The following is a 129,920-nucleotide window of genomic DNA, read 5'->3' on the forward strand; positions in this document are numbered from 1 at the left end:
CTTAACATGGAGTCTTCACGTGAAGTCCACCACATAGTTTTTTTTTACTCTAGCAGGACTCTAAGACGTCATGCTTATCTCCATTTTATTCTACTCTAGCAAGACTTTAAGGCGCCATGCTTATCTCTATTGTTTTTGTTCTATAAATACCTCATTGTATTCCCCTTTACAAGCATGCAAAATAAGGAGAATAAAATTGTTATTCTCCATCTATCTCGTTTCACATTTTTCTTTATAGTATCAGAGCTTAGGTCATAGTTCCTCGATCCGGCATCATACTCAACCCCTGCTGCAAGATCGGATCAGCCATCTATCGACTGCGCATCTAACGCCCAGGTTTACTATTTTTCTCCCTGTGTTTTTGGTTCATAGATGGATAGCAGAGTTGAAAGTACGCTGAGTATGAACCCTGAAGAGATGAAAAGTCCTTTTTTCCTCCATCATCCAGACAATCCCGGCATGGCACTGGCATCACAACCATTGATCAATGATAATTATACCAGATGGTGCAGCGTAATGAACATGGCACTATCTGCGAAAAATAAATTTGGATTCATAGATGGATCCATAAAGAAACCGACATCTCCCACAAAGTCCTTTGCTGCCCGGGAACAATGCAATAACATGGCTTCTCAATTCATTGCATTCAGATTTATCATTGAGCATCATCTACGTCGAGACTGTGGCCGAAATATAGGCTGAACTTCATGAGCAAATCTCCCAGTCAAACACTCCATGCATATATCAGATCTAGCAAGAGATCATTAATCTCAAACAAATGCAAACCCCTATGATAGCTTATTATACAAAGATGAAAGGTCTATGGGATGAGGTGTCCACATATATGATTGTTTGGCCATGTACATGCGAGACGACAAAGGTCATCCATGAATAACAAGATCAGGAGAGGCTAATGCAGTTTTTAATAAGGCTAAATGAAAGCTACAGTGCCATAAGAAGACAGTTGCTCTTAATGACACCATTGCCAAGCATCTCCAAGGCTTTTGCACTACTCGTGCAAGAAGAAAGGCAACGTGACCTTAGAATCACGTCCATCCAGGAACCAGTTGCGGCAAGTGTAAAAGGTTTCAATGCTCAAACCAATGTAGATCCTAACAGAAATTGGCAGAATCGTGTCCGCCCAAAGTGCAGCCACTACAGAAAACTCGGCCATGTAAAGGCCAAATGCTTTCATCTTCACAGCTTTCCAAATCGATTTGGTGTTCCCGCCAATGCCCAACAATCAAATCAGGCCAACGCAAGTTCTGCAACTTCTAAAGACAACAAGCCTATGCCCGTCCAAAGTCCTTAACCTTTCACTCTAGAACAACTCGACTAGATATTAGCCACAATAAATCTAGGTAATACCAAACCAGCACCTGCCACCAACCTAACAGATAATCTCAATGTCTCCCTTACTTGTTCCTTAGCGCCTCAAAACTGGATCATAGACACCGGTGCTATAGACTATATTACTAATTATTTGTCAAATTTAATGATTCCTACACCAATCATTTTCCCCCTTATTGGATTGCCAAACGGGTCTTCTGCGCAAGCAACTTACACTGGCAGTGTCCAATTAGGACCAAACCTCAACCTTTTAAATGTTATTTTTGTTCCAGATTTTAAGTTTAATCTCATTTATGTGAATAAACTAATCCAAGATCTAAATTTCGATGTCTTTTTTTATCATAACCATTGTGTTTTACAAGACCACCTCTCAAAGCAGAATATTGGAGTGGGTAAGTTGCATGGAGGACTCTATGTTTTTGAGGTCAGTAGTAGTTTTTCATTAAATAGTTCTTCTTTTGATTCTAGCATTCGGCATTTAAGACTATGACACCTTTCAAATATCATATTACAAACCCTTATTGATAATAATAGACTGCATAGTCGTGTCTCTCTCGATCATTATGACATTTGTCATATGGCCAAGCAAACTCGTTTGCCCTTTCCCAGTGGATTTGTTTCTTCGTCAAAACTGTTTCAACTTATCCATTGCGATATATGGGGAGGATATCAAACCACCTCATCATCTGAAGCACAATATTTCTTGACTATAGTAGACGACTATTCTAGAACCACATGGGTTCACCTTTTGCGGCACAAATCCGAAGCCATTATTCAGATCAAGATTTTTTTCTCGATTGTTAAAAACCAATATAATAGCAAAATTATAAGCTTAAGATCTGATAATGGAAGTGAGTTCTTTTCAAACGATATGCAAACTTTTTTAAAAAATAAGGGCGTTGAGCATCAATATAGTTGTGTTTCAACTCCTCAATAAAATGGTGTTGTCGAACGTAAACATAGAGATTTTTTAAACGTTAAGAGTCTTGAGATTTTAAGCTTCTTTACCCATTAAGTTTTGGGGAGAATGCGTTCTAACAATTGCCTATATTATCAATCGCATTCCTTCCAAACCATTAATGGGCAGAACTCCTTACGAGTTATTTCATAAGAAGAACCCGACTTATGAATACTTTCGCATCTTTGGATGTTTGTGTTATGCTCATAACATACATCACTCTCATAAATTTGATAACAGTGCTCGCAAGGGAGTGTTTGTAGGATATTCATATGGTCAAGTAGGATATCGAGTTTATGATCTTGAAACAAACAATATATTTAGAAGTTAGGATGTCAAATTTTATGAAAATATTTTTCCTTTTCAAGATCACAACACTTTGGATGAAGAGGCGGGGCACATCTTACCCATTCCTATTTTTGAGCCCCAATCTTATGAAACTCAAGATTCTCCCGCCATCCCAGTTAGTGACGCTCCTAATTTTACTTTCTGTGATCCAAATCCCGAAACTGTTGAACATATTCCTGTTCATCTCTGTCGATCTGAAAGAAGTCGACAACCGCCACTACATCTCAAGGACTATAGTTGTTACACAATGGCCTCCATACTCCAATCACCTGGCACAAGAGAGGCGGTCCCCACCACCAATCATGAGCTCTCCAAATACCTAAGGTATGACTGTTTTTCAATGGACCACCATGCATTCTTAAGTGCTATCTCTCAAACCATAGAACCCAAAATATTTTCCCATGCCATAAAGTCTCAAGACTAGCGTGAGGCCATGGCTACATAAATTAAAGCATTGGAAGAGAATTACACTTGGTCGATTATGGACTTTTCTGTGAGAAAACACTCGGTTGGTTGCAAGTGGGTTTACAAACTCAAATATCGTTCTGATGGTTCTATTGAACGATACAAAGCCCGACTCGTGGCCAAAGGTTACACACAGATTAAAGGATTGGATTATAATGAAACCTTTGCTCCCGTTGTCAAGTTAGTCACTGTGCGATGTTTGATAGCCCTTGCAGCCGTCAAAATTTGGCATCTATTCCAAGTTGATGTTAATAATGCTTTCCTTCACAGGGATCTCATGGAAGAAGTATATATGACATTGCCACCCAATTTTTTGGTTCAGGGGGAGCATAAAGTTTGTAGACTCACTGTATGGCCTTAAGCAATCATCTAGAAACTGGTTCGCCAAGCTCTCACATTATCTGCTTCAGGAAGGCTTTACACAATCTAAGGCTGATTACTCCCTTTTTCAAAGATCACTAATGGGACATATATTTGTTCTAGTTTATGTAGATGATATCATCATCGCAGGATCGAGCAACTTAAGTCTAACATTAATCAATAATTTTGATTGAAAGACCTTGGTCGCCTGAAGTACTTTCTTGGCATTGAAGTTGCATGGTCCAAAACTGGTATTTTCTTATCCCAGCGCAAATGTGCTCTTGATATTTTGCAGGACATGGGCCTCCTCGGAGCTAAGCCCAGCCAGTTTCCCATGGAGCCCCACGTCAAACTCAATAATGACAATGGCGTTATACTCGAAGATTCAGGGATGTATAGACGTTTAGTAGGCCGACTGTTATACCTTACCATAACTCGCCCTGACATTGTCTTTGCAGTCAATATTCTAAGTCAATTTAGTAATCAGCCGCGACAACCCCATATGGATGCAGCCCTCCGGATCCTTCGATATCTCAAAAGCTATCCAAGACAAGGTATTCTAATGTCCTCTACCAGTCAGCTACAAGTAGTTGGTTATTGTGACTCTGACTTGGCCTCTTGCCCCATCACTCACCGCTTCACATCAGTCTATTGCATCATGATCGAAGACAGTTTCGTTTCTTAAAAAACCAAGAAGCAATCCATTGTCTCTTGGTCCTCGGCTAAAGCCGAATACCGTTCAATGGCCCTCGCTTGCTGCGAACTCACATGGCTCAAGTACTTGCTATTGGATTTTGGAGTTACGCACTCTTAGCCCATGATACTACACTATGATAATCAAGTTGTCATCTACATTGCCGCAAATCCCGTTTATCACGAGCACACTAAACATATCGAGATAGACTGTCATCTCGTGCGTGAAAATATTCAAAGTGGTCTCATTACAACACATTTCATTCCCTCACATTGTCAGCTTGCGAACCTTTTCACCAAAGCACCATGAACACTTTTCCCATCTCAAGTCCAAGTTGGGCGTTCTCAATCTCCATGCCCCAACTTGAGAGGGAGTAAAAGATGTGAATCTGTTAAGACTCCTTTGATTTTGTCTTAACATGGAGTCTTCATATGAAGTCCACCACACAAAGTTTTTTTTACTCTAACATGACTCTAAGACGTCATGCTTATCTCCATTGTATTCTACTCTAGCAGGACTCTAAGACGTCATGCTTATCTCCATTGTTTGTGTTCTATAAATACCTCATTGTATTTCCCTTTACAAGCATGCAAAATAAAAAGAATAAAATCGTTATTCTCTGTCTACCTCGTTTCACATTTTTCTTCATCGTCCTTGTCCGGGATAGATTTATTCCCCGAGGATACCGTGAAGAGATAAGGGTGGCACCGATCTCTCTAAAATCCACACCAAGGGCAATATGCCTTTTCCAAATTGTTGAGGGTGGCGCAGGCCTTGCACCACCACCCTTGTTGCACCGGTCGCATGGTGTCAGATAATTACATCAGCCTAAGTACCGCCGCATCGTCTCGCTTGGGCTCAAAGCTCGCTTTTTGGCCAAAGTGTATGTAGTCATGGCCCTTCTTCTTCAGTAAGGGTTGCACATCATGCCAGGATAACGAACGAGCCTGCACCCACCGTACAAACGTAGGCATCCCATAATCTCTGAAATAATCATAGTCCATCTGATCTAGATCTTCCCTGAGATCCTCTATGAGCATTATGTTAATGTCTCTTGATTGACGCCAGTGTAGGCCGCCAATCCTCTTCTCAATGTCTTCCTGTTACTCGCCATTGAACAACCAAAATTTCAACTGCCCGCCACCCACACCTTTCCACCATATCTTCCTTGCTACTGTGCCATCGATTTGAATTGACCCTTTTGCAGTAACTTCCTCTTCAAGTGCCCCAACTTTGTCATTCCTTACTGCTTCGGTGTAGCTTGAAGGAACCTTGGCTCCCCTTGCTGGTCCCTCCTGTTTCTCGTTGAAGAGATGCACCACAATTTTTCCATTCTCCATTGAAACTTGCCGGAGATAATATACGTTTTTTGTCAAGCGTTGATGCGGGCTTCCGGCATGCTCCAAGCCTAGCACAGAGCTCCGGGAGGCTTATCGACGAAATTTGTATCCTGCAAGAAATTGCTTCCCCAAGGGGTGAGACATGCTTTTCATATGAAACACATTGTTTAGTATGAAGCACGTTGGGAAATTGCTTCCCAAAGCAGTGAATCTAAAAACTAAAAAATGTTTAAAATTTAAGTAATTTGAGAAAAATTAAGAATTGATATTTTTTAATATATAAATGTTTTAATCAATGTCATATTACATGGAATTTTAAAAGTTTATCATAAAAATATCAAACCCTAAAATCAAATTATCAAACCCCATCAAATAAAAAAACCTTTAAATACAAGAAAATATCATAAATAAACCCAAAAATCCTAAACTATATGAAAAATAAACCATAAAATTAAATAAAAAATCCTTAATTCAAACCCTAATCAAAGAAAATAAAAAAATAACCCTAATCAAATACAAGAAAAACCTTAATCAAATTGACTATAAAAGTCTTAATTAAAAAAATTGATTCAAAGCCCTAATCAAAGAAAAATCAAAGAAAAAAACTCTAATTAGATCAAAGAAAACTCTAATAAAATTAACTAAAAAATCCTAATTAAAATTTTTGATTCAAAGCCCAAATCAAAGAAATTCAAATAAATTTTTTTAATCAAATTAAATATAAAAATATTTAATTTAAGAAATTTGATTCAAAACCCTAATAAAAAAAACTCTAATCAAATCAAAGAAAACTCTAATCAAAATAACTATAAAAATCCCTAATTTAAAAAATTTGATTGAAAGCCCTAATAAAAGAAATTCAAATAAAAAACCCTAATCAAATTAACTACACAAAGCCCTAATTTAAAAGATTTGATTCAAAACCCTAATTAAATAAAATCAAAGAAAAAAACCTAATGAAATAAAAGAAAATCCCTAATAAATTTAACTAAAAAATTAAAGAAAAACCCTAATCAAATAAAAAATCCTAATCAAATTAACTCTAAAAAGCCCTAATTTAAGAAATTTGATTTAAAGCCCTAATCAAATAAAATAAAAGAAAAAAACTGATGAAATCAAAGAAAATACCTAATCTAATTAGCTAGAAAATCAAATAAAAAACCTTAATCAAAGCCCTACGAAAAAAATCTCTTATTCAAAACCCTAATCAAAGCCCTAAAACCCTAATCAGAGACTACGACAACAACAACAACAACAACAACAAGAGAGAAGGCAGAGGGAGAGAGAGGGACCAAGGTGTCATCGCCAGCGATGAGACCCTAGTCTTGCCGCATGGCCACTGCACTGGAGAGAGAGAGACCACGGTGCCTCGCTGGTGGCCTCGCCACCCGACTGCTGCAAGAGAGAGAGATCGTCAGGAAACCCCTTCTCCCCCGACTTTCTTTTAATGAGTGTCCCCCGTCCCTGATCTTTTTGTAACGAGGGGTGAAACGGTGATTTACCGTTCTTCAGACACGGCAGACGTGCATTGCACGCATCAGCCATGTCCTAGTTTGATGGCAAAAGCATCCCGGGACGACGCGCCATCAAACAAGCCCTTAGGAACTTGAAGAGACTCTTGTTTAGATAATCGGGAAGCCAACAATAGGACACGTTGTTGGGGCTTGTGAAGGCTCATACGCCATTGTCTTTAATACATTAGGATTACAAGAGCCTTAAAGCTGAGTCAGGCCATTTGGCGTATTGCCCTAAATACTCGATTCGGTAATCGGTATCATATTTGGATTAGCGTCCCGCCCGCAATTACGTGACAGGGACACGCCATTTTGATAGAGTGCTCCCGATTAACACGAGCAGACATGCTGACATGTGGATACAGACTCTGATATGTATGGCTATTATTGTAATATTTTTAATGACTTTAAGTATTATTTCAATAAAAAACCCATTTACAATATTACAGTATAAAAATATTAGAGTTTTATTGTTTAAAAAATAAAAATATTGTGTGAACTAGTGTTCTGATTTTTCAAAAAAAATTGAACTTGCGCATTGAATTCCATTCCCAACCTCTGGCCTATAGCTTATTACAATCCAGAGCCAAAGGATACTTCGTTCTTAAGGTCTGAACCCGCAACAGTGAATGCACCAACCCCAATTGCAATGTTGAGAATCATACTATCAGTTTGTTTGTCAAAAAAATAAAACAGCTACATCATGCAAGAGAGTCGCCATTGTAGACCTTGTTGGAAGAGATAAAGGACAGAAAGAAGGTACACATTCAGAAAGCAAGGTTCTAATATCCTTGCACATTTATGCAAAACCTGTCATCACAAAAATTCTTACTATTTATCTTTTTAATTGCTATATTCAAGAGGAAGTAAAAGAGACTGCATTTTTGTGAAAACGTGAGAGTGAAAGAAACCTCTATAAGAGGGTGGTGGTGGAGGAGGTTCCTATTTAAATCTCTAGCTTTGTGTCTTTTTTTCTTTTTTAATAGTTGGGAGATATTACAGTAGGGTGAAGAAGAGAACAAGTGGGAGGCAAGAGCATAAAAGAAACTTAATTAGCTCTGAAGTGAGAGAGATACAACAATGGAGATCTCTACCTCACTGGAAGATAAAATAGTCGACTCTACCTCTACCTCAATACAAAATTAGTTGACACACCAACATTATGAAAAGAATGATATATATACCACCGAGGTGGTATCCCATGTGGTAAGTGGGGTCCTGTGCCAAGCTGAAGGCCCAGGTTCGAATCCCTCTGCCACATGGGGCTTAAGAGATATCTAGTAGGGGTCTGCCTACCCCAGCTTGCTTATCAAAAAAAAATGATATATATATATAGCAAGAAGAGTAGCACACAAAAAACATATATTACGTCAAACTTAATAAGAGATACCACAATGTTCACCAAGTTCAATGGTGTACCCTTACCCACCAAGGAATACACCCAGCATTGGCCACGCAGCAAAGGGCGTACAACTATGGGTTTCAAATTCGTGACATTCTGTCAACTTGGTGAGCAGAACCCTCTGGGCTGAGAATTCAAAATCTTCATGCATTACAAAGGAAATGTGTGATCTTCCAGTTCTTCCTTCGTCATCTCTACACCATCCATACATTGCTCAAAATATTACCGTATTACATTATATAGCATGAAAACACATAATTAACAAGTGCTAACTGAATGCCTCCGAATATCCAATTTACACACGAAAAGAATACCGGGATAGAGTTTCAATTTTAATAGATTAGGAAAGGCGAAGAGAACAATCTTTACTATGAAACTATTTCTTCACATATTTGAAAACAACAGAAATATCATATATAATGAACACTCTTTATGTTTGCATTAACCTGAACAAGTCATAAACCCTGTTAATAAAATATTACCATAAACACAAAACAACCTCTCTCTCTCTCTCTCTCTCTCTCTCTCTCTCTCTCTCTCTCTCTCTCTCCTTATGTGTGTGATGCTGATGTGCACCACGTGTGTGTGAATCCTAACACTAAGTTAATTACAGGATCGGCTTCGATCTAATCAAAGATGAAGAATAAGAAATAAGGTCATACAAATAAAAGACAAAGCACGTCCGATTATTTTGAGAGATGTAGGATACATGATCCATAGCCTTTGCCACATTGTACATCATGTGAAGCCTCTAGTTCACAAGCTATGGACTCCAGATAAGACCATCCCTCGGGCGAGGTATGCTTAATATAAAAAACTTTTATCCACAGAATTTTGCATAGAACAGTCCCTTCTCCAAATTGTTTGGCATCTTTGATAATATGGTGTACCATCATAACCTACGAAATGATAATTTACCATGTGAAGCATGCCAACATGGCCAAACACACACAAACGAGAGAGAGAGCATAATCTATGGAAAAAATTGATTGCCTGTCTCAGGCTGAGTTAAAATAATTTGGTGCCCACATGTGAAGCTACTCCTTTCAAAAGCCGGTTCAACTTCTTTGCTTTCCTGATTGCTCCTTTAGTAATGCATGAATAGCAAAACTAGTGGTTTTAGAGCCAGTTTATCAATCCTCCACTGCAAATATAGAGCCACTTTTGGAGAAAGTTTAAATAGGAAACGCCAAGAATTTCAACAAAGAACTCTTGATTGGCTGACTTGATCCTGACATGACCAGGAACCAGGTACACATGTTCAGCTAAGAAAAATTAATAAGCACATGAGATCAAGAAACCCTTGATGTTTGTTCATGGGCAAAGAGTCCATGATATACAGATATTGATACAAACACTAGCAATTTAGGAAAAAGGATACCATACCTTGAATTTTGGAAATGTAAACTAGTTATATATGCTGTCTAGAACTTTCATGAGAGACACCAACAAGAGAAAGAATTGCTTCAGCTATATGCCTGGAGGCATCAGGCTGTGCTGATCTCAAGGCCTTCTCAGACATCTCTGCCATAAGGCTTTTATTTCCTATGAATAGACATAGATAGATGAGAAGATAAGTTTGCATTACGTTACATTTAGAACTTTCTACAAACATTGGACCACCCATGACACATGAACAAGTGGTTGTCAAACTGTTAACAAATTGAGACCAAAACAAGATTGCATAGAATTGGCCCTTTGAATAGGTGAGTTTGAAAAGAAATACAAAAACAAAAATTCAATGCCCAAAATTAAAGACTAATGGGCCTAGAAATTCTAAGATGTCATTATAATCTGGTCAAAATTGAGCTGGATCAAGAAACTGCAAATTTATAATTTCTGAAGAATGTGCTTATTCACTAAAGAAATTTAAAAATATTCAGTAAAAAAAATGTTTGCTAATCATTCACTTAAACAAGTGTTGTACAGGGAATATAGGTAAATTGTTGTATTCTTTACCATGATGACAAACTAATGCTAGAACCCTCATGGAAAATCAACTGACAGCAACCCAAATTATCTACGAAAGAAAACATCCACATACCTAGAACCTCCTCAATGGCATCTCTAAGCGTAGTTGAGTCAAGAATGTCTTCATCCAAAACCTTTGAACCAGCTATTTCTGCCATAATAGATGCATTTCTTGTTTGGTGATCTTCTGCAACATCTGTTGCTGGTATCTGTAGGACAAAAGTTCGGACATTATAAAATGGGCCCTCATATAATATGCAAAAAAAATTAGCACAACATTTAAAATGTTCAGCAATGGAAAATATTAATATTTTTTTAAGTTCATTAACTCCAGCTCCACACAATACATGGTGAAATGTGAAGCACACAGCAGGATTATTGTGAATACATGTTAACCATGGTAGTGCAGTTTCAGGTCTAATTTAAAAGAAAGACCTGTACAATATTAAAATATATAAGATACTTGATTTAGAAAAAGTAAATTCTTCAAGAATAACCATGCAAAGGAAAAGCCCCTCAGAACCATGCGTTGATCAGATTGCAAAAACATAGATTTGCAACAAGATAGCCTCAATGGCTGCATTGAGCAGGAATCTGCAGTTTGATCTGGATAAATGTTATCTTCATGGCCAAATCTTGAGAAAAGGACTATGAATATTTTGAAATATTTGAGTTAATAAAGATTCATACAATTTAAGAACACATTATTTATATATAGTGTATTTATGTATATTGTTTTATTTGATTTGGTTTCCTAATACAGTGTCCATTTCAACGATTTATAAGGTATCTCACTATGTATTCCAAGCTTCCAAACCATGTTTGGCTGGATGTGATAGCTAGACTGTCAAAGTGGCACCATCATTCATGGAGTGGTCTTGAGTTTGAACCCCACCTTGAAAAAATATCCAGGCGACACTATGAGTATGATATACCCATGAATTATCAAAACCCTTCTGAAACACTTGAGAAGAACAATGCACAATGGCATACCTTCTTCTAACATTCTTGAACAGGATCACAGAAATTCAAACCATAGTGATCACTCTATCCATTAAAATAGATATGTAACAGCAACCCCAGACTAATTGCTTGAAGATGATATGATAATATCAAAGCATAACACAGAAAAAATCATTTTGATTACTCTAAAAGGTGACACTTGCATTGCTTGTAGAATATGAAAAGCATGAAGATAGTTTGTGAAGCTTTTAATAGTTGACGTGATATTACTTGGAAATAAGAGCTCTGCTTAATTTATCATGCTAGTTATTAACTGCTAAGGGCAAAAGATTATCAAAAAACATATACTAAGACCTACCAGAATAGAAGGTTTCCCAGTTGTCAAGATCTCTGTGCATGTCATTGCACCAGCCCTAGAAACAACAATGTCTGCAGCTGCATATGCCAAATCCATTCTGTCCAAAAAACTGCAGCATCAAGAGCATCAGCTTGGCTTAAGGCAGAAAAGTTATATAATCAAAACCTAGAAATACATAGTAGTGACCAGCTTTGAACTTCAAATTCTACAGCAACAGTTATAATGAACTGTATCACTGAGAAAGAAAAACTATTTCAGGAAAAATGAATCCATGATATTTACAGCCAGGCATTCGTGAAAATAACAAAATTGAATGCCTATGATAGTCAAAGAAATCCAAACAATAGATTGACAATCATCCTCATGAAATTCTCCTTCAGTTATATATGGACCAAAATGATTAAGTGAATAAGTTTTTTTCCCAATATTAAGTGATTAAGTTTCAACTAGTTACCTGAAGCTACTTTTCTATTACTGGAAAAATAATTAGCCGGTACACATATCTGTTATGTGTTAATTCTCAGAAAGCAGCTCATCTGCACAGTAAAACTTTATATGTATGATGAAATGTCAAGCCAATGATTTTTATTCATCTATTGCATCTTTGGTAACTGCCATTAATTGGAAAATGATCTCTAGACCCAGATGTAGGTTTTAGAATGTCATGATAGCTACATCAGCAGTACAGAACAAAAGCTGCATCGGCAGTACAGAACGATCCTTGGTTGAGATTCAAGATGAGCATATAATATGCATTCCCTAAACACAATTCTCTTTTTTGCAGGTAGTGAGGGTCGGGTCACACTTTAAGAGATGATAGATGTTTTGGCCGACAGAACTACACTATATTTAGTAAATTGGAATCTTCTCTTTCCCAATCAAGTCTTGATCAAATTTATCAGATAAACATCAACTTACCGTCATTCCCTTGATTTACAGTCACATATTGATCTTTATAATCACAATCTAAAGGTTCTGAAACTGAAATACCTAAAAATCGTCTTCAATGCAATATGTAAAACTCAATGGTGTTTCTCAATCAGAAGTATTAAAGATAAGGATGACGTTGAGCTGGAAAATGTTCAACGCAAAGATCACGGCAAGCTAAAGATCTCAGATCCTACAATCAAGGATCGCGCTAACAGGAAATCGGATGAGAATGAACACTCTCTTAACAAGAAATGCATTCTGCAACTTCCTAAGAAAGATAATCTTTACCAACAGCGATGTAATCTCTATTTAAAAGAAAGTAATAAGAATAGGAAACCACAGAGTGGTGAGTGAGGTTTCCCAATATTCGTGGACGTAGATTCCTTCACGAATCGAACCACGTTATATTGGGAATTCTTATCTGTTTGTGTGTGACTCGTGAGAGGTGATTTTTTTTGCATTTTATAACTCTGCTTTGGTATTAAAGCAGCATCGACCTGCAGTCATGAACACCTCATCGAGCAACAGCATCACCAACGGAAGTGGCGCCTCAAATGGGGTCGTTGGTGTGGTGACATCTCCTTCGTTATCGAGCATGCTGACTGCACCAAAAAAACTGCAGTTGTTCCTCAATGTGAAGCCGTCAGAGGACAACTTCCTACTCTAGGAATCACAGTTCAATCCATTGCTGAAAAGCTTTGATCTTCTTGGCTATGTCGATGGCACCATTCCCTGTCCAGATAAGTTCATGCCTGATTCAAATCAGTCCTCTTCGTCATTAAATCCTGCTTATGTGCAGTGGCAGAGACAAGATCAACTCCTCCTGAGTTGGATCTTGTCGTCACTCACAGATACAGTCCATTGCCAATTAGTTGGGTTGTCTACCTCCTTTGAGGTTTGGAGAGCATTAAAGGCAAGTTATTCTGATAGATCTAGAGCTCGAATCCAGCAGCTTCGAGCCCAACTTCAATAGTTATCAAAAGGATCAGATTCGATCTCTACATATTTCTATAAGGCAAGAGTGATTGCTCATAATCTTGCTCTTGCTTCCAAACCTATAGAAGAAGAGGATCTAACTTCTTACATTCTGACTGGGTTGCCAAATATCGAGTATGGACCCTTGAAGGCGTCCATCAACACTCAAAAGGAAGCATTCACTCTAGACGAGTTATACGGAGTCCTCCTTTCTCATGAAGCCCAGATTGAAGTAGTTGAGACTAGCGAGACCATAAGTCCGTCTGCAAACTTTGCAAATAAGCAATCAAATTGAGGAAAAAAAATTCAAAATCAAAGCCAGTCCGGCCAAAACAAAAATAAGAATTTTTATAAAAACAAAAGGCAGAACGGTGGACGTGGAGGTCGATCCAATTACGGACGTCAATATCAAAGTACAGATCATCAAAATCTTGTGCGTCAGGCATGTGAAAAAATCGGTCATGGGGCTCTTCAATGCAGATCATTCAAGTTTCAAAAAGAAAGCACCCCAGAAGCTTACCATGTGGCTCCAGTGCCAACCAGCTATGGTGACAGTTTGTGGTTCCCAGACTCTGGGGCATCACATCATATTACTGCAGACTTAAATAACCTCTCGCTGCATGAGGATTATCAAGGGAGCGATAGTCTCAAGATCGGCAATGGCGCAGGTTTGGCAATCAATCACATAGGTTCCTCTATATTACATTCGTCTGGTTCTAATTTTTCATTGAAAAATATTTTGCATATTCCGGAAATCACTCGGTGAACAAGTTCTCTAGTGATAATAACGTGTTTTTCGAATTTCACCCTGACAAGTGTTTTGTGAAGGATCACAAGACGGGTACACAACTACTTCAGGGGGGGGGGGGGGGAGAAGTAGAGATGGTTTGTACCAGATCCAACTTGAGAAAGCACAAGCATATGTGGGCAAAAAGGCGACGTTGGAAAAATGGCAAGAAAGATTGGGTCACCCTTCCTTTCGCATTTTGAACAAAATTTTGAATTGTTTTGGGCTTTCGTTTTATCACAATAAAATAAATAGTATGGTGTGTGCAGCACAGAGTCACTGGAAGCTTCTTAGGTTGGTGGGAAGCACGCTACTCGGAAACTCGCTTCTGAAACTTCATGAGAATCTTGATTCCCCCACGCTTCTTCTATGCTTACCACACACATGGTCTATGTTTCCTATATGTTATTTTCACGTTTCTTTTCATGTATTTTCTCTCACGCTTCCACTCACTTTTCATGTACTTTCGCTAAATTGGTAACCATTATTGTTAGATTTTAACAAAAATTTAACTTTTGCTGAAAAATCATAAAATATAAGAATGATCAATTTTATTTTAGTTTTTATTTGTTTCTTATTCGTTTGCTATTCACTTACCATATTGCTTTATTTTTTATTCATATTTCCCTTTCAAATTGATACTTCGCTTCCCGCTTTCTATAAATTTTAAAATGCCGCGCTTCTTGCTTCAGCTTCATAGTTTGGCAACCTTGGTGCTGCATGTCAAAAGGGTAAAAGTCACAGTTTATTGTTTGATGATGCTAATATGAACTTGACAGGACCATTGGATTTAATTTTTTCAGATGTATGGGGCCCAACCCCGGTTGTGTCCTCTCGAGGACATCGTTACTATGTTCACTTCATTTATGCATATTCTAGATTTACCTAGCTTTATGTTATTTCCACTAAATCTGAAGTGATGAATGTGTTCCAAATGTTTAAGAAATATGTGAAAAATTTGTTTGATAGGAAAATCAAAAACTTGCAAAGTGATTGGGGAGTGGAGTATAGAAATATTTTTAAATTTCTTCAAACTCAAGGTATAGGGCATCAAATTTCCCGCTTTCTATAAATTTTAAAATGCCGCGCTTCTTGCTTCAGCTTCATAGTTTGGCAACCTTGGTGCTGCATGTCAAAAGGGTAAAAGTCACAGTTTATTGTTTGATGATGCTAATATGAACTTGACAGGACCATTGGATTTAATTTTTTCAGATGTATGGGGCCCAACCCCGGTTGTGTCCTCTCGAGGACATCGTTACTATGTTCACTTCATTTATGCATATTCTAGATTTACCTAGCTTTATGTTATTTCCACTAAATCTGAAGTGATGAATGTGTTCCAAATGTTTAAGAAATATGTGAAAATTTTGTTTGATAGGAAAATCAAAAACTTGCAAAGTGATTGGGGAGTGGAGTATAGAAATATTTTTAAATTTCTTCAAACTCAAGGTATAGGGCATCAAATTTCTTGTCCACATACCCATGAGCAAAATGGAATGGCAGAATGCGAACATGTTGTGGAAATCAGACTTGCCCTCATGGCCCACTTTGGGGTCCCACAAAAATTTTGGGATCAGGTATTCTTAACAGCCACATACCTCTTCAATAGAATGTTGTTCTCTGTCATTAAAAACAAGTCTCCTTATCAAATACTTTTTTAAAAGGACCTAAACTACAGGTTTCTATGATTTTTTGGGTGTGCTTGCTTCTCTTGTCTTAGACCATTCAACAATCACAAAATGGATTTTCGAAGCACCGAATGTGTGTTTTTGGGATATAGTCCAAATCACAAGGGTTATATTTGCCTTTGTATTGACAATGAGAAGACCATTGTCTCTCAAAATGTTGTGTTTGATGAACATAGGTTTCCATACCTCAATCAACATTTTTTTTTGACAAGTCCAAAACCTTCCCTTCCTAAACTTGTACCCTTATTATTTCCAAACTCTCTAACCCAGGTTTCTTACTCCAATGAACAGGACCCCACTACTTCCAGTGTCTCTCCACCTACTGAGCCCGCATGTTCTTTTCCTCCATCTAGTGGCAACCTGCCCCCCTCTTCCCACTCAGCTCCTGTTAATAGAACCCTCAATATTGGTTCATCCATCCAGCCTGACCCAATTAACGTCCATCCCGAGCCTACTCGAGCTCACCATAAGGTAACAAGGTCCCAAATAGGTTCCCTTAAACTTCATGTTTTTCTTGCCTCTCGTCACCCACTTCCGCTAGCTTTACTTGATGAAGTCTCCCAAGATCGTGAACCTACTTCTTTTCGCCAAGCCAACTTTGATCAGCGATGGCAACACGCCATGCACCTTGAGTGCAATGCCCTACTTGAGAACAAGACTTGGGATCTTGTACATCCTCCCAATTTCAATATAGTAGGTTGCAAATGAATATTTAAAATCAAGCGTCGGGCTGATGGGGAGATTTAACACTACAAAGCCCAGCTTGTTGCTAAGGGCTTCACACAAGAAGAGGGGATTGACTACTTCAAAACGTTCAATTATGTTGTTAAAGTTCCAACCATTCGCTCAGTGTTATCCATTGTCGTGACCTTGGAATGGTCAATTCGATAGTTGGATGTTCATAATGTGTTTCTTCATGGTCTTCTTCAAGTGGAAATCTACATGTCTCAACCTCAAGGATTTGTAAGTTCTCAACATCCTCATCATGTCTGTCGTTTTCGAAAGGCCTTATATGGGCTCAAAAAGGCACCTAGAGCATGGTTTCATCGCCTAAGTTCATTTTTGGATCTCGAACTGATCCATCTTTGTTTATTCAGAAATCTGAACCTCGGCTTACCAATGTATTAATATATGTTGACAACATTATTATTACTGGCAGCTCCAATATTCATGTCGCCCATCTTATTTCAGCCTTGGGAAGAGAATTTGCTCTCAAAGATCTTGGCTCGCTTCACTTCTTCCTTGGCATCGAAGTAGTTCCTAATCAATCATGAATTCTCTTAAGTTAAAGAAAGTATATTGTAGACCTTCTTCAGAAAATTGGAATGGATGGAGCCAAACCGGTGAGTTCTCCTCTTTCCTCTTCAGCTCGGCTTTCAATTTCTGATGGTGATCCGTTTCCTGACCTATCCAAGTATAGTCAACTTGTGAGATCCCTTCACAATAAGCCACGTTGAGGAGACCGGAATTAGCATTTTCAGGGAACAAAGTTTGTCAGTTCATGCATTCACCTATGATGACTCATTGGGAGGCTGCTAAAAGGATTCTTCGTTATCTTAAAGTTAGTTTGGATCTAAGCCTTCGTATCCTAAAATCAAAGAACTTACATATTTCCACCTTCTCGGACTCGGATTGGGCAGGTTGTATTCACGATAGAAAATCAACTGGTGGATACACGGTTTTCGTTGGATCCAATCTCGTCTGTTGGAGTGCTCGTAAACAGCATATTGTCTCTCGATCAAGCATGGAGGCATAATATCGGGCCCTTGCAAATGCTGCTACAGAGATCTCTTGTCTGAACTTGGAGTACAATCCTCTCAGCCACCTGTTCTATGGTGCGACAATATCGGCGCAATATACATGACAGCAAATCCTGTTGTTCAGGACTGAAGCAAGCATATAGAGATTGATTTTCATTTTGTTGGATATAGGGTTCGCAAAAATCTGCTGCAAGTACGTTATATGAGTACTCAAGATCAGATCCCTGATACTATGAACAAAGCCATGGGCATGGCCAGATTCCTTTCTCTTCGGGGCAAGCTCAAGCTTAGTGCTCTCCCCTTGAGCTTGAGGGGGCATATTAAGGATAAGGATCACGTTGAGCTGGAGAATGTTCAACTCAAAGATAACGGCGAGATAAAGATCTCAGATCCTATGTAACAATAAGGAAGGTATTCTGCAACTTCCTAAGAAAGATTATCCTTACCAACAGCGATGTAATCTCTATTTAAAGGAAAGTAATAAGAACAGGAAACCGCAGAGTGGTGAGTGAGGTTTCCCAATATCCGTGGACGTCGACTCCTTCTGGAAACGAACCAAGTTATATCGTGCATTCTTATCAGTTTGTGTGTGACTCGTGAGAGGTGAATTTTTTTGCATTTTATAACTCTGTTTAGAAGTAACATTAGTTCATGATCAACAAGACAGATTATTTAAATATCTAATTAAGCAGCTAAAGAGAAATAAGATGCTAGAAACAGAGGAAAAGACTCACGAAAACAACGAAATGCGAGGATGACTCTTAACCAGACTCTCCATTTCATCGAAGCCATCGAACCCCGTCTGCCAAATGACGTACCGATTCTTATGCTCCATCAGCATCTCAGAACACATGTTCAGAGCGGCGATGTTGATGGTATTGGCGCCCGCTGACCCCCCGAGAAACAGAACCACCTGCGCCGTCGCAGCCGACTTCCCTGCCCTCGGGAAGAAATGCGACCTCGCGACCGCCTTTGAGACAAAAAGTCGCAGAGATGGCCTCACCGGATTTCCCGTCACCATACACTTTTCTGCCGGAAAGAACCGGCCGCACGACGGGAATGCCAGGAAGATCCTGCGGGCAAACGCCGAGAGGATCCAGTTAGCGACCCCTGGCTGCGAGTTCTGCTCCTGGATCACCATCTCTATCCCCCGCAGAGCGGCCACGAAGCACGCCGGGAAGGAGACGTACCCGCCGGTGCCGACGACGATCTGAGGCCGGAACTCGTCCACAATCCGCCAACTCTCCGACATGGACTTGAGAATCCGGAAAGGGAGAGAGAGATTCTCCGGGGAGAAGACCGGACGCTTTAGGGCGGACGCCGAGACGGCGACGATCTCGAACCCGGCCGACCGAACGGCCGTCCATTCCATGCCGGACTTGGTGCCGACGAAGCGGAAGCTGGCGTCAGGACGCATCGTCTTGATCTCGTCGGCGATCGCGATCGCCGGATAGATGTGCCCTCCGGTTCCGCCCCCGGAGAACATGATCCTGAGCTCCCCGGACACTTCATCCCTAGGAAACTCCTCCGGTAAGCTCACTTCATTGCTGAATAAAAAAGAAGCGATATTGATCATCAGAGAGAGAGATAGAGAGAGCGTTCGAAGTAAGACTAGGGTGAAAAGTGAAAACTTTGGAAGTGAGAAAGAGTACCTGCCTCGTGCTGCCGCTGCATCTTCTCCTCCACCTCCCTCTGGTTATTCGGAGAGAGATCTGGAAGAGGGATGAAGGAAGAGGTATCGGATAGACTGTATTTCTCCGAGAGACGATCGGAGGAGGAGGAGAAGGAGAACGGAGATGAAGAAGAAGAAGCGACGACGCCATTCCCTCAGCAGCACACAACACAAAGAAGGGACCGCCAGAACGCAATAAAGAAGACCACGGCTGTGTGCGCTGTGGGGATCAGTCGGAGTACGGGGAGCGGGCCCCACCTAATGCAAAAGAATCACCGGTGGGGCGATGGCAACCGTCTGTCAAAGTCAACGGTCCTGAAACATGCAAGTTTAGGTCGGGTAGGTGGATCTTTGGCTCCGAACTCGAACTCTGTCACGGTCCACACCTATGACCGTAATCAGGGGTGTCATCGGGGATCCAGGTGAAACCAGACTTGGATCAGATTTTCGGGTATGATATCAGGTCCGGCCCCAGTTCTAATCTAGTGTTGGAGCCCGGCACTAGGGACGAACACGGTCCGGTCACGGATGCAACACTAGATCTGAAGTGGGTTTGGAACTTTATCGGGATCTGAAATGGATCTTACAGGAATTTTTTAGATCCAGATATGATATGATATGTGGCCCTACCAGTTTATCGATTCCAATCCAGTCACAAGAAAATTTGTTTCAAATCCAAACCATATTTGGATACATACATTCTGAAGTTGTCAATTTCAGTTGGATCCTGGTCAGAATTTCGATCCATTAGCTATTAGGACGGCTTTCCTACCTGAAGAAACAAAAAGGATCCTATGCTTTGACATCTGATGTCGGAGTATCTATGTTGATCCCAGCCGTCCGATTGATGTTTTTGGACTGCTAGGATTAGTCCAAGTCTAAGCGAGAATGTGGACTAATAGTAGCAGTTGGTTGGACGGCTATGTTTGAATGTAAGTGGATCCTCCATCATATGTCAGATGATGGGATCCGTTCTCATGAGAAGAGCGTTCTATGGTGAAACCTACTGACATGAGTTTGGCTGGGTTGCAGGTTCGCTTCAATCCTACTTGGTCAAGTTACAAAAGGTCCGTGCCTATGGGTGCAAACAGGACAGGTACAGGATGAATCTCAATGGATTTGAATCTGACTTTTAGGCAGCTGATTCGATTGTCAATCCAGATTCAAATTTAGATCCAGCAATGCCAACTTGATTCTGGATCCAGACTGTATATCCACCAGAAAAGTTGGAAACAAGGTTTTTTTAAATAAGTACAATCAAATCAATCTGATCTAGATCCAAACACAGTTCTCACAGGAAATGTTGATCCGAATCTGAACAACATCTAACCAGGTAGGTCCATATCCAATCAAAATATTTCATTCGAACCATCTTCGAGATGCATATCTGACAAAGAGTTATCAGGTTTGGATCACAGATCTGAATAAACCAAATCCATTCACTCCCAAGTTGCTTTGCTAATTGCACATATGGTTTACATGTAAATGGATTCTGCTTTATTTAGGATTCGATTGTAAAATTCTATAAACTCTATACCATATCCCGATGCTATAGAAATTACCAAATCTGACTAAGTGAACTTGAATTTGGAAACTTTTGTAAGGTCGTGTGGCCATAAGGTGACTCTTGGGGGCTTTCCAATAGTCACAATATTTAAATGCAAGAGACGTGTCTCTTGAAGAATGGAGGGATTTCTCTTAGGGGTTATATCCCAAGACTTGAACTCTTCACAATCTATAAAATACAGTGAAAAACTTATATGATTAAAAGTGTATAGAAATACAAGAAGTCATACAAGCATTCGCGGTTACACTGAGAAAGCATTTTGGTTAGTGAATGAGTTAGAGTTTGGACTCCTTGACGATTTCGAGCTTAACTGCCAAGTCTTCATCTTGCTGAAAAATCGGACCCGTGCAGAGTGAATCCCTGCAGTGATATCAGAGTGGGTTCAACAGATTCGTGTCGCTGAACATGTGCATGTCAGTCGATATCTTATGGATCACCAGGAAAAAAATTAAACAATTCAAACAAGAAAAAAAAAGAACCAATTAAGGTTAAGACTTTTCCGTTTTTGCATTATCAAATAGTGATCATAAATCATTATTTGGGAAAACCCGGTTTATCAAGGTAAAGTTTTTCAAATAAAATATATATACCTTAGTTTTTCTAGTGAACGACGATCATTAAGACTCGTCACTAGAAATCGGTAGAGCCGTGTCCGATGACACAAGCCTACTGTGTTTGATTTCTGTGACATAATAAAAAGAAAAAAGAAAAAAGAAAAAAGAAAAAATGAAAACAAAGGCACAAAACAATGTCAGATCTGTAGTCGTTGACAGGAGGTGTCGCCGGACCGACCGTCTATAGCAACAGACAGAGGCCGGATTTTCTTCAAGCCCAAAAACCCCTCACCAGTAAAGGCTGCACACTTTGAGGACGTGCGGTGATTGTCGGTCACCCTATCTAGTGTGGCATGTTGTCGCTGGGGTTGGTCATCGGGTGCTATAGAGTGTGACATCATATCATCGCACCGACCATCGTGTTCCATCTGCAGCGACAGACAAAAATGAAAAAAGGGGGGAAGGAAAGGGTACCTTGCTTGGACGTCGTCGGACAAGCCAGAATATTGATCACCGAAAAAAATCGACTTCGCTCCAGTTGCCATTTCCCCTCTTTTCTCAGAACAAAACAAAAAAAAAGAGAAGGGGGAAAGGGTTTTGCTTACCCAAGCGTCGTCAGACATGCCGAAGGAGGTTGCCGAAATGACCCCTATTAGAAAACCAGTGCCGCTCTGGCGGGCAGTGGTGTACTCCCCTCTTTTCTCATAACAAAAGTTTTTTTTTAACAAAAAGGAACCCTAATCGGGTTCCCCTTTATTTAACATATAAATCTTAAAAAAAAACAGATTAAACGTAAAATTTCTTACAAATTCAAAAAAAGAGTTAATTTTTCTTGAAAAAACAGAAAATAATATCCAACTTTTCTGAAATTATAGAAAAGTGGTTCCTTTTTTTCTGTTAAACTCAAAAAAAATTACGATTATAGAAAGGCACTGATGTTTTTTGAAATTACAGAAAGAGGGTTGAATCTTTTTGTTTAACTCAAAAAAATTCTTTTTGAGGTTTATGTTTTCGTTTTTGCTTAAAAAGGATTTTTCCTTTATGAAAATTACAGAAAGAGGTTTATCTTTTTTGGTAAACTCAAAAAGTTGCAGAAACAGGTTTCTATGATTTTTGTTTATACAGAACCTCTGACATTACTTTATGAAATTACAGAAAAATGGTTCTGAGTTTTTGAAAATCACCTGCTATTTATTTTTGTAAAATAGTTCTTAAATTTAGCAACTGTTGTGAATTTCTTGCATACTTAAAGATTGTATTGCATGCTAAACTAGTTTAGAAGTATCAAAACTAGTTACATTTACAAATATTAGTTGAAAAAGCTTTATTAATTTTAATATTTGTTTATAGTTATGAATATGACAAATCGAATTATTATGGTTGAGTTATCTAAAATCGAAAACTCAATGGGATGAATTTTAGAATGTGGAGAAGAAAAATGAAATATCTATTGACACATGACAAGAGTCTATATGTACTAAACAAAGTAGAATATTCACTAACTGATAAGTTTAGTGAAGAATAGAAGAAAACTCATAACAAGTTTATTGAAGATGATTAACTTGCTCGAGCAATTCTTCTAACTTTTATGCAAGATGATTTCATCCGAGTGTTTGAAGATTTTGAAACTGTGAAGAGAATGATGGAAGAAGTCAGAAAGAAGTACGATATGACTTCAGAGACTCACATTCAATTTCTTCTGAAACAGTACAATTCTTGCAGGATGAAAGAGTCAGACAACATGGTCGATTATGTGAATTAAATGTTGGTAATGGGTAAGGACTTAGTCATAGCAGAAAATGATAGTTTCGAGCGCATGCAAATCTCTATCATACTAAACAACCTTCCTCTAACTTGAAAAATAGTGTCGATAGCCATGAGATTAAACCAGAAAAGCCTTACTCTAACTGAGCTCCCTCTGCAATTAACTCTTTAGCAAGAGAACATGTCAAAAGATAAGAATGAAGAAGTTATAAATATGCAAGAATCCTTCCCGATAACCTCTCACAAGTTCAAGCCTAAAGGCACATTCTTAAAAAAAATTAAGAAGAATAAATTCAATAAGAAGTGTCCAGTGCAAACCAAAAACTCTAAAACTCCAATCAAGGGAGCATGTTTTTCTTTTAGGAAAGTTGAACATTTCAAAAATAATTGTCCAAATAGAACCAAGAAAGAAAATCCAGTAAATCAAATAAATAGAGAAACAGAATCCAAGAAAGCAAGTAAATGGAGAAAGAGAATTAGTATGCATTGTCTGAATCATTGATCACAGACAACGATCTCCTAGGGAAGTAGATTGATTTAGGAGGGATGTGACATGTGTCTAAGACAAAGAAAGGACTTGTGAAAATAAAAGAGTTGAAGCTTGAAGATCATAAGGTGTATATAAAAAATAATACCTATATTGATGTGGTCAGGATAGGGACCTAAAGGCTTTAATTAGAAGGGACCAGTCTTCTACTAACAAATATACTTTATGTACCTCTTATGAAAAAAATATTTTAGCAGTGAGAGATTTTGCTAAAAAGGGCTTTAAAATCCGCTTCCGGGGTGACTAAGGTGAAAGTGCAGTAGGATTGAGGCAACGAGCATTAGAGGGGTGGGGGGGGGGTGAATAGTGCTTTTATAAATCGTCTGCGGAATTTTGATGGATTTTGCAATTCGCAAAGCAAACACACAAAGAACACAATAATTTGTCATGGTTCGGTCTTTCCCGACCTACATCCAGTCCCCAAGCAAAACCCGCTTGAGATTTCCACTATCAACCTTGTGTAACTACAAGATCATACATACCAAATCCGGTCCTACTTCAAGTAACACACCTATTGAAAGCAAACAACTTTTTTAGACTAAGGAGTCCTTCCTTTTACAGAAAATTGAAACAAGTAACAACTTACAATACAACCTATGAACCCTTCTTTTGAATGCAAATGAGATGCAATTGGCTTTTGAGGTTGTTGAAAATACTCTACTCACGAATTCACTATCTCTCAAAGGAATTTGAGTGAAAAACTGAAGTGAAAAATATCACGTGACTAAGAAAATGAATATGAGTGAAAAACAAAGAGTAATTGATTCAAATTGATTGAATTGCAGTGCTTTTGAGTGTAAAATACACTCATATTTATAGTTGAAAGTTTTCATATGTTGAGGGTATGAAAGGGTGTCAAAACAGTCCATTTTGAATGATCAAAACATTTGAAAAATGAAAAGACACGCCTTTTCAAAGTTTCAAGAAAAACGACAAAATTAGTCGACTGAAATAGTAGTTAGTCGACTAATAATTAGCTATTAGTAGACTGACAGTTATCGTCGGTCGACTGATCTGTTAATCGAGCCGTTTGAAAAATTAAAGTTTTGAAACTTAGCCGACTGAAAAAAAGTTAGTCGACTGATAATATCATCAATAGACTGAAAAACCTTTCAGTCGACTGCTGTTAATTTTTTTGAAAAAAAACACAAGTTTTGTCCGGTCGACTGATAAAAGCATTAGTCGACTGCTGTTAATTTTCCAGAAAACACATATTTTGTCCAGTCGACTGATAAAGTCATTAGTCGACTGCTGCTAAAATTTCCAGAAAATAGACATTCTGTCCGGTCGGCTAATTTGATAAAAATGACATTTTAGAAAATATGGCGCGAAAGAATTAGTCGATTGGTGAGTCTATTGGTCGACTAATAAACACGAAAATTTAAAAAAAGAGTTTTCTAAAAAGATTTTCATGAAGTTTTCTTTTAGAAAAGTTTTTCTAAATACTTTTTAGGTGAAATGCAACCTAAATATGCACTCTAAGTAAGGCTCTTACAATAATCTAAGACTTTTAATGAATTTAACATTTGCACACTAGTCTTCAAAGATTCTTCATCGAATTCTTCAATGATTGTCATATTTCTTCATCGCCTTAGCTGAAATGCAGTTGATTCACTTGTTCATTATCAAAACCTTGTACTTGAAGTATCATGTATGGCTTCATTGTCGTAACAATCTCTTCCTTTTTGATGATGACAAACTTAATCAAAGATGAAGCATTTAGATGCATAGATGGAGATTTTACTCCCCTTATCAATATGCTGCAAAACATTAAAAGTTAGTACATTCAAATCACATATATCACATATTGATTGGTTTGCATTTCCATCATTACTTCATGCATTTTTAAAACTTTTTCATAAATGCAATTTTCAACGCTTTCACATAATGTAATTTCCATGTCATAATGCAATATGCAATTTTTATCTTTTTCTCTTAATTTCTCATGCAAGTTTTATCTTTATGCAATTTTTATCTTTTTCACCTACAATTTCCATCATGTGTCTACCAAGATACACCAAGTTCTATCTTTTTCTTCCCCTTTGTCATAATAAAAAAAGAGTAAGGGCAGAAATAGCATAAGCAAAATGCAAATTCAAGTTCAAAATATTACAACCCATAAAGTTTCAAAGTTCAGTAAGGACATTAATCAAAGATTAGAAGAGTGAGTTGAGCAACTCCTTGAGTGCAGTAATATCTTTCTGAATTGAGGAAAGTTGTTGAGTCACATCTTTACGAAAAGTGTGTTGATGCAGCTCCAAAGCTTTCAGTCCCTGCAAAACTTCATCATTGTCTTGACTAGTAGAAAATTTCTTTCGTTTTGCTTGAGATGAAGGTGTCACAGAAGATGGTGAGGGTTCAGAGATTGATGGTTCAGATGGTTCAGTTTGATCAAAGTTTAAAGGAGGCAGATATTTGATTTTCATTTGTTTAAAAATAGTTTGATCAAAGTACTCATTTTGTTCAATATATTTTTCATTGGTTAAGGAAACTTTGAAATGTCTGAAAATACGAGTAAGAAGACATCCATACGGAAGAAAAGGTTTTTGTTTCCACAAATTAGTAAAATACACGTTGGCTCAATTTACAGAAATATTTCCAAATAAGACATAAAGAGTCGTAGATAGATCTGTGGAATAGTAATCAAAAGAACCAGTTTTAGGTAGAACATTGTGGGCAAGGATTAGTCCAGCAATGCATGCACGAGTTTAAAGATTGATATTTTTGAAAGGAGGGCAATGAGGTACACCGGGAAGAAGAATTTGTTCAAAAATTCTTTCATCATTAAGTTCAATAGTATTGAAAAGAGTTTCTAAAGGTGGAATTTCTAGGATTTGTCCAAGCATTTTAGAATCAAACTCAATTTCAACATCGCGAACAAGAGAGGAAAGAATTCCAGTTTCATGATCAATTTGTAAATTTGTGTAAAACAAGTAGATCAGAAAAGGATAATGAAGGGGGTCTGCACCGACATCAAAAAGATGTGAAATACCTAGAAATAATTCTCTGATTTTGTAACAAGAAAATAGGTGAAAGAGGACATTTCGGCCAGGTAAAATAGGAAGTGCAGAAATCGATCCAAAAGTATCATATAAAAGAGAATTTCAGAGTAATCTAAGAGAAAATCCATATTTTGCTAGAGGTGTAGGAGGAGGAGAACCTTTTGCGGATGCAGTCTTCTGACGAGGCATGGTTAAAACAGATTCACTCAAAAAAATTTCAGTTGCAGAAAATGATTGATCAACACAGTCGTTGAGAAGAACAGTTGAAGATGGTGTTGATGTCGGCTTCCAAAAGATGTCCGGCGGAAGAAAGATATCTGTCGTCGTGCAACACTTTGTGCAAAGTGAACGATGTGCCTTCAAATTCGTTAGTAGTGGCCAAAATAATCAACAGTAACAACCACTGAAGAGGGATGTTGATTCTTCATAGATTTTAGGCAAGAGGGAAGAGACGAGGAGGAGTCCGCGGTGGATGACGGCAAGTGAGAGGAGGCTGCCACAAGGATTCCAGCGAGAACTGAAGATACACCGGTCACAGCAAGAGGATTCCGACAACTCCCTGTCACGGCCAGAAGATTCCGGCGAGGAGAGGTTCGAACGACACTCTGAGGGTTTTTTCGAAAGAGAGAGAGGAGAGAGAGAGAGGGTTTCGTTTTTCAAAAAGTTTCGTTTAAGAAAAACAAAAAGGTGCGTAAAAAAAATGAAACAGTGCGTTAAAAACCAAGGGGTATCGGGTCCTTTAAAAATTTTTAAAAATATCAGTCGACTAGAATTTTATCGGTCGACTAATAAGGTGCGATTCCTTCTAAAAAAATTTTAAAGCATCAGTCGACTAGAAATTTATCGGTCGACTAATATGGTGCGATTTTGAGATTTTGTTCAAAAATCAGCATTTTATAAATCCAAAAATGAGCAAATGCCTAGTTCTCTCCTAATTCTTATAAAATCTTCATTTTAAGTGGTTTAGTGAAGATATCGACATGTTGTTCATTAGTGGAAATAAAATTTAAAGAAATGTCTCATTTTAACACATGATCTCTTAATAAATGATGTCTAACTTCAATATGCTTAGTTCTTGAGTGCTGAATAGGATTTTTCGAAAGATTTATAGCACTAGTGTTATCATAATAAATAGTTGTTGTGGAGTAATTCAAACCAAAATCTTTTAAGGTCTGTTTCATCCATAGTACTTGTGAACACGCTAAACTAGCCGCTATATATTCTGCTTCAATTGTTGAGAGTGACACTAAATTTTGTTTTTACTAAGCCAAGAGACTAAGGAATTTCCTAAGAAATGACAAGTTCCGCTAGTACTCTTGCGATCAGATTTACTTCCTGCAAAATCTGCATCACTATATGAAACTAAATCAAAGGAAGATGATTTTGGGTAAAACAAACCAAAATCTGAAGTATCTTTCAAATAATAAAGAATTTGTTTTACTGCAGTTAAATGAGATTCCTTTGGATTAGCTTGAAATCTTACACACATACAAACACTAAACATTATATCAAGTCGACTAGCAGTTAAGTATAATAGAGATCCGATCATACCTCTGTAGAGCTTAGTATTTACATTTTTACCATTTTTATCTTTATCAAGAGAAGTAGTTGTACTCATAGGATTTCTTCTTGATTTCGATGAGTCCATCCTAAATCTTTTGAGAAGTTCTTTTGTATACTTAGCATGATTGATGAAGATTCCTTCTTCAGTTTGCTTTATTTGAAGTCCAAGGAAGTAGTTTAATTCGCCCATCAAGCTCATTCAAACTCTTTCTGCATAGCTTTAGCAAATTCTTTACAAAGAGAATCATTAGTAGAACCAAATATTATGTCATCAACATAAATTTTCACAATAAGAATAACTAAATTAAGATTTTTAATAAATAAAGTGGAGTCTACCCGACCAATGGAAAAACCAGATTGTTTTAGAAATTTTCATAGTCTTTCATACCACGCTCTTGGTGCTTGTTTAAGTACGTACAAAGCTCTTTTTAATTTATAGACTTTTTTTGGATATTTTTCGTTTTCAAAGCATGGAGGTTGCTCTACATAAACTTCTTCATTGATGTGTCCATTTAAGAATGCACTCTTAACATCAATTTGATATAACTTAAAGTTCATGTAACTAGCAAAAGCAAGCATCATTCAAATTGACTCTAGTCGAGCCACTGGTGCATAGGTTTCATCAAAATCTATGCTTTCTTCTTGATTATAGCCTTGTGCTACTAGCCTTGCTTTGTTTAGAAAGACTTTGCCATTTTCGTCCAGCTTATTTCAGAAGACCTATCTTGTTCCAATTACTGGATGATTCTTTGGTCTATCAACTAGATCCCATACATCATTCCTAGTAAATTGGTTAAGTTCTTTAGACATGGCCAAAAGCCAAAATTCATCATCACAAGTCTCATTGATATTCTTTGGTTCTATTTTAGATATGAAAGCAATATTTGCAATATATTTTTCTAATTGCCTTCTTGTTTGGACACCACTCTTTATATCTCCAATAACTTGTTCATGTGGATGATTGGGAACTTCTTTCCAAACCGGTTGAAGAGGAACATTTTCTTGAGAAGTATTCTCTATCAAAGGTTCTTCTTGAAGTATTACGTCTTCTCCTTCGCTTAGAGGTATAACCTGCTCATAATTCTCATCAAATGCAATATGTAAAGATTCTTCAATGCAAGATGTTCTTTTATTAAAAACACGATAAGCTTTACTTCTAGAAGAATATCCAAGAAATATTGATTCATCTGATTTTGAATCAAACTTATCAAGATTATCTTTAGTATTTAACAAGAAACATTTACTACCAAAAATTTTGAAATATGAGATCTTTGGTATACGATCATAATACAATTCAAAACATGTTTTATGTAAGATTGGTCAAATAAGAACACAGTTTAAAACATAACATGCTGTATTTATTGCTTCAACCCAAAAGTATTTTGGTAAATTTTTATCTTAAAGCATGGTTCTAGCACATTCTTGCAAAGTTCTATTCTTTCTTTCAACAACTCCATTTTGTTGAGCCGCTCTAGGAAAAGCAAAGTTGTGAGATATACCATGTAAATCACAATACTTTAAAAAAGATTCATTTTCAAATTCACCACCATGATCACTACAAATTTTAATAATAGATGTAGATTTTTCATTTGTAATTCTTCTACTAAGTTTGGAAAATTCAGAAAAAGCATCATTTTTGCTTTTTAGAAAAATCACCCACGTAAATTGCGAATAATCATCTACTATAACAAAAGCATACTTGCTACCATTCAAACTTTGAATTCTAGATGGTCCAAATAGATCTAAATGTAAAAGTTCAAGAGGACGTTTTGTTGAAACTATATCTTTTGCTTTAAAAGAACTCTTGATTTGTTTACCCCTTTGGCAAGAATCACATAAGTGATCTTTCTTATATGGTATTCTAGGTAGGCCTCTTACAAGATCATTTTTGGATAACTTGGAAATAATTTTAAAGTTAACATGTCCAAGTCTCTTGTGCCATAACCATTGAATTACAGTTGAAACAATAAGACATTTTTCATTAAAAGTGGGCAACTCATCTAGATAAAGTTCATACACATTGTTTCTTCTTTTACCTTTAAAATTGATTTTTTTAGATTGAAAATCAGAAATTAAGCATAAATCATGTTCAAAAGAAACATGAAAACCTTTATTACATAATTGACTAATAGATAATAAATTATGCATTAAACCATCTACTAAAAGAACATTTTCTATCAAGGAAAATTTTGGATTACCAATATTACCAATACATATTACTTTTTCCTTGTTATTGTCACCAAAGGTGACGGTTCCTCCATCCTTATTTTGGAGGCTAGAAAATAACTCCGGCCTTCCAGTCATATGTTTGGAACAACCATTGTCCAATATCCATTTGCTCCTTATTTTGTGTACCTACAACAAAATTAGAAGACAAAGCATTTGACCTCTTTCTATTTTTGGGTCCATGAGAGTTAGTCTTAGGAACCCATATCAATTTGGATTTTGGTTTCCTTTGATAATAAATATTCTTTCTATAAAAAGATTTAGCATTTCTAGAGTAATCATGTCTAAGCTTATAAGCATTATAAGTTCCATGATTAGATGCATTTCTATTAGAACAAAAAAATTTAGTTCTATGAATAAATGGTTGAAAATATTGTCTTTGATTCTTCACCACATAGTTTGGTCTATTTTGAGTATCAAAGAAGCTATATCCCAATCCAGTTTTATTAACCGAGCATCTTTGAGAACCAAGAAGTCTTTCTAGATTCTCTTGACCATTTGTGAATTTGGTCACAATAGAAAGAAGATCATTTGATTTTTCTTTTAGACAAATTATTTCTTTTTGTAAGAGATTGGTTCTAATTCCAATTTCTTTTATCTCAAATGCTTGACAAGAGTTTTCCTTCTTGAGATCTTCTATCTCTTGAAGTAACACTTTGTTTTGAGAGTCAAGAGTTGAATTTTCAGTTTTTAACTCTTTGTTTTTAGAACTTAGACTCTTAAATTTAGCATATAAATTATTAAATGCTTCTAATAAATCATCATATTCAAATTGACTTACCGAATCTTCTTGTGCTACAAAGCACATGTTGGCAACTTCTTCATCGAAAGAGGAGTCACTATCATCCCAACAAGCTTAAAATGCCTTTTTCTTCTTGAATTGGTCCTTGGGCTTGATTTTGAGAAGAGAGCAATCTTTATTGATATGTCTTGCCTTTTTTGCAGTTAAAGCACTTGACTTTATTTGGATTGGAAGAATTCACTTTCTTTACCTTTCTTTGAAATCTTCCCTTTTTGATGAATCTTTTAAATTGCCTTGTGATGAGAGCAATATCTTCATCTTCATCTTCTTCTGAATTTTCAGAATCATAAGTAGCCTTAAAAGCAAGAGATTTCTTCTTGGGTTCTTCTTCTTGTCTGTCTTGAAGTTGGACTTCATATGCCATTAAGTTACCAACCAAATCTTCAAGAGTGAGAGTGTTTAAATCATTTGCTTCCTCAATAGCAGTGGTTTTTCTCTCCCATTCAGGAGTTAAACACCTTATGATTTTTCTGACTAAATCCACTTGTGAATATTATTTTCCAAGGGATTTCAGAGTGTTAGTGATATCGGTCATTCTTGTTACCATGTCCGATATAGATTCATTTTGCTTCATTTTAAACAATTCAAATTTATGAACTAAAGAAGCGATTTTAGATTCCTTTACCTTTTACGTACCTTCGTGAGTCACGAGAAGAGTATGCCAGATTTCATTTGCTGTGGAGCATTGAGAAATGCGATTGAACTCTACCTTGTCAACGCCATAATACAATGCATTCATAGCCTTGGCATTAAGTGAAGCAACTTTCTTTTCTTTATCGATCCATCAGCTGAAATCAGTTGATGGCATTTGGTACTTTTCTGAAACGACTCTCCAAATTTCAAGATCCATGGATTGTAAGAATATTGTCATTCTCACTTTCCAGTATCCATAGTTTGTTCCATCGAAGAGAGGAGGACGAACAGAGGAGCATCCTTCTTTGTGTTGAGATGTTGTAGTTGCCATGCTAGATGATGGTCAAATCAAAATAATAGCAAACATCATCTGATACCAAATGAAAGTGCAGTATGATAGAGGCAACAAGCACTAGAGGGGGGGGGGTGAATAGTGTTTTTAAAAATTATCTGTGGAATATTGACGGATTTTGCAATTCGCAAAGCAAACACACAAAGAACACAGTAATTTATCCTGGTTCGGTCTTTCCCGACCTACATCCAGTCCCCAAGCAAAACCTTGCTTGAGATTTCCACTATCAACCTTGTGTAACTACAAGATCATACAGACCAAATTCGGTCCCACTTTCAGTAACACACCTACTAAAAGCAAACAACTCCTTTAAAAACCAAGGAGTCCTTCCTTTTACAGAAAAAGAAATAAGTAACAACTTACAAAACAACCTACGAGCCTTCTTATGAATGCAAAATAACATGCAATTGGCTTTTGAGGTTGTTGAAATACTCTACTCACGAATTCACTATCTTTCAAAGAAATTTGAGTGAAAAACTAAAGTGAAAAATATCACGTGAGTGAGAAAATGAATATGAGTGAAAAGCAAAGAGTAATTGATTCAAATTGATTGAATTGCAGTGCTTTTGAGTGTAAAATGCACTCATATTTATAGTTGAAAGTTTTCATACGTTGAGGGTATGAAAGGGTGTCAAAACAGTCCATTTGAACGACCAAAATGTTTGAAAAATGAAAAGACACGCCTTCTCAAAGTTTTAGAAAAAATGACAAAATTAGTCGACTGGAATAGTAGTTAGTCGACTAATAATTAGCGATTAGTAGATTGACAGTTATCGTCGGTCGACTGATCTATTAATCGAGCCGTTTGAAAAACTGAAGTTTTGAAACTTAGTTGACTAGAGAAAAGTTAGTCGACTGATAATATCATCAGTAGACTGAAAAACCTTTCAGTCGACTGCTGCTAAAATTTTCTAAAAAAAAACACAAGTTCTGTCTGATCGACTGATAAAAGCATTAGTCGACTGCTGCTAAATTTCCAGAAAACACATGTTCTATCCAGTTGACTGATAAAGTCATTAGTCGACTGCTGCTAAAATTTCTAGAAAACAGACATTCTGTCCAATCGACTAATAAAACCTTTGGTCGACTAATTTGATAAAAAAAATATTTTAAAAAATATGGTACGAAAGTATTAGTTGACTGGTGAGTCTATTGGTCGACTAATAAACACGAAAATTTAAGAAAAGAGTTTTCTAAAAAGATTTTCATGAAGGTTTCTTTTAGAAAAGTTTTTCTAAATACTTTTTAGGTGAAATGCAACCTAAATATGCACTCTAAGTAAGGCTCTTACAAGAATCTAAGACTTTTAATGAATTTAACATTTGCACACTAGTCTTTAAAGATTCTTCATCGAATTCTTCAATGATTATCATATTTCTTCATCGCCTTAGCTGAAATGCAATTGATTCACTTGTTCATCATCAAAACCTTGTACTTGAAGTATCATGTATGACTTCATTGTCGTAACATAAGGCACTATTGAAAAAGATGAAAAAGTAAAGCTCAGGGTCGCTATGATATTGACCATGGTTTCTTTTGTCTTAATGTAACTCCTTCTACAAGTAATACAATGAATATTTCTGGTTATATTGATTGTGAATTTAATGTTGATGTATATTTATGGCATTTAAAGTTAGGGCATGTAAATGTCAATAAAATAAAAAGAATAATTTGCTTGTGATTATTACCTTCTCTTAAAAATATAGAATTTGAAAAATGTGAACCATGCATATCAGGAAAAATAACAAAACAATCTTTTCCTAAGAAAAGTAGGTCATGTGACTTGTTAGTTCTGGTACACATAGATATTTATGGACCTTTAACCATAAAACTATATGAAAAGAATTCATATTTCATCACATTTATAGATGATTACTCTAGGTATAGATACATATACTTGATTTCTAAGAAATCTTAAGCTCTAGAAAAGTTTAAGGCATATAAACATGAAGTTGAAAGATTACTAGGAAGAATAATTCAAGTTATCAGATCTGATAGAGAAGGTAAATATAACTCTGATGAGTTTAAAAACTTTTGCATTAATAATAATATAACTCATCATGCAACTATGCCTTATACACCACAATAGAATAGTGTAGCAAAACAGAGGAATATAACTTTAATACATATGACAAGATCCATGTTGGCACATGCAAATCTTTCCAAAAAATTCTGGGAAGAAGCAATTTGCAGTACCATATATATCCTAAATAAGGTTCATTCTAAGGTTGTAGATCTTACACCCCATGAATTATGGACTAGTAGGAAGCCAGACTTGAGTCATTTACAAAAATGAATGTCACCTGCTCATATGTTGATTCCTAGTTAAATGAGAGATAAGTTAATTAGATAGTAAGACTATCAAATGCATCTTCATGGGATACCCAAAGGGATCAAAGGGATATCGACTATATAATCATGAAAAGAAATTTATAGAGTATAAATGTATAATTCTTGAAAACTCAAGTATTTTTTATCCTGAAGATGATGATGTCTTTCTTGATATCGTAAATGATCAGCGGGTATCAAGTCAAGAGTTAGAATATAATGATCCAGTTGTGAATAATGAGCAAAATTCACAAGCAGTAATTAGACAGAAAATAACAAGAACTCCTCCATCCTATTTGAATGATTATTATACATTTTTGAGTATAGAGTGACATTATTCTATGGATTTGGATGAAACTCTTGACAACTTGAGTTTTGAATATGCAATTGCTTTTAATGACTCTAAACTCTAGAAAAAAGCAATGAAAGATGAGTTGGACTCCATAGAAAGAATGAAGTTTTTAAACTAACCACTTTACCTAGTGAATATAGAGAAATTGGTAGTAAGTGAGTTCTAAAAAAAAAACTCAAGACAGATGGATCTATTGATAGATTCAAGGCAAGATTAGTAGCAAAAGGTTATTCTCAACGAGAAAAGATTGGTTATAAAGAAACTTACACTCCTATAGCCAAATTGGCATCTATTCGTATTATATTGACATGAGTAGCTTATTTTGATCTTGACCTATATCAAATGGATGTGAAAACAACTTTCTTAAATGACGAATTAAATAAAATTATTTTCATGCAACAACCAGAAGGTTTTGAAATTGAAGGTCAAGAGGATAAAATATACAACTTAAATAAATCCTTGTATGGACTTAAGCAGTCACCAAGACAATGATATTTAACTTTTCATAATGCTATAACCCAATTGAGTTATGAGGCAAATAGTCTAGATCACTGTGTATATGCTAAGAATAGTGAAAGTAAGTTTACTATAATATCCCTCTATATTGATGATATATTAATTACAGAAAATGATATAAACATGATAAATATGACTAAATCATTGTTAAGTTCTTGATTTGAAATAAAAGATATGGGTGAAACTTCATATATCCTTAGAATTAAGATCTAGAGAGATAGAAATTCAAGATTGCTATGTCTAAGTCAAGGAAAATATCTTGACCACATTCTAAAAAAAATTAGAATGAAAAGTACTAGGCAAAGGGTACTCTTGTAGTAAAAGGCCAAAAGCTAAGTAAGAATGATTGTCCAAAAGATGGACAAGAAAAGTTGAATGTTGTCTATGCTCAAACAATTGGAAGCCTGATGTATGCAATATTTTGTACTAGAACTGATTTAAGTTTTTTCTATAAGTCCAGTAAGTATATATCAAAGTAATCCTGAGCTCTCTCACTGAGATGCAGTGAAAAGAATTCTTTGATATCTAAAGAGAACTAAGAAACTTAAGCTATGCTATCAGTCAGATAGTTTAAAGCTTGTAGGCTACTCAGATGCTGACTTTGCTGGTGATAGAGATAAAGCAAAGTCGACATCTGGTTATGTATTTATATTAGGAGGTGGGGCAATTGCATGGTCATGCAAGAAGCAAGGGTGTGTGACACATCATACCTAGGAAGCTGAGTATATTGCTTTTAACATGGTAGTCATATTTAGAATATGAATAAATCATTTCTTAAATGAGTTAAAATTAAACATTCCAAAAGATTCAGTTCAACTATATTGTGACAATAAAGTTATTATAAGACTAATACAAACAGAAGCTGATAGCTCTAAAAGTAAGCATATTTAAGTTAAATATCAATATATTCATGATATGCTTATGAAAAATCAAATAGTAGTAAACCATATTCTTTCAAGTGACATGATAGCAGATTCACTAACCAAGACAGTCATTGAGGATATTTTCACTATATATGTGAGTCAAATGGGACTTAGATACGTCTAAGTGGTGAGTGAGTAAAGGTTACTCAAAAAGTATGCATGCAAGGTTCTGATTGAGAACAAACATATAAACATAGGGTGAGTAAATATTATTCGAAAAGTGTGTATACAAGGTTCCGGTTGAGAACAAACATATAAACACAAAAAATCCCTTATGGCCAAGTGAGAGATGTAAGGTCATGTGGCAATAAGGTGATTCTTGGGGGCTTTTCAATAGTTACAATATTCAAATGCAAGAGATGTGTCTCTTGAGGGATGCATAGATTTCTCTCAGGGGTTATGTCCCAGGACGTGAACTCTTCACATTATATAAAATGCAGTGAAAATGGTATGATTAAAGGTGCATGAAAATACAAGAAGTCATACAAGTCAAACTCAAAGTTGATGTTCTAAGGTGACCCAAGTCTGATTTTGCCCTTAGTAAACTTCAAGTCAAAGTTAGGTTTCAAAGTCAACTCAAAGTTGGTCAAGCTGAAAGGTTGGCGACCCATATTTAGTGAAATTGGGTCAAACTCGGCCTAGTCTTTTTTTGATTTGGAAGTGCACAAGGTGTGGACCATAGTTACCAGGAAGCGAGATTCTTTTTGGAAGTGATTCTGGAAGCATGTAAGAAGTGAAAAAGAAAAAGTGAAGGAAAAATGGGAGAAACAAGAAGAAAGCAGAAAAAATTTAAATTAAAATGAAAAACACAAAAATCAAGAGTGCAGGAAAAGTAAGTGAAAAATGAAAGTGATGCAAGAAGGAAACTACTTGAAAAGTGAGTGATAAGCATGCTTTCCATGCAAGGCTTGATGTATGAGTTTCTTTCATGCTTATCCCTTTTGGAGGAAGTGTAGAGCTTGGTATGGACCACTTGATGATTAGTCCTTAACAAAAGGCATGATGTATGGGTTTCTTTGCTCTTCTTTTCATTTATTACATAGGGAAACTATACTCAAGACCTGCATTGGTCTTCACTTAATGTACCTACTGTCATTGTTCCAATAGGCCGCCCTCTTAACCTTGATCTTTTGTTCCTGTGCGATTTGGGACCCATTATCAGTATGTGTTCATGTAAGCATAAAACAAATGTTGGATATAAAAGAGCACAAATTCTTGTTCAGTTGAAACAAACAATACAGTCGTTATAGAACAGACAAAACATGAGTTTTGTTTGCTATGTTCGTTTCTTGAACGAGGCATCAAATAAGCTGATAGGAAACCTATTTTTGAAGTTGCCCAAAGATGCACTCAAACAAAACTAATGTGATCATTAGTTTAAAAAGGTATATAGACCAACAAGTTAGGAAAGGAGAGAAAGAAACTAAAGTTCTTCAGGGTAATTTTCTGATATATATGTACCTTTTGCCCAAATTCTAATGTCAGGTACCATCGTTTCTCAAATTCCAGAAATATACCTATGTTTTCCTGACAATAGCCAAATAAGGCACTGATCTAACCTACCACTAACTTTACCTACTTAACCTAAGTTGCATATTTTGAAATGCCACACATATCCTTGTAGTCTTTCTTCCTCATTCATCAATATATTTATATGGATCTGACCCATGCTTGTACGGACCATTACAAAATTATGAGGTTAAATCGTATTTGAATTTGGGTTTTAGTTTTAGATCTGAACCTGGCTCAGATCTCATGATAAACCTATTAAGTTCAAGTAGTAAAATGGGTGTCATTAGACCCAATTTTGATCCAAATCTGACTTTGACGTATTTTCTGTTCTAACATTGTTCTCAATAAGCCTAAATATATTTGTTAAAGATAATCCAAATTCATATATATGTGCTATTCAATACAAAATATGAGTCAGAACCAGTTTGGAATTCCTCTTTTGATGATTGACTCTAGTTCTAGTCCTGTATCCAACTCAGGTCTCGTAATAAAGCTTTGAATCTATTTGGGCTTTATGTTACGGGGTCCATTAAAATAGAGTTACACCTATCAATTTTCATGTGAAAAAAGGGTTCGGCTTGCCCGATTGATTCAAACCAGCTATAATGCTGTTTTGGTTCCAACCAAGATCCAAAATATATATCATTGGTATGCGAAATCTCTATCAAAAAATTTATTTTTGCTGCTCTCCAAATAAATTAAAATCTATGATAAAAATACATGCAAAATATATTTATGAGCCAAACAATCACGGCTCATGTTTGGCTTGTCAAGCCTATTTACAAGCCAAGATACAAGCAGCTGGTTTCTTTTCCCAGCCCTACCCTTGCGTACAGCTTCTTCTTTTTTTATAAGCAAGATGAGGTTTGGCGGATCCCTATCAGAACAACAGCTGCCCCATGTGACAGAGGGATTCGATCCTGGGCCTTCTGCTTGACACAGGGCCCCACTTATTACTACATGGGATACCACCTCGTTGGTGAGTACAGCCTTGCTATATGGTGTGCTTCACTTGTAAATCTAATTTCAAAAGCTAGAAACTATCCTTTGAATGTACATCGGTAGCGTGTTTTCTTGTAGATAAATTAGACCAATTTGCCAAATTGTTCTGTTCTTACTCGAGATCTTAGAGTAAAAACAAGAGATCGATTTTATGTTCTTGAAAAACGAATATTTTAGTTTATTGTGAATAATCAAATTTGGGGAATCAAATTTGTCCTAGACAATAAGTCACCGTGACAAATTTATCCTGGAGATCAGCTCAAGACAAATTGACGTGGAGAATGTCTTAGTGACAAATTCTCTTAGGTGACAAATTCTCTTAGTGCTTGACTGGCATGGCAAAAGGCAAGTAAATTGTCCATACTGAAAATCAGTGCATCTCTTTTAGACCTTTTGTTATTATTTTGGTAAAAAAAAAGTATAACCTTTTTTAACCAAGGTTTTTTGCAAAACGCAATTAGAAGGAAAAAGCCTACTAAAAATGTTTAATCTCACATTAATTATCTTTGAAAAAATCATTGAGCTTAAAGTGTCTAGAGTTGCTTTTGAGGGCAAGGTCCTCAAGGGGTTTGCCAATTAAACTTTAAACTTTGGATTTTAGACTTTGAAAAATGAATTTGGCTTGGTTATGTTTGGTTTTAGTATCTATTAATAAACTTTTATTTTGTTAACATTTTGATGATTGACATAAGCTGTCAAAGGTCATTTGCAGCCTTACGGTAAGGCGATGCCTAGCCTTAACTAGTTTCAACGTGTCCAAAGGCGTGAGGATGTTAGTGAGCACCGACAGCTCATTGTTGGGCATAAACAACAGGTTGAAGGCAGCCGTTTGGGCTCTTATTAGGGATGGCAGTGGACCTGGGGAAAGCGGGGCCCCACCCCATTTGGACCGGGGATGAAGGGTATGAAACTGGGATGGAGGCGGGGACGAAGGTTAAAATCCATCCCCGTCTGGGGGTGGAGGCGGGGATGGACGTGCACTTTTCCCCACCCGCCCCGTCCCGTCCCCGCCTCATCCCCGCCCCAACCCCGCCCCGACCACTTTGCCCCACAATATCCCCGCCCCGCCCCGCCTCATCCCCATTTGAACCGGAGATGGAGGACATGAAACGAGGATGAAGGCGGGGGTGGAGGATAAAATCCATCCCCGCCGGGGATGGAGGCGGGGGTGGAGGATAAAATCTTAAGGCAGGGCGAGGGTGGAGACCTTGTCCCCCGCCGCGCCCCACTGCCATCCCTAGCTCTTATGGGTGGATGCTACCCGTTTAGACCATAATGAGCCTTTATAGACTCATGCATACTGGAGTCTATATAAACCCCAACTGCCACAGGTCATTGATCAACAACTTTCTTCTTCCAGCAGTTTCTCTCTCTTTCTCCCTCTCAATATCTCTCTGTCATCCTGAAAACTATTCAGGGTAACTATGTTGTGGTGACTGACTTATTCCGTGTCAGAGTGGCTAGTATTGCACGTAAGGTGCAGGCTTGGTTGTATTCTAAAAGCGAAGTTATATTCAAACTTACTGTACTCGAGCTCAACTCCGGCAAGGCAATTATCGCTTTTAAGAAAATATCATTGTTGCACACCGCCATCAAGAAGGAAAGTTCCAAATTTCCAACATCTTTGAACATGAATGCCTAAAGCTGACACCAACTAATCAGGTGTGTAGAGCTATCACGGGCCAATGATGGCCATGAATTACATCGATTTCTAAAATAAGTATCAAGGCTTTATTTCATGAATAATTAATTTTAAGAAAATTTACAAAAACACGCTTAACCATGGAACAGACTCCATATTGTTGGCGTGTCACGTATTACAGTAAGTCAAATAATCAAGGCAACTGTCAGAACTACAATCCTTTTTTCACTGGACTCCTTCCTTGCTATGGCCCATTTTATTGTGGCCGTTTTAGCAAGTTTGGCATTTTTTCCCTTTTCCAGCCCAAGTCCATATGTTCCAAAGATTATGATTAAAGCATAATGCTAGTCTTTAAAGCTGTATGTTGCCCTCTTGCATTTAGAAGTCATTGTAGGACACCATAATAAAGAAAACACATTGACTCCTTGCATTTGTATTTTGAATGACAAAAAGTTGTCAAGTGTAGTTCGATAATATAACAAATGAAGCAACGGTTTTCTTTTTTTTTTGCATTTCTACAGGAAAGACAGCTGTTAATTGCACTTGCAATATAGCTCATGAAAGAACATCGCCCCCTTTAAACATTGTGGACAAGATAAACTTATAAATAGAAAACTTGATCATGGTGGTGGTAGTATCTCCAACGAAACACCTGGTGTTGGCTCAAGTACCTGTGCATCTGGTAACTCCCTTGACAAGAGTTTCTGTGCACTACAACCGTAGCGAGAATGCATTATCGGAAGAATAATTATGATCTTCAAATAATATGAATAGAATTGACAGGGTCTAAGATATCAAAGAAGTATCTCTAAAGCAAAAGTTATCATGACTACATGGTTGCAATTCTGCAATAGTAACCAATATCGATTTCAACAGATGAGTTATGCCAAAACATTCACGTGTACATAATTATAATTTGAACAGAAACAAACGGCCATTGATGGTGATTACTAATGATAACAATGCACATGCACTACTGCTAAACTGAACTACTACCACCCATGACGTTACACCATGCAGCCCACCAATGAACTGTAGTAGGGAAAACCATGCAGACATCTACACCTAGCTGACACCGACCTGACCTGATGCAGAATTAGGACTAAGAAAATTTGTGATGACAAATCTAAGTAGCTTCGAAAATATGTATGCAAGAAAGAATATAATAAAGTATACTCAAAATTATTACAGAAAATATACCAAAGTGTCGAAAAATAAACCAAGAATGCATCTCGAAAAAATAACAGGGAAAAAGAAGAAAAGCCAAGATTTTAGAAACTCCAATTTCAGTGCCTACAAACACAAGGGTACATGAGGGTAAATAGCAGAAAAAGATGAGCAAAAGAAATTCAACATCTAGATGATTTATTTTTGGTTGCATGACATCACCTGTTTTAAAATCCTCTGTTATGGAGAAAATGGATGTACCGCGTCTTACAAATTCATTAGAATATATTTATAGGCTAGATATTTAATTGGACCTCTTAGCAAGCTCTAACATAAGGTGAGGAAAAATAAAATTTTATTTTAATCACCCAAGAAAGTCAAAATATGATTTCATAATTCTGAAAGCCTATCAATGTCTTAATAACAATCCCATTGTAGATGTCACATAAACCATTTTCATGGATGATTCTTTAATTCACCTTGCAATAAAATGTTTAAAGTTTTCAACAAATATTTATATTTTCAGTACTCTCATTTAGCATATGTCTGACCTTAAATGAGTTGACTGTTCCTCCGGTTTGCAGAATTTTAGCAAGAAAGCCTCAGGTGTCAAGATCGCCATTATTCATTGCCACAATAAACATGAAGAAAATATGACAAGAATGGTAGTCAAATAATCACAGAAAACCCATATTGATTTCTTTTTCTTTATGTGACCATGAAATTGTCATGATTGAATTATAAAAAGAGTATATAGTACTTGGCACCGAATAGCTGTGCTAGCTTGACAGCATCTTCTTGCCCTGAAACCAAAGTAAATGCAGGAAGTAGCTGCTTTACAACTGGTGTAATAACTATGTCACCCTTTTGCAATGAGGATTCGTTGTATACACAATGTGGCTCAAGGTACAGACTTAACCGTGTTTGTTGGGAAACAATGAAATACCTGAATGCATTTTAAGACCACTGTTAAGATGGATAAAATGCCTCTAAAAAGATTTATGTACGAACCAAATAAAGAATGAGATAAGGTTAAACCAAATAAATGCATTTTCCAAAGTGCAGTTTTTACCCATTCTCAGGACGTTGCCAGAGAGGACCAAGTACAGGGCCGGCAGAAGCACGAATAATGACTTTGGAGCCATTTTTTCCTTCTATTACAAAGTTTTCTCCAGGCTCTAGGTATATGACCTGCGTATCTTCAAAAACATAATTCAAGATAGCATACCCTTTTTAATGGATCATCACGTATTTCTCACACGACTGCTGGATTTGGTTTTTAGGATTAACAGTTGACATCATAAGCTCATCAATGATGCCATAAAGAAAGTGCTCATATCATGGTTACCTTTAAGCTGTTAATGAAGCATGAAGTAGATGATAATGATTAATGAGGAGAAGTATCAAAATAAAAAGACTAGAAATAAATCACTAGCCAGAGTTCGAATAATGTAATATCAACAGAGTCTGTTCTAGGCATATGGCATGCAGAGTGGAAATCATGGAAATTCAACATAAATGAGATAAAGTCTTCATAATTTACCATGAACAATAGCAGATCCACTATTGCCATCTGCAGAACTTTCAAATAGATAGATGATCCAGATACACTAGAACCAACTACTTAGCAGAGATATTGTGGTAAAATGTCAGAAGTACAAACCAAACTAGGGAGACCAACAAAGACCAAGAGGAGGCTATGACTAGGGATAAAAATGGGCATAGGGTGACATCAGTTCTAGTTTTAGATAGAAAGAAGAGAAAAAAAGTTATTAAGACCAACCCCATGTAGTTGGGCTGAGGCTTACTGATGATGATAATGATGACAATGACTAAGTTTGATTAAAAAGGATACAAATATTTGCACATTCTCACCATGAGATATAATGTATGAAAATTTGAAATGCGGAAGGTAATTAAACATAATATTTTAGAAGTCCTAAAGCTTTATCTTGGCAGTAGCACTTCATTGATCAGGGTATGCAATAAAACCAATAGGATGTGATACAAGATAAAACATAGTTAAATGAAAAGCATAACATAATTATTGAATTTCAATAAATACAAAGGTAGTTTCCAGAACATGATGATTAACCCGTTCTCCTTTCTACTTTCAAATTTTCAATATATAATTGTGTTCATCTCGTGCCTTGTATTTCTAATCAAATTTCATCTATGCATCTGTTCATTGCTCAATCTTTTAATCTAAGCAGCTATATTTATTTCACATGCTAATGATACTAGAAGAAAAAATAGTCACTGCACTAACTATTTCAGGTTTTCACTTCAAAGTTCAACTATATCATATTCTTCATATGTATTCTGGATCAACTCCATCTTGATTTCTTTGTTGTTCCAATGTACCTCTTGGTGTTTCCTAGAGTAGTTATCTCGTTAATCCATAGACCAGACACTTATCTATATGCTAATGATATTTCTGTCTCAAACTGGTAATCTTTTTAATCTGGAGTCTGCTACACTGCTTCACATATCAGTGATGCATTGTGCCTATAGGCCTTAGATGCTTCAAATTCATATATCATTCCCCTCTTACCCTTAGTGCATGCTAACATGGCACAGATTTAGTTGTTAACCCCAAAGTGAATCATAAGAAAATCAATCCCTGGCTTAGAGCCATGGCATTTTTGATATGTTATGGATATCCTGCATGTTTTATTCAGAGGTATTTACAGTAGGATTAATCAACTAAAAAATTATATGGACCAAAGCCTAGCTAAAGCACAAACAGGAAATGGCAATTAATTGCACTATGAATAACCGGTGAAATCAGTCTTAAGTGTAATAATGTCCATCACCGAAATTACTCCTATTCTCAATTTCCAAAAGCAAACACTCATTTCCATGCTTAAGGGAGAGGAAGGTAAGCAACAGATAAACTTCACTTACATTTTTGAATAACTGGTTTAGGATGCGCTCTGCATATTAGGGGTTGCTATAACTTGTAAATTAGGGTACATTTGAAAATGGCTTCAGAGTTCGCACATGGCAATGATCATCAAGGCTTTGAGTGATTAGCCGAAAGTCAATCTCTGAAAGACTGTTCAGCTGCCACAATTAATAAATCTATTAAATAATCATGCTAATAATAACCAGTGCCGAAAGAACATATATATATATGTATAATCCTATTTATATAGAGAGAGTAATGCGTAAGTTCTAGACCATTTATCTCCCAGACCCCTTTAAAAAGCATATTTACATGTGTTTTTCACTTAATCTAAATGTGTAGATATGGTCTCTATGCTTTATTTAATAGACAACATGTATTAGTTTAAACATTTTCATGTTTTGACGTGTTTTTAACTGCACAAAAAAACAATTGTTCATAATACACCAAAAACTTGATTAACTAAAAATCAAAATCTTTTGTTAACTAGTGAGTTCTCTCTCAGTTGTTACACTGTCCTTTTTAGAGAAAATCAACTAGTGATTCAGGGTACTACATAATAAACTATTGGATGATCTCAGATCTATGTATCGTCCTGTGCATACCCGCACGTGGGATTAATATCAAAACAAAGTTTCTTGAAATGAAAATATATATCCGTTTATACAAACTGTTAGATTGTATAATAGATAATTAGCTTAACTTAGCAATACCTATGGTCAGCCACGGGTGATACCATGGTTTGACAAGGTAAACATTTATGGCAAGCACTTGTGACACCAGGTAAACTTATTGAATGCATGCTTTTACTTATATTACTTATAATGCCTACAACCGTTTAAGATATTCGTATCTACCAGACTGGGAGTCTCACAGATTATATTCTAACCTGTTTAGGTGATAAATGATGCAGAACACAATGGGCAGAAGGGGCAGTGACTTGATCCAATTTCTCCTTTTTACTTTTCTGGAATTTTGTAGTTTGTCTGTACAAACCTTAGTACTATACTTTTTTATAAATGGATTGAGAATCCTTGAAGGTTTACAATCAATTACTCTATTTAGAAAAGAAAGAATGTTTTAGTAATATTGTGACATTTTTATAAAGACGGTTATGAGAACTTTTGAAATGTGACCCGCTTGAGTTTTGAACCGGAGTTAAAAAGGTTTCCACTCTCAAGTATAAAAAGAAAAGAAAAGTTTTATTTTTTTTCACATATTTTTCAAAGGTTAAAAATCTCAGAGTGTTACTGGGATACACGAAAGTAGCCAAAAATCGATGTTTGCCCGAGCTGCAGGAGGCACCATCCGAGGGGCCAGTGCTACAGAGACATCAAAGCATGTCTACACTGCGGTGAGATCGGACATTTTATCGGGTAGTGTCCCAAGAGAGCGGTGCAAAATGAGCAAATTAAAGCACCTGGAGGTCAACCTCATCAATATTGACAACAATAGAGACACGTTTACACTATAACAATGATTGAGTTGCATAAGAATGCAGATGTCATTGAATATACTATTTGATACGACAACTACTCATTCTTTTGTGTCTACTAGATTTGCCAGCATGATAGATTTATCTCTTGTTATTTAGGATATATACTTGAGATTGTTATACCTTTGAGTGATAGGACTATCGTTCGTAACTATTTGCTTGAGATAGAGGTCTTGATTGTGGGCCAGAATCTTTCTGCTAAATTAATTATTCTTGACATGATTGAGTAGGATGTAATTTTGGGCATGGATACAAGAACTACGTTTGAGTGCATTGCCATGAGAAATGGATACATTTTATTTGCCCAAACCAACTTTTTTTTGGAGTATAAGGTCAGTAAAATAGTGAAAATGAGAAGATGATTTCAGACTTGAAGGCTTAGTGTTTCTTTAGTAGAATCAAGTATAACTGTAATACCTGAGAATTTTTTATAATTATTCAATAAATATAGATGAATTTTATGTCTCAATTTTGGTTGAAATTTTTATTTTAATTTGAATTTCAATTTGAATGTGAATCTCAAGTTAATGTGAATCTTAATTTGGATTTGAATTTAATTTAGAATTAAATTTGGATTGGATTTCAATTTGAACTTAATTTGAAATTTAATTTAATTTGGATTTCAATTGAATGTGATTTTGGATTTAGAGTTTAATTGAATTTGGATTTGAATATGAATTTAAATTTGAAACTTAATTAAATTTAGATTTAAAAATTATTTTAGAATTTAATTCGAATCTAATTTGAATTAATATTTGGAATTAGTTTGAAATAATTAAGCAGGTTGAATCCATAGGTTGAGACGCCCCCTGATGTGGGCCCCTCTATTTTCTTAGTATCCTCCACCTAAGCTAAAGTCAAAAGTTACCATATTCCTTAGAAAACCTAGTTGGTAATGGGTTTTAATTATATCCTATTACATAGGAGTCTTAATTAGCTTATGATTTCATAAATTAACTTGTAATATAATATAAATTGAAATTAAGAAAGCTAAGGAGTTTCCACATAGGATTAAGAAACCCCACATTGGGTTATAAAAGGACCTCCCACACACCCTTCTTGGAGAGGACTTTCATTGTTGCTGGTGTGGCTGCATCTTGATTATGTAAACATAGGAGGAATTCAATTGACGTTTACATTTGTGGGAGTCTTTTTCGATATATTCTATGATTTTGAGGTAGATACAATGTAGCTTTACACGTGTGTATGAGGTTAGATACATTAACATGCTGTGAGGCTGATCTCTGGATGTTTATCATTATGCATATCAGCCTAGATTCACCTAAATATTAATATAAGTTTGATTATGAAAATCTTTATAAACACAAAATCTTTTTTAGAAATCAATTTTGAGAAAAAATGTGTTCTCTTATGTAAAAATATTAGATCTTGTATTTGATTTATGATATGTATGATAACTTTATATTTTCAGCATGTTTAGATGTGTATATGCATGAATATGATTTTTTTTTTTATTACTCAAAATCATTGGACGCATGTTCTTAGTGTTTTTAATGAAAAATATAATGTTCTTGATGTGTTTTCTTAAAAATTGCATGTTGTCCTATTTATTTATTCTGGCCCGTCTTAAAGAAAAATCTAGTTATCCAAAACAGTGAACCTATAAATCCTGAAAATTAAAAAAAAAATCAGACATATGGAAGCAATAAAAAAAAAATTTATGCTCAAATGAATTTCGGGTTGAGAGTTACAACCTCTATAAGTTACATAATTTTTGTCTGGACAGGAAATCTGTGTAGGCTATACGTTTTTATAAAAATCGTACCTTCTAATATATTCTAGATTTATGATTGAATATTTTTATGTGTGTTAGTTTGTATATTGAAGAACCTACAATAAAAATCTTATAGTATGATTGTTTACGGTTTGAAAATTAAATTTTTTGAAAGTTTGATAAAAAATCTATAATTTCTAAAATATTAAATAAAGGATAGACAAATAAATACAAAACATCTACATCAACAACAAATATGTATTTATGAAAAAAAAACCCTAAACATAGTAAACACTAAATGGTAAAGAGTAAATCTAGTTTCAAATATTTAACAAAACTACTGCAAAAACCAAAAAAAAAATACTACAAGGCAACTAAATGATCATATCTACAAAATAAATAGTTTGAAAACAATATTTTTGTGTGGAACTCACCGTAAGAAAAACAACAAAAACAATAATCACCGGAATGGAGCGCACAAACTAACCGGGGATAAACCAAATTTCGCATCAGAATGAAGCAATAATTTTTCCATGAGAATCATACAAGAAAAAAAGGTTAGGGTTCTATATGGAAAAAGGTTACCGCTCTTTGCAAATACAAATGAAAAGAGAAAAAAATAAACAACAACAACAACTACGCCTTCATCCCAAAACAATTGGGGTCGGCGATATGAACCAACAAAGAAAATCATTATGGGTCTTCCACATGAATTCTTCTCCTCCATTCATTTCTATCCAATGCCATGTCCTCGGTGAGGTTCAAAGCATTCATATCCTTTCTTATCACCTCCATCCATGTCTTCCTAGGCCTACCCCGACCTCTTTTAACTAATATATTTTCCCATTTCTCCATCCTTCTAACTGGAGCATCATTAGGCCTTCGTCGAATATGTCCAAACCACCGTAAACGATTCTCTCTCATCTTATTTTCAATGGGTGCAATGCCTACCTTCTTACGTATCTCCTCGTTCTGAATCTTATCTTTTATTGTATTTCCACACATCCATCTCAGCATACACATCTCAGCTACACTCATTTTTTGAATATGATGTCTCTTGGCCGCCCAACATTCCGTACTATATAGTAAAGCGGGCCTAATAGTCGTGCTATAAAACTTTCCCTTCAACCGCAATGGCATTCTACGATCGCACAACACTCCAGTTGCACTCTTCCATTTCATCCAGCCAACCTTTATCCTATGATTTACATCTCCATCAATTTCTCCATACTTTTGAATGATAGATCCCAAATATTTGAAAGAATCATCCACCGGTATTTTGTGCTCACCAAGCTTCACTACACTCCCATCACTACTTCGTTGCTTACTAAATCGACATTCCATGTATTTTGTCTTACTCTTACTCAACTTAAAACCTCTTGCTTCCAATGTCTGTCTCCATAATTCTAACTTAGCATTAACCCCAGCTCTAGACTCATCAATCAAAACAATATCATCAGCAAACAACATACACCACGGCACATTTTCTTGAATTGATCTCGTAAGCTCATCCATCACTATAGCAAATAGGAAAGGGCTTAAAGCATATCCTTGATGTAACCCAACCGTTATAGGAAAATTGGTTGTCACCCCTCCACAAGTGCGGACATTGGTTACTACTCCTTCATACATATCTTTAATTATACTAATGTACTTAAGAGAAACACCTTTCTTCATCATTGTCCACCAGAGAACGTCCCTAGGTACTCTATCGTAAGCCTTCTCCAAATCAATAAAAACCATATGCAAAACTTTGTTCCTCTCTCTATTTCTCTCAATAAGTTGTCTAAGAAAATGTATAGCTTCCATAGTTGATCTTCCAGGCATAAAACCAAATTGATTCTCTAATATCATGACAATCTTCCTCAACCTAGACTCAATCACCCTCTCCCAAAGTTTCATAGTATGACTCATGAGTTTTATACCACGATAGTTTGTGCAATCTTGTATATCACCCTTATTCTTATATAGAGGCACCAAAGTACTCTTCCTCCACTCATTAGGCATCTTATTTGTCTGCCAAATCTTGTTAAAAAGATTTGTCAACCATTTTAAACCTTTCTCTCCCAAGCATTTCCAAGCCTCGATAGGTATACCATCTGGGCCAACTGCCCTTCTTGATTTCATTTTCTTCAAAGCCTCTGCAATTTCTTTCTTTTGAATCTTGTGCATGAAGTCACGATTCATCTCATGAAAAGGAATTGAAAAGTCTCCAAGATCCTGAGCATGACTTTCATTAAATAGCTTATCAAAATAATCTTTCCATCTCTCCTTAATCTCCTCATCTTTGACTAAAACCCTTTGTGTTTCATCTTTGATACATCTAACCATACCCAGATCCCTCGATTTCCTATCTTTCATCTTTGCAAGCCTATAAATATCCTTCTCACCCTCTTTGGTATCCAACTTGTCATAAACCTCCTTATATACCTTATCCCTCGCGTTCCTGACTACTTTTTTAACTTCCTTCTTTGCTATCATATACTTCTCCAAATTCTCATTATCACGATTTTTACTTAGATTTCTATAACACTCTCTTTTAACCTTAATAGCTAATTTGACATCCTCATTCCACCACGATGTATCCTTACCTAGCGGTGCACTGCCTTTAGACTCACCCAATACCTCCTTAGCTACCTTTCTCATGCCACCCACTATCTTATTCCACATAGATTCTGAATCCTCCTCGAGACACCAATCAACTTCCTTAACTACCCGCTCTACAAACATTTCTTGTTTAGCTTCTTTCAATGCCCACCACTTAATTCTAGGATCTATCATATGTCTATCCCTTTTGCGGTATTGTCTAATTCTAAGATCTAAAATTAAGACTCTATGTTGTGTAGCTACACTTTCTCCCGGTATAACCTTACAATCGATGCAACAACCCCTATCTCTCTTTCTAAGTAGGAAAAAATCTATCTGACTCGTATTAACCCCACTTTTAAATGTTACTAGGTGAGACTCCCTCTTCCTAAACCAAGTGTTTGCTAAGATTATATCATAAGACAAACCAAAATCTAAAATCCTTTCTCCACTTTTGTTTCTTTCTCCTATACCATAGCCTCCATGGATACTCTCAAATCCATCCCTACTAATGCCTACATGCCCATTAAGGTCACCGCCGATGAAAAGCCTTTCTCCATAAGATATCTCTTATACTACTCCATCTAAATCTTCCCAAAATTGACGCTTAATGAAATCATCTAAACCTACTTGAGGTGCATAAACACTAATAATATTAATAATATTCGTACCTAATACTAATTTAATAAGTAAAATCCTATCACCCTTCCTACGGACCTCAACTACATTATCTATAAACTCATGACTCATAACAATCCCTACTTCATTCCTATTCCTATTTATTCCTGTATACCAAATCTTATATCCCCAAGGTTCTATCACTTTTGCTTTCTCACCTACCCATTTGGTCTCTTGTAGACATAAAATATCAATCTTTCTCCTACACATAACATCTACTAACTCTACCAACTTACCAGTTAAAGATCCTATGTTCCAAATGGCTAACCTAATTTTATGGTCTTGGACTAACTTCTTTACCCCCACCCGTCCAACAAAGTGAGGGAACCCTTGCCTATTTGACACCACACCCGGGCGCCGGTGTGACGCGTCGCTTCCGGGCGACGACCTAGCAACCCTTGCCCATTTATCACTGCCTCCGGGCCTATAGAGTACAGCGCGTCGCTCAGTAGGGAACGCCCCAACAAAATTCTCATATTGGTTCATATTCATAGGGTATGACTAAGTTTTTATGTTGGCTGTCACAGGCCTACCGCAACCCTCCTCCTTTATCCGGGCTTGGGACCGGCAGTGTATAACTAAACAGTTATACACATGCGGAGTTAAACAAATGACTATATATATATATAAACACAATTTTACAAATTATAGATTTTTGCAACACTTAAAAGATTTTCGCAACGTTTCTTGCGAAACTCGTTTGCAATTTTGCAAATTGAGGACCACCACAAATTTTTGGATTTTTGCAAGTACACGTGCAAAACTGTTCACGAGTTTCACAAATTTTGGAGAATTTCGCAATTTTGTCAGAATATCGCAGCCTACGATGCGATTTTGTTGGTGAGTTTTGTGGGTGTATTCTTTTAGTGTTATGATGCACGAAAGTAAAAAATTCACATATGTAAGGGGTAAAAGTGTCTTGAGAAAATTTAAGACTTGAAAAATTGTTCATTTGGTGAATTTTAAAATTTGCTTGGGTTTTGGGAGAAACATGTCAAATTATCCATATATGACGGTCATTTTCCCAATAATTAAGCCTCTTTATAATTTGAACAAAGGGTGTGAGTGGCAACTTTATGCTTGGAGCCAATGAGTCTATTAACAGGTTGCCTTTTCGGTCCAGTTGAATTCTTGTCTAATTTTAAGAATTCTCTTGTTTGGATAACCCAAGCATGACCAAAGAAGTTCATTGAGAAATCTCTTTTTAGTGTTTGCTTTTATAATGGAATCTATGTGACAATTCTTATTGTATATCTTTAATTGGATAAAAACATTAAGAACATGGAGATCTAAAGGATCCATGGTGCCGAGTGTTTATATGGGCTTCAGTTAGGGTGGATGGCATGGTGGTAACTTGTTGCAATGTTTTTTAAGATTTTGCAGAAAATATGTCATTATCCAACTCCAACATGCCCTGAAAAAGACTAGCCAACTTGGCCTGTCTAGTGGAATTGAGCTTCAACACCTGCACCAACCATTCATGCACTTTAAAAAATACCAAAGCAAGGAACACCATATAACTAACCACTTCCTTACACACACCACCAACAAAACAAAAACCCATAACTCCTGCTCTCAAAAGAATTTGAAAAAGGAATAAAGCCACAAGGATGGTTTTCTAATCCCAAAACATTCTGCATCCATATCCCGATCAACCATTATTCACCAGCCATCATCACACAAACCCCCAAAATGATAGTGAAAAAAAGAGAGCAAATAAATACACAAAAGGAGAAAAACTTGTTTAAAGGCAAACAAAGGGGAAGAGAACTGCTGCCTTTATTCATCCATTTGTGAAAATCTACCAAAAATAAAAAATAATAACTGAAAAATCTGTACTTTTTGTTGATCAAGGTTGCCAGACTAGAAAGCGGGAAACGATATGAGAAGCGGAAGCGAGAAGCGAGAAGCGAGAAGCGATGCATTTTAAAATATATAGGAAGCAGGAAGTGAGAAATAAAAAAAAAACGAAATATAAGAATTGAATGAAAATCAAAATAAAACACAAATAAAAACTAAAATAAAAGTGACCAATATTAAATTTCATGATTTTTTAGTGTAAGAATTAAATTTTTAACAAAATCTAAAAATGATGACTACCAAGTACCAATTTAGCGAAAGCACATGGAAGCGAGCGAGAAGAGTCAGAGAAAACACATAAAAAACATGAAAAGTTGAGTAACAGAATGTATAATAAGAATAAATGGTGTGAAAAGCATAAGAGAAGCGTAGGGGAATCGAGGTTCTCATCAAGTTTCGAAAGTGAGCTTCTCACCTATCTATCTAGTGCTGATAATCAAATGAATATTCATTCAGTAATCTGTTACAAGTAATAGCCATACTGAGAGCCTTTCTGAAACAGCAACATGTCTTGGCAGCTGCCACACTTTTTCATACCCATAGCTCAGTCAAACATGTACCATCACCAATCACCTCCATTCTCCACACACAACTCTCATTTTTTCCTACTTTTTTTTTTTTTCAAAGAAGCAAACTCACATTTCCTTCCAGACTATACTCACCCACCCGAATTATCAAACATTACTAAAAAAAACTGCATGACGAGATTGAAATAGGTGAATATATATATATATATATATATATATATATATATATATATATATATATATATATATATAAAGAAGTGGGTTTACAAAAAAGATATGAATTAATTCTGCATTTGTAGAGAGGATATTCTCCAACCTGTTAATTTTTCGATAAAAATCTCATATTCTAATATTCATCTCTGTGTGTGAATCGTCCTGCAAGTAATGGAAGAACCTTGGCTATCTCAACAATAGCCAAAATCATCAACAAACTCTTACACCCAACACACCAAAAGAAGGAAAATCAGTCCATCCCTACCATCACCACTCTCTTATATCTCTATGTTTTAACATGTAAATGGTATTTGTACACTACACAATCACCATTTCTCGTTATGGAAGGGATCAGCTTGAATCACAAGCAATGGACATTTCGGGGTCTGTAAAACCTGTATTTTACCATGATATACGTCAAACAATTCAACTTGTGCTTTTTACCGTAAACAATAGCATAATTGATTAATGGACAATATGACTCTCTCTCTCTCTCTATATATATATATATATGATTTTATATGGATTTATTTAAAATTGTTAACCAGTGCTGTTTTTGAATATATACAAGTACATCAAGCAGGCTAATGAAGCTTACCTGTCATCCTATTTCTCTTCCTGCCTTCAGTTGATTGAGGAGATTCATTCAGAAAAGTCACCATGCAATAATCTGACTTGGCTATTTTGTTGTTGAAATTGTTGGCAGTGGGTTGTAGTTTATGCTGTGCAGCAGAAAAAGCATGTTGTGGCTAAGGTTGTCTGTATATGAATTTTTTTGCCAGTAATAAAATTAATTGTGGCTAAGGTTGTCTGTGGCTTTTGGTTGCTTTGATATCACTTCCATGTACATGTTTCACCTGCATAGGAAATTACCTGGTGATTTCAAATCACATGAACATGAGATGCAACCAAACATGCTATGAGTCTGCAACCGTGAACAGAAAAGAATTTTCGTACATTTGGTTAGGTGTTTTGGTTTAAGGCATTCAAGTTGAACAATATTTAAAGTTTCGACCCAGAAAACTATCCTTGGTGGCCAGGAAGAATACTCGTAGAATTTTTACTGTGGTTCAACACCTCTTGATTTTTAGCATAACATCCAAACCAAAGTTTCTCCCTATTATTAAAAAAAAAGGCAAAGATCTTGACAACCACTTGCTGCCGCACATAATGAAAGTTCTTCCCCTCCAAAATGCATTAATCTCTTCTTGTAAGGTAGATCTCATATACTAAACAATTTGCGGCTGTAGGATTTGAGCAAATACAGGGATCTCAAGCCTGTTCCTCCATCCGAATGGAAACTTTTTGTTTTCTTGTTGATAAAACTTTGGTTTCTCCTATCTATCAATAGCGACACCAAGTTTCAACTTGCAGCAAAAGAATGTTTTCGTGGCTTTTGAACTCATGACGTCCCATCAACTTGATGACTTTCACAAATGGTCCTTACCTTGATGAACGTACTCAGGTGAGATAGGTTACACAAGTTTAGTGTGATGCTGCACTTGATCACCCTCCATCAAACCGTGTGTTGATGCACCTGATCCACTAAAAGGCCTACTCTGATAATCAAACAAACAGTGTAGCATTTTTAGTCTACGACAGTAAAAAGGTTGCAACAAGAACTATGGTAACTAACTTAACTCCAGAATATGCATGTTCCTACCTCCCCTGCTACCTCTTGAAAGAAGAACCATAACCATCATCCCGAGCACCACTCTCATAGCCAGAATCATCGTCCTCCCATTCGTTATCGCGTAGATATCGACTTTCCAAAGCTCCGTTTCTTCTTCCACCACATGCCTAAGGACTAAATATTGTTGATGACAATCTTATGCTGCCATAAACCAATTTAAAAATCATATTCGGGGCAAAAACCAATTTGATATCCATATTCGGGTTAAAAATCCATATTCAGGGCATAATCCAGATCCATATTTGGGGCAAAACTCCAAATTGAGATTCATATTCGGGGCAAAAATCCAATTTGAGATTCATATTCGAGCCAAAAATACATATTCAAGGCAAATATCAAAATTTGAGATCCATATTCGAGGCAAAAATCCATATTTGAGCCAAAAATCCAATTTGAGAACCATATTCGGGGCAAAAATCTAATTTGGGATCCTTATTTGGAGCAAAAATCCATAGGGGCAAAAATCTCATTCGAGATTCGTATTAGGAGCAAAAATTCATATTTGAGGCAAAAATCCAATTTCAAATCCATACAGGGCAAAAAATCATGATTTTAGAAATAATTTCGTAATTGGATCCATATCCAAGCAAAAAAACATAATAAACTTGTTAAAACATGTAAAATGGTGGACAGATCGGATCATACAATCCAAAATAAAGTAATTTGACCCACTATCCATGACTATCTAAGTTGTCCGCAGTCATAAACATTTTGAACATAGCACGATCCAAACAATTGTTGAACTTGCAAGAGTTGTTACAGAACGAACAAAACCATTGTTATGTTCCGTTGTTTTTGTTCATTTCTTCCAACTATTGACAAGCAATCAAACATACCCTGAGGAAAGTTGCCTGATGAAATAGGTGTTGAGCAATGCCTAGAATTGGTGAATCCTGATGTCAGTCCCAAATTGTTGAATTATTCCAATTTTTCTCCGAAAATTTACATGTAAAAAAGAGTTGGTTTAGTTATGTATGTATCAAGAAGATACGACCATCATAGAGGTCATAAATTTGTATGCAAATTCCAGTCAAGTTACAAAAGTCAGTGTCTGTACTACAAGGGCCTCTATGTTTCGCTCGATCAGGCTGGGAAAAAGGCCCATTTTCACATGAAATTTTTCCCAAGAAGTATGCATAAAGGTGCACAAAAGTAATTCGACATTGCCTATAGCTGACAAACCTCAGGAAGGCTTCTTAAGTGTCATATACATGCAGCACACTTCCTTTACAGTCATTGCAATTGCAAAGCATGAGTGGTGTAAACCAAAGAAAAAACAAAGACAGCCTTCTATACATCATTTTTTTTTCAACCTGAACTTGAAAGTGCTGCACTGTCCGATTGGAAATGAAGTGTCACTACGCTCCCCAAATCCCCTCTTATTGGTATAACCTGGATAGTCACTAATTGAGAAAGGAGCCTTTGCAGTCAGACCAAACCTGTTCTTGTTCGCAATCTTCTCGAACTTCCACTCGCTATATGGATACCATGTCATGTGGGTAACGTGAACTTCACCACGATCAGACAGCATTTTCTTGGCATTCCTGAAGAAACCTTTTAAGAGTTTCCTGTGCATTCTGCAATGAATTAAGCTAAAAAAGATTCAGAGACATTAACTTAAACAGGAATCCACAAGGTTTATTTGGCAACACAAGAAAATTAAAGTTCTTGAAATGAAACACGATCACATTGCAGCAAACTTCACAATCGAGAGCTACTGTAGGGCTGAAAACGCGAAGGATATGTTCATGCTACCAATATGAACCATGAGGACCATTGCCCATCTCCATACACCTTATATGGATGAGGGCGCGGATTGTCCTCAAACTAGCCCTTACCGACCTCTCTTGCACCATAGGCTGCTGGATAGGAACTAAACCATTATACAGATAGGTTGGCATGAATGGGCTCTAAGTAGGGGTGGAAACAAGCCAAGCCACTCATGGCTTGGCTCATGTTTCAAATTAGTAAAATAGGCTCGGCAAGCTGAACATGACTGTATAAGCTCATTAGGTAGTGAAAAATATATTTTTGATATATTTTTAATCGTATTGCTTCCAGTCGCTAAAACAATGTATTTTTTTTCTATAAACAAGCCAGCTCGAACTCGGCTTGCTTAGCGCTGGTTGGTTATGAGCTCAAACCCCGCTTGGCTCACAACAAGAATATACCAAGCTTGAACACTTCAAGCTTGTCTCATTCAGCTCATTTACCAGCACTATCTCTAAGGACAATCTTTGGGCAGGGTGGGACTAAACAAGTCAAGATCCAGCCAATTCCGGTGCACCTGTTTTGAAGGGCCTCAAACAATGATGGAATAATTGGAGTTGGAACTCCCCGGGCGTTTTTGGATTCAGGAAATTTAGTTGAAATGGAATCCAGTTCCACTAAATCATTGGACCATGCTCTAGCCACAAAGAGGAATTGAGTCGATTAATTACGTTCAAATTCCACTAGATTCCATCAATACAAACATATCCTGGGCCCCTGGCTAGTTCAAACAAGACCTCTCTCTTACCAACGGGGCTCCATTTGTTTGGTAGGAGCAGTTAGTGCACGTCACCTTCTATTGGGACGTTGCAAGTTCAAAACCCAATGGTACGAGTTGTGTAACTGGTGAGGGTCTGCCTAACCCCAGCTTTCTTCGTAAAAAAAAAAAGGAAACAAGACCTCTCTCCTAAAATACACAAACACGCACACGTGCATGGATTTTGCTTTGTGACACTCACTTGATCTGTATGGTGCTATGTTCAGGGAAAGAAAAGCCTGAATGTGGAAAGTTAAACACAATCATGTCGAATTCATGAGACCCCAATAACCGATCCTTGCTCATCGTGTTGACATCAATTCCATGCATCACAGTGCCGCCCAGTGCTTTCAGATCGTTAATATTCTGAATTGCATCACTGTATTTATCCTTGAGGGCACCTGCCAACAGACAATACATAAATTATTGCAAACAACCAACCCAGATAACCTTCAAACAAGATCAAGGTCACGCCCTTGTATGTCAAAATTTCTTATATCAGACAAGGCACAGCGGTTTCTGCTACTCTATTTCATACACTAGTGCGTGTGTGTGTGTGTGTGTGTGTGTGTGAGAGAGAGAGAGAGAGAGAGAGAGAGGTGGGGGGGGGGGGGCGCGTTGAACAAATTTAACGAATGAATTTGATAGGAGATTGAAAGCATGGACTTCAAGCTTTGCACCACCTAGAGTGTCATCAAGAGATGTAGCAACCATGTTGGTTGCAGAGCCAAAAGCCTTCGCTAAACTGAGGGAAAAGGAGAAGTCCCCTTCACCAACAAGTAAAATCCTGTGGGAACTATGATAATGCCCTCTAGTTCCCTCCATTGGTGCATCTCTATCATACTTTTATCATCTAGAAATAAACTGTGCAATATTGCCCTGAATAAAGATTCCATAAAGCTTTTTCGTCATCTTGAAGCCGCTTATATAGGACAGTAGAATCAAGAGACACGTTCAGATTATCATAAAAAACAGCGACATTCAGATCAGGTAGACAAATCACAAAAGGGAGGAATGTAGAAGGTCAAGGAGGGGAATTCTGACAGCCACAACAAAGGCATTATGAAGGCGGCCTCTCGAATAACGTCTTTTTTATTAGAGAAGTTAAAAAAAAAACCCTCAAATAACGTCATTAACAAACCATAGGGAAGGGCAACAGTCTCACCCCTTCTTCACACCAAGCAAACAAAGAAGAGAGAGAGAGAGAGAGAGAGAGAGAGAGAGAGAGAGAGAGAGAGAGAGAGAGAGAGAGAGAGAGCAGTAACTGTTTTTTACGGAGTGCTTGAAAAACTTAAATTTTTTTATAATTGGCTGCTTGAAATATAGCAGTCTGTGTAGCGGTTTTTTAAATGGGTCAGGCCCTGGTCAGCCTACAAGCTATCGGGCCGGCTTGATGAGTGGGCCCAACATACCTAATTAATTACTCTAGTAATATAAAAACTAAAAGTAATAGCTGCATTAATTGTATTGAAACTAATATAGGATTGTTAAATTTTATGGTTTTTTATTAATTTATTTCTTTTAATTTTTTTTTTTAAGTTTCAAAATCTTATAAATGTGTTTGTGGTTAGGTCGAATAGGCCCATTGAACATATGGTCCATTGGGCCAGGTCATGGGTTGCCTTTCAAACCTGAGCCCATTAAGAGCTGAGCTGAAACCTGGCCCGTTAATAAATGGGCCAGGCTGTTTCCAGGCTGGGCCATACTCAAAGCCCAATGGGTCGCGCTCCAAATGGGCATGGGCCAGGCCGGGCCGGCCTGATGACCACCCCAAAAATAAAGTCTTATGCTCGTCAGGTTTGGGCTTAACTCAAGTTAATGGTTGGCCTTATGCTCGTCAGGAAAGTCCATGGTTTGATCAATGTTTGGCACACCTCATAAGCATAACATTATAACTTGGGATTAGACAAGTTACTTGGTATTTTTTGGTTAAGTGATCATCATATCTGTGCCTTTGACAAGTTTCTAAACGAGGCATTACTCGGCCTTAGCCATGTAGATAGCATTCCCAAACACGACTAAGGACTTGCAAATTTGCAATTATGATTAATTGACTCACAAGCCTATGCCCCGTGTGGATGACAGAGTCAAAACTTGGGTTTTGAAAGACTTAGGTTTTGCTTTTAATGAAAAACTCATCATTTGGCCTTTCAAATTTCTTCTTTCTTGCACTTTTCTGTTTATTTCTCGCTCTAAAAAAAATTAAAGTTTTGCCTAAAACCAGGTTTTTGGCGAACCTGATTCGTGAAAAACTGGATTTTTTTTGCTGTTAGGCTGACAAAAACTCGAGTTTCAAGTTTTTTAGTTAGAAAACCCTTTAAAAATTTTAAAAGAAGGAAAAATGGTGGACATTCATTTTTTTGGCTGTCCATCAGCTGGGAATCGTGCCAGCCATGTTGGACAGTAGTAGACTAATCATTTTCTGTCTAGTGGGTGGCCAGAAACTGGCCCAATAAGAAATAAAAAAAAAAAAGAAAACAAAAAAAAGGATGGCCATTTTCCGACCATACAAATAAAACCTTGACCGGCCCATATAAGGTGCCAAAGAAGGGGTGGGAGAGGGCAACGCCCCCATGCCCCTGATAAACCAGGTTAGTAAAGTGAAAAATCTGCCTTGGGCAGATTTTCAAGTTTTTGACATGCAAACAAAGGCCAAAAACTTGGTTTTGATATTCTAATTGGGTTTTCACCCAAAACAATGTTAGCCTTCATTTAGCTAGCTCAGTTTGTTTGGTGCAGTTCCTGAGTTAGATTCCTCATGAGTCCCATCTGTTCCTAGGTGCGTCATTTCAATTTGGCAAGAATGGTGGCGGCTCATTCGTACCAGCCATTGATTGATTCTCATGAGACCAACTTTGCCCAAGAGCTTTGGGTGGGTCAGCCATGATTTTCCTCAGTTGCCTGCGTCTTGTGAATTTGATTGGAAAACAGTAGATCATGATATTATGCCAAGTGGATCTTGACACTCCCAAAAACTCTGGCTTTATAGGGGCAGACTTATGATATTAGGCCAAGTGGATCTTGACACTCCAAAAAACTCTGGGCAGACTTAACCAAGTCTTGCATGGTTAAAGGCCCACTCCTTTGCGAAAAATCTTGCAAGCTTTATGATTTGAGGTAACAGAAAGATGAAGATGCCCAAGATTTCATAAACCGCGGAGATCCGTCTACCATCAAATGAAGGATCCAATTCATGAGTCCTATGCCATTACCCTAAGTATGAATAAATTTCATCAGCTACTAAAAGGACTTCTTGATATGCAAAAATATGATACCTTTGTTGAGTTTATTGATGCAACAAGCTGGATGGAGTCAAACCTTAAAAAAGACATAATGGGGAATTTAAGAATGAAAGGTTTGAAAAAGAAGAATCACTTATGAGCAAGATTAATGTAGCTACTCCTCGAAGAGAAAAGAGAAGGTTAACCTCTCTCAAGCAAAATCGGGATCAGACCCAAAATCTAAGATGACCTAACTGTTGGTCATACAAAACCTCTATAATCACGTTTCACGGAAAGTCTCACTCATTGAGGAGAGAGGTGGACCCACTCTCTGTCCAACAGGTGAAACCGACTAGAAAAGGGCCTTATCTAAAATGAAGTATGCTTCATTTTGGATAAGCTCAGAACGTGAAACGATTGCCCACTTTACGTTGGGTTATTAGCTACTCAAGAGGGTGTAAATTTCTAGCATTGTTATCTCTCTTATTTAAAGAGAGAAAAGGCTTACTCACAAGGGACATAAAAAAAAATTAGTGAGAGCAAAACCCCTCCTGAAGAAGGCCATATATACTCTCTTCATGCATATCAATTTCGGTCCATTAGTGGTATTAGAGCCGAAGGTTGACGGTGTGCACAGGGCCATCTCTAGATCACCGTTTGATGCACAAAGCCACAAGTAATCGATCAACGGTCACCAAAAAAACAAAAAACAACAGAAAAGGTCAGTGCTCTCTGTTGTTTAGGCACATCAGACAAGTCACTGGATTTCGACGACCCCTGTCTCTGTTTACAAATAATAATAAGGGAAACAAACCTTCGACTCGGGTCTGTCTGTGACAGGAAAAAAAAAACAGATTTTTTTTCGGTTTTATTTCGATTTGGGGAAAAAACCCTGCAAGGAAAACACTAATCCATTCTTTTTGAGATTTTTTTAAAAACAAAAAAGGGCAGACCCCGAATCGGGTTTATAACGGCTCTCTAGAAGGTAGAGAGTGAAATCAAGATCAAAACAAAAATTTGTTTCCAACTCGATTAGACAAATTTTTTTAAGAAGGTCGCCGCAATCGGACGACCTTGTTATACAAATAAAGGAAAATCAAACAAAAAAAGGGAAGAAGAACACAGACCCTAAATGAGAGCCTCCGTCTGCCTCCATTAGATCATAATAAAAAAAAAGTTTTCTTTCCTTGAAATAACATTTAAAAAAAAAAGAAAAGGTGAGTCTTATGTAACCTGCATCTGGAAACCCTAAATAAAAAAAATGGAGGGGTAAAAAAAAGAAAAAAGGGAAAACAAAAACCGAGAAAGTTACCTTTTTCTTATTCTTTTCTCGTTGGTTCGTCACTTTTTCCCAGTGACTCATCCGGAAAGTTCAATCAAACCCAAAGGGGCTTATAAAAAAAAAAGAGGGAAATTTGTTTTTTTTCTCCTCGTTCCTTTTGTGGCCACTTGTAAACTGCGACCTTCCTCTGTAAATCTTTGCAAAGCGTCACTGGCATTCAACGACCCTTCTACGGAAAAAACAAGATTATTTGTTTTTTTTTTCTCACTGACAACACATCTTTTTTTTTTGGCGATCCAACCGGCAAATTGAACGACGACCTCATTCGGCAGGCCGATAGGTCTGTTTTTTCTTCCATCATTGGTCTCATCACTGTAGAATTTTTGTTTTTTGGCGACAACCCTAGCAAGGCGATTGAACCAACTGATCAGGTTCTTCATCGTCGCTTGACTGATTTCACTGTTGCTGATTGCTCGGATTCTCCCCACCGGTTAAGAAATCAACAAAAAAAGAGGGAGGAAAACTCGAAGTTTTCATTTCTCTCCAGAAACATCAAACTTTTTATATGCATTTAAAGGTGATTTATTGAAAATTCCCTACTCTTTTCAAGTAATGCCGATCATATCCTTACCAGGTAAAATTACCTGTTACCCTTGGTCTTTTCAGGTATTTTTGGTCAAGTCCCACTCAGTTAAATTATGTGTTTGCCCCTGCTTTTAATTTAAGTGTTTGTTTTGTCCTTTTATAATAAATTTATTGCACTGCCCTTGAACCTTATTGTATTTGACCTCTATATCCCTGAATTACAATAGAGGTCCTTGATTTTTTGGTAATTTCAGAAAGAGACCTGAACTCAGAAATATTATCTAGAATAGGCTTAGGTTTCTATTTTTTTGTAGAAAACCTCCTATTTTTTTTAATTCCTATTTTTTTTGGATAATATTTTTTTAGTAGTGCTCCTCTCTGATTTTTTTGAAATTACAGAAAGTGCTTAGAAAACAAATATTTTCTTAATACTTGCATAAAATAACAAGGTAGTTCGTCATGAAATTGCTGATTATGAAAGTTATATTGCATGAGTTTATGGCTAATATTCTCTTATTCATCTACTTATTGCATGTTGGATTTACTTTTATCATGCTTTTCTATTTTAAAATATCTAAATTTAAAAAAATGACAAGTAGGGTTTGTGCAATTGAATTGGCCAAAACTGACAAACTTAATAGCATCAATTTTCACATTTGGAAAAAGAGGATCCCTCCTGTTTTAACTTTAGAGGGCATTACGAATGCCTTTACTACTGAAACGAGGGACTCTAGTGTCAAAGCTACCGAAGAAGTCAATTTGACTTTTATAAAATATAAAAAAGACAACATGTTGGCCAAAACTATCATGCTCACCTATATAGATGATGACCTTATTAAGGTATTTGAAAATTACCCTACAACTAAGTCAATGTTTGATGTCATTTTCAAGAAATATGATATTACTTCTAAAACTCACATACAATTACTACTAGAACAATATAATTCATATTGGATGCAAGAACATGATAATGTGAACACAATACTTGTTATGGTAAAGGACCTAGCGATAGTTAGGAATATTATCCCTGACCATATGCAGATATCTACTATTCTGCATAGTCTCTCATCTTCATGGAAGATGGTGCAAATGACTCTTAGACTGAATTCTAAAAATCTAACCCTAGAAGAGCTTCCCGCTCAATTGAAAAATTAAGCAACAACATATGCAACAACATAGAAAAATTGAATTACATTTTACAAAGGATGCTCCCAATCACAATCATAGCCCTTCTACACGTCCACCTTTTAAGAAAAATTCTTTTAAAGGTAATGACAAATTTGATAAAAGAAAAGGTCCAACATTCTACAAGTCGTAGGCAACCACTTCCCAGGTCAAGTGTTTCAAGTGTGGAAAACCTGAACACTTCAAAAAAAATTGTTGGAGTCGAACGAACACCAACAATGAAAGAAACAACAAGAATCGCCAGCAAAAGGAGATGTGAGATATAAATCTGTGTGATATCAAAATGCTCTTATGCGCACCAGGCTCTTTCAGGATGGTGGGTAGACTCAGGGGCAACACGTCATATAGCAATGAGCAAGGAAAGAATGGTGGACATGGTCGAATATAAGCCTTAATAACATTGGGTGTACATGGGCAATAACACATACTTTGATGTTTGGGTGTCGAGACTTATCGCATTGAAACTTCAAGAAGTAATGTATTGTTGTCAAATATCCTATTTGTCCTATCCATGCAATGTAATCTAGTATCTATCCTAGCCTTGGTTGCCAAGGGATTTGAAGTTAGATTTCTCCCAGAGAAGGTTACTATAGGGAAACATGGTCGAGTCCTGTTTGATGGGTTTTTTGATAAACATCATGGACTGTTTAAAATTGATGATTCTGATATGAATAAAATTCCTTCGATTTCTGCTTATATTGACACTATCCTTACTGTGGATGTAAATGTCTGACATCAAAGACTTGGATACATTAACTTAAAGAAAATGAAGAAACTTGTTGAATTAAATCTAATACCTGACTTGAATGAATCTTTATTTCGAAGATGTGAACCCTGCATTTATGAAAAAATAACACGAAAACCTTTCCCACATAATGTAATTAGAGCATCTGAATTATTGAAAATCATTCACACTAATATTTATGGTTCCTTCAGGACTCAAACTCATAAAGGAATGCAATATTTTATATCTTTTATTGATGATTTCTCTAGATACAATTATGTATAGCTTATAACTCATAAGTATGAAGCATTAAATTTTTTTAAAGAATACCGTCAAGATGTCAAAAATCAACTTGGTAGGAAAATTAAAATTTTAGAGTCTAATCGAGGAAGATAATACACCTCAAATGAATTTTCTGAATATTGCAAGGCCAATGGGATCAGATCGCAAACTACAACTCCTAGCACATCTTAACAAAATATTATGACTGAAAAATTTAATAGAACTCTCCTTGATATAGTTAGATACATGTTATCTAATGCTTCGTTACCTAAAGTATTTTGGGAGAAGCAATACATACAACAACACACGTCTTAAATAGGGTTTCTTGTAAAGTTATTGTCTTTACACCTTATGAATCATAGACAGAAAGAAAACCTAATCTAAGTCACCTTCGTAGATGGGGTTCAGTAGCTCGTATAAAGGTTATAAAGCGATTAAGAGATAAACTTGATACCAGATCTATAAGGTGTATCCTTATTGGATATCCCAAAGGATCAAAAGGCTAAAGATTTTATCACCTAGATAAATGTTTAATCGAAAGTAGAGATGTTATCTTTTTGAAAGATCAAAATATGACAGAAATCATTAATGAAATAAGCAAAGATGATCCTCTTAATGTGCATTATGACTATGATGACATGCAAGAACATTTAAGTAATACATTTAAGTAATAAAGAACGCCCTACAAACTATCTATCTTCTTTTAATCAGTCTCAGGTTAGCCACAAAAATTTTAGAGTTCCTTTGTCTTACTTAGATGATTATTATGTCTATCTATCGAAGGAACTGTGTTATACTTTAGATATGTATAACATAGAAGATAACCTGTCATATGATGAAACAATAAACTTACGAGAGTCAATAGATTGGGTAAAAGCCATGGACAAGGAGATTGAGTCCATTGAGAAAAATCAGGTTTGAGAATTGACTGATTTACCTAAGAAAATGAAAGTCATTGGATGTAAATGGATTTTAAAGAAAAAATTCAAGTCCGATGATAGTATTGATAAATTTAAAGCAAGATTAGTTGCTAAGGGATTTTCTCAGAAAAAAGGATTAGATTATGTTGACACATATTCACCAGTTGCAAAATTCACCTCGATTAGGATAATACTCACTATTGTAGCTCACTACGATCTAGATTTGCATCAAATAGATGTTAAAACCTCATTTTTTAATGATAAGCTTAAAGAAACCATATTCATGAATAAACATGAAGGCTACACAATACAAGGCAAAGAAGATAAAGTGTATAGGTTGAAAAAATTCATATGCAGACTCAAACAATCACCAATCAGTGGTACTTAAAGTTTCATAAGACAATTACATCATTAGGGTTTGTGGCAAAGAAATTTGACCACTATGTTTATATTTAGAAAAGTGAGAGTAAATTTGCTATTCTTTCACTTTATATAGATGACATTCTTTTGACTGAAAACTTCAATGAGATGATTGTCAAAACCAAATTATGGATGAATTCTCAGTTTGAAATGAAAGACATGGGAGAAGCATCCTATGTTCATGGAATTAAAATCACTCAAGATAGGAACTCAAATCTTTTAAGCTTTAGTTAAGAAAGATATCTAAATCATATACTCAAGAAATTTAAAATGAGTGATTGCAAGCCTATGGTAAAAAGTGTTAAATTAAATAAGAATGATAGTCCTGGTGATGGATAAGAAATGTTGAATGCCCCTTATGTATAAGCTATTGGAAGCTTGATATGTGTTATGCTTTGCACAAGGTCTGATATCAGTTTTGTTGTTGGCCTCCTTAGTCGCTACCAAAGTAATCCTAGTTGGCCTCACTGGCAAGTAGTAAATTTTTTTTTTGATATTTAAAAGATACTATAAACTTGAAATTATGTTTTCAAGCTGATACTTTAGAATATTTTGATGTTGACTTTGTTGGCAGCAGAGATGATAGTAAATCTACTTCTAGATATGTTTTTCTCCTTGGAGAATGAGTCATTTTTCGGTCATGTAAGAAACAAGGCTGCATAGCTCAGCATACTCCGGAAGCAAAATATATTGCATGCAATGCAACAATTATATTTGCCATTTGGATAAGTTGCTTCATTAATGATTTGAAGCAGTATATAACCAACGGGCCAGTCCAGATTTATTATGATAATCAGGCTGCCATCTCTCTTATGTAAATTGGAGCAGATAATTCTAAAAGTAAACATATAATGATCAAATACCATTATATTCATGATATGATTGAAATGAATGAAATCAAACTCAGATACTTACCTATATCTAATATGATTGTTGATCCCTTGACAAAGGGCATATCAAAAGAAATATTCTTGAAACATGTATCTTGTATGGGATTAAGATATGTCTAACAAAGACATATGTCTGTTTGGGAAACTAAAGAATACCACTCATTCCAGGAATGTTGATGCAAGTGAAATACTTCAATAATGGGAGGTAAAATTCTTCATCATGATTAGTTTCACATGGCCAAGTAGGAGATGTTGGTCATACATGACCTTCGTGGCCATGTTTCACGGAGAGTCTCACTCGTTGAGGAGAGAGGTGGGCCCATCTCTCTCCAATGAGTGAAACTGCCCAGAATAGGGTCTTATCCAAAATGAAGTGTGTTTAATTTTGGATAAACTCAGAACGTGAAACAGTTGCCCACTTTATGTTGGGTTATTGACTACCCAGAAGGGTGTAAATCCCCAACATTGTTAAAGGGAGAGAAGGCTTACTCACAAGGGACATCAAAAGAATCAATGAGGTCAAAACCCCTCATGAAGAAGGTCGTATACACTCTCTTCACGCACATCAGTTTTGGTCCATCACCAACAATAGGGAGTTCATTGAGATCTAGTAGAATTAATCCCAAGCCCTGGATATTAATTTTGCTATAAGAGGAGAAATTTGAATAGCCTAAAGTGTCAAACCCTCTTTAAATGAAAGGAAGGGATCCGGTAAAATTATGCAGATATCATCAGACCCTAGGTCATGACACCGAACAACGCATTCCTCTCAAACACATAATCCAAGACCACATTGACAAAAGTGAACTGATCTTAAAAATTAAAGAAGCTCAAGAGGAACCAAGTTATATTCAGAATGAGAAAATCCACATGATTAACAAAGCTTGACCAATATTGAAAACTTTTGTTATAATCTTCAAATTCTAGATTGACTTTGCTAATTAGAAAGGAGCCTCACAGTTATAAACTATCATAGTCTCTATGTACTTAGGTCCACCATGTGAGACTCAAGTCGAGGAGAAGGAAGAAAATGCTTCTAGTTATGTCTCAGAAAAAACAATTGTGCCCAAGTCATCTAATGAGACTGTTATTATAAAAGAGAAAGAAGACGACAATGTGAAGGCTCAAGAAGAAGAAAGTTTCATCATGGTTCCAGAAGAAGAAGCACATATTGTACTTGAATTAATCATTGTTTCTCCCATTTTAAAAGAAGAATAAGTATTTGAAATTCTCATCGAAGAGGAAGACCTTAAATATGCCAATGCAATGGAAGAATTTAATTCATCCAACTTGGCAAATAAGATAATCATGCTTAGATGAACCGTCTAGATTATGTCATAGAGATTTCTCAAGATGTTGAAATTTCTCATGTCTCTCTTGAGAAAGAAGAAAGTTATGTTGATGACATTCCTCAGAAGAGCTCAAAATGACCCAAGAAAGATGTGTCATCATATATATGCTCATGTTGTTCATCAACCTTTTGATCTCAGCCTAGACCATGAGCAGTGTCCATATACTAATTCAGATATCCATATCTTAAATCCATATATCTACCTTTAATGTTGAACAATTTGCACTACACAAAGCAAGTCAATCTTGGGTTAAAAGAGACAAAAGGTCAACAAATATTTTTAGTAATATGAAAGATCAACATCATCTGTCTTTTTATAAAGCCACATTTGGGGCAACATTAGAGCAAAAGTCTAAGTCCTAAGCTTTTTCAACGATGAAAAGGAAGAAGACAAAATTAGAATAAGAATATGGATCAGCTTATACCTTAAGAAGAAAATGTCACAGACCTATCCTTACAACATCTACAGTAAAATTCTATTATTGGGGTAGATCGAAAGCACATCTCTTTTTCCATATCTTGTCAGAAAGTCGCAAGAGGTAAAACTGTACTATTTGAATCAGGTTTGCTTTCAAACTCTCATAATCAGAAGTCATATGTTCATCATTCCCATGTCTTTTAAGAATGTGAATACGTTGTCTGATCATTTGTTGTAAATAGTCATTTTAAATATCCAAAAAATAAAAAATCTTTAAAATCCAAAAAAAAATAGAAATTTTTTAAAAATAATATTTTTTTTTGAAAATTTTTTGTCATTTGAATGAATTTTGCCCAAAAGGCATTACATTTATGAAAAGTCCATATGCACTTCATCCCACTCTTTGCATCATTAGTACGTACAAACTCATATTCTACGGTTTAAGACTATGATGATCTACATAGAGAAAAAACCTCTCCAAGCTGAAATATGACAAGATTGCCTTTTGATCAGACAAGACTCGGCGAAGCAAAGTTGGTAAACATTTCTCGAAGTCTCACTAGGTAGGACCAAACAACCCAAGTCATTGAGAACTTGGCAACCTGCAATACATTAGTGCACGGTAAGAGAGGAATTTTTTAGTTGAGTTCCACTCATCCCTTATCTTCATACCTCTCTTAAATCTTATGATGTAAGTTGTTTTCATCAAATCCGACTTCATATGAGAATTTAGCATGGCCAAGTTAATAAGAATCAACCTTTGCATCATAATTTTTGATAAAAAATGACTTTTTAAATCACAAAATTGTGTTTTGCTTTTGAATCGTAAAAAAAATCTTGCACAACAATTAGATTTCAACAATTTAAATGTTGATCTTTACTAAATGAATGATGTAGACCAAATCCATGAAGTACAATTTGACTAAAATCATTTGCATGAATGGAATCCTAAGGAGGGGCATGAGGATAGGGATGACATAGGGGATGAGTAAAACCGATTTGGGATTTTTTCTACACTTGGCACCAAATGCACCTACAAATAGGTGGTTGTGAGGGCTAGTGACTTTTAAACCACATATCCCAAAGCGCTCCGAGAACCCTAGCAACAAATCTTGTTCTTGGGAAAAACATCGGCGAAAAAAATCTTGCAAGGTTTTACAAAAAGAGATTTTCTTAAGAAAATCTTGCCTATGTATAAATATATAAAATATATCTAAGTAAAATGCATCTAAATGATGCTCAACAACTTTCAATCTATCGAAAGGAGATGAGCAAAAAAGTGGCATTAGGTGATGAAGGCAGAGGAATGAGACCCTTGAGGATGGCCTCCATTAGGCCATTCCCTGATGCCAAAGGAGGTGGTGATGCCCCCAGCAGCAAACACAAAATTTCCATCTTTACAGAAGGTGTGCACTTCCAGGGCGAAGGTTGCTGAAGGATTTAAGAGAACAGGCTACCAAACCTATGACAGTTTGTAGAGTGAGTAAAGACTGCAGTTCCTCGAGGGTTGTGATTCTCACAAGTCGCTATGAGGAGATTCTTATGCTGTTCCAATGGACAGCTATAGTAGGTTTTCAAGGGCTGAATGATAAATTTATTTTGTATCGGTTCATGTTCACTGCCCTAACTGGGCAATGGCCCCAAATGCTAAGATTAACCCTCTTCACACTGAAGGATGGACTCTTTTTAATCTTAGAGCAATCTGAAGAACATTTTCATATCATTTTGCGTAAAGGAGCTTGGCGCATTGCGGGGAAAATGCTGGTTACAAACAAATGGAAATTGGGTGCCCCAATCTATCTCAAAGTGATTACCACAATTCCCCTTTGGTTTTAGCTGCCAACCCTCCCTCCCGAGCTCTAGACGGAGGACCTTTTTGAAAGCATTGTCATTGCCTTTGGGGGCGAATACGTGGAAATGAATTCCTACATGAAATCAAGGGAGATATGCTTGTTTGCGAGGGTGTGTATGGAAGTTCCTTTAGATTTCCACCCTCAACGAGATATAGAGATTGTTGAAAAGATAAAATAATGGAGAAGATGTTCTTAACAACAATAAAAGAGAAAACTTGCATGAACTCACTATTCACGTGAGTGCAGGACTTTGTTATATATTCAGTTATCAACATACAAGAGTTACATGTGGATAATGACAGATTATATTTACACGCTAATCAAGGATAATTGTTTATCATTTTACACAATAGTAGGCTGCTACATTAGAGGAGACAATTGTTGAGCATTATCTTGACTTGGTGAGTCAATCCTTGATTAAAGGAGATACGAGCTATATTCTAGGAACTACCAGCTACATTAGAGGACCGGACGATTGTGGTTGTGCCAAGTATCAACCTGGAGGATTCTCACATGAGATTATCGACTAAGGATTCTCATTTGAGATAATCTGATCAAAATGACTTATCTGATCAGAAAGGCTTATCTTATCATGCCTCTACAAGCTCAACGGGGGAGCCCGCACGTTGAGCTTGTGACGATGATTAGCAAATTGAGCAACCAGAAGCGGTTTAGTGAGTCCATCTGCGAGCTGGTCATGGGACAAAATGAATTGGACTTGGAGATGGCCTTTGTGAACGTGATCACCAACAAAATGAAAATCAATCTCAATGTGCTTGGTCCAAATACAAAAAATAGGATTGTCATCTAGGTAGAGGGCTCCGATGTTGTCGCACCATAGCACAAGAGGTGCACGGGGAGGAAACTCGAGTTCACATAGAAGAGAATGCAACCAAAGTAGATCGAAGGCAGCACAAGCCAGGGATTTGTATTCGACCTCGGTACTGGAACGAGCGATGGTCTTTTGCTTGAGAGACGACCAAGAAATTACATTTGGACCCAGGAAAACCACAAAACCAGCAATAAACTTTCGATCATCGGGGCAACCATCCCAATCTGTGTCTGAGTAAGCACTGAGCTGAAGAGAGGAGGAGAATTGAAGAAGAAGGCCATGATACAGAGTCTCCTTTAACTACCGTAATATGCATTTGACAGTCGTCCAATGAGCATCACTCGGTTGATGCATATACTGGCAAACCTTGTTGACAGCAAAAGCAATGTCGAGCCGAGTAAGAGAAAGATATTGGAGACCACCAATAATGTTCTGGTAGAGTGTAGGATCCTGAAACAATGGGAAGCTGTCTTTGGAGAGCTTGGAGGAAGAGCTCATAAGATTGGAGACAAGTTTGGCGTCAGCCATGCGGGCTCACTAAAGTAAAGTGAGAGTGTATAACTGCTGAGAGAGAGTCACACCCGCAGAGGAATAAAACACCTTGATGCCAAGAAAAGTCGCCTGAGATCCTTAATAGAAAAGGTAACACCAAGACATGAAATAAGTCATGAGATTTTGGTGGAGGAGTTGCTGGTGATTACGATATCATCCAGATAAACCAAAATATAAATAATAAGACTGCTCTGTTGAAAGATAAAAGGGAAAGCATCTGACTAAGAAATAATAAAACCATGAGACACCAAGTAGGAGCTGAGGCACAAGGACCAGGCCCGCAGAGCCTGCTTAAGACCATAAATAGCGTGATCAAGTTTACAAACATGCTGAAAAAACTGGGGATGCACGAAGCCATGCGGTTGACTCATGTAAATATTTTCATCCAAGAACCCATTAAGAAAGGCATTGTTAAAGTCCAGTTGATGAATGTGCCACTTAAAGGAGACGACACTACTGTGGTTGGCTTAATAACAGGACTGTAGGTTTCAAATAAATCAACACCTAGTTTCTGATGAAATCCTTTAGCAACAAGACGTGCCTTATAACAAGCAATAGAACCATCAACATACCTTTTGACGCGATATACCCACTTAGAGCCTACCACGTTAACTGCGGTTATGGGGGAACAAGATGCTAGGTACAATTATCTAAGAGAGCAACATACTCATCCTCCATGGCAATGCGCCAGCGTTGATGCTTGCTAGCCTGTTTGTAGGTGGTTGGTTCAGGCTCAAAGAGATGGGCACTGAAAGCAGTGTAAGCAATAGGGTACAAAGATGTAGAAAATGATTTGGGTTTAAGAGAACCCATTATGGAATGAGTTGCCATAGGATGAACATGGACAATAGGATGGGTAATGGGCGGGACAGGAACATACGGGGCAGGCACAGGAGAAGGAGTCACAGGTTCAGGAGAAGCATAATCAGCTAAGTTGGAATCGGGTAAACCAGACACAGGGGAAGGAGAGGTATCAAGAGGTTCAGACACAATGTCAGAAGTAGACAGTAGAGGGAGATTACCAGAAGCAGGTAAGGGATTGACTAACACCATCATGGGGGGAACACCCCATTGTGGGAGAGCAAACGTAGAGACAAGAGAGGAAAGACGAGAGGGGGCAAAGTGAGACTCATCAAATAGCACATGACGAGAGATATAAGTGTGAGAGGTAGAAGGATGAAAACAAATGTAGCCCTTATGACGAGGAGGATAACCCAGAAAGATGCAGAATTTGGTTTTCGGTTGAAACTTGGTAGAGTTGTAGGGGGCAACAAGAGGATAGCATACACATAAAAAAACATGATGATGACGGTACTCAGGAGACCAGTTTAGAAGTAGTTCAAAGGGTGTTTTGCGATGGAGAACTTGAGTGGGTAAATGGTTGATTAGGTAAACTGCAGTACGAAAGACATCAGTCCAGAAGACATAGGATATGAATACATGACTTAAGAGACTGAGACGTGTTTCAACCACATGCCGATGCTTTCACTCAACCAGTCTATTTTGTTCAGGCATGTGAGGATAGAAAAAGCAATAAAAAATACCATGGATTTGTAGATAGGTCTCGAACTCCTTACTTGTGAACTCACCACCATTGTTGGATTGAAAGGATTTGATAGGAAACCCAACTTGACTTTCAACAATAGCTTTAAAATTTTTGAAACAGTTAAATACTTGAGATTTGCTTGTTAGTGCAAAGAGCCACAAGAATCGACTAAAATCATCCACAATTAACAAGTGAAAACGAAACCCTTCACGTGAGCTAACCGGAGCAGGGCCCCAAACATCGGCATCTAAAAGTTCAAGATGTTGTGAACTCTCTGACAGGAACGGCCAAATGAAAGTTTTCTAGCTTTTCCAACAAGACAATGCTCACAAACTAAACTACTTTTATTACTAAAAGAACTGACATTATTAGATTTAAGAAAAAAGATAATCGTCTTGTTTGCATGCCCGAGGCGCTAGTGCTACAAATCAAACGTATCTGAAGGTCTTGCATAGGATGCCATCATCGAAGTTTCACTTACCTTAATTGGATAGAGTCCTATGTTGGTTTTCTATCCTTGAAGAAGAATCTTGCCTGTCTGCCAATCCTTGACAAAAAAAGTCAAAGGGAGTGAATTCGAAAACACAATCATTATCCTTCATGAATTTTCCCATAGATAATAATTTTTTTGCAATATTGGACACATGAGGAATATTCTTTAAATCAAACTTAGAGCCTTGAGACGATAAAACTAAATCACCAATATGAGATATAGATAATGTGTTACCATTACCGATCATAATGAAATCGTTGCCCTTATAGAGAGATTTATTTGCAAACAATTGGTCGTCCATAGTTAGATGATTGGTGGCACTAGTATCAGGATATCAATGATCATCCGTTGGTTTATGTAATGACATGGCAGAAAAAGCTTTGCAAATATCCTAATTGTTTTTCGCAATATGACCACGCTTACCACAATACTGACAGATGACAGGGCCCCATTGATTTTGGGAGTTATTGAAGGATTGATTAAGATTTCTTGAGGAACCCTTTCTCTGGCCATGATTTTGATTCCAATGACCCCTATAGAAACCACGACCATGACCTCTTTCTCGAGAGGCCGAGAAGGTAGTTTGGAAAGATTCTTGATTATCCACTTGCTTAGGGTGAAACATAGTAACTCTCCTTTCTTGATTGATCAGAAGATGATACAGGTAGACAAATGAGTAACAAGTGGTTGTAGTGGTAACAGAGGTGACAAAACTCTCATACCCCATTGAGAGTGATTTGCACCTGATCAATATCAGCAACAAGACTATTAGCAACAACAAGAGAATCACCCAGAAATTTAATTTTGTTTAGATACGTGTCCATGTCCATGCTATCTTTCTTATTGAAGGTAAGATCCTTCTTCAGAAGCATGATTCTCAATGGAGATTGAGAGCCATGAAACTTCTCTAGTACAACCCAAGCTTCTCGTGTTGTCTTGGTTCTCATGATTTGACTAAGTATAGACTCGAAGGTTGTAGATTTGATCCAGCTTAAAGCAAGTTGGTTGAATTTGTGCCAAGTGTAAAACTCGGGGTTTTCCTCTTGTTTTCCTTCTTCTAAGAGGATGAACTCGGGAGGTGCAGAAGAAGAGCCATCTACAAATTTGAGAAGGTCTTGACTCATCATGACTGACTCAAGTTGAAATCTACGGAGAAAGTAGTTTTCTCTGTTTAACTTGATTAATACAAGACTTGCTATGGCATTCCACTGGGCTGTGGCAATGCTAAAAGCCATTGAAATTCTTAAATGAGCTTGAGGCTTTAATACCAAGAAAAGAAAAAAATAATGAAGAAGATGCGCTTAAGGGCAATAAAAGAGAAAACCTGCGTGAACTCAATATTCACGTGAGTGCAGGACTTTGTTATATCTTCGGTTACCAACATACAAGAGTTACATATTGTTAACGCTAATCAAGGATAATTGTTTATCGTTTTACACAGTAGTAGGCTGCTATATTAGAGTAGACGGTTGTTTAGCGTTATCTTGACTTGGTTAGAGGAGATAACTATATTCTAAGAACTACTAGCTACATTAGAGAACCGGACGATTGTGGTAGCGCCAAGAAATTGTGTACGAATGCAACATAAGGTTTTGCTCGTTGTGTGGCTCCATAGACCACAGTGTCGAAAACTGTCCACAAAGACCGAACTCAAATATGGTGCCGAAAGAGGAACCCAATCAAGGATGGACTCAGGTTAGACTAACCAAGCGTAATAGTCACCGCGTGCGAAAGGAGCGTGCGAAAGGAATCAACCAAGTCTCTTGGCAACTCTTTCGCGACACTTCAAGTAGAGAATGGAGCGGAGATCCGCCGGTGGTGCATATCGACAACCTCTCTCGGCTTAGCTGATAACTCTCCCAAGATGGGAAACACTCGTCGAAAAATGCTTGTCAGATGGTCACGGCCCCGAAGCACCATACTAGGAGAACCCCATTGAAAATCTGGGCGCGACCAGGATGTAGCAGACGGGTACATCTTCAGTTGTTGAAGGTTCGACTGAGATTGTTGATGCTGAAAAAGCAACAGGCGGTGCCATGGAGATCGACACGGTGGAGTTAGACATGAGAGTTTAAACAATTTCAGAGAGGCAGATTCATTTTGGAAAGGGTAGGATGACGAGCTCAGATCCTGATACATGTTATATCAGTGAGATAGTCGGCCCAACAACAACGACACCTGGCGGTCACGTACCATGCTATGACTCTCTTTCCCTTCCTCATAATGAGATTTGCATTGAATCTCAACAAGTCATTAAGATGGGACTAGAAGGTCCCCAAGCCTATGATTCAGTCGAAAAAATGGGACTTGAAGTCCTGCCTGACTTTGTATTCCCTGTCTTTGAAACCATTCCTGTTAACTGTATTGCTCGTGGTACTTGTGAACCGGGTCCAGCTATTAAGACACAGACCTGACCTAGACTTACAAAGAATCTCGCTGGTCCCTGTCCGGTTGGGAAAGAAAATGTGGGTGCAGGTCACAGTTTCAAGCCCTCGTTCAAACACAAACTGCCCCCCAACAGTTTGAAAAGGCAAAAGCGCTAAACATCATAAAGGGGACCCATCAAACTCTCTTAAACCGACAATGTTTTTTTTGTTTTTTTTATAATTCGGGGTTAGGCAAGACTCCGACCAGTACATCAAAAAAAATAATACATCAATCACAAAACTTCCAAGGCAAAAACTATTATAATGGTTTATGTTAGAAAATTGTGCGGGCCGACAGATGTTGAACCACACATCATAAATCTGTCTTGGGTTCAGATTCGATTCATGTGGTCTAATCTAGATGAGCCCTGTCATATCTCAAATGGTATGCAACACTATGTGAAGAGACCTGCCCAGTCTATAACTCTATAACGAGTTGAGTTGAGAGAGACTCCTAAATTGATTAGGTTATGGTCCCCAAACCTTATATATAGGCTCTCTCTCTTTAGATTCTCCATAAGTCATAAAGAGATTGAGTCTCTCTGATCAAGTTTAGAGAAAGGAAAATGGACAAATATACAGGTTCTGGAAGATCATACCCGTCAACGATCAACTTGAGCACTATGGATTTAGGTATCGCTTTCGCTTTCAGTTTTATTCTGTTTTTTATTTCAACGGTTTAGTGAGAACATGTAATTGGTCCTATTTTAGCTTTTGGTGGATTTATAATCCAACAATTGGTATCAGAGTACATGTTTCTGTTGAATCGTTGAAAATACGATTTTATTATATTTATTTTTTTCTGTTTGCTGTGATGATCCTTTATGATTGGCATCGAAGCGCAGACAGAGGAGGGATGATCTACCCTCCTCGCGTTGTTTGGTTTCTTTCTCGGATGTAGGGTAGGTCGGTCGGCCCTTCCTCTTCAGGATGCCGAATCGCCGCTGTGTAGCAAGGGTATTTTTTTTACCCATTCTGTTTGTCAGACAGGAGAGCCGTTGGGCTCGTCCTTACCCTACCAATTGGACGGAAGGGTCGTCTGGCCCTTCCCCATTCTTTTTCTTGATCGTCGGTCTGCCACCGGGTGGTGCAGAGCTTGTCCTTATTCAGACCTTCAAACGGGCGGACGCCCAGTCTGATTGCCGAACAGGCGTCTGCCTGCTTTGACCACCAGACGGCTCCGGCGATCGGATGATCAAGTTTGGCATAGTTTTTTCTGGCCTGCGTCGGTGAGCCTCTCGGGCGACGTTCCTTTATGGTCTGGAATGACCGTCTGCTTGTCAAACATCAAAATCTTGATTGATCGCCGACCGAGATGGGTTCAGCATCAGGATCGATCTTGGATGAGTCAGCGTGGGGCAGAAGCAGGTTCTTGGCTAGATGAAAAGGGTTTCCCTTGCATCGTCGGCCATCAGGAGTTCTGTTGCTGATCGGATCATCGGCCGACGCTGCAGCTCCCCATTTTGTTCGATCGATTGACTGTGTGTTCGGTCGAGCAGTCGACGACTGACAGTGACTTAGGGCATACAGCTCACCCCAAGCCACCGTCAGTATTTTTTGGGGGCCGGCCATGATCGACGATGGTATGCGTTACTTCCAGCTCTCGCCAGCCACCATCGCCGGATGCTCTGAGGCCAACGACTGCCATTTATAGTCTCGGTTTTGACCTAAGGTCAGTCGGGACTGGTTCAATTTCCAAGATCGATCCAGTGCATATTCGATAACCGAGTCAGGTTGGGCAGTTTGATCGTTGCTAGGTCGATTCATCCATAATTGTGTGATTCGACACTGCATCGTTTCACCAGGCCGATTCGACCCTTCAGGAGACTGAGTTGAGATTTTGATTCAGGGCCAACTTGGCCATTTTGTCTGGACTGGTTCGGTGCCCAGTCCAGAGTCGGGTCGGCCTGAGTATCTTTTAGGGGTGGGGCCTACTGACTCGGGGCTATAAGTTTTATGACTCTGCGAATAAGTCCTTTTTCGAAACAAGAAACACTTTTTTCTTTGAGGGTGTTGAGTTTGGGGAGAGTGATAAAGTAAAAGACATTGCTTTTGAAGAAGAGTCTTTTTCTCTTCCTACAGTTGTGGATGACAATGATCAGATTCTCATTCCTGATATTGTTCTCACAAATTCGGATCAATGTAATGTTTCAAATCTTCCTATCCAAAATTATGCTTTTACTCTTGAAGTTCAAACTCAACAACCTCAAGAACCAGTGTCATTAAGGAAATCCACTAGAGAGAGAAGAAGGGCAATTTTGGATGATTATATTATTTTTTTACAAGAACATGAGGGTGATATTGGCCTAATGGAAGATGATTCTATCAACATCCATCAAGCCACACAAAGTTCTAACTCTTAAAAGTAGATTGAAGCAATACATGAGGAGATTCAATCCATGAGTGACAATGATGTGTGGGATCTTGTCTCATTACCTGAAGGAGTGAAACTCATTGGTTGCAAATAGATATTTAAAACCAAAAGAGATTCAAAGGGTAATATAGAAAGATATAAGGTTTGTGTTGTTGCAAAAGAGTTTACTCAAAGAGAAGACATTGACTATATAGAGACTTTATCCATGGTTTCTACGAAAGACTCTTTTAGGATTATGATGACATTTGTGATCATTATAACTTAGAGCTACACCAGATGGATGTTAAGACTGCATTCCTTAATGGGGACATCGATTAGACAATATACATGGTTCAACCAGAATATTTTGTCTCAAGCGATGCCATGAAGACGGTTTGCAAACTAAAGAAATCCATCTATGAACTTAAACAAGCTTCCCGTCAGTGGTATCATAAATTTCATCAAGTTGTCATCTCATTTGATTTTTAGATGAATATTGTTGATAAATGCATATACCATAAGTTCAGTGAAAGTAAATTTATTTTTCTTGTTTTGTATGTGGATGACAGAGCCTAGTCTTTAAAATAATCCCAATTGATGTTTTTTAAACTTCTCTACTGAGTATTGTTGCCTTCTAGAATAATTTTAACTAGAGGTAGGGGCACCTCCTGGATTTCAGGTTAGGGCTTGTAGACTTATATATCACTCTTTTTGTTCTTCGTTCATAAGCCATGTCAGCCATACCTGCTTCTCTTGTCATATTTTATGTTCTCTCTCTTCCATATGGTGTTAATCACGGTTGATCAAGATCCACTACTCATTCTTGGTCAATGTACAACAAGGGGACCTCAAATAATTAAATAAAAATGAGATTGCAGTTCTACTAGTGATTTAAAAGGGTAAGCACGTTTTTGCAATACATTAAAAGTAATTAATATTTTAAGATGCAAAATTTTTTTTAATGATTTGGGTGAACTATTTTTAATTCCTCTTATGAGAACAAATAATTTAAAACATTGGAAATCTATGAGAAAAATCGAGAACATGCACAAACAGGTGGAATTCATGTCTAATGAAATGTGCTTAATTATAGAGGCAAACTATATTAATTAGCCAAGAGGCCGAGGATTTAATTTGAATCCCATTTGGGGTTATCTTTTAGCTAGGCTATTAAAAAAAAAGTACCTGGAACGATTTTTAGCCAAAATGGTGGGCCGTTCTAGGAAAGTTAAAAGTTAAAACTTTGAAAAGCTTTATGGAAAAATCAGCAGTAGGCCTTGGATCTATTAATCTTATATTCAGAACTATTGATAAAAATTCAGGTCCATATTGAATTTTGGGTCTTGGATTTTTGCTCTATCGAGTATTGGTCATACTCAGTTGTGGGTCCGGGCTTTTGACAACTGTATAAATTTTTATTTGGTGGGTTATGGATTGTTTTTTATTGCAGTGATTCTATGCCTATTTGGGAGCTATCTCTTGGGAATAATTCTTTGTATTCTATATAGATTAGCTTCCTTTAAGGAAGATCGATGTAATTTGTTTTTTCTTTTAATGAACGGGTTGGGTCTGCCCCAGCTTGTCTATCCAAAAAAATTGATCTTATATGATGAAGGCAAAATATGGAGCAAAAACATGATTAATATGTCCTCGTTTCGATTGAGGGAATAAGTGCATTGCAAAAAACAAGTTATTGAGTTTGAAACTCAAAGCTCAAATGAATTTCAGGAGAGAAAAGATAAGGTAAAATGTCATGAAAAATAACGATCAAAACTTTTTCTCATTACTAGTTTTGAATATATGTTTATACTTGCGTTCAACAACTCCATTTTATTTAAACTATCGTGACAAGGGTCCTCAGTTCATGTTTGAATTCACATGGTTTTATTCTCTTACTTGTAGAAAAAAAGAATGTTGCCTTCAATTAGAATTAATGCTTTAGTTTACATGGCCGCAACGTGGTAGTTGGGCATTCTGAAAGGTTCAGGGGCTATAAGTTTTATGATTCTACGAACAAGTCTTTTTTCGAAACGAAAAATACTTGTTTCTTTGAAGGTGTTGAGTTTGAAGGGAGTGATAAAGTAAAAGACATTGCTTTTGAAGAAGAGTCTTTTTCTCTTCATACAGTTGTAGAGAACATGTAATCGGTTTTGTTTTAGTTTTCGATGGATTTATAATCCAACAGTTTGTCTTTCCAAATTTTGTGAACAGATAGGCTCCTCATCTTCACCGGATGTTCTAGGAGCTAGTTTTGATAGATCAGACACCACTTGGAGTGGATTCTATTAAAGGATAACAGTATAGCTCGCAGTGGATTCTATTAAAGAATAACAGTTTTTCATAGAGCAAATTAGATCCTGTCATATGTCTTCCCTCCATAATGGCTTTTACTTCTTAAACTATCTTAGAAGACTCAATAATAATATTCAGCTTCTCATCTAAATCATTCACAATGTCATACCATCGTCTATGCTCCTTTTCTTATTGATTTTTCTTACTAACATCCTATCTTTAAAAATATACCTTTGTGATCTCTTACAACGAACCCAATCTTGAAGACATAAGTCTCACAATTAATAATTGATACCTTAATCCATCCTTCACCTGAAGGTTTTCATCTTCTTGCATACCACCAAGCATAAGATATGTTGTGATTAACTCCTTTCAAGATTATAAGTACCTTCTCACGAATTGAATTAGGAGTGTGAGATACGACTTTCCCATCTTCAACTTTCAATTCTTTAAACATGACTTTATTTTTTACTTCCCATATTCTTCTCACCACCAATTGGAAGGACACAAGTCACGTTGATCTAATGGCTTAGTTCTCCCACTTCACTTCTCCCCCATCTCTTTAGAGCCTTGGTAATAGTTCCTTGAACCTTATGTTGCAAATATTGGGTGTCCCACACCATCTTAGCCACATTGCACATAACAAAAATGTGATCTACGTTCTCTTCGGAGTTCCTGCATAGAACACAAATGCTGACTAATTGAATTTTTTTTTTCATCATCTCTTGAGTCACTAACATCCCCTCCATTGATAACCGACCGCCCTTAAGATATGATTTTTGCACCAAATCATTTGTCAGCCTGAACAGCTCTCCCTTATCTCTAATGGACTCCCAACCTTTTTTTAAGGAGAAGTCTTTTCCATCCAACCACACCAGTTTGTCTGCCTCTAATGCATTCCTTGGCACCTGCTCCACCAACCCCTTCAAGGATGGGTTAGAAACACACCTATTCCTATAAGACTTTACAATGACTTCATAGACTTTAATATGACTCAATTCTTGGTACACTCTAAAATTTTTATGACCCTATAAAAGACACACGACAGAAAAATGAACAACCCAATTATCCATCCACAAACTCACCTTCCTACCATCTTTTATGTACCACTTGGTTCGTATATCTAAAATGACCACTATCTTGAATACCTTTCCATATCCATGAAACCACCCTGTAGGACCATATGAGCCAAAGACACTCTCTACTTAAGTACTTAACCCTCACTAAGTTAGACCATGGGTTTAAATCACCTGACACTAGGTTTCAAGAGAGTTTCCAAAGGAGACTAAGGTTAACATCTTTCATTCTCCTGACATGAAGACCCCTATGTTTCTTAGGACAACAAAGTTTTTTCCACCCAATCAAATGAGAGTTCTTATTTTCAAAAGTTCTAATCCATAAAAAATCTCTCATGATTTTTCAATTTTTTGAGAGATAGAATGAGGAAGTCGAAAGCGCATCATTCAGTAAATGGGCACTGCTGAAAGGACCGAGTTAACTAGGATAATTCTTCTGGCCATTGAAAGTAAATGACCACTCAAACCATCCAATTTTGATTGCATTTTGCTAATTATGGAGTTGCACATACCTGATTTTAATTTGCCAGTAAAAATGGGAACCCCCAAATATTTTATGGGCAAGCTTCTAAGACTCCACCGGGTAAGATATCTAACTCCATTGATTCTGTTCCAAGGGACATTAAAATATATCAACATAGATTTTTTCTTGCTCACCTTGAGACTAGATTCTTTTTTAAATGCTTCTATAACCATCACAAACTGCTCAATTGAATCGTCTTGATCTTTGATAAAAAATAAAACATCATGTGCATATAGGCTATGACTCCATTGGAATGATCTCACTGCACTAGGGATAATACTCATTCTCTCTTCTTCTACCTGCATTTTCCTACTAAGCCTCCCCATGACCAACAAAAAAAGATACGGTGATTAACGGTTCCCCTTGTTTAATTCCCCCAGTATTCAAAAAACAATCCTCAGGTTGATCATTTATCATAACAGAGAACTTAAGAGTAGTCACGCAAATCATGACCCTCTAAATCCACTCCTCACTAAAACTGAAGAGTAAAGTTTTTTCCAAGAAACTACAACTTACCCTGTCATAAGCCTTCATCAAATCAGTTTTGAATATGAAGTTAGGATCTTTATTGGGCCTTAAAGAATCTACCATCTCATGAGCTATTAGAATGCTCTCTTGAATACTTCTGCCTTTTAAGAAAGCTCTTTGATTATCCAAAATTATGCGTTGGAGAATACTTCTCATGTGCAAAACCATAATTTTCGATATGATTTTGTATAAGAAATTGCACAAACTAATGGGTCTATATTGTGTGAGTTTCTTTAGCCCTGCAACCTTGGGAATCAAAACAATATTAGTAGCATTTATCCTTTTCAATATTTTGCCCGAATGAAAAAAATGTATAACTATTGAGCAAACATCATCACCAATGATTTTTCAATAATGCAGAAAAAAGAAGCCTGGAAAATCATCAGGTCCTGAGGAGCTTTCACCTTTCATATCAAAAACCGCCTCTTTTCACTTCTTCTCTGGTGACAGGTTTTAGAAGATCATCATTCTCTCTGAGAGTTACCTGTGGATTGGCTTTACCCTCCAATTCTTCTGCATCCACCTCATCTCTTGAAAAAAAGTCGATAAAAAATTCTCTGGCTTGACAAGCAATATCAGCTTGCTCATACCATTTACTACCCACATCATCTTCAATCATCCCAATGAAGTTTTTAAGCATGTTCTTCTTGAATCGACTGTGAAAATAAGCTGTGTTTTGGTATTGTCGATGAGAAACATTCGAGCAGTGGAGCAAAAGCTACAAAAAGAAGAATGGGCTAAAGCAGCCAAAGAGCAAGGTCAGGAAGGGAAGGAGGTCCTAGCAGGCTCCCGAGTGTTCGATTACTCCCCCTGAGTTCCAATGAAGATACTCAATTGAAACGTTAAGGGGATTGGTCGTCGGCCCGCCGGCAAATTATGGATGTGTTGAGACGCTATAATGCAGATATTGTTTTTCTGCTTGAAACAAACGTTAGTAAGGACAATTTTTAGGCCATGAGAAAGGAGTTTCCATTCTATAGATCACAGTCAGATAATTTGTCTATGGAATCCGACTACGGTAAAAGCCGATGTCATGAATTGCACGGATCAACTAATCTCACTGCTTGTAGAGTGTAAGCGTGGTCGTGACCGTCATGTACGCTCGAAATGAAGCGCCTAAGCGAGCGGAGCTATGGCAGTATTTAATGAACCATCCAAATGACCAACCATGGATCTTGTTTGGGGATTGGAATACTACCGGGAGTCTGACGGAAAGGATTGGATCTAGATTTGGCAGAAGCTTAGTAAATGAGCGGTGGATTTCACTTTTTTTCGAATCCAGCTGGTAGAGTTATTCCTAAACTGATGTCAGATCATGTTGGTTTACTTGTTTCTTCTCAACCCCATCTCAAACCGAATTCTCCCTTGAATTTTTTGAAGAATTGGACTCTTAAAGAGGGTTGTGAACGAATTATTCAAGAAAGCTGGAGCAAGCCAGTGAGTGGATGTGCTATGTTTGTTTTAACAACCCGATTGGATTTCACGAAACGGAATCTTATAAGATGGGCTAGATCTGCTATTGGGGATATTGCAGGTCGTGTTAAAGAAATACACTCTGCCTTAGAGAATTGCCAGCAGCAGTTGCACAATGACAGCCAAGAGGGCGTTTCAAAGGAATTGGACCTGCAGGATGAGCTATATATATTGCGGGAAATATAAGAGTTGATATGGAAGCAAAAGGCACGTTGTAGGTGGCTGGAAGAAGGTGATCGAAATACGGCTTTCTTTCACTCCCTTTGTAACAAAAACATTAAACGGAATCGCATTAACAATCTTGTGGTCGATGATGGTTCAGAGGTGAATGATCCAAAAGCTATGCAAGAAGAGGCCATAAAGTTCTTCTCTCATCTGTTCATGAAGTCCGGCCTGAAGCTCAGAAAATAAAATCAAGTAACACTTGAAAAATTCAGTAACTGTTTACTGCTTTGGCCATACAAACCAGGTCACACCAACCAACCTATAAATCAAAAGATGATTAATGGTACCTAAATCATCTTAGAACAAGTTAGATAATTGTGTTATGCTATTAGAACAGAAACAAAATCAAAAGAACAACCTGTTGGGTCGGTTTCAGGCAACGCCTCCCCTGTGACAGGGAAAAACCAAAAACACTGTTATTTAAAACAGTTTAATCGCACAGAAGAGGGCTGCGTACCTGATGCCGCCATTGTTGAGCTGCGGTGGTCACCGGAAAAGGGAGGTCATCGGAGATTCTCTACTCAGCCGGGCTGCAGCCCCCACAAGCGTAGGCTTCCTCAGGCAGCTGATGAGTAGACCCTGTATTCCTCTTTCGCACACCAAGGTCGCTCATGATACCCTTTATTTATAAGCACAAAATAGGAATGGTTGTGTAACCGTCCCCTCTAATATTATGCAGGTTTAACGGAAGGAGCATTTTATGGGGAGTGTTACCCACATCGTGGGTAACCACCACTAACGTAGTGGTTTATTCCAACATTCTCCCACTTGTTTCAACGATAAACCCTTTAACCAGAAAACTTTATGGGAATAACTTGATGAATAGAATAACCTTTTTATTCTATTCTATAGGTCTTTTAGTTGAATCTCTAATCCTTATGAGATTAACAACAACCATAATGAGAATCAAAAAATGAAAGTGATCACTTTATTTATGTGCATATGTCAAAAAAGAGTTTAACAATCCCATCCTCATTACATGTTCGAAATATAATCTCGGTGCTAGCCCTTTAGTAAGATGATCAATGATCATCTCTTTGGTACCCATATTGACAATGTGCACTAAATGATTCTCCGTCCTTTCTTTAACAACAAAATACATCAATTCCATATGCTTGCATGACGTAATACTTTTGTTGTTGTTCGAAAAGGACACCGCAACTTCATTATCACAGTAGACCTTCAGTGGCTTCCCAATGAAATCAACCACCTTTAACTGTGATATGAAGTTTTTGAACCATATAGCCTGTGAAGTAGTCTCGTACAATGCTATGAATTCTGCTTCCATGGTATGGGCAGTAGTGGTCGTCTGCTTCCCACTCCTCCAAGAGATTGCGCCCCCAGCAAGTAAGAAGACGTACTCAATAGTAGACTTTCTACTATCAAGGCATTCTTCTAAATCTGCATCTGAGTAGCCAATGATCTCGAGGTGATCAACTTTATGATACGTCAACATATAGTCTTTTGTCCCTTGCAAGTACCACAAGACTTTCTTGGCAGCCTTCCAATGGGGTAAACCTGGGTTAGACTAAAATCTGCCAAACACCCTTACTGCAAAAGAAATATCTGGTCGAGAACATGTCTGCGCGTACTGCAAGCTGCCAACAACTGATGCATATGGATAAGCACTCATCTGTGCTTTGTCAATATCGTTCTGTGGACAATCCTTTAGGCTCAGCTTGTCATCTTTTGATATGGGTGTAGAACTAGGAGAACAATTCTTCATTCCATATCACTTTAACACCTTATCTATATAGGATCTCTGGGAGAGGCCTAGAAAACCTTTTGCTCTGTCTCGACAGATCTCAATGCCAAGAACATAAGCAGCCTCACCCATATCTTTCATATCAAAATGTGATGCAAGAAACTGTTTTGTCTCTGAAAGCAACTTTATATCGTTGGTTGCAAGTAAAATGTCATCCACATACAACATCAATATAATGAACTTACTTTCACTTTCCTTAAGGTATATACATTGATCAATAATGTTTTCTGTAAACCCGAAAGTCACGATGACTTGGGAAAAATTTAATATACCTCTATTGGGAGGCCTATTTAAGTCCATATATTGATTTGTTAAGCTTGCAAACCAAACAATCATCTTCAGAGAAACCAAGAGGTTGTTCTATGTATACCTCTTCATTCAGATCCCCGTTGAGGAACGCTGTTTTCACATCCATCTGATGTAGCTCTAAGTCATAATGAGTTACGAGGGCCAGAATTATCCTCATTGACTCCTTAGTTGAGACATGAGAAAATGTCTCATTATAGTCAATGCCCTCCATCTGGGTGAATCCTTTAGCAACCAATCTTGTTTTATGTCTCTCTATGTTACCTTTGGAGTCATTCTTGGTCTTAAATACCCATTTACACCCTACAAGCTTTACTCCTTTAGGTAACGTGATAAGATCCCACACTTGATTTTTACCCATAGAGTCTAACTCTTCTTTCATGGCTTCTATCCAGTGCGAAGATTGTTTGCTTTCAACAGCTTCCATAAAAGTCAATGGGTCATCATCCATATTTATGAAATCACTAGGCTCCTGAAGGTACACTACATAATCATGATGTATGGCAGATCTCCAAACAGGTCATTCTTCAGGCTTAGATTGAACCTGATCATCCTGTTCGTGCTCTTCCACATTGTCCACAATAGGTTCACTTTGGATTTGTGCATTAATAATTGAATGATCAACCATACTATCATTAGAAATAACAATGTGGTATCTTTCGATATTTTCCTTAACAGTTGACGAAACTGGATCCTGTACTTTCTCAAAACCAAGGCTTTAAAGTGCACTCAATCCTACTAAACCATTTTTTAGGAATTTTGCCTTATCTGTTTCAACAATCTGTGGTGAGTGAAATAAGCAATAAAACTTGTACTTTTTTTATCTTTCTGGATAACCAATGAAATATCCACTGGTTGTTCTTGGATCAAAGGCTTTAATGTGGGGGTTATACAGTTTAGCCTCTGCAGGACATCCCCATATGTGCATATAAGACAATGATGGTTTCCTACATGTCCACAGCTCGTAAGGAGCTTTAGGCACAGATTTCGTAGGAACCTTATTCAAAATATGCACAACAGTCCTTAAGGCTTCACCCCACAACTTTATAGGAAGTGTTGAATAATTCAACATAGCTCTTACCATTTCCTTAAGCGTACGATTTCTCCTTTCAGCTACATCATTCTGATAGGTACTACCAAACATAGTATATTGAGGCACAATGCCTTCCTTTTTGAGAAATTGCGCTAATGGTCCTTCCCTTTGCCCCATCTCAGTAAATCTACAATAATATTCGCCACCTCTATCAGACCTGACTATCTTAATAACCTTATCGGTTTGTTTCTCTACTTCTTTCTTAAATTTCTTAAATATATGAAAAACATTAGATTTTTCAAAGATTAAGTAAAGATACATATACCGAGAATAGTCATAAATAAAAGTGACAAAATATTTTTTGCCTGTGTAACAGGGGAAAAACGGTCCACATACATCCGTATGGACTATCTCCAATATCTCACTACTGTGTTTGACACCCTCTTTATATGTGTTTGTATGCTTAACCTTTATGCAATCAACACATGGGTCATTGTCAGTAAAATCTAGATATTTTAAGATCCCTTCATTTACGAGTCTCTTTATTATCTTTTCAGAGATATGACCCAACCTTCGATGCCAAAACATGTAAGATTTATCATTTATCAAACTATGTTTATTTCCAACCAATGTGTATTCAGAAGTCAGAAACTCCGAAGTTTGGATCATCACATTCAATCTATATAAATCATCATAAATTGATGCAGAACCAATTTCAATTGAATTTCTGAATATGAACTATTTGGAATTTTCAAACTTAAAACAATATCCAAATTTATCCAACTTTGAAATTGAAATTAAGTTTCTACTATACGATGGAATATAAAAGACATCATGAAGATCTAAAACTACGTCTGTATCCAGAGTAATCCTGCAGGTTCCAACACCCTTAACATGTGAACGCATCTTGTTTCCTGAATAGATGTTTTTCTCATGCATTGTTGGTTCCCTTCTGCTCAGGAACACCTGTAGATAGTTGGAAATATGAACAATAGCACCAGAATCAATCTACCAGCTATTTTCAGGAATTTGTAATAAATTACATTCATGAGAAACAAATGACAAATTACCTCTATTTTTCAACCACTTTTTATACTTTATGCAATCTGCCTTTATGTATCCCTTCTTCTTACAAAAGAAGCACTTTATGGGAGCAGAGTTGGATTGCTTGTCTTGGGATGACTTATCCTCAGTTGGCTTCTTCCTAGCATTTTTCTTAAATGCATTCTTCCTTGGTCCTACCTTGGATGTATGAGAAGTCATATGTGCACTCTGCACCTTCTCTCATTTCAACCTTTCTTCTTCTTCAACACACTTGGACATAAGTTCATTGAATGTTCATTCATCATTATGTGTGTTATAAGAGATTTCGAAAGGTTTGTATTCCAAAGGTAAGAACATTAAAACTAAATGCACTAGGAAAAAATCAGAGATGGAGAGCTTTATGTCATTTAGCTGAGACGCTATGTTCCTCATCTCCAAAATGTGTTGGCGAATGTTTCTCCCTCCAGTATATTTCATAGATATGAGTTTTGACATCAAGGTACTAGCTTTGGCCTTGTTTGAACTCACAAATTGTGCCTCAATGGCACTCAAAAATTCCCTCACTGTTCTGCATTGTGGGATAGCATTACGAATATTCTTAGCTACTTTATATTGCAAAAGCAACAAGCTAAGCCTATTCGAGCGCTCTCACTTCTCAAAAGCAATCTTTTGATCAGCAATGCTCTGATTAGTGAGGGAAGCGGGTTCATCTATCCTTAGGGCCAAATCTAAATCCATATACCCTAATATAAAAAAAGCAGTTTCTTTTCAATCACTAAAATTAGATCCATCAAGAAAATGTATAGAGCTTGAGCCATATAAAATCACAGAACTAGAAATTGCATGATAAAAGGCACGTATCAAGAAGCATTCGTACGAGACTAAAAATTTTAATGGAAAAAGCAAAAGAATAAAGGCTCTTGATATGCTTATTTCCAGGAGAGTGAGGGGGGTCATCAGAGTCCTACTTTGGTAAGAGCTCTGACATGTGAAACGACTTCGCCTACTGACCATATTCGGTAAAACTAAGGTTCTGTGAAGTTAGACCATCAACACAAGGTACCTTTGGATACACATGTGTGATGTATCTCAACACATTTACCTTATTTTACCCTACTTAAAATTCTAAACACGATAAAACCACATTTGGGTCGTTTATCATTTCATGAATATAAGTACAATAGTAATATTGGCTAAAACTGTATGATAGTACAAAATTTTGACAACATACATGTATTCAGTCACTTTGGTGACATGAATACACTAAATTATCTAACTATCCTTGATGCCAATATTTAAACAACACCTTAAAATGGTTCAAAGTTGGATGAACCTATCATATGAACCATGAACCGTTCCGAAACCTGGATGAACCGGTCATATGACCCTAAAAAACGGTTCGAAAACTAAATGAACCGGTCAAATGATCCACAAACCGGTCTGAAAACTGGATGAACCGGTCAAAATGACCCACGAACCGGTCCTAAAACCGTATGAACCGTTTAAATGACCCATGAACCAGTCCTAAAACTGCATGAACTGGTCCTAAAACCGTATGAACCGGTTAAATCAAGCTCTGAATCGGTTCAGAATATACCAAACTGGGCCCATTATACTCTAAACTGGTCTCTGCTGCAGTGAACCAGTCTCAGTTATCTGAGAACTGGTTCTAGAGAGATCCGGATCGGTTCAAAAATAGGTTGAACCGGCTGAAACGGTTTGTACCCGGTTATAGCTTATCCGGATCCGGTTCTGTCAAAGTGACGAATCCAGAACCATATAATCTGGTTTTAATCAGATTTTGGATCAGTCACTAAAAGAACCGGGTTTGGCTTACCAGGATCCGATCCAGAGAATGTTTTCGGATTCGGGATCTAAGACTCGAAGATCTGAATCCGGACCCAACCCGATTTATCTTCATGAGTCGGTACGGGTCATCAGATCTAGGTCAGAACCGCTACCCGATCCAAAGAGACTTTATGGATAGGATATGGTTCCAGAGATCCAAAAACTCATCTCACAGACCTGATCTGAATCAAAAAATATAACGGGTCAGGGTCATATGGATTTGGATCCATTACCCGAGAAACAGATCTGATCCAAAAAAAATCTTGGATCGGGTCGGATAATATGGATCAAATATAATCACGGATCCGATCCAGACCCAAAATCCACGCAGGTCAGGGTTCTAAACAGAAACAGGTCCCCCACCCGAATCCCAGATCCGATCCGAATCAACTTTATGGATCAGATTCGGGTGGGCGAGTCCGGTTCAGAAAATGAACCCGACTCGAAACGGTTTAAAAAAGAAACCTTATACGCGAAATAGGGTTTTTCAAACCCTATTTGCGTTTTCTTCTCCAGTCGTAGAGGGGAAAGGCTGCCGTCGGCCCCGGCGGTCCGACAATCCCACGATTGCCGGCGATTCGTAAGGTAACCGGTGGAGTTCCTCCACCGTCAGTGACCTGACGGTCACTTTCTTTCGACGGTGGGGAAAAAACAACCAGTGATGCCGGCTGCCGAGCTCCGACGACTCGATAGTCGCCGGCGAAAGCGAAGTCGGCTCTGCAACACCCAGATGGAGAAGAAGGAGGCCACGGGCAGCCGGCGCACCCAACCCGATTGAAAACCCCCAAAATTTGAGGTAAGCCTCCCTTTTTTTTTGTTCTGTCACCCAACGGCGACAGTCGCTGGCTGCCGGCGACATCATGTCGCCCCACGATGACCTGCTGTCGACAGCCTGCAAGGTCTCCCCACGGCGATGCTTCTCTTCCGGAAAACCTCTGTCGCCTCATGGTGACAGTTGTCGGAAAACACTGTCGCCCAATGGCGACAGTTGCCGAGAAAACCCCAAAACACCATCGAACCGTCGCACCGAAGGCGTGGCGTGGGCCCATAACCCATTGTTGGGTCAGTTTCCGGCAATGCCTCCCCTGTGACAGGGAAAAACCAAAAACACTGTTATTTAAAACAGTTTAATCGCACAGGAGAGGGCTGCGTACCTGATGCTGCCATTGCTGACCTGCGGTGGTCATTGGAAAAGAGAGGTTGCCGGAGATTCTCTGCTCAGTCGGGCTGCAGCCACCACAAGCGCAGGCTTCCTCAGGCAGCCGGTGAGTAGACCCTGTATTCCTCTTTCGCACACCAGGGTCGCTCATGATACCCTGTATTTATAAACACAAAATGGGAACGGTTGTGTAACCGTTCCCTCTAATATTATGCAGGTTTAACGGAAGGAGCACTTTATGGGGAGGGTAACCACCACCAATGTGGTGGTTTATCCCAACACAACCCACCGCCCGAGCTCAAAAGATAAGATCACCAAAGAAAAAAGGTAGCAAATTTAAAATGGTCAAAGCAGATTTTAAGTACCTGAAAGCTCTTCAAAACCTTCTTGGTGGCATCAAATAACCATGGAACCCCAAAATCCAAGGTTCCCACCAAGATTGGATCCACAAGAATGTTGAGACCATCCACACCCAACAACCAACTATTACCCTACTCCAATCTTTTTTCCAAATAACACTGAGTGAATCACTAGAATTCTCAGCTAAAATTCAAAAACAAAAGAAACCCACCTCCAAATAGGTCAGTTTCATAGAGCCTGGGCCTCGGTTTGCCTCGCCGGAGGAACTCGGCTTGGCGATGGCTGCCTTCGGTTTCTGGCCACCGGAAGCTAGAGCAGAGACCACTCTGCCTGACCTGATGCTGGGAGGCGTTTTTTGGCATGAAAAAGAGACTAGAGATTGAGAATTGAGAGAAGAATTGGGGAAGAGAAGGATGGGGTTTGTGGTTTTGGGGGTTAAGAGTGGGGAGTTGCAGAGAAGCGCCATTATTTATTTGCTAGTTTCAGCTACCTTTCTTTCTTTTCTAATGTTATTATTAGGATTTATGGAATAAAGCTGGACGAGTGTTTGAAGTCCTGTTATATTTTTGGTGGTGGGCAACAGAACACGCCATTTTTTTTATAATCAAGCTGGGAGATTAAGGCTCCTCACCTGTACCATCAATAGACATGACCTACTATGGTTGGGACTCAACTCACCAACAGAACACACCTTGCTTCGAGGGACACTAACGTATGCGGTGCATGCAATGCAATCTGGCATTCATATGCCTTGTTCCAATGCAAGTCCCAAAACTGGTCACAAGTTGTGCTCGGGTTTTTGACATATGGACTAGGGGGTAGGTGGCTTGGTCTTGTGGCCTTGGGCTGCTTGCTAGGCTATAGCCCCGAGTGTAGCTTGATCTGGTGCAATCGAATCTAGGCAAAGTTCAGGCTTGGTTCAGTAATCTCGTGGCAAGCTCATGCTCGCGTTTGAACTTGAAATTCCGTAACAAAACAATGTTAAGCCACTGTGAGAAATATCGATAGGCGGCAATACCATGTTTTTGTCACAGTACTTTTATATTAAAAGGAGTAGTTGCTGATAGAATTGTAAACCTATCAAACTCTTTTTTTGAAAGGCAAGCTGAGGTTAGGCAGGCAGACCCTACCAGTTATACAACTATACCATTGGATTTTGAACCTGCAACGTCCCAGCGCAAGGTGACCGTGCACTAGCTGCTCCTACCAGACAAGCGGAGCCCCCCGTTTGGTAAAATCAGTCTCCAACTTATCCCAATATACCACAGCCGTGGTTACCCATGTGGCCAGCTGTGCCCTATGTCAAGCAGGAGGTTAGGATTGAATGATTGAATCCCACCGGTGCATGGAGGCTGTCGTTGCTTGTTACTTTATCAGGGGGCTCATAAGGCGGGGTAATCATGTACTCAACCTAGAGTTTTACCTAGCTGAGAGGCGGGCCTATTAAATGACCTAGGGTTTCGTTAGTCTTCAAAAAAAAACTTATCTCAATATTATTGTGATGATAAGAAGTCTATATTTTGTACTTAAACTTACCTTTCCAACTTTTTCAATCTTATGTTCTTTTTTCGGTTGGTACCTTCTCGAAATTTTGTAAAAAGAACACAATTTTAATTTCTGGTGAGATTTTTTTCCATGCTGAGAAAATACCGATATTGACAGTCATAGCTTTGGGTTAAGCAACCTAAAGCATGTTGGATCAAGGCTCTTTTTACACCTCTTGTTGATGAGCGGTTCTGTAGGCATGCTTGAGCTCCAGCTCCAGCAAACTCTATCAAGTAGACTTGGGATAGGACCATAGTCCCCTAGGATGCAAAGTTGGTCAGGAAAATTGTCCAAATTCAAAAGTGTTTGTTCCATGTTAAGCTAACCAGGTAAATACTGAATTAGGTGGCATAATGTTGCTGGATCCGTAAGGATACACTACCTTATTCAAAACATATATTCCCGAGTAAATCATGAACACCTTGCTCAGTCTCAGCCTAGCTCAAGTCTGTTTTGCTAGACACGCAATCTACGAGTCAACCATGCAATCAGAGAGAGAGAGAGAGAGAGCATATTCCAAAACAGTACCACTCTAATTCCCACTCGAACAAGCATTTCACGAGAGAAGATAGACATGCACTTGGAATTCCCATTGGCACCATCTATGGCTGTAGGGCTCGCAAGCAAATCCAAACCAACCAAGCTTGACCAGTTCAAGCTCAGCATGTTAAGGCTGAAACTAAGCTCGCATTTGTGACAAGCCGAGCGGAGTCAGGCCAAGTCTGAGAAACGTAGGGAACCATGCTCATCTGGCTGACCCAAAAAATTAAAATTTTAAATCTGATAATATAACCGGCTAATCAAAAGGATGAACCAAAAATAAACTGTGAATCAACTTAGGTACATGATAATGTAATATAAGACACTCCATTCCTACAGTGCATGATGATGTAATAAAAGACACTCCCATCCTACAGAACCACCTGAAAGATATCCCGTTTCTGTCAATAGGATGATCACCAATTAAAATATAAAGGCACAAGCAATCCTTCTTGCACCAGAGTACCACAAAAGAGAACACAGAAAATGACATCTTTTGCCAAACACATCCTATATAAATCCTCTGCAAACAAAGCAGCAATTCTCTAAGAAATAAAATTACCCAATTTAGTAATTTTCAACTTTGAAAAGTTCTTCTGAAGAATCTCATGCAATCTACATTCTTTTTGAAATCTTCCACCCACAACCATGCAGATCTCCATAGCTGCACTCAGCACCATGACATCCAATCTTAACCTTCTTAAGTGACAGACAGTTGATCTGTACTCCAGGCCTGCAGTTGTTTGCTGCCACTGGATATTAGGACAATGCTCTTTATCAACCCAGGACTGTCATGAATGAACACATTCTCATGCAAATGCTTTAGGCACCAAGCTTCTGGACCCAGCCGAATAGGTTGTGCTGCATTGATATCTGGAACTGATTCAAGCTCAGGTTCTAAGTATCCCATAGCAGGTCATCTAGCAACTAAGTACATGAAGAGGCACATAAGAACACATCATTAGAACAGATTTATATACAAAACAGTAACTTGAAGTATTCCACTTTGTTATCTTCAGTAATCATAAAAAAATGGAAGTCAAGCAAGTGGTTTTTCACTCAAGTTGCAAAAACAAATTTACATTAGAAATATCAGAAACCTTTAAATATTAACAGTTGGGTAGTTCCGTTTGCTGACATTTGGAAAAATATTTTTTTAACACAAGCATAAATTAGGGCCTGTTTGGAGATGGTAATCGGTGTAGGAATTCAGGTTCTGGCAACTAGTTTGGTCTAACTTCTGTAGTAATGGTTGCTTGGGAGTTTGAGGAATTGAAGAGGTCGTTGACGCATTTGTTCCTTCATATTGGCACAAAAGGAGCTAATTGGTAAACACTATCTTTAGAGGTAGTATTTGCCAATTCCTGGAATTTGAGTGTGTTCACTTTTCCAATTCCACGAACACCCTAGATGCTTGGCTTCCAAATAGAGCCTTATTGTGGTAATATCAATGCAATCAACCTATCATGATAACATTTTGATATGAATACATTATAAAGAACATAATCTTATCCTGGATGAAATTTCCTATTTAGATTAAATCACATTATAAACATCTCATGATTGATCTTTGCACCAGCCGCTGTTTAAATGAGATGCACACTTTTGATGGTTGTTACTTTGCCAAATAACTAGCTTTATAATTACAGTAACAGTCTATCATACTTAGATAACCAAAGACTGATAGTTGATGCTTCACCAGATTCTGATGATAATGAGAGATAAGTACTCTTATCAATGTTTGACAATTATTACACACCCAATTGTGATTTTGGTATGTTTGGTGGCTTACTTTGTTTATGTCCCCTTTGCAGTCCTTGTTTTGCCTTTTTTTTCCTTCCTTGATGTGTTTCATAAGAAGTTTTGTTCCAGTGTCAGATTGCCATTAGGCTGGTGCCAGAAAATGCATGTTCCAAATATAAAACATGGATTCTGACAGCGTAATGTAGTTAGACCCTTGTGCACATGAATGAATGTCTTTCGGTGGAGGGTGAATCAGGGCAAGTAAGGGCCTGCTAGCCAAGAGCATAGCAAGTTACACATTCTATCTTGGTAGACCTGGTCAATTTCAGGATGACCTAATAACCAACGACTACAGAGTTCATTTCCATATGCACTTCCTATCTGAATAAGAACTTTAGGCGTTGGCCCGCCTACACATTTTCCTTTTAGAGTGCATCAGTCAGCAGTTATATACTCAGCACACACATTTTCCTTTTCTTTGATCAGATCTGGATGAATTTGTGAGAGGAAACAGAATAATAGAAAGCAAATGCCACCTAAAAAGTTCATATAACATAGCATCAATCAAATTAAAACATCATAGCCAATCAAAGAAATATAGGATTTTCAAACTGCTAGAAATTGAATTTGAAAACAAGATGCTGAACCTTTATGAAGAAAAACACAATGAATTATTTACCTTTTATGCCCCATGATAATCTTTTAAGTCCAGACCTGGAGGAAATGGAGATTTGCAGCATAGAAACTTCAAAGTGCGGTTGACAGAGAGATGATATTGAACAAATAATACTAAACCCGGCTGCAACACCAGTCAAAGCAATAAAATGGAATACTTCAATACAGAAAATTTGCCAAATTACTTTAGGCCATTCAAACCACAAAAGAAAAAGAAAAAGAACACTGACCCCACTTCAATAATCTGAAGCACTGAAGCCAACTGGATGGCTAGGAATTGAAATAGCCTTGTGTAATGCACCACTAGTGAAAATTTCTGCAGAACAAAAGGGAAACAACATTGCTTTTGTATCATGAAATAAAAATTACATGAAATTTTGGGCCTTCTACATTCTATTATCTCCCAATGAACAGAACCTAGATATGGCAGAATAAAGCAGCATATCTAGATGGTCGACTGAAAGAGCACCAATATGACATCCAAGAATCCTGGCAATCTCCACCTTGTTTCCATGATAAAATTGAGCTCACAAAATTTTGCTGCATATGCAATATGGATCCAGCTAAATTTAAATTCTCCCCCATAAATGCAAATTTTCTAGTTCAATTAAGTTCAAGAAACATCTGTTGAAATGCACATAACCATGAAGAGATATTCTAGAATCCCAACATAGAAATGTATAAAATATCTCTAAGAATGACACATTGTAATCTAGTGCACTCGGCAAATTTTTCTAACCAAATGGTTGTTGATAGAAATGTTGAACAAGTAAACCAGGCACGCATGACCACTGCAATAACCACCAGAATTAAAATAATTTCAGAGTTCAACAGAGATACCTTACCACCATAGGCGACGTAGAGTTTATCAGCTCCCAGGACTTGTGTAAGCAAAAATATGCTCTGCAGATAAAAATAATCAACTAGAGTAACATGAGGCAAGATACCATGTAGCACCATAAAAATTCTTCCTCAAAAATAATTATTTCTGTTCTACCAAAACTGCAACACAAACCTTGACCAAGAATCAATGCTGAATTTTCAGCAAATGGAACTATTTTCTGAACTTTTTCACTTGTGAATATTGCTTGACATGCTGGCAGGTAAAACAAACATACAAAAAAGAATAAAGCAGAAGATTAGATATTAGGAATTTCTCATCGAGGTTTGCTTAAATGAAGAAACAAAAAAATGTGGATATCAGGTAATAAGCCAATTTGCTATTTAAAATCATGAAAACGGAAGCAATTTAAAATCAAGTTAAGCCACACATTCAATTCAAATAAATAAACAATGTAAGTGCATGGATAAACCCCACATTTTTTCTATTTGTTCCAAATGCAAATGATTTGCAACTTTTGAAGCAAAAGAAATATAATCTGATAACATGCTTTAAGTATGACCAGAAATTCATTGAAACGGTTTGAAACACAGAAAATCTTGTCTGATTATGATATACAAACATAGATAAGTTCAAGTTATGAATTGTTCAAAACCTGAGAAATGCAACAATTTCTCCTTGCTCGGTTCATTATCGATTTCATCAGCAGAAATATCTATATCAGGTAAGTTCATCAAATGCACCGAGTGACATCCATCCGATACCCAAATTATTGGCATCCCTGTGAATGTGAATGAAAATTTTAAGAGAGATCCACAAAAATATATCACCAAGGGTAAAAAATATGAAACTAAAAGAAAGCTGATCTACTTGATGTATCAGGAAGAACTGCCAGCATCTGAACTTTAACAGGACAATCTAAAGAACTTGTGCACATGTTTCCAGAACCAATGGATGCTTGATTAGAAAATGAGCCATGGGCAGTACGAGGAAGGCATAGCAAGTGTATGGTGCCAATTGAATCCAAAACCAAAAACCTCCTCTGGGACAGAGAATGGATTGAAACTCCTTTACGGTTTAGGGACTTTGAGCTTCTGAAAGCTGCAAAAGATGAGCCGAGCTCACCAGAGTCCTGACTCAGCTTCATTGTTCGAAACTCAACTGCAGAATGAAAAATAAAGATGGATAGAAAAACTTTAGTCTAAATGGTAAGGTTCCCAAAATTTCAGGGATTAAATTATCAAAAAAGAGCAGTCCATGATAATAGATCCTACTCCAACATAGAAGGATGAAAATCATCAATCATGCATATGGTTATTTTCCTTCTCTCACAAATATTCTCAAGTTCAAATAGTTATTCATGAACAATATTGAACACAACTTGATCATAAGTATGGTATTCTAAATGTCTTAGAAGCATGATCACATCTTATTCTCAGGGTTTCTGCAGCAAGATCTTGCAATATTTCAAAATTTCCTGTTCTATAGAATATATAGAAAGTCATGGTAAACATAAATAGAAATAAATATAGAAAAGTTTCAAACTAAACATAAATTTTTTTGAATTGATCTCTTTATACATTGAAACTAGATGATTAATTTAATTTGCTATGATTTCCATGTTTTCATGGTGAAATTACAATTGAAAGAATTATAACTGGATTGAATTATGAAGCTTTTGTCATTGCATAAGCTGTTTGTTCAACCCCAGAACTCGAGAACTGACTACCTATGCTTTTTGATCATGAGATTGCGTTTTCTTAGAATCTCCTCATTCCAAAAACTTTGCAATTCAAAACTAGAATGAAGTTCTCCCAACTTCATATCAACCCCATTGCTCATTATGGGTGACACCCAGTTATAGAGGGCGTATGAAGGCACACAAAAGGTCACTGGCTTCTTCCACACTAAATGATCTTACTACACCATCACTGATCACACCCATTAGACACAAATGTTTGTGTATGGCAAGCATGAAGATGCTCCTTCCATCTGCCACTGAAAATCAAATTCAAGCCTCAATGCACCATTTTTTTCAGCAGTATGTGTTCAATCTACATTTCCTCCTTCCATCAATCTTATGATGAAACTTCCAGCACTTACATATTCTAAAGCTTAAGTGAAAACATGGCTTTTGTTTCTTTTTGTTCTATGCAAAACCTTGTGCAGTGAATTAGTAATGATGGTAGATAGAAATCTGATCATGCTTGCAAATTCCTCATTGACAATAGAACTTCATGAGAAGTCCTACCCATGCACATATACACAAAACGGGAAAAGCAGAACATTGGCAAATGGTAGAAACAACCTTTTAACAAAGCATGTAGCAAATATAATAAATAATATGTGGGCCAACATTTTACACACCATTGTCTCCCTGATTAACCAAATATCAGTAAAGTCTCCTGAGTTGTCATGGCAATTGACACTTCTAAATCAGCCTGACCTGTCGGTCGAGAACCTTCAGTTGCATGTCACATCCATATCAATTATGCCTACAGTTCTCTCCCTGGACGTGTATGCAGGTTATGTGCATATCATATGCCAATATGTCCAAAGATTATATTGACTTAACTGGGAGATGAGAACATTTGTAGTAGCAAACATGGCTTCTCCAAGGACATATTTCTTGTTGGTTGAAACTTTCAAATTTCATCAACTGATGTGTTGTTGCGTGCACCATTTTGGCGTTCAGTCAACCAAAGTGTTTCCACACATCTACAGCAATGACTTGTTCAAAGATTTTCTGCAGTGAATAACTTCATCAAATCTTTGAGGGAGCTGCAAGAAATCAAATCTGATAACAGGTGTATGCTATGCTTTTCTCAACCAACAGCCACCTGATACAGATTGGTATCAATATATGATATCATCATTGTGTCAGCATAGACTCAGTTTAGATACAGCTCAGCAGCAATTGAAATTTTACACCGCCAATTTATGGATACATAGATCCTTGATTTTTTCTGCTGGTTGTCATGCACTGGTGCAGCATACTCAGCTGCTACAGTCACCTTCTGACCTGCATGATCAACAACCGACTAAATCCCTTGCATGTAACAGCAACAACACATAAGTAACAGCATCAGCATGCCCTTAGTTTTTCACAGAAGGAAATGAGACTGCTAGCAGCAATGGTACTCCAACTAATCTATAGGGATCCACTAAAATGAAGCATCCACTCGCTTGATGAGTCTTATGAGACATGCATCACCAAGTTTTGAAATTTCACTGTGTGCAGGCACTCTTAGTTGGGTTAAGGCTATCAATTTGCAGCACTGAACACTTGTGGAACCTCAAGCATTGCCGATAACCCTAATGCAAAAAATCTCATATGGAATCGTTAAAGCACAAGGCTGGATATATTAATTGTTCCAAGCACACGCTCATGTAGCAAAGCCATTACAAACTTTGATCACCTTGAAGTTTGCATGAAAACAACGAGAGGCTCTAGCTTTAGCTGGTTGGTCTACATCAACTTGATGTCAACAGCAATTTTTTGCTTAGGCATTTGCCAACTAAGTCTATATGTGGCAACCACCAGGTTATACAAGGTGACCCACATGCCAAGGTCTTCAATGGAAGAAAGCTATTTATATGGTTAAAGAGGCTCATTATGCAGGGTCAGACACATTCAGTGAAGCTTTTAGCCCATATGGATCTTCCTTATCAAAATGTAAGTTTTTTTTCCCTTCTTTTTGTTCAAAGAGTTCCCATCTACGCACCATAATACCCTTTCTGTGATGTAAGTAGTAGTAGTAGAAATAAATACAAGATGTTGGTTAAGATGCAGTTACTGTATCATCTCCACTACATTCAGTCTCAATTGACTGCTCAATTTTTCATTTCTTTTAATCGTGTACCAATATATTTGTATCTTCCACAAAACAGAAAATAATCAAATGTGTTCGATATGCTCAATGTGATCATTGTGCAAGTACATGATATAAATAGTCAAGTATAGCCTCTTGACCAAAAATATAAAATTTAAGATACTGGATTTGGTGATTAAAAGCCCAAACTTCATTCCAACAAATAGCATCATGAAGGAAATGGACAAAAGTGAGCATTAAAATGAAAAGAAGATATAGTAAAAAGCAAGGATCCAAATCATTAAACATCAAACTTCCAAACGATTTGCTAATTGCAGCTTAAACAACTTACCTAGATTCTTATCCGGCGCATTCAATGCATCTTTCATCTCCTTCAAATCAAGTGAAGGCATCTCCAAACCCTGTGTTGTATGTCTAGAAAGCAGTCCATTTACTTCCTTAGTATCAGCCATCACACTTTTCACCACTGATTTCTCAATGTCATTACAGCCTATTGAATTCAAATGTCCATGGTGGATAGAATAATTTGACTCCACTTGTATGCCATTATCATGCAAAACCAAAGAACCAAAAGACAGATTCAAACTGCTCATATCCACCTTCCTTATTATCCCATTTCGTGTAAATTTTCCAAAGCACAAGCCACCATTTTCAAATTTGGAAAAAACTTTTACATCACAAGAAGATTCGTCATGGTTTCTATCAAGAATCGATCTTTGTCCACCGAAGCCACCATTCTCATGCATTTCGAAACCATTTTTGATCTCCCTCTTTGAAAAGTCGCTGCCTTTTGAATTGTTCCTGATATCTAGCTTCATAGAATCATTACCACCATCAGTTCCCACAACTCTTTCATCAAAATTCCCACAATTTCTTTGAGAACCATCAGATTTCGAACTCGGGCGCTGTGCTTTTCCCCCTTCCTTTCTCCTCCCCTTAACGAGCCCTCTCAACGGGAGAACCCTAACCCCATTATCCTCCCCCAGAATCATATGCCCCATAAAAACCTCCATCGTATAAATCGGCAAAACGCAATCAACAACAGCGCATTTCACCATATCAACAACAACCGACCCGTCCTCACCACCACCCACATCGCCCAATTTCGCACCAAGCACCCAAATCTTCTTCTCAGACAAAGAATGCAACGTAAAGACGTTAACCGACCCAGAGATCCTCACCTTAAACCCATGAGCAAGATCAAGAGCGACCCCAAAATCCGCGCTCTTCGCAACAGACCCGTCACTCTCCTTGCGCTTTAATCTGAGTCGAGCGCGAACGAACACCCTATCCGTCTTCCGGAGGATCCACGCCCTGAGCATCGTCCTCACGCCACCATCCTTCTCCGGCATCACAGTTAAAAAGAGAACCCTTCCACCATCATCCCCGCCGCCGCCCGATCGGTCGTGGAGCCGGAGGAACGAAGCGGAAGAACATGGTGGGGGGATGGAATTAGGGTTCCGGAAGGAGGGGAAAGGGCAGGGAGAGGGAAAAGGGGAAAGTGGGTACAGAAGAATTGAGGAGTCGGAGTGCATGAGAGCAAGAGAGCGGGAGATGGGTTCGAACAGGATGGATGAAACCACCAGAGAGGGGTGGGTTCCGGGAAGATTGAGCCTGCAAGCCTGCATACCATCATCTGCTGCTCCCTCTCATAATATCGAACAACATCCTTAGTAACCCACCATGACCATCAATCAATCACCACCACCACCACCACCACCACCACCTTCTTATTCTATGGCAATACGGTGCTGCTCCTGATGATTCAGGGGATGCAGGGGAGAGGGGTCCTGGTTGCAGGGCGGGTTGGTGGGTGGGGGGGCGCTATTGTATTTATTGTTTGCAACGGTATATATAATAATAACGTTTCTCGGAAATGGTTCAGATTCGGATCCAATGTAACTAGTACCAGATTCGATTAGACTAATCGTATGTTAACCAAACAGATTTCAATTCGGATTCAAATACAGATGGTGTCAAGCTCATACCAGGTCTGTTTTTTAACATATAAACAGGTGTGGATACCCATCAAATTCGAATATTTCCCAGATTTCGGTAGCTAAAAATCAAAACCATATCCTTATCCCAATTATAATCAAATAATGTTTTTGGCTTACCAAATGCAACTAAAAGGGAACTAAATTTGGTCGGATATCAGATAAAATCTGGTTCATTGATGTCCCTACTTATGCTTATCACACTATTGGACATGTTTATGTCTTTACACGGATGTTAAATTGACTGTCTTTAATAAAAGTAAGGTTAGGTAGGTGTGCCCATAGTTCTCACTTTTGAAGGATGAAACAACAAGCTGTTTACATCATTTTACACTTTTTGAGAAACTAGCTTTCAAAAAATAAAATAAAAAAACTTGTATTTTCAAAAAAAAAAATAAACTGCTTTGATTTTTGTATGCGTCTCTTGTTAATAGAATGTACTTTGATTTTCGATGTTTTTATTTTTGCGAGCAGGGTGTTTGTGAAGGCGTTGAGTTGAAGAAGCAGGATCAAATCCTACTGGTGCACGGCTGTGTCTGCAGCTTTCAGAGGTGGGCCACGTAAGGTGAGGTGGTCATGGAGCCCCCACCCAAGGTTTTCTTTATTATTAAAAAAAACATTTTTTATAATACAAACATCAAATTATAATTTTATTCTTTTGTTCATTTTTTTTATGTTGTTTCTTACTAGCATCTCGTTTTACTTCCCAAACTCTTCATGTTTAGCACATCTAAGTATTTTTTAAACCCTTTTTACTTTTCACATAGCATTTAATATATATATTTTTATTACATGAACAAACCACACTGGGCACTACGGATGGCAGTGGACAGGGGAGAAACGGGCCCCCGTCCCACCTTGCCCCGTTTGGATTGAGAATTGAAGTTAAAATCAAAATTAGTGTAGGAATGGAGGCGAGGATGGACTTACACTTTCTCCCACCCCGCACAGTTCGGTCCCGATCCCCGCCTTGCCCTGTCTCGCCCCTTCCCCAATCCTTCTTTAGAGATGGCAGTAGATTGAGGGGAAACAGGGTCCGCCCTGCCTCGCCCCGTTTGAACCGAGGATGGAGGACAAGAAAGGAGGATGAAGGCGGGAATGGAGGTTAAAATCAAAACCCATGCAGGGATGGAGGGTAGGATTTTGAGACGGGGCGAGGGTAGAGACCTTGTCCCCTGCCTCCGCCCCCAATCCACTGCCATCCCTATTAGGCACGAAGATCTGGTCACATTTAATACTTTTTACCAATGTTGTCAGTACCAGTGCTTATCGGCCGATACAAAGAGCATATCAGCAAAAAATCAATACTATACTGGTTAATTTTAATAAATATAAAAAATGCTTAAAATTTATTTTTAATGTTATTTTAATAGTTTTAACACGTCACATTCTGATTGACACAAATTATTTTTTAGCCGATTTAGAACGATTCACTTGAGAATCGGTATCAGTCGATTCACCTGAATCGTTGGTCAAACGATTCAGGGCCGATACCGATCCTGACAACATTGCTTCTTACTCTAGCAACTATGGGTGTGAATGTATTGAAAGTCAAAAGAGGACCATGATTTAAACTAGGTTCATCTTTGTTCGGCTTTGAACTCTGTCTCTCCTAATTTAAATTGGAATTGATTTTGGGTATAAACCTAAATGTTTTAATCAACCAACGAGGATTGTCAAGTTGTGGCTCCACATTGGCTTGGGTTTGTAGTAGATTGATTGTTCTCACGTTTGGTTCCTCTCGAGTGTGCTATTTTTGCTGGCCATACTTGAGGATTTGACCTTGACCTACAAACTAGTTTGGACCTTGGTTTTGGTCCCTCCCAAGTTGAGTCCTATAACAGGTGATTGTTACAAGAATCGTGCAAACTAGTTTGGAGGACAAGGTTTCAACTGTGGGAGGCCTTGACAAGTTAAGGGGGAACACTTTCTATGAAAGGCTAGAACAAAAAATTTAGGGTAATATTTAATTTTTTGTTAAAATCTAATAATGATGGTTAACAATTTAAGGAAAGCATATAAAAAGCAAGTGAAAAGTGAAAGTGTGAGAGGAAGCACATGAAAAGCATGAAAAGAAACATGAGATAAGCATATAGGAAGCTTATAGGAGAGCATGGACGATGTATGTGGAAAAGCGTAGAAGAATCAAGATTCTCGTAAAGTTTTAAAAGCGAAGAGTATCACACTTCCAAAACAAGCTTCTCACCTAGCTAAGAAGCTTCCAGTAAGTAACTCTGGTTGCATTTATGGGAAAGACCCATTAAAGGTATGTCAATTGAACTTTAAGCTTTAGATTTGAATTTGGGTTTAGGCTTAGTTTTGGGTTAGCCTCTCACATGTTGACTACCTTTTTCATCATTGGCCTTAGTGCATCTTGTAACTCTCCCACTCTCAACCGTTGAGCCTAGGGTCTATCTAATCGAGTCAAGAGGCTATTCAATTGGTCTGTGTCTAGTTGCTTAGTTTCACCTAGTGCAAAGCATGAGTCAAGGTTTGTGAGTAAGCGAAAGCTCGATTGTATCATGAGAGTGAAGTTGCACAAATACCCATTGCACCAAGGTCTTGGTCATAAGTGGAGAAACTCTAGATTAAAAGATAGTGCATCTAACGCGTGCTTTCGAGCTCACCTGGTTCAAACTTCACTATACCCACTGAATGGATTTTTCGAACACCATGTAGTTATAATAATTGCCTAAACATAATCCTATTTGTGTTTTTGCCTATATATACTCCATCCCTCTCTCATTCTTTTCATCTCATACAAACTCTCCTCTCTCTTCTCTCACAAACTTCATGCTCTCGTATATTCTTTAGCCCATACAAGCTCTCTTCTCTCTCTATACCAAGTGTTCTTGTATCTCTCTTTCTAGTGAGTTCATACTTTAACTTAGTTAGAGCTCTACCTAAAGCCAAGGATCTAACTAATCGAGTCAAGATGAACGTGGTCAAGCTTTATGAGCAAACAAAAGCTCGATTGTGTCCTGAGAGCGAAGTTGCACAATACCCATTGCATCGAGGACTTGGTCATAAGTGGATAAACTATTGCTTAAAAGATAGTGCATCTAATGCATGCTTTCAAGCTCACCTGGTTCAAACTTAATTGCCATACCTAATGAATGAATTTTTCCAACAACATGTAGAGATAATCATCGCCTAAACATAATCCTATATGTGTTTTTGCCCATATATACCTCATTCCTCTTCCATTCTTCTCATCTCATACAAACTCTCATCTTTCTCTCACAAGCTCTCTTATATTCTTTAGCCTATACAAGCTCTCTTCTATCTTTCACTCTTCCTAGTGTTTTTCTTCTCTCTCTCTTTCTCTCTTTCTAGTGAGCTCAAACTTTGACTTAGTTAGTGCTTTGCCTAAAGCCAAGGGTCTACCTAATCGAGTCAAGAGACTATTGAAGGTCGTTAGTATCGAGTTGCTCAGCCTCACCCAGTGTAGGACATGAGTTGACCTTCACAACTTGGTTGTATCATGAGAGCAAAATTGCACAAATACCTATTGCACCAAAGACTTGGTCCTTATAAATTGCTTGAAAGATATATATCTAATGTGTGCCTTTCAAATTTACTTAGTTCAAGCTCAATTGCCATACCCACTGAGTGAATTTTCCCAACACCATGTATAGAGATAATCATTGCCTAAGCATAAACCCATCCATGTTTTTTTTATGTGGAAGGCTAGGAAACGAAATGAGCTGCCTGAGGCTCAATTCATGTTCAGCTCATAAAAAGCTTGTATAAATTTGTCAAATAGGCTTGTCAAGCTTAAGCATGAATAACCAATATTCTATCTCAGCTCGGCTCATATATGCTTGTTTACTACTAATAAATATTATATATATATATATATATATATATATATATATTACATAATAAAGATGGTTAAAGTGTTTGGCTTGCAAGCAATAAATTTAAAGTTTAAATTCTATTGCTTATAAAAGAGAATACTAAGCAAACACACAAAACACAAATTTTAACGTGATTTAATCCAAGAATGATAGACATCCACAACAAAACAAGTTTTCTGCTTAAAGACAAGTTTTTATCTCTATCTCTTTCTTCACAACAATTAAGATGAGAGGTTCCATTATACACTTATTTATAACAGAGTTACACATGAAGAGTCCCAATGCTCTCTGAGTTTCTTGATTTACATTAAGAGAGTCTCTCTCAAATACTAATACATCTTGATTAATTACGTGACTCTGAACTCTCTCTAGCTCGCTTGAACTTAATTGTTCTGCAGAGCTCTTATCTTCTTGAAGTGTAGTCTCAGTATGACTCTCTAGGAGACTGATGTGTTTACCATTTGGAGTTGGACTCACTTTCTTGATGGCTGTCCTTGCAAAGCTCTTATCTGCACAAGTCTTGGATGACTTGAGTGACGTTCTTGGGTTTGGATATGCATTTGTTGGATTTGGTTGAGCATGATCCATTGATTACTTAACAACTTACAAGTTTAAAATAATTATTTATTTCATTTTTGTTTAGTAAGTTTAGGGTCCAAATTCTATTGTTTTTAACTTTTTTTTTTAGAGCATGTGTTGGAGATAAGATCAAAAGAGATCACAACTTCCAAATAAAGTTGCAATCCTTGCCAAACAAACTCAGCTTCCTTTTCCAAATAGTAACAATAGTTCCATGTCACCTTTTCAACTCATACATATTGATTTGTGGGGATGTTATTAAACTCCATTGTTAACAGGTGCACTCTATTTTCTAATCATTGTGGATGACTATACTTGTTTTACCTGGGTTTATTTGATGGGATACAAGTCTGACACCTTTTCATCGATCCATGATTTTTTTGCTATGGTTAAAACCTAATTCAAAAGCCAAATCTAAAAAGTCCAAAGTGATAACGAGAGTGAATTCTTCTCTAATGATAAGCAGACATATCTTTGGAACCAAAGAATAATTCACCAAAATAGTTGTGTCTCAACGCCCTAACAAAATGGGGTAGTTGAGTGTAAACACTAAGTCCTCCTTAATATGGTTCGTGCTCTATGCATCTAAGCTAATTTGCCAATTAAGTTTTTGGAAGAATGCATATTAACTACAACTTACCCCATTAATCATGTGTCCAACAAGTCTCTAGCAGAAAAAACTTCATATGAACTTTTGTTGCACAAGAGCCCTAACTATAAGCACCTTAAAGTTTTTGGGTGCTTATATTATGCTTACAATATCAATCATTCCCATAAGTTTGATAAGAGAGCCAAAAGATGTATCTTCATTGGATATCCTTTTGCCCAAGTTTCATATCATTTATATAACCTTGAATCACATACCGTTTTCACCAGCCGAGATGTAGTTTTCCATGAACACATCTTTTCTTTCCTGTCTTCCATGTATGCATCATATAATGATGGGGTGGGTATTCTACCCATTGCCATACCTGAGTCCATACCAGACAACCATCATCCAAACCATGTAGTCAACGTCAGCCTTATCACTAATACCCAACCAACTCCTTCAATATAACCCACATCAAGTTCTCTCATCGATCCAAACTCGTCTAAAACTAGAGAACCTGAACTATTGGATTCTATACCACTTCAATGCTACACCAGGGAGTGAAGCCAACCTTCCCATCTCAAAGATTATAAGTGTTATGCTGCAGTTTGTCTACCCCCATTGAACTCTAAAAGTATCACCCAAAAAGGTACAAGATATCTCCTTTCATGTTACCTCACCTACCAAAACTTTTTCACTAGTCACCATGCCTTCCTTGTAGCTGTTATAAAAAATCCTAAACCACAAACCTTTACCCAAGCCATGAAATGTATCCATTGGCAAGAGGCTATGGCAGTCAAAATTCAGGCTCTTGAAGATAATCACACTTGGAAGGTCACTTAACTTCCTCCTGGCAAACGACCAATTGGTTGTAAATGAGTTTATAAAGTCACATATAAATTTGATGGCTCCATCGAGCGCTATAAAGCACACCTTGTTTCCAAGGGATATACCCAAATTAAAGGATTAGATTACCATGAGACGTTTGCTCCAGCTTGTAACTATCCATTGTCTCTTAGAGTGGCGGCTATTAAAAGCTGGGTACTCCACCAGTTCGATGTTAACAATGCATTTTTATGTGGTGATCTTGATGAGAAAATTTACGTGTTCTTACCGCTCGATTTTGGTCGACAAGAGGAGTAACAAGTTTGCCGGTTCAACAAATCTATTTATGGCATCAAGCAGTCATCTCACAACTAGTTTAAGAAGTTTTTCAGCTTTCTCTCTATGCATATTTGTACTTGTATATGTAGATGACATCATCATCACTAGAGACAATGTGGTACAAATCTACTAATTAAAGGTACTTCTCAAAAATGCATTTCACATCAAAGACTGAGGGGCACTCAAATATTTTCTGGGGATTGAAGTGACAAGGTCAAGCAAAGGTATATCTATCACACCATAAATATACCTTAGATATTCTTGGGGATCATGGTTACTTGGGAGCCAAACCATCTGAAACAACATTTGAAGCTAAACTCAGAGGATGGCGAGTTACTAAATGACCCGACTCATTATTGTTGCCTAGTCGAGACATTGATATATCTCACCATAACTCATATATATAGTCTATGGTGTCAATTTCTAAATCAATTTATGCATGCAAGAAGGAGGCCACACTTAGATGCCACTCTTTGTTTTTTTGCGTTATCTAAAATCAATGCCTAGCCAAGGCACTCTGCTATTAGCAAATAGCAAGCTTCAGTTATCAGTATATTATGATTCAGACTGGACGTCGTGTTCGAAAACTCGAAAGTCTACTTTGGGATATTGCACTATATTAGGCTCAAGTCCCATATCTTGGAAAACAAAAAAGCAGACAACAATATTTCGGTCATCAGCTGAAGCAGAGTATATATAGATCGATGGCTCTTTCCAGTTGCAAGTTTACATGGTTAAAATATTTATTGACAGACCTAAGAATCAAGCATCATCGACCCATGTTGATGTTTTGCGACAACCAAGCAGCATTCCATATCTCAGCAAATCCTGTTTTTCATAAGCGTACCAAACATATAAAAATTAAGGGTCATGTCATAAGAGAAAAGGTCCAGAGCTGCTTAATCAAGACAATTAATTTCCACTTCACTTCAGTATGCAGATATGTTCACCAAGCCATTTGGACGTGGCCAGTTCAGTTATCTCAATAGCAAGTTAGGCATTAACAGATCCCCACACTCCAACTTAAAGGGGGAGCATGTTGAAGATAAGATCAAAAGAGATTGCAACTTCTACATGAAGTTGGAATCCTTGCCAACAAGGCTGACGATATCATCCCAAATGGAACTGTCATTGTCTTCCTATCCAGGTGTGTGATTCACACAAATTTTAAATTTTCTTGTAAAGATAAACCTGTAGATAACATTTTCTGTTTTTTAGCTGTATTTTCTGTTATATTTTGTTTTCTGTAATCCCTAAAATCATGGGATAACATCCTATATAAAGTCGTGTACATGAGTCGATTAATATCAAAGAAGTTTTATATCCATCTTCTCTCTCTCGTCATTACTGATATCCATTTAACAGCTTGTTCATGCTCGGCTCGGCTTTTCATGAGCCCAAGCTCGACTCAGCACGGCACAAGAAATGAGCTAATCTTGAACACTCTCAGTTCGGTTCTTTCTGATAATTTACCAGCTGGTCCAACCCTATGTGGAAGGGAGGAATGATGTTTCCTCATTTTTTTCAGATCGAAAGAGGAGGACAAACATCTGCCTCTTTGTTGTTTTTTTTCAAAAAATTTTGTAGACTGATTACGTTAGGTTACTGGTGTGAGTAGGTTGACCACCGTCCATCTTGAGAAAGCATGAGATGGGCAGTAGTGAGCAGCGACGCTGCAGGCCTAGCCTCAAGCCTGCAGCATCGCTGCATAAAAAGTGCCTAAAAATATATATATATATAGCAAATTGCAAATTACCAATTATAATGGGGTTCCACCAAGCTTGTCTCAGGAGCAACTAGTGCACGTCACCTTGTGTTGGCACGTTGCAGGTTCAAAACTCAATGGTAAGTATAACGGGTCTGCCTAACCCCAGCTGGACTTAAAAAAAATGATGATGGGGTTCTACACTTAAATCTAAATAAAGGCTATCGACACTTAGAGGGAAGAATAAAGTAAGCATCTACCACTCATTTATATATTTTTGTAATGACCAAGGAACCCTCAGTCAGAACCGGATCACATAATGGGCTCGCTCCCTGAGAAGTAAATTTTTGGGTCGAGAACACGACCACCCAGCTTTACATACCCCAACTGTGATAAAGCAATATCAGCCTTCATACGCCAGTGGGAGTCGATCTTGGGCCTTTAGCTTGATACAGGACATGACTGTACCACTTATTTATAAATTGGAAGTTCGAGCATATTTTCATGACTTGCCCACATAGAAGCTCGGTAGGCTGTGGTAGGCGCACGTATCAGAGTAGGCAGCTACCCCTACTGCATTTAGTTATATTAAGTATATTATTTGTGTTGCAATATTTTGATAATATTTATCATTATACATGCTCATTGTTAAAACTCAAGTATAGAGTTTATATTTAACATAGCAAATAGTGTTATTATGATTGTATTTGTATGAATCTGGCACCAAGATGATAATAAATCTCTGAGCTTGGGCATACATTTTCAAAACCTTGTAAAAACTCCAGCTTGGCACAGGCTGGAGCCACCGAGCTTAAGTTTGGTCAGTTATGAAGCCAAGTTTGAGAAACCCAGCTTTATGCTTGACTCGACATAAGTATGCTTGACCTTGAGGTTTTAATTTTCCATTTTAACATTTTGTTTATCTTTTCTCAATTGTTTTCTACTTCACTTATTTATTTAATTTTTTTTGCTAAGCCAAGGGAAAAACCCATCACCAGCCACACATCGGCTGACCTCTGGTTGGTAAAATCCTTGAGGTTCCTCCTACCCATTGGGGTTTCGAACTTGTGACATCCCGTCAACTTGTTGAGTTCATAAGTCACCTCTACCAGACGAGTGAAACCCTTGTAGGCATTTAGTTTATTTATTGTTTTTTCAGTCCCACACAATATTCTGCTATCCTTTTCACAATAAAGAAACCTGCATCCACTGGTCAAAACTATCCTCTAGATTAATTTCCCTAACAAAATACGTCAGCATGCCAATGAAGTGGGTGCTACAAGCTAAGATGCATCACATGGCTCTTGACCCCACACCATGCATCACATGGTTCTTATCACAAAATAGATGCAAAACTATCCCATCTGGATACAGAACATGGGTGGTCCTTGGCTTGATGGATGACCTTGACCATGATGATGACACTTGCATGCTAGTTGCTATCTAGCCAAGCAAAGATCCAAATGAGTTAGGAATGAATATTCACGTAGCACATGCAACCTCGTGACATTGATAAAACTGCACTTCCAATTTGCATATACTTGACTTGCATGTTGCTGTGGATAGGCATGTATGTACATGTGAACCATGTCAATCTTTCCCTATTGATGCTTCCGACTTAGGACTGGTAAACGAGCCCAACGAACCGAACAGGGTATGTTCGGGCTCAGCTCATTTACTAGTGGATTGAGCTTGTGGGAGCCGAGCTCGGCTCGTCCCTAAATGAGATGATCTGAACATGAGTTGGCTCTTGTAAAAATGTTTCATGTTATTTGTACATAGTATATACATATATTTTTAAAAATTATACTTGAAATTATATATAATTTTTTATAAATTATACTTAATAGTTTATATTTTATGTATATTTTTTTTATTTATCCTTCCTTTTTATATATATTTTATGCATTCTTCCTTTTATATATTACACAAGTTTATTTATATATATATATATATATATATATATATATATATATATATATATATATATATATATATACACGAGCGCTATTGAGCCGAGCTGAACACCTTGTGTTTGGGCTCGACTCATTTAAGATAAACGAGCTGCTCATGGCTTGGCTCGCCAACTATACAAACTGATGACGAGCTGAACCGAGCCGATCAGTCACGAGATGCTCTGTTAGTTTACCAGCCCTATTCCTACCTATATTTATGATTTTGCCCAATCCTTTCTAGCCTCTCACCCTTTGTTAAAAGGTACATGCATAGGTTGGTCCCGTGACAGAGCTTTATGATGCCTTCTGAAACTGCAGGGGTATGGGATGATGTATGATGGAACGCCATGGTTTAGACTTTAGCATTTCTCTGTTTTTTTTAATGCTATCTTTGACTAAAATATTGTTTTACCGGGTATGATTCGGGTCTGGTTCATGTAGTTTTTACCAGCTCCGAGTATGGTTTCTCTTATGGTGGGTCTGATTAGACTCAAGTGCAGACACGATACCATACCCGAAAATTGGGGTCAGGTCTGGTTCTACATGGGTCTGAACCAAACCTGACCCATTGACACCCCTAATGAAAAGTTCCATATCGAGCGTGGTTGTTTATTCCCGAGCACTGGGGAGGTGTGTGCTAGGGTTGGTCTAGAAAGTGGTCACCTCAGGATTTGAACCCATGTTTGTATATTGAGAGCCCAACTGCTATAACATTGTACCCTACAATGGTCTTAGGGTTGTTAACAGACACTACAAGAAAATTGTCAATTAGCGACAGATATTTGCGATGGATTTTTTCCGTCGTCAAGTTGCGGTGGATTAACGAGAGAAACAAATCTGTCGTTAAGACTTGTAATATTTACGGAACTAGCGACAAAACACTTCTGTTGCTACCTCCGTCGCTAGTTAGCGACAGCTGAGCGACGACAAGTTTTTGTCGCAACACACCCGACGGTTAGCGACAGACATTTTTTCGTCGCTACGTAGCGACGACACTATTCCGTCGTTAACTGGTCATCTAAATTTATGATGGCGTCGCGACGGAATTCGGCCGTCACCACATCTGTCGCTAATTTTCGCGTAAATCCCTAATCAGAGCTCTTTTTCCTTTTTCCTGTTTCGTCTCTCCCGCCCGCCCGATGCAATCCTCCGCCGCCCGACACAATCCTTTGCCGCCCGTCGCTCCCCGGTTCGCCGCCCGGCCTGTCGCCTCCCACCCGCCGCCCGCCGCCTCCCAGGTAAATCCATTTTTAGGTTTTTTCTGATAAAAGGGGCGCCTGCCCCTTTTATTTTTTCCGACAAGGGGTCGCCCCCCCTGCCTCATTTGTATTACGGGGCAGGGGGGTGACCCCCTACCGCATTTTGTGTTTTTCGGCAGGGGGGCGACCCCCGGCCTCATTGTTTTATTCAGGTAGGGGGGTTGCCCCCCTGTCGTGTTTTGTGTTTTCCGGCAGGGGGGCGACCCCCTGCCTCGTTGATTGATTCGGGTAGGGGGTCGCCCTCTGCCTCGTTTGCTTTTTCCGACAAAGGGGTCGACCCCCTGCCGCATTTTGTGTTTTTCGGCAGAGGGCGACCCCCTGTCTCATTGTTTTATTCGGGCAGGGGGTCGCCCCTCTGCTTTTTCGGCAGGGGGTCGCCTCCCCTGCCACTTTTTGTTTTTTCCAGCAAGGGGGCGACCACCCTGCCTCGTTGTTTGATTCGGGCAGGGGGTCGCCCCCCTGCCTCGTTTGTTTTTTTCGGCAGTGGGGCGACCCCCTGTCACGTTTTGGTTTTTCCGGTAGAGGGGCGACCCCACTGCCTCGTTGTTTTATTCGGGCAGAGGGTCGCCCCCCTGCCACTTTTTTTTTTTCGGTAGGGCGGGGGGGCGACCCTCTGCCTCATTTTTTTTTTCGGTAAGGGGTCTCCCTCTGCCTCATTTTTTTATTCGGGTAGGGGGTCGCCCCCGTGCCTTTTTTTTTTCTGGCAAGGGGGTGACCCCTGCCTCGTTTGTTTTTTCCGGCAGGGGGTCGCCCCCCTGCCTCATTTTTTTATTCGGGCAGGGGGTCGCCCCCTCTGCTTTTTTGGCAGAGGGGAGGGGGGCAACCTTGCCTTATTTTTTTTTTTTGGCAGGGGGTCGCCCCTTCTGCCTCATTTTTTTTTCCGGCAGGGGGGCGACGGGCCGGGTGGCGCCCGATGATCACCGGGTTCTTGAACCACAACATCACCCCGTGCCTGCCGCTTCGGGGGACGATCACTGCCTCTGGAGACCTCGTGCTGCTGTCGTACATCGCTGGCCTACTGACTGGCCGGCTGAACTCGAGGGCGGTCGGGCCGAACAAAGAGGTGGTCAACGCCCGGGAAGTGTTTCGCCTCGTCGAAATCCCGTCCAACTTCGATATTTATTCTAATTTTTTTTCTTTCGGCAGACGGTGACTTCATTTTAATACAGTGTCTTTTGCAGATTTCTAAATGGATCCCGCTTGTGCCCCACCACCCGTGGTAAGTAAGTGACAAAAATAATGCAAATCGGGTAAATACCCGTAGTGAGTAAGTAATGCAAGCACATCACATGTTATTTAATTTATTGGATGTAACACTTTACTGTTCACACACTCACTTAGTTGTTGATATCTAGGACTGCTTTTGTTGAAGTTTGAAGATCATGCTGAGCATGATTTTAATTTATGAGAATAGAAGTGTTCTTATTTTTGGAGTACGGATTCCATGCTAGGCATGGTAGTAGTTAGCGGGATATTGGAGTATGTTTGCTGCAGGTACAGGTTTGACATTTTTTTGATATCAATGTTTTCGATGTATTGCAATGTTTGATGTGATTGTATTCATGCTTGCATGTAGTTACTTTCAATTTGATTATGACTTACATGTAAAATTTTATGATATGTTAGACAAACCTATACGGGGGGTATTATGTGAGTTGAGTGAATTTTATAGAACATTGTGCGCATCGGAAGTCGTAGTATCTGATATAAAGAATCTCGAGGACTCTGTCATCACTACTGTTGTCTGCTAGAAAAGATTTTTCCGCCAGCATTTTTCGATGTTATAGAACATTTGATCATACATTTGCCATATGAACTAAGGGTTGGTGGTCCTGTGCAATATCGATGGATGTACCCATTTGAAAGGTATATGTTTTCTTATATTTGTCTCTTCAATGATAGATATTTCAAATTTAAAATGTATATTTTTGATAGATGCATGTTTGACCTAAAAAAAAGGTTTGTAATAAAACAAGAGTAGAAGGCTCTATTTGTGAGGCGTACACTTTAGAAGATATTTTAAATTTCTCATCTATGTACTTTGAATGTATTGCAATGATGTGAATGATTTGAATGTATTGCAATGATGTGAATGATTTGCAGGTATTCCAATGATTTGAATAATTTGAATATATTGCAATACTTGATGTGAATGATTTGAATATATTGCAATACTTGATGTGAATGATGTGAATGTATTGCAATGATGTGAATGATTTGCAGGTATTCCAATGATTTGAATGTATTGCAATACTTGATTTGAATTATTTGAATGTATTGCAATACTTGATATGAATGATTTGAATGTATTGCAATGATGTGAATGATTTGCAGGTATTCCAATGATTTAAATTATTTGAATGTATTGCAATACTTGATTTGAATTATTTGAATGTATTGAAATGTATTGCATTGATGTGAATGATTTGAAACAATTTAAATGTATTGCATGATATTTTTTATTTGTTAGAATATGGTTCGTGGAGCTTACAATGGTCATTCATCCAGTAGTAGCCAGGCTCAACCTTCATCTTCATGGGCTCCTTTGATAGGTATATCATTTAACTAATTGAATGCTTGATTAGTTGAAATGCACATTCAAAGAATTTTTAACATATTTTTTCACAGATGATGTTTCGCCTGTATATGACCCACCTACACCAGTTGATCATACAAGTCAGGAACCAAGACAGGATGTAGAGTCTTCTCAAACTGGCACAAGAAGACTCATTCGAATAGTGTATATCGATAATCGATCGTAAGTATTTCATTTTCACTTATTGCATATCTTATAAATAATGTATATTGATATTTACTATTTACTAATTCATGTGCAGCACGAGGTTTGAGCCACAAGAAGTAGTACACGATATTAGAAATTCACTTCTTCAACATCTACCAGGACCGGTCGCTCAATGGAAAGGGTATCCAAAAGAGGTGATAGACAAATTGTGGTCCTCATTCACAATATACAATCATCCATCATAGTTAATATGTTTCATATTTAATTTTTTGTTATAGTCATGTCTACTAATTTTCTGAAAATATATATAGGCTTTGAATCGCTTCGCGACTACGATGGAGGAACATGATGCAAGAAAGGTGTGGTAGAAGGTTGCTGTCAATCGATTTGCAGACTTGATGCACAATATGAAGACTGTAGAAAAAAAAACATCTAGCAGAATAGATGATCCACTATAGTAGAAGGGCCATGACCCTATTACTGTCAGGAGAGATTATTGGGATGGAATGTGCGATAAGTGGGCAGGGAATGCATTTCAAAATCGCTCAGCAAAGGCTGCACAAAATCGAACAAAAATGCCCGAAGCCCATCTACACACAGGTGGATCTAGGACTTTTGGGAGCCACCTGAAGAAAATGGTAACTCATTAATATATATATTGTCAATTTTATAAGTATTATTGCAAATCTGTTAGCTAAATCTTTTATCATTTCACATCGCAGGAACCAAAAAAATGAGACATTGTATCATACAAGGATGTGTTTGTTGAAACAATAAACATAAGACCACGAAAGAGTTCGTATCAGAGAAGGCAAAAATGACAACGGTATGTATTCATTGTATTAATAATTATTATAATATACAAGTTATCATAAACATTATAATTCTTAATTATTAATGCATACTATAAACATTATTTTGTAGGAGGCATATGAGCAGCAGATGGTAGAGCGATATGGCGATCACTCTACTCAACATCCATCATTTGATCCTACAGCATGGGTGACTGCAGTAGGTGAACCCAAAAAGGGTCGTGTGTTCAGGTTTGAGAGTAATATGAACACCTCACCAGTCGTTGCTTCCTCCAGTCATGACTCACAGACTTCTCCCATCGACACCAGCTCCAAGCATCCTATTTTTTCTGGTGATGATGTACGCTAGATCGTTAATGATACAATGTGTGACTACTTCCATGAAACAATTGTCGACGTTCTCCGAGATGAGTTCAACAGTTTTTTGCAGAACAGGGGAACTTCGATTGCAGATGCCCTTAGGTATGAAAGTTTTATGTGATATATTGCATGTCGTTAGATTTTATATCACTTTAATTGCCTTAACTTATGTGCATTGGATATAATTTATTTCAATATATTTTGTTTATCAATACTGATCTTTTATATAATATTTTAGTATAATATTTTTACTGCCTTTGAACACATATGAGCACGATAGAATCACATATACAATTTTTTTACTGCCTTAGAACACATATGAGCATGATAGAATCACATATACATTTTTTTACTACCTTAGAGCACATATAAGCATGATAAAATCACATATATAGTTTTTTGTCTGCCTTAGAACACATATGAGCATGATAGAATCACATATAAAGTTTTTTGACTGCCTTAGAACATATATGAGGATGATAGGATCACATATAGAGTATAATTTATTTCAATATATTTTGTTTATCAATACTGACCTTTCTTTTCTTGTATAGGTTGCTGGCGATAATCAGCGTAGTGGAGCTGAAGGGACAGATCAAGACAATGAACAAGAGGACATACAAAATCTTAGCGATGATTAGATTCATGTGTTGAATTTGTTCTATCTTCTTTTTGTTTCAAAAATGTAAATGTTGAATTGTAAATAATTAAAACTTGCGAATTTTAAAGTGGATTGATTAATTGTTTTAGTTTCCTTTTATATGTATTTTGATGTGTAATTTATTTTTTATTCACAGGAAATATAAATTGTACAGAGAAATTTTTCTCGATATTTAATTTTCAAATATATTTTTTTTAATTTTTTTCCTTGTTTGCGACAGATTAACGATGGATATATCCATTGCTATTTAATATTACCGTTGAAGGTAGCGACGAATTAGCAATGACTATAAATACGTCGTCAAACCAAAATCGCCATATAGTAACGACGGCCTTGCGACGGATGTTGGCATTCATTATTCCATCGCAACGTAGCGACGGACCGGACGACAGATATATTCCGTCGCTATTTAGTGTCGAAAAATCCGCGATGAAAGATATCCGTCGCTAAGCTGTTTAGCGACGGATTTAGGTCATTGCTAATCCACAGGTTTCTTGTAGCATGCGTTTGTGTTGGGAACCCATGCACCTATGTCACAGGGACACGTCATTTTGGTGGCGTCTCCCTGTTGACACAATGAGACACGTTTACATGGACATTTTAAAAAAAAAATGGAACTTTCAAATCATCAAACCCACATCACGGGTCCTTGCATCAACGCATCTTTGTGACATAGCCATGCACATAAACGATGCCAACCTGACTGTTACTTGAGTTGACCTTAATTCTACATGGATGGGGTTTGGGCCATGATTTTTACCGAATATCCAATCCAATCTAGTTTAGCTGAGCATTTTCTTATATATTTTTGTGTCAAAGCATATATTCCAAACACCCTCTAAATTATGTAGGTTAGGTTCGAGATTTCCATTTCTTTTCAACCTGACATAATCCGAGCCAAAACCTGAATGCTCGTTATTTGAGTGAGTCCGGGTGCACCCTGATGAGTTGACAGTCGGTCACATTCTCAACTGCGGAAAGGCCCCCATGTGTGGTCTATACATACATCTCTTAACCAAGTACATGGGCCTCCAAACCAACAGGGACTGTGTGGGACTCGCATAGAGTTTGTTCCTAAACATCATGATAAACCAGGCCAAACTGTCATCACGGCCTCATCCATTTTTCCGTTACTGTTAAAAGTATCTTATAAAATTTCTTTTTTTGTTTTGTTTTGTTTTTAGTAACTAAGAACCTGCCTTGGAAACATAGACTTAGGGCCTGTTTGCGTGCCCTGAAAATCTCAGGGCTCACCGTGGCAATGCAAACGTGAGGCTCCCTTTCTGAAATCAATGTTAGACCAGAGTTATTGGAAGCGCCATACAATATGGAGAAGTGCTTCTCCGAAGTGCATTTCAAAAGCGCGAAACATGGTGTTTCTGAAATATGCAAGAAAGTATGAAAAAAATTGGAAAGCGTGCTTCTTCTTATTTTATATTTTTTTTTTTGTGTTTTTTTTTTCTTACTATTTTGTATTTTTTTCTTTCTCCTTGCTTTCAGTTCGCTTCTTAGGTCGCTTCCGAGACAATTCGTAGTTCATTTCTATATAAGTCCTACTTCTTAAAATTTTGAAAGTGCCTTGCTTCCCGCTTTTTACTTCCTGGAATAGGGTGTCCGATTTGCTTTCCGCGAACACAAACCCACTCTTAATGGGCTTCCCTCCTAGATAGTAAACACCGTGTAAGTGCCCTAGCCCATAAAGAACACCCGCCAGGCAAGCTACCAATACTTAAGAGGAATCACCATCTTTCCAAGACTGCCTTAACCACTTGGGCAAAACGGGGTGCACATCTTATCAAGTTCTTCATAAAACTGTTTAATTCAGATATGGAATTTTCACAGTTAATTACACAAAAACAAATGGGAATTCGAGATCGAAATCTGTCTATCTTGAAACCATAGAAAACCATGAATTTCTTGTTAATGGTAAAAATGTTACAAATCGAAGAAAGCTTCAACATGCCCAAACTGGAGTAAGCAGGACCTTAGTGAGCTAATTGATCATAATCATAAATGATTCTTTGCCATCCAGGATCATAGGCTGATCCAAGGTTAGTGAAAGCCAAAAATTTGGTTCTTTGTTATATTCTTTTAGATGTTTGTATGTTTTTTGGGAAAAAATAAACAAGTGTTACATGGCACTTGTGCAATTTTTTGAAAAAGTAAACAATTACCATTAAATTATCTCTCTCTCTTTCTCTCTCTCGTGTCTTTTCTTCTTTCATAATTTGTTAATTAAGTTGTATTGTGTTTAGCCTTGAACTAAATGAGCTAAATCTTGGTTACTCAATAAGTTTTTTTTCATATTTACATGGAGAAACCGCCACAAGACCAGAGACCTAACTGCTCTGGCTCTGGCTCTGCCGCTGTCCTGACAATGTAAAACTGTGTACTTACTGTCGCTGTCCTGTCCATGTAAAACTCCATGGGCTTACCCCTTGCCCCCAGGGATTCACCACGCTTCAGCTTGCGCAAGAAGGTGGATGACCATGAGATTTGAACCTAATCGGCTGGGGCCGGTTACTCGATAAGTTGCCTTTTTTATCAAATGCTGTTTGTCATTAGGTTTAATGTTTTTTTTATCAACAAAAAACTTATATTTATTAGTATATGCATTTATATTTTATAAAGATGTACAACAAATATTCTTAGTGTTTTAAATTACCATGTTTACACTTAATATTTTTACTTCCAATCTTGATAAAAAGTGTCATTTATTTGCAATATTCCAAAAAAAAAATCTGAGTTAACAATACAAATGCTTGTGAGCCACAGGCCATATCTACAATTGGGCAAAGGAAGAAGACGTTGATAGGAGAATTGCGTGATTTCCTGACAACTCTATCTACGCTCTCATATTTTTGTGACATTTTTCACTCTCATCAAAGTCTGAAAAGGCATAGCCCATTCCCAATTGAGAGCCCCCGAGTTGTCTCTCTGATACACAGTGAACCAGTTCTGGTACTGCGCTAGCTGTAGACTCGGCTGGGCTTGGACTCATCTTGGCTTTATGCACTCTAGTGATCAGCTTGAGTTTCAAGCATGTTTCCATTTTAACTTAGATGTGCAAGTCGATTTGATGTTGTTGAGCCAATGGCCTATATATATGCACCCAGATCAAGATCTTAATCTCATGAAAATTTTTCTTTGAGTCCAAGCTCAATGACATTGAGGCTAGGTCATGGTTGACTTGGTGAGGGGTGCACAACAAACTGAGCAGTCAGGTTTGGCTCCTTTAAGCTTGGCACAAATTCGTTCATTTAGATTAATGAGAAAAACTTGGAGATGGGCTTAGGGTTGTTTATGTGAATGAGCTGAGCTTCGTGCTCATTTAGGTGTGTTACACAATAACCGAGAAAGAAGGGTAGGGTGTAGGGCTATTGTAGGTAAGGGTGGCAATGGACCGGGTTTGACCCATACCAAACTCGGGTCAGGGTTTGGGGATAAATATCTGTCTATTTTAAATTGCATGAAAGTATTCAAATTGCATCATGAGAAGGTTGATGAAGTTATCCGATTCACGTGTGATTAATGATGTTTCATATAAGGTACAATTTTTTCTTCCCATTCAAATTATCTCTAATGACTTCTTTTACCTTATCCATGGTCACATAGAGATAACTCATCAAGTTTGTCTTCACTGTCATCAAATTGAAGCACCTTCACCAAATAAGGGTGCCATTGGGCCTGGTTTACTTAGACTAGACCCGAACCAAACGCTATAGGGTCTAGGTATGGTGATAAATAAGAAGACCCTATTAAGACCCGGGTTCTGACCCAAAGGTCTGGTTAATACATGAACCTAGGTATAGTTTGTGAAATTTTATACCAGACCCAGACCCAAACCGATTTCCGATTAAGACCCACAAATTTTCAATATAAAAATGATAAAAAAATATGATTTTACCATGTATGGTCCAGGTTTGGTTCATGACGTTCTTATTGAGTTTAGGTATCATTTTTCTTATAGTGGACCTAATTATATCTGGGTCTAGACTCGATATCATACCAAAAAATCTGATCCAAGTTTGGTTCCACCTTGGTCCTAACCAAACCTGACCTGTTGACACCCCTATCACCAAAGGTATAGTGATTCTCAACAACTTCGAGCATGAATCCTATAATTCAATTATAAATAAAATATCTCTAAATTTTCTTGGCTTTCTTTTTTTGTATGAGGATGATGAAAATATTTTTTTAGTGCAATTCTATTCTTTACTAGAATTTCTTGGCTTTCTTTAGGATCTGACCTGGTTTGATTAATATATGGAGCCGAGCATGGTTTGTGAAATTTCATAGCTAACTCGAGTTTTGAATAAGATCAATAATTTTTCAATGTAAAATTGATAAAAAAAAATTATTTTACTAGGTATGGTATTGGGTCTGATTCATGTAATTCTTATAGGATCTAGGTATGATTTCTCTTATGGTGGGTTTGATTAGACCTCGGTCTGAACCCAATACCATCATCTCAAATCAGGTTTGGTTCTAGCTTCACCTTAGTGTGAATCAAACTCGACCCATTGATGCCCCTACTTGTAGGGCGGTGGCAGTTAGAATCACACCCCTCCCACCTTTAGGGGGTATTTGTGTGTCATGGAAATAGTAGTGTTTTTTGCAGGGCCATCGTAATTCAAAAGAGGAGCGCATTTTTAACGTTTCACCCCCATTTCTGTGGTAATGGTTCCTATGGGTGGGTGGTCAGAGTCCTCTTTAGTGGAACAAAATTTCATGGAAAGGCTATCATGAAGCCCTCTTATTTGACACACAAATGCTCCCTTATGATGCGTTTTTGCGCGGCCCATTGCAGCAATGCAAACATGGGGCTTCCTTTCCTCGTAGAAAAAGAGCCCCAAAAATCAATGATAGACCCCCTCTTTCAGCAAAAACAATTCCCGTTGGGGGGGGGGGGGGGGTGAGGGAGGTGGGTCTAATTCATTTACCATGTAAACAAGCTCGGAGTGAGGCACGAAGCCTCCTTCCTCGACATGCAAATGCCCCTTTAGGAGGATTGTTGCATTATAACACTCTTTCCACTAAAAAAGGGGTTGCAACATAGAAAAAAGTGTTGGGTGGGAAATTTTCACTAGGGAGAGGAATTCCTTTGTTTGCATGCACCACAAATCCATAATGTGGGTTGCATACAAAAAGTACTTTTTACCACTTTTTATGTGATACAACAATGAGCCTTGTAAAACTTGTAAAATTTCAATAAATTATTAAATCAATAAAGCATATTTTTGTTCAAATTTTAAAGTTTAAATTTTGATAAATAGCAGTTGAATAAAATGAAATTTTTAAATATTTATCTACTTGAATGAAATTAAATATTTGAGGAATTAATTTGAAATTTAACTCCACCATTGAAATTAATAGATTTAGTGATCTCAAGTAGATCCATAATCCATTATAGTAGTATATTGAATCCGATCCAATTATACTGAATTTGGTATTTTGATATTGGATCTTGGAGGGATCCAAAATCTATCTAGATATAGATTTGAATTGTTTAACTAATTCAAATATGATAGAATCCAATAGGATCCCAAAACCAAAAAGGAAATCCAAATCCAAAATTTTAATTGGAATTATGATTTTTTTTTATTTGCAGGGGATAAAGTGGCTCGACCCCTAGTGGGATCTACCTATCCAAGAGATGAAGGTCGACCACCTTCTCTCTCTCTCTTGGTGACACGTGTTGCCTATATATATATATATATATATATATATATATATATATATATATATATATATATATATTGGGGAAGTGAGGAGTGTCCTTTCTAAGTGATCCCTCTTACTTAAACAACATAAAATCTACCTTAGGTGGACTTAACATGTATGAAAGCAAGAATAGAGAAAGTGTGGATCGACCTTCCCTCTTCTCTCTATAGAAGAAATATAAAGTAAAAAAAAAAATTAGAAAAGAATTGAGTAATTACATGGTTTGATTTGAAAGATATGGAAAGAAGGAAGCACCCCTCTCATCTTTTCATATAATGAGAGAGCTAGGCAAAGAAAGCAACCCACGCCTAGGCCTCTCACGTACCCTCTTACCTTATCTCTCACTCTCTTTCTATATCTCTCAAGCCTCTCTCTCTTTTTCTCTCTCAACTTTTTCTCTCTTATCTTTCATCTCTTGCACGGTTTAAGAGAAGAACCTTCATTAGATTAGTTGTGTATGGTTCAGTGTCTCAAGGAAGGTGCACACGTTGGGCTATCCATTTTTTTGTAGCTGTGATTTTTATTATAACTGCGACAAGGTAGAGTTCTTTGACCATTTCACGTAGATGATGGACTAGCATATAGGACTATGCTGAATGCACCTCATGTACGTACTTCGATCCATCTTGATTCAGTGTGATCGATGGCACCATTGGTGCAAATCAAAACCATAATGTTTATGCATGAGTTTTTATTAAAGAATAACAAGAAACACATTTTTTTATTTTGAAATCTGGATGGTTAATGTTACACATGACTTGTTATCTTATATTTTTAAGGTCCTTTGATTTAATCATTCTTTTAGATACATCGATTTTTATGAAATGCGATTTAAGAATCTGAATAGGTCATTGCATGACTAATATGTTATGATGTTAAATAATACATGTTGATCGATTATTTTAGATATTAAGGGTATTGACTTTTATCAAATGTGAGTCAGAAATTTGATTATTTTAGACATACGACTACTATTGCATTTGACTCAATTAATTTAGTTGTAAATGTCAAGATTAATTAATTTCATTGATCATGCATAAAAAAGAAAATGTTTATTTCTTGTATTTGGAATCAAGAAAATGCAATTTTATTTTTAGGTTTGTGTATCATGTCCAGATCTGATTTCTCACGCACTTGCATAAAATAATATATATATATATATTACATATATATTTATAATATGGATATGTGCAGTGTGTGGGTATGTACAGAACATACTAGGGTCTGCTCGACCCCAGCCCCTCCCTCGAATTGACCTAGGTCAGGCTAGTCGGACCAAACCAGACCTTTTTGGTCTAACCTAGTAGTGCAACAATGCTGCAGCAGGATTCACAACACCCTGCTGGTTATTGTTGCTGCTCAAGGTGGGCTGGGGTCTGTACGACCCTCAACCTGTTGGTTTTCTGTCACTATGATAGACATCATGTCTGGCACAACCTAGCACATAAAAAAACACTTATTTTGACCAGTTGGGATCTGCCAATCCTTAATCGGCTACAACCTTGAAGCTGATAGTAGGGTGGGCAGTAGTTGCTGCACCTACCTAGGTGCAACAAGGTGAGTTCAATCGAACATGGCCGCATGTCGACGATCGGGGTACAACTATGCTATAATTCGTAAACTTATTATATATATGAGCCAAAAAATATAATTACATTATATGCAAAAGACATGTATATGTGAATATATATAGATATGTATGCACATATAAACCCAATGTTTTCATTTTATAAGTGTATAATTTATTTTTGTTAAATGGACACTTGTCTAAATAATTATTCTCATTGATGTACATAAATATGTTATCACTTAAGTGTCAATTTTTATCACTTGTGCATGAAAAGATTTATATATCTTCCTTGAACTTTGCGAAAATATATGATATGTTATATGCAATTATGTTTTACATGAAATTACATTTGTTTCATGTATGAATATCATGACCATAGTCTTGATCATGAATGCATTTTTTTAAATACATGCATTTTGATAAAATGTACGGTTGTAGGCACATGTATGGTTAGTGGATGTAGGAAAGCTCAAAAATGAGCAAAATGGATTCAGTAGAACCGTTGTTGTTGCCACATGAGCACTTGGGATTTTGTTGTGTTATGTTAATACTATATTGTGATGGTGTCCTAACTGCACCTATCTTCTCCCACGAGCTAGGTATGCAGTCGAATTGGACCAACAAGATACTCTATGTATGTCCAAGATAGTAATAATAAATAAGTGCATGAACATAAACATAAATTAAGGCTCAAGTGGTTTCGTACGGGATCTTGGTTTTGGACCTCGACAGTGTTTCGACACTACAAATACATTGGATGGGTGATCATAATGTACTAACATAATGTATTGACTACCACACTGGAGTAGTCGGTGTTTTTGCCATGAAGGCAGACATTTTCCGCACACTTGTGTAGTACATGGGCTCTCGAAGCCCTGATTGCCTAATGAGGCAGGTACAATAAAGTCATTACAACTAAATTAATAAAATTGATGTCCATATGATCCTGTTTCTACATTTGGGAGAGTAGATGGTAGAAACTCTACTGTGCTGGTAGTGTATACTCAGACTTGCTACAACTGGGAATGGCTCAATGGTTTCTTGTTCTAGAAAGTTAGAGAACCCAATCTACCACTTTTGTCTTTGGTGGATAGGTATTACAACATTTGTAGAAGTCAAATGCATTTTGAAATTTCAGACTTTATAGAAGAGTTCTTTTGGTCATTACAACACCTCTTTAGGAATATGTTTCAGATAGTCATTTAGGATATTAAAATACTCAAGCATAATAAACTCTCAGATTATCTCATCTATCTTGACGTAAGTGAACTGAGCATACCCACAGAGGGTTAATTGTTAAACATAAAAGATAACTATACAAATTTACATTTCTGAATTCAATTGATTTTTGCATAATAAATTATGTGAATGCACTAAGGTTGGTTTTGTGATATGCTTGAAATGTGTATATAAATGTCCAAACATTCTCTTATGATGCTTGCTCTTTAAATTATGCAAATGTACTATGGTTAGCTTTAGAATATGCCTTGATAAATATTCAATATTCAATATTCAATATTCAATTTCTTATAGTGCATGCTTTCATATAACTGATAGTATTTCTTATATTAACGGAGGTCCAAATATTTAATTTAATATGATGCATGCTTTATATGTTTGGTACGTTGTTTGCGTGTTTGGGGACAAGTTTTTCTATTGAGACTATTGAAGTCTAACTGACATTTTGCCAAAAAACTACATGTACATAGTGACTACAAGAGCTATTGTGGGATGCTACATATGCAATCATGATTTACACAATCTATGAGGATTCTGATTATTTATTTGAACATTTTACTATTTTATTTAATTATATTTATTGTAATAATCCTTTTAAATTAGAATGTGGTAAACCTCTGATTTTTATTTAGTTTAATTGATGTCATGTGCAGATGCTAACACTTGAAACTCACTCGAGATTGTCACCATTTCATTTAAATCATTTATGCTATGTTTACTATTTCAAAAGAAAAAAAAATTATGAAAAATTTGAGTAAAATTTTAAAGCATTACAGGCACTTAATCCACCACGATGGTTACCCATGTGGTCAGCGAGGTCAAGCTGAAGGCCTAGGATCAAATCCTGGGTTGTTACTAGTAAGGCTCAATGGTTGTATCCTAAATTCAAAGTTTTACCTTGCAGGGAAACGGGCCCTTTCTGTCCTGGGTCATAGTGACGGTGTCTTCGTCATAAAAAAAATTTAAAAATAAATGGGCCTTTAATATTTTTTTTGTTGACTTTAAAATGCCCCGAGGCAGCTGCCTAAGCTGATCCGAGTTCAAGCCAAGCTTGAACAGCATTGTTCAAATTTGGTTGAGCAAGAAATGAGCTTGGCATATGTTTTTCTAACGAGCCGAACTCAAACAGAACAAGAACAAGCTCGGTTCATGGTTGGGTTGTATGCTGCTTCTCAGTCAATTGAGACTTGTAGATATTAGTTATTTTAGATACTAGTACAGAGCCTTGGCTCAGTCTTGCAGGTCCATTGAAACTATGAGACCAGGAATACAACACAAGTCGGCTCAAGCTGGCTGAGGTGATTTAACAAAAACCGAGTCGACTCGACCGATTCTCCCAACAGAGGCACACC

At 37.5% G+C, this 129,920-nt stretch overlaps 2 protein-coding genes and 1 pseudogene across 4 annotated transcripts; all 3 read right to left on the reverse strand.

Annotated features, from left to right (window-relative positions):
* Positions 1 to 9,605: 9,605 nt before the first annotated feature.
* Positions 9,606 to 19,686, reverse strand: LOC149832127 (uncharacterized). Its single transcript, XM_090013168.1, has 5 exons — positions 19,520 to 19,686; positions 18,598 to 19,410; positions 11,724 to 11,832; positions 10,476 to 10,611; positions 9,606 to 9,976 (listed from the first exon to the last, which is right to left on the reverse strand). The coding sequence occupies exons 1-5, from the start codon at positions 19,684 to 19,686 to the stop codon at positions 9,843 to 9,845; spliced, it is 1,359 nt and encodes a 452-aa protein (XP_089869294.1). The 3' UTR covers positions 9,606 to 9,842.
* Positions 19,687 to 41,440: 21,754 nt separating this feature from the next.
* On the reverse strand, positions 41,441 to 93,640 carry LOC149832128 (uncharacterized; annotated as a pseudogene).
* Positions 93,641 to 95,531: 1,891 nt separating this feature from the next.
* Positions 95,532 to 104,053, reverse strand: LOC149832129 (uncharacterized). 3 transcript variants are annotated; one of them, XM_090014336.1, is made up of 9 exons: positions 102,683 to 104,053; positions 99,389 to 99,679; positions 99,174 to 99,299; positions 98,693 to 98,773; positions 98,518 to 98,580; positions 97,908 to 97,993; positions 97,682 to 97,801; positions 95,822 to 96,186; positions 95,532 to 95,642 (listed from the first exon to the last, which is right to left on the reverse strand). In XM_090014336.1, the coding sequence occupies exons 1-5, from the start codon at positions 103,977 to 103,979 to the stop codon at positions 98,546 to 98,548; spliced, it is 1,830 nt and encodes a 609-aa protein (XP_089870462.1). In that variant the 5' UTR covers positions 103,980 to 104,053; the 3' UTR covers positions 95,532 to 95,642; positions 95,822 to 96,186; positions 97,682 to 97,801; positions 97,908 to 97,993; positions 98,518 to 98,545. The 3 variants fall into 3 exon arrangements, with proteins under 3 accessions (XP_089870462.1, XP_089870461.1, XP_089870460.1); XM_090014335.1 differs by having other exon boundaries at positions 95,532 to 96,186; positions 98,523 to 98,580; XM_090014334.1 differs by having other exon boundaries at positions 95,532 to 96,186.
* Positions 104,054 to 129,920: the final 25,867 nt, after the last annotated feature.

The sequence above is a fragment of the Nuphar pumila genome, chromosome 7, assembly GCF_984573655.1.
Source record: "Nuphar pumila chromosome 7, dmNupPumi1.hap1.1, whole genome shotgun sequence".
Taxonomy (NCBI): domain Eukaryota; kingdom Viridiplantae; phylum Streptophyta; class Magnoliopsida; order Nymphaeales; family Nymphaeaceae; genus Nuphar; species Nuphar pumila.

Bases quoted from the DNA above. Each gene is read 5' to 3' on its own strand.
- LOC149832127 (XM_090013168.1), bottom strand. From the start codon at position 19,686: ATGGCGTCGTCGCTTCTTCTTCTTCATCTCCGTTCTCCTTCTCCTCCT. The intron at 11,833-18,597 runs GTGAGTCTTTTC...TTGATGCTGCAG, and splicing joins CCTCGCATTTCGTTGTTTTC to TTTTTTGGACAGAATGGATT. The intron at 10,612-11,723 runs GTAGGTCTTAGT...TTTGTCCTACAG, and splicing joins CTGGGAAACCTTCTATTCTG to ATACCAGCAACAGATGTTGC.
- LOC149832129 (XM_090014335.1), bottom strand. From the start codon at position 103,979: ATGCAGGCTTGCAGGCTCAATCTTCCCGGAACCCACCCCTCTCTGGTG. The intron at 99,680-102,682 runs GTAAGTTGTTTA...TTCATTCTGCAG, and splicing joins TGCGCCGGATAAGAATCTAG to TTGAGTTTCGAACAATGAAG. The intron at 98,581-98,692 runs GTTTGTGTTGCA...TTTTATCTGCAG, and splicing joins AGCATTGATTCTTGGTCAAG to AGCATATTTTTGCTTACACA.